General features: G+C 45.8%; 6 protein-coding genes across 8 annotated transcripts; 2 read left to right on the forward strand and 4 right to left on the reverse strand.

Moving 5' to 3' along the window:
* Positions 1–16,480: 16,480 nt before the first annotated feature.
* LOC115522302 (pepsin B-like) lies at positions 16,481–24,596 on the reverse strand. The gene is given in 13 exon segments (XM_030328040.2): positions 16,481–16,776; positions 16,778–16,789; positions 17,017–17,115; positions 17,987–18,037; positions 18,039–18,106; positions 18,109–18,134; positions 19,660–19,739; positions 19,742–19,784; positions 20,997–21,196; positions 21,871–21,989; positions 22,495–22,612; positions 23,773–23,929; positions 24,454–24,596. Coding segments are annotated over 13 exon segments (1,170 nt in total). The 5' UTR covers positions 24,510–24,596; the 3' UTR covers positions 16,481–16,635.
* A 4,665-nt stretch (positions 24,597–29,261) lies between these two features.
* On the reverse strand, positions 29,262–42,499 carry OVGP1 (oviductal glycoprotein 1). The gene is given in 14 exon segments (XM_030326286.1): positions 29,262–29,561; positions 29,563–29,660; positions 29,663–30,187; positions 31,147–31,186; positions 31,188–31,283; positions 35,625–35,741; positions 37,288–37,473; positions 37,570–37,678; positions 38,950–39,074; positions 39,555–39,720; positions 39,945–40,001; positions 41,229–41,433; positions 41,845–41,874; positions 42,475–42,499. Coding segments are annotated over 14 exon segments (1,836 nt in total). The 3' UTR covers positions 29,262–29,504.
* Positions 42,500–46,449: 3,950 nt separating this feature from the next.
* Positions 46,450–55,910, reverse strand: WDR77 (WD repeat domain 77). Its single transcript, XM_030324696.1, is given in 12 exon segments — positions 46,450–48,097; positions 48,100–48,194; positions 48,787–48,855; positions 49,402–49,483; positions 49,486–49,509; positions 50,076–50,147; positions 50,621–50,675; positions 50,810–50,880; positions 53,680–53,729; positions 54,012–54,153; positions 55,149–55,334; positions 55,588–55,910. Coding segments are annotated over 12 exon segments (1,023 nt in total). The 5' UTR covers positions 55,703–55,910; the 3' UTR covers positions 46,450–48,035.
* A 52-nt stretch (positions 55,911–55,962) lies between these two features.
* Positions 55,963–71,031, forward strand: ATP5PB (ATP synthase peripheral stalk-membrane subunit b). The gene is given in 11 exon segments (XM_030324697.1): positions 55,963–56,098; positions 56,378–56,414; positions 60,542–60,684; positions 62,823–62,876; positions 62,879–62,959; positions 62,962–62,983; positions 63,526–63,652; positions 68,874–68,915; positions 68,917–69,054; positions 70,342–70,384; positions 70,387–71,031. Coding segments are annotated over 11 exon segments (759 nt in total). The 5' UTR covers positions 55,963–56,058; the 3' UTR covers positions 70,419–71,031.
* A 13,311-nt stretch (positions 71,032–84,342) lies between these two features.
* On the forward strand, positions 84,343–89,576 carry CC1H1orf162 (chromosome C1 C1orf162 homolog). 2 transcript variants are annotated; one of them, XM_030326245.1, is made up of 8 exons: positions 84,343–84,421; positions 84,789–84,929; positions 86,387–86,506; positions 86,649–86,727; positions 87,899–87,959; positions 88,448–88,542; positions 88,807–88,874; positions 89,041–89,576. In XM_030326245.1, exons 4-8 carry the CDS (start codon positions 86,691–86,693, stop codon positions 89,197–89,199), a joined length of 420 nt encoding a protein of 139 aa, XP_030182105.1. In that variant the 5' UTR covers positions 84,343–84,421; positions 84,789–84,929; positions 86,387–86,506; positions 86,649–86,690; the 3' UTR covers positions 89,200–89,576. The 2 variants fall into 2 exon arrangements, with proteins under 2 accessions (XP_030182105.1, XP_030182104.1); XM_030326244.1 differs by having other exon boundaries at positions 84,344–84,421; positions 86,680–86,727.
* A 12,725-nt stretch (positions 89,577–102,301) lies between these two features.
* ADORA3 (adenosine A3 receptor) lies at positions 102,302–112,428 on the reverse strand. Of its 2 annotated transcripts, none has more exons than XM_030326248.1 (2): positions 111,445–112,428; positions 102,302–102,525 (listed from the first exon to the last, which is right to left on the reverse strand). In XM_030326248.1, exons 1-2 carry the CDS (start codon positions 111,792–111,794, stop codon positions 102,321–102,323), a joined length of 555 nt encoding a protein of 184 aa, XP_030182108.1. In that variant the 5' UTR covers positions 111,795–112,428; the 3' UTR covers positions 102,302–102,320. The 2 variants fall into 2 exon arrangements, with proteins under 2 accessions (XP_030182108.1, XP_030182107.1); XM_030326247.1 differs by lacking the exon at positions 102,302–102,525 and adding an exon at positions 108,092–109,201 and having other exon boundaries at positions 111,445–112,416.
* Between the last annotated feature and the right edge of the window lie 4,408 nt (positions 112,429–116,836).

The raw sequence follows: 116,836 nt of genomic DNA on the forward strand, positions 1-116,836 counted from the left end.
TCACATGACTGCTGTGCTGGTGCTGGCTGTTGGCAGGAGGTCTCAGTATCTCTCTGTGGACCTTTCTTTAGGGATCCTAGGGCAGCTGTTTCTCTCAGAGTAAGTGATCCAAGAAAGAACACGATGGAAGTCCCACTCCAACATAGCTACAGCTTTCTAGTAGTTACACCAGCCGGTCTTACTCAGAGTGGGGAGGAACTACACAGGGGCACGAATACCCCTGAAGCACTGAAGGCCATTTGGAACACGTAGTTTTTGAACACCCACTGTATGAAGGTTTTGTGCTAAATACTGGTGATTCAAAAATTGAGGCACCATCCCTGTCCTCCAGGAATTCAAAGACTAGTGAGGGAGATCGTGATATTGCAGGGTGCCATGGGAACACTCGGCAAGGGCACCAGCTTGACCTGGGCTCCTTGCCAACAGCCTCCCAAGTGTCTGACCCACCCAACTAGACTTTCTTAGTAGGATTTTTATATTTTATCGACTTAGCCAGTGCTTTCCAGGCACATGTGCCTGGCACGTGGAAAGTGCTCGATAAATCCTGAGTTGTATCATTCTTTCTTTGGACCTGATTCCTGCCTCAGACCCACCTTGTTGGCAGAGGCCCCGATTGGTCTCACTTCCTCAGTTTGCTGACTTGGCTCCATCCAGATGCTTTACTGTCCACTGTGCACATACTTACAACTCAGGACAGGACTCGCCTGCCTGCAGCCTATATCTGTAGAACCTCCATCAACTGAATTAATCCCTAAGCAATGGGCAAATCTGCATCTTTTACATTTAATGGTGTTTAACACCTCATTCATTCTTCTTTGATAGGTTAAGAGAGACATTGGTATACAGAGGGCAGATAACTCAGCCCGAGATCTTTTTGGAAAATTAGCAGAGTCTTACATATTATATATATCTTATACCTTATATATATAAGATATTATATTTATACAAAAATTAATCCTCAAGATCCCCCAAATTCTCATACCTTACAACTTATCTAACATCTAAGATACATTTAATTCCCTTGAGAGAAAAATTTTATTTTTTCCATTTTAGACTACGCTGAAAATTGGCCTGGAAATCTTTCTGATCCCTTGGAGGAGAAACACTCAACTTGAAGTCCACCTCATACTTCCGTCACTGCCTGAAGGCCCCAAAAGTCTGACCTGTAGAGCACTGAGTCAGGCATACCCATTGACAGATGGGAAAAGGACAAGGCACATCATTTAAGGGAACCCAGTAGCCTGAAGGAAAGAACCAAATAGATTTCAATAAATTCGAAAGTATTTCTGAACTTTCTATAATTTCCCACAATGCAAAAACCCTTAGTATAACATTGTGATCTCATGGACATGTCTTTACTACTTTACTTTTTAAGAATATTTGCTTGATCATTTTCACTAATGCTTTTTCTTTTTTTTTTTTTTAAATTTTTTTTTCAACGTTTTTTATTTATTTTTGGGACAGAGAGAGACAGAGCATGAACAGGGGAGGGCAGAGAGAGAGGGAGACACAGAATCGGAAACAGGCTCCAGCTCCGAGCCATCAGCCCAGAGCCTGACGCGGGGCTCGAACTCACGGACCGCGAGATCGTGACCTGGCTGAAGTCGGACGCTTAACCGACTGCGCCACCCAGGCGCCCCACTAATGCTTTTTCTTGATGAAACTTATCATCAATTTATCAAATAACACACACACATCCTTTGGGATTTTAAATAAAGACAGAGATTAATATGTGAAAACTGATATTATAATATTGAGTTTTCCCATCTAGGGACATGATTTATTTCTAAGAAATTGCAAAGAGCACAGAGAAGGAATTTATATTTATTTGCCTCTGATCCCTACAGCCCAGCAATTGCCCGGAAAATGAAGATACTCTTAAATATTTGCTGATTCTTTATCTTCCTCAGGTTTAAATGAAAGGTAATGAATTAGGAAGCTTTTCTTATGCTCTGGGTTGCTTAATTGTTTTGTAAATTCTGATAAGTCTGTCTGGCTCTGGTGGCTTTGGTGAAACTTTTAATGTCACTTTCCAGTGTCTCCAAAGGTTATTGTCTATTTAGGTTTTCTACTTCTTATGTCAATCTCATTATTCCTATTTTCCTAAAACTCACCTAACGCTCACCTAAATCTTTTTGTGTATTTGCATAAAAGTATGGTAGTGTCTGTTTATGATTTGAATCAATTTTGTATCCGTGGTAAACCTGCGGAAAGAAAACAACACCCCAATTCCACATTTAGGTAAGGCTGGGAGTGAGTTCTTCACTAGAATAGGAAAGAGGGGTGCCTGGGTGGCTCAGTTGGTTGAGCATCTGACTCTTGATTTGGGTTCAGGTCATGATCCTAGAGTCGTGAGATCGAGCCCCACGTTGGGATCTGCACTGAGCATGGACCCTCCTTAAGATTCTCTCTCTACCCCTCTCCCCTGTTCCTCTCTCCTGCCCCCCTACCCTTTCCCCTGCTCACTCATGCTCTCTCTCTCTCTCTCTAAAATTAAAAAAAAAGAATTTTAAGACTAGTATAGGAACAATACCTGGAAATCACACATCAGAAAGTATGGGTGCCACTCAGCCCCAATACGAATCTGAGTCCTTGTGACAGAGATTCTGGGCTTCAAATCAGAAAGCTGTTTGCACACCTGCTCTGTCATGTACTAGAGATGTGATCTTGGCCAAATTACTAATCTCTCCAACATTCGGTTTCATCATTTAAAATGCAAACAATAATATCTTTCTACAAGGTTGTTGTGGAAATTCAACTGTGTTAACATATGTAAAATCATGTGTAGTTATTTACATAGAGAAACAAAGAATGCCCGGTAGCTGGTACGATTATTAAGATGCATGGTTAGAGGATCTCTGGATTTAGTGATATAATTGGAAGAGTTAATTTTTTAAATTGCTCTTGAAGACTCAGAATGAAGATCTTTCTTCATACAAAGCCTCTGGAAACTAATTTTCCAAGATGAGCAAATTAATGTGAACCCATAGTATAGCAGGAGAAATGGGTTTCCAACAATCCTGGAGAGGAAGACAGTGAAGCTCACTGTTCTGGCCCCTTATATGGGGATAAAGTAACAGAGAATTTCACTGCTGTCACCCTACATGTAAACATTTTTCTATTGTTCACTGGTTCTCTGGTGAAAAGTTGGAGAGTGTGCAAGAGCCATAGGAAAGCATTTATAAAACAATATTGAGGGGCCCCTGGGTGGCTCAGTCTGTTAAGCACAGTTCATGTTTCTCTCTCCCCCCCCCCTGCCCCTTCCACATCTCTCTAAATAAATAATACATAAATAAATAAATAAATATTGAGGAAATTTTTAGTGACCAGAACCAATGTTAATATCGTTGAGAATAGGTCAGTTACCTAATCTCTGCAAATGGACAAGATGTGTTCTAGGAAGACCTCTAGCTGAGTTGGAGAATATGATCAACGAGTTTGCAGCCATGAGTGACTGGGAGAAGAGTTTTGAGAAGTTTTGTAGAAGAGCTGATTCCACAGGAAATGAAATGAGCTCAGTTTGAGAAATAATGACTAAGATAAAAATAAAGGTAGTTTTTTGCCTCAAGTTTTTTGCTTGAGTTCACTCTAAGTGGGCTGACAATTTACTTCTTTAAAATGTATTTCCTATTTGTGAGCACGTTCTCTTTCAAGGTGCAAGTCTATAAACAAAAGAGATCATTCTGCTTAATTTCTCTCCACGGGAGTCCAACATGAAAATGACTTTCTAAACAGTAATGTTAAAGGAAAGAGAATGATAGATGATTAGCAAAAGTAACATCACATTTCATATATTTATTCAGTTGAACAAAATACAGGAAGTCTTCATCCCATCAGAGCTTCATTCTTTTTTGTGTTAAGTTTTATTAATTTAAAAAATTCTCTAGCCAACATGGGGTTGTAACTCATGACCCAGATCAGTAATTGCAGGTTCGGTCTGACTGAGTCGCCAGGCACCCCTCAACCGGCCCATTCTTTCTGTTCAAGGCCATTACAGTGTGAGCAGGCTTTGTCAAATACGAGGCCCTCCAAACCTCTTCTGGCACAGTGTTAGCATTAGCCACTCAGGAAACCTGGGTGGATCCCTTGGGTCCCCATTAATCCCATCAGCTTTGCCTTCAAGGATGTGCTGGGAGGTGTTGGGCTTGGGAGCTCTGGAGCATGAAACAATGGAAACACCACTAGTGGCAGCTTATGAAAATTTGAAGACACTCTACACATGGGAAACTAGAAAAGTCTTCTCTTAAACTTAACAGAAGACCATGGGAGGAGGGAAGGGGAAAAAAAACAGAGGGAGGCAAACCCATAAGATAATCTTAAATACAGAGAACAACTGAGGGTTGAAGGGGGCAGGGGGGGCAGGAGACAGGGAAATGGGTGATGGGCTTGAAGAGGGCGCTTGTTGGGATGAGCACGGTGTTTGAATGTAAGTGATGAATCTGGGAATCGATATCCCTGAAACCAGAGCACCTGTATACGATGTACATTAGTTAACTTGACAATAAATCGTATTTTTAAAAAGTTAAAAATTTAGGGGGCGCCTGGGTGGCGCAGTCCGGTTAAGCGTCCGACTTCAGCCAGGTCACGATCTCGCGGTCCGTGAGTTCGAGCCCCGCATCGGGCCTCTGGGCTGATGGCTCAGAGCCTGGAGCCTGTTTCCGATTCTGTGTCTCCCTCTCTCTGCCCCTCCCCCGTTCATGCTCTGTCTCTCTCTGTCCCAAAAATAAATAAACGTTGAAAAAAAAAAATTATAAAAAAAAAAAAGTTAAAAATTTAAAAAATTAAATAAAAAATTTACAAAAAGAAAGGTCTTCTCTTCTTCATCAGTTCAAACCCAGCCATATTAGAGGGAGGGGAACCATATTCACTAAGATTAGAGGAGAGTTGCAGATTACCATGGGACCCTTTGTTTAAAGTAAAGAGAATGCTAGTTTAACATATGGAGGGAGAGAGAGAGAGAGAGAGAGAGAGAGAGAGAGAGAAAGTGCACATGCAAACAGAAGGGCAGAGAGAGAGGGAGAGAAAGAATCCCAAGCAGGCTCCATGCTGTCAGTGCAGAGCCTGATGTGGGGCCCGATCCCACAAACCGCGAGACCATGACCTGAGCCAAAAGCAAGAGTCAGATCAGCTATTGACGAAGCCACTTAGGCACCCCTAAACTCTTATTCTTAGAAGTTTACTTCTCAATTCAAGAGGAGGGACCAAGATGGCAGAGCAGCATGGAAGTTCTCGCCTTCTCTCGTCCCTGAAATGCAGCTAGATCAGCACCAAGCCATTTGCACACCTAGAAAATTGATCTGAGGATTTACACAACAATCTGCATCACTTGAGCCACAGAACTCGGCAGGTACGTGGTGCAGAGAGGTGAACTGGGGGAGAGAGAAGCCGTGGAGGGTAGGGAGCTGTTTTTGTGGAGAGAGAAGAGAGAAAGGGGGAGAGTGCAGGAAAAGCACTCCCCCCGCAGGATAGCACTCCCCCCACAGAGAAAGAGAGGAGAGTGGAAACGCCCACAAGCGGCTTGAACAAGAAAGGAGAAAGGAGGAGAGGGTTTCAATACCATCAGGACTCTATAAACAGGGGAGCACAGAGTCTGAAACTCCACAGCTCGATACCTGGCAGAACTCTGGTGGGAATGGCGAATTCCCCAGGAGCAGGCAGCGAGGTCTGAGGTGTCCACGGGCCACACGGGAGAAGCGGTTCCCGCCGCTAGGAAGGCATCCGGTAGAGGCCGTAAGGCCTCCCACAGGCAAAGGTCCCAGCAGACCCCGGAGAACCAGCCACTTTTGCTGGTATTGGAACAAAGATGCGGTGAAAACCGCCCCAGCTGCGTGTTGTGTTTTGCCATAAGCTCTGAACTTGTGCCACCTCATGATCCCATGAACTTTCCCTGGGGCAGGCAGGCACCCGGCCACAGTCACTGAGGAGGCTCTGCAACAGAACAACTGCACAAACGGCAAGCCGGCACCTGGGCCATTGCTTGGCGACATCGTTCCCCCCAGAGGGTCAGAGTGGGCCCGAGCCACAAGGCTCTCAGAGGTGAGGGGTTTGGAAACACAGCCAAATGAGATAGAATTCAAGAGGGAGGTGCTGCCTGGCAGGCTGACAGCTTGCACCTTGACAGTGTAGAAGCGGTGAGTGGACAGAAGGCTGGAGTCAAAGGAGGAGTGCTTGATTGCTGGTCTGTGAGAGTACAGAGTTCTGATACCAGAGACTGGGAAGCTGGGTGAAGCCACTTTCACCGCTCCCGCACGTGCACATACATGGGCATGCGTACCACACTGATCCACCCCATAAGCTAAGGTAGTGACACCTAGTGGAGAACAAAGCCGTTACACCAATCCCAGTCCAACTGAGTCAACCAAGTTCAGGGCTTAGGGGACCACCACAAGTCTCCCCTCCTGCCTCGTGTACAGACTATAAAGGGCTTTCATAGTTAGACTTCTAGGGGAAATTGATGTTATTTCATTCGGATTTCATTCTGCTCACTGGTCCATCTGTTCCTTTTGGTTTTGTTTTGTTTTCCTCTTTTCCCTCTCTTATTCTTGGATATGAAAAAAGAAAAAAAAAATTTTTTACATTCCTTTTTTAATCTTTTCATTAATTTTTACTATATTTTATTTTTTGTAAACTTTTTAATTCTATTTTACTTTCTTCATTTCATTTATTCTATGTTATTGTATGCATCTTTTAAATTTTTAAACATTTTCTTACTTTTTTCTTTCCTTTCATTATTTTTTCTCTCTCTTCTATCAAGCTTCTTCAACAACCAGACCAAAACACACCTAGGATCTAGCTTCTTTATTTGATTTCTTCATGTTGCTTTTAATTTTTTAATTTTTATTTCCTATTTTATTAATTCTTTTATTCCTCCAAAATGACAAAAACAAAGGAATCAACCCCAGAAGAAAGAATAGGAAGAAATGACAGCCAGGGACTTACTCAACACAGATATAAACAAGATGCCTGAACTAGAATTTAGAATCATGATAATAAGGATACTGGCTGGGGTTGAAAAAAGCATAGGATCCCTTTCTGCAGAGATAAATAAGTAAAATCTAGTCAGGATGAAATTAAAAATGCCGTAACTAAGATGCAATCTCAATAGATGCCACAGCAGCAAGGATGGATGAACACAGAGCAGTGAATCAGCAATAAGAAGACAAACATAAGGAAAATAATGAAGCAGAAAAAAAGAGGGAACTAAGACAAAAGAGCACAATATAGAATTATAGAACTCAGTGACTCATTAAAAAGGAATAACATCTGAATTGTAGCCAGTCCCAGAAGATAAAGAGGGAGCAAATCATAGCAGAAAACTTCCTAACTTGGGGAAAGACACAGACATCAAAATCCAAGAAGCGCAGAGAACTCCCATTAGATTTAACAAAACCAAACCATCAACAAGGCATATCATAGTCAAATTCACAAATACACAGGCAAGGAAAAGAATTATGAAAGTAGAAGTGGGAAGAAAGTCATTAACCTGTAGGGAGACATATCAGGTTCACAGCAGACCTATCCACAGAAACATGGCAGGCCAGAAAAGAGTGTAGGATGTATTCACATGCTGAATCAGGAAAATTATGCAGCCAAGGACTCTTATTCAGCAAGTCTGTCATTTAAGAGATACAAGGAGAGATAAAGAGTTTCGCAGACAAACAAAAACTAAAGGAGTTTGTGACCACTAAACCAGCCCTGCAAGAAATTTTAAGGGGGGACTCTCTGAGGGGAGAAAAGATGAAAACAAAAAACCCTAAAAGTAACAAAGACTAGAAAGGGCCAGAGAACACCACCAGAAACTCCAAATCTATAGGCAACACAATGGCAATATATTCATATCTTTCAGTACTCAATATAAATGTAAATGAACTAAATGCTCCAATAAAAAAGACATAGGGTGACAGAATGGATAAGAAAACAAGGACCCATCTATATGCTGTTTGCAAGAGACCCACTTTAGACCTAAAGACACACCTTCAGATTGAAAGCAAGGGGATGGAGAACCATCTATCATGCTAATGGTCAACAAAAAGAAAGCTGGAGTAGCTTATAGAAAGTTTATGAAAGAAACTGAAGAAGACACAAAAAAATGGAAAAATATTCCATGTTCATGGATTGGAAGAACAAATATTGTTAAAATGTTGATACTACCCAAAGTAGTATACATATTCAATGCAATCCCTACCAAAATAACACCAGCATTCTTCACAGAGCTACAAAAAACAATCCTAAAATTTATATGGAAGCAGAAAAGACCCCAAATAGCCAAAGCAATCCTGAAAAAGAAAACCAAAGCTGGAGGCATCACATTTTCCGGACTTCATGCTGTATTACAAAGCTGGAATCATGAAGACAGTATGGTACTGGCACAAAAACAGACACTCAGAACAATGGAACAGAAATAGAGAACCACAAACAGGCCCACAAACATATGGCCAACTATCTTTGACAGAGCAGGAAAGAATATACAATGGAATAAAGACAGTGTCTCAGCAAATGGTGTTGGGAAAAATTGGACAGCGACATGGAGAAGAATGAAGCTGTATCGCTTTCTTACACCATACACAAAAGTAACTCAAAATGGATGAAAGACCCTAAATGTAAGACAGGAAGCTAGTCGGGGCGCCCTGGGTGGCGCAGTCGGTTAAGCGTCCGACTTCAGCCAGGTCACGATCTCGCGGTCCGTGAGTTCGAGCCCCGCGTCAGGCTCTGGGCTGATGGCTCAGAGCCTGGAGCCTGTTTCCGATTCTGTATCTCCCTCTCTCTCTGCCCCTCCCCCGTTCATGCTCTGTCTCTCTCTGTCCCAAAAATAAATAAAAAACGTTGAAAAAAAAATTAAAAAAAAAAAAAAAAAGACAGGAAGCTATCAAAATCCTCAAGGAGAAAGCAGGCAAAAACCTCTTTGACCTTGGCCGCAGCAACTTCTTACTCAACATGTCTCTGGAGGCAAAGGAAACAAAACAAAAATGAACTATTGGGACCTCATCAAGATAAAAAGCTTCTGCACAGTGAAGGAAACAATCAGCAAAACTAAAAGGCAACTGATGGAATGGGAGAAGATATTTGTAAATGACATATCAGATAAAGGGTTAGTATCCAAATCTATAAGAACTTATCAAACTCAATACGGAAAAAACAAATAATTCCAATGAAGAAATGGGCAAAAGACATGAACAGACAATTTTCCAAAAAAGACATCCATATGGCTAACAGACACATGAAAAATGCTCAACATCACACATCATCAGGGAAATACAAATCAAAACCACAATGAGATATTCACCTTACACCTGTCAAATGACTAAAATTAACAGGGTAGGACAATGACAGATGTTGGTGAGGATGCAGAGAAAGAGGAACCCTTTTGCACTGCTGGTGGGAATGCCAACTGGTGCAGTCACTCTGGAAAACAGGATGGAGGTTCCTCAAAAAATTAAAATAAACTATCCTACGACCCAGCAATGAACTACTAGGTATTTATCCAAAGGACACAGGTGTGCGGTTCAAAGAGGCACATGCACCCCAATGTTTATAGCAGCACTATAGACAATAGCCAAAGTAAGGAAAGAGCTCAAATGTCCATCGATGTATGAATGGATAAAGAAGATGTGGTATATATGTACAATGGAGTATTACTCAGCAATCAAAAAGAAATGAAATCTTGCATTTGCAAACAACATGGATGGAACTAGAGTGTATTATGCTAAGTGAAATTAGTCAGAGAAAGACAAATATCATATGACTTCACTCATGTGAGGACTTTAAGATACAAACAGATGAACATAAGGGAAGGGAAGCAAAAACAATATAAAAACAGGGAGGGGGATAAAACCAGGAAACTCTTAAATATAGAAAACAAAGTAAGGGTTGCTGGAAGGGTCATGGGTTGAAAGGATTGGCTAAATGGTCAAGGCACATTATGGAGGACACTCGTTGGGATGAGCACTGGGTGTTATATGTAGAGGATGAATCACTGGATTCTACCCTGAAATCATTATTGCACTATATGCTAACTAACTTGGTGGTAAATTAAAAAAGTAAATTTTTTAAAAAGGAAGTTACTTCTCATATAAGTCAACTGAAGTTGGGCCACACATAGCAAGACCCTGTCATTTGCCAGATGTTTATCTCTCCCTGGGGAAATGCGTTTCATCTCCATTTGGGGTATACAGAAGACATTGGGCAATCAATGTAGCAAGAGTTCTTTACACTGGAAGAAACTTAGAAGTTGTCTAATGCCACTCACCACTGGCAGAGTCTCCCCTAAGCCTCTTCTGGGACGGTGGTGGTGGTGGGGGGGGGTGGTACCTCATAGCTGGCCCATTAGCCAGTCCCCCTGGGTGTAGGGTCTGATAGACCAGATTCTGAGTAGGGTCCTCCCACAGACACATCCAAAGAAGTGGGCACAATTTCCATCCATATGTGGGGACCCCCATGATGAGCTTCTTAGCAGGAACTCCACTGTCTCACCAATATTTCATGGCCAGTTACTGGGGGGACATTTAGCTTAAGGCTTCAAGCCCATTCCCTTCCACCTTCCTCCATGTCTGCTTCCCAGTCCTAACCCAAGATTCCTGCTTTACAGTGTTGACATAGATAACCTCTCCATGGTCAGCAGAACCCTGGTGCTGAGGGCTGTTGCCTCCTGTGATAGTGTCCCAACCTCCACAAAAGTCTATGCTATCAGAAGTATTTATACAATGATTCCCTGACCACATTTTTTTTAAACCAAGCATTTTGATTACCTGTTAACTCAGTTCTCACAGACAATGAATTGAACTTCTTCCAGGAATGAAATAAGACTTCACTATTCCCAGAAATCTCCAAAGAACACAGTGTCCATCCAACAAGCTCTCTTGCGCTCTGGGTAACGATGCTGTGGGTCCTCAGAGGCCTCTCTGGTTCCTCATGCAGTGGATAGCTTGGCAGGCTGATGTACTAGCTATTGTTGGAGCATGGAGGAGAATACCCTGGAGCCAGATTCTCTTCACTCCTCCATGCCCTAGTGTGAGTAGATAGGCAAAAAAAATTGGGGGCAGGAATTGACAACAGGCTTGGTTGCACACCGAGTAAAAACTTTCCCTACCTCTCCTCCTCTGCTCTCACTAGTGGCACGCCTTCTTCTCCCTAGTGGATCGACACAGTAGCTAAGCCCACGTGCATTTATGCAGCCCACTGGGGAGCCTCAAGCAGCATAGAACATATAGAACACCTTCTAGGTCCTAAGCCAGAGACCAGAGTGGTTAGAAAACAGCAGCTGCCAGTCAAGAACGCTGAGGAGAAAAACGGGGAGTGGCATCCCACAACACCAAGCAAAGATGTACACACTACATTAACTTTAGTCTGAATGTAGCTCCAAAGGTCCGTAGGTTTACTCCAGCCTTGGAATAAGACGTGGCCCTTCAGGCCTTGGGTATTGCTCCCATGCCTGACTCATGCTCTGATATTGGCAATTCTGAAACCCACATCCGTGGTTCCTTTGCCTGCAGGTATGGCTGCCAAGATCAGCAGAGGGGGTGGCCTGTGGCTTGGGCCTTAGCTTCAAAAGCCGCTGTATTCCTGTTGCAAGCTAGGACAGTATTGATGATTACAGGTAGCAATAATTATAGGAAAAAGACAATGTTAATAAATGGCCAAATTTTAATTTAAAAATATATCAATATTTGATGGAAGAAAAAAAATCTGCATGTACTAGAATGTATGTGTTCACCATGTATATGTGGTGTATAAGTGAGTGAGCTAAGGCTTGAAACTAAATTGTCTGTAATATTTTCCCCTGCTTCCTCACTGAAGCGGTGTCTTGTAGGGAAAGAAGTTTCAGAGATCTCCACTACTTTTCTAATTATGATTACTTCTCCTCTCTGTTTGATATAAAGTAACATACTTCCATTTAATGTTATGAATATCAAATAAAGTCCCATATACACAGTGCAGCCACAGTGTCTGGCACATTGTAGATTTTCAACAATTATTGATTCCTGTATCTTCTTTTTCCCTTTTGTTTAAACATGGAAATCTGTCAAGGGTGGGAAACCCCCATAGGTCCTGGGCTATATGAATGCACCTGCAGGTCTCTACCTTGATGAGATGGTAAAGAATTGGTAGTCCTCAGATGGGCTGCCCAGGACTGTGGGTACCCAAAGTCAATGTCAATGCCATTGAACTCATATAGCTGGAGATGCTGGATCACTGAGTCAATGAGAATCATATGGTTGCCTGTTGTGGCCACCTTGGTGGTGACCCTGGAGAAGGCATGATCCTTGCTGGCATTCAGATGCCAGCACCTTTCCCCTTCTTCTTTCTCTGAGCTCCAAGAAATACTAGAGGAACCATCAGCAGCATATGAATCTCTGTCTTTAAATCCACCTCATCTCCAGCCTTTACTCCACATGATCTGATATCATAAAAATCCTCCTGTAGAGCCCAGAGAGCAACAAAACTCAACTGGTGTTTAGGGCTTGCTGATAAACCATCCCTTGCAAGTCTTGCAACCACTCACCAGTCACATTTCATGTTCTCTCTTCAACTCCCGAATCCCTTTAGGAAGGGCATTAGAATTCATCAACAAAGAAAGAAAAATGGCATCTTGTCCATTCACAGCATGTTCATTAATTCTTCCCTCCCTCTTTCTCTTTTCCTACTTTTAATATCTGGTTTCCTGCTACTTGATTGCTCAGAGTTCCACCAACACTCTATACTCTCAAACTTCTATGCCTTCGCTCACACAGGTGACTTCTCTTGCAATGTCCTTCCAGAAAGGCAGAATTTGCCATTACTTTCTCACCATTTCTTATCACATCATGCATGCTCCATCATGGCATTGCCCACTGCACTATTCAGTTGGGTGTGTATATGTTTGTCTCTCCGCTAGATAGGAAGCTTCCTGGGACTCTTATTCATCCATTTTTTTACAGTGTCTTAAAAGGTGTCTTATGCTACTCATAAATATTTAATATCCTTGAGATATCTCGATGATATCTAATATCCTTCATTAATTCCCCAGGCTGGCAATATCCCTCTATCCATCTTCTTTATTTTGTTGAAATAGGAGGATACATCATATTCTCAAGAGTTCCTCTTTTATAGCCCCTTCATCCTGCGTATCCCAGATCTGGATCCTCAGTGCCTGCCATAGTCCTCAGCACACAATATATGTTCAGTAAACACTCACTGAAATAAATTGGAGCATTGTAGATAAACATTAAGCGTGTGCTATGTTGTAGGTCTTGTGTAGGTTACAGACTCTTTCCATAGAGCAGCCTTCCTATTGGTTCTCTACCTCTAGTTCTCTGCCTTCCCTCATCCTGTGATCCTAGGAATAAAAACTATGGACTCCATTCAGCTCTTATCTGAAGATAAATAAATTTCTCATTTCCCAATTCTAGCCTTTTCCCTATTCTGGAAATCTCCTGCTGATACACTTCGGGGATCTTTGTGCCACCTTCAACCACATTTTCTTCACCTTCAAAGTGCTTCAGCCTCATATTCTGAGATCAGTCCCTAGGCCAACTCCCCATAGAAAGAAGAGGTTCTTATTTCTGGGTGTCGAGTCCCACAAGCTAACCATCAAAAGCATAACCAGGTTTTTCACTCCTAATGAGGAGGACAGAGAAATGACAGAGTGAAGTCCATTTTAGCCAGGCATGAGGAAACTGCCACCAGAGTCAAAATGGTCTTCTCTCAGATTCATGGTTCTGGCACCAAAGGACAGAATCATGTCCCCAGGAAATCTTCTCTTGAGATCCTCTTCCTGCTTCTCCAAGGATCAACTTTATGCCAGCCATTCAGATTGGAACACCCACTCATACTTTCTGGAGCAGAGGGAAAGAGGTCAGACTGAGTGGAAGAGAGCCTTCCACTTAATACAACATGTGTATGGGGATCTTGTAGAGACTTTGCTTTCTACCTGGAGACAGCCTCATGGAGGGAATGGTGGACATTTATCCAAAGACATCCATGAGACTCTGGAGGTTACTGTTTCTCCCCCTTCCCACAAGCCCCCAAAATTGTCAAATGCATCACCTATTAGAAAACAGAAAATGGTATCTTCCAATGGGGTTGACTTGTCCCATTCTGATCTCAGGAGGAAGGGCAATTCTTCTAGAAACTTCCTTAAGTGAGGTGATTTCAGTCAGTCTTTGAAGTTACTTTCCTTTTGAGCCCCTCTGGCAATTCTGGACTTTCTTTTGCTCACTGCCCTTGGCTAAGGAGCTTCAGAGGGACACAGACCAGAGCACAACAGGGGCTTCCAGTTTAGAAGAGTAGGGAATGAGAAATAGAGGATTAGAGCAAAGAAGCCAATTTTTCTAGAAGATAAAATTACTGCCAAGGAAAAGGATGTCATTTTATTTTTGTCAGGTAGCTTGACATTTTCTTTCCTCTCCTCCAGAGCCACCCTTTCTATACTGTGTACTTTAGTCCTGAGTGGGGAGGTGGTCCCCAATACTACCTTTGGATTTCAAGTCCACCCAGGGTGTCTGTCCTGTGACTCTCCCAGGTATTTCAGAACAAAGTACTGACTGCTGCTCGGGGGCCTGGAACTGGGAAATAGGACATCATCATTCCACTCACAGGGCATGATCTTGTGATTGATCAAGCAGTGAAGGCACAGGTGAGGTCTACACACAGGCACAGTTCCACGTCTCTGGCATGTATTTGGCAAGATCTGGGTACTGGGACCCGTTGGTAAAGTAACACACAAGTTTCATAGCTACACCCGGACGGGAAGACCAGAAGGAGGAGTTGGAAGTCTGAAACTTCCGCCATCTCCATGCCCTGGGACTTTTCCGTGGCCTACCAGGAAAGGAGGCAACATAAACACTCTGGGGATGCCGTTCTCCCTCTGGTTTTGGGGCTGGGGATGTGAGGAAGGCAGACAATGGGCCAATTGGTGAGGTAGACCATAAGGCAAACCCCCTTCTCAAAGACCTAGGAATGGACTGAGAGCAAACAAATAGACGATAAAAATGGCAAACTGTTTTCCACGAAGATGTCTAATTTCTGGAAAGTTAGTGATGGAATCCGTTCTAAACTAGCACATTCTAACCGCTACCTTAATTCCACACCCTAACAGGAATCGTCCTGATCCTCAGCAGCCCTCATTACCAATGCCATATGTTCCCAGTGGCTACGGATGGCTCCCTGCTGATGAATTTCAGGTTACTCATGATAACTTGGATTTTCCTGTATCTCAGGATTGAGAACGTTCCAGAAAATTTAACCACTAATGAAGATCATGGCTTTATATCATTGAGGCTAACCACTAGAGAATGAATAGAGGTGATACTGAGCAGGAACAGTAGCTGACAGGGCAGATGGTAAGGATGTAGGTGAATTGCAGCTGAACTGAGATCCGTCCCCGTTGGCAAAAAAAATTGAAAAAGAAAAGTCTGTATCTCTATAGAAGAAACACAACAAAAAGGAAAAGGAATGGCCAAAGTGCTTACATTAGTCAGTTCCATTAGATCAACAACATCATACGTCAGTAGAGGGGAACGATGCGATGCTGTGGAGAAAGGCACACCCTCCGTCCACCACCACCACCCATGCACATCTGGACTAAGAATTCTTTGCATCTTTCTTCCCAGATACATCCTTTCTAATTACATTTCTGGAAACAATTTTGAGTCCCAGAGGCCACACCAGTTCTTAGCTCCCCAAAGGCAGCATTACTGCGGTCGAAGAACCCACTGCAGATGATTGCTCATAACCTACCGTGGAGGGCAAGTTCAGCTACTGGTCTTACCTGCCATCAGAAAACCGCTCTGGAGCCAGAGGCTCTACTTGATAGAAAATCCCTAGGGAGCCAACGCCACGCCTCATTTATAATTGCATGCGTCCATGGCTTGTACATAGCAGACTTCATCACGTGGCAGCACAATAAAAGTATTTAATACCTTGAATCTGGATCTGATTTTAACACTAACTGTATGACTACTGTCCACACCCTCACTTTTCTTCCACTGTAAAATGAGATGGGGTTTCTAAACTCAAAAGCAGTCAGGCCCAGGCAGGTAAGTGCGTATGTGAGCAGCCTGAAAGCACCATAGGGAGGATAATGTCTATGAAAATATCAGAAAATATTCATTAAAACTGTGCTGCTCCCTTCAAAAGAACCACATTTTCTGATCAGATTTGTTCTCAGAGCACCAGTTGGAAATGTTCTCTAAAGTTTCTTTTTCTTCTCTAAAATTCTTGAGTCAGAGACTACTCCGGCTCACGTTCTTGTCTAAGAATGCAAAGAAGAATGTGTTGGAAGGGAGAGTGCTGGTAGAGCTGGTCACCTCCAGCCAGCGTTCGTCATGAAGGGACTGTTGCGTCCTTAAGGTCTGTGCAGTGGGTCCTCACTCACAGATCTCTCCTCCATGTTCTCTCCCATTGGTCAATTCACAGATTTCCCAACGAGCGGGGCGCTAATTTTCAATTTAGAATAAACTACTACAAATATAAGGCAAAGAAGACATTTGGAAGGAGCAACAAAGACATTTGGAGATTCTTGATTTATTAGTTGCAGGAAGTAAGACTCTAGTGCACAGAAGGGTCAGATTAGTCTAAAATGCTGCGGTCACCCAGAGAAACTGTAGGGTAATCCCAGAGTCCTGCAGTGAGGGTGGAGACAGCTGCCTCTCACCTGTCCTAGACAGAGAGGGCAAAGCCCATTCTATTGTTGCCCATGTCATAGATAGTGTAATATTCCTTGAGGAAGACATCTCCCAGAGTCCACAGGGGCTGCCCACTGGGGGAGGGCAGGTAGGTGGCCTCAATCCCAAGGGTGCAGGTAGCCATTGTTCTAAAGAGACAAAGACATACGGATATAACATTTTTGCATATAAAAGCCTTTCCCCACAGGAAGTTCCCACCCTGTATTCCATGACACCTGCGGGGTCTCTGGCTTCTTGTTCACCCCTCAGCCCTGCTACTGGTGACTCCCCATAGGTGTCCGACGTGAGCTGGGACACGGAAGAGCTGTTTGGGCCCATCCAATCCCATGTCCGTGAGCCCAGAGTGCATACGTACGTTGAGGACATAGGCAGAGGGAGGCAGAGGTAAAGGAGACCCTCTGATGACGAAGGTGATGGTGGGCATGCTCTGTATGGAGTTGCAGTTGACCACAAACTGAGAGAGAGGAGAGGCAGAGCTGGAGCGTGCCAGGAGACGGGGGGCCCAGACAAAGGGCCCTAGTCCCCTTCCCCTGTGAGACTTCCTTCCTGACCTTCCAGCAGAGGCTGTTTGAGAGCATGGAAGGCAAAACCCGATTCCCAGGCACAACACTGACCAGGTGCTCTGCTTTCCTGGGTCTCCCTGAGCACATCTCAGGTTTGGGATGTGTTGGTATGGCCGTAAGGAGTTAGACTCATTCCAGAACAGATTTCTACCTTCAGAAAAGTGCAACTTACAGGGAAGAAACACAGGCCCAGTCTGTAAAAGCACGCTCTCACACAATTCATATCCCTGCTTGTGTGCACCTGTCCACGTACTCATCACACACACACACACACACACACACACACACATACACACCCTGAGGAGCCAAGATTTGGTCTGACTAAACGAGACTCTTGCATGCTGGAGGAGCAAACTGCAGAAGTGTGTACAAGGGCAGCAGGGGTGGGGACGGGAGGCTGCTCAGATAAAAGCCAAAGGAGTATTTCTAGGTAAAAAGAAATCTCGGTGAATGGGGAAATGTGACATGCCTGCCTCTATTGGCACACGTCAAATGACACTGGCCCACCAAGGTGAAATGTGCTCCTAGGGCTGCAATGGAACAGCCGTCCCTCCTGACAACCATTCAGCCCTACTCACAGTCTGGTTGGTGTTACTACTCCTCCCCTCACCCCTCCTTGCTTTGAGGGTTCATGCCTGAAAGGCCATGCTGTGTCCCCACTTAATCTGTCCTGCCAGGGGTTTAGCCCCCCCACCCAAACCCCTCTTCCTGTGCTGAGGCTGCATCAGTGTGCAGAGAAATCCTTGGCTTCTGGTTACTCACATCACCGTACTGAGACACCTCGGCTCCTGTTGCCTGCAGGAAGGAGTTCATGGTACTGCTGGGGCACAGCCAGCACGTAGGTCCCTGTGTCCACAATGGCCTGGCAGCCCTGGGAGCAAAGCCGGTGGGCTGATTCCCAACGAGAAACCTGAGAGGGACACCAGTACAAGAGAAATCAGTGGCCTACTGCCACATGCCTGTGCCATGTTCACCCTAATCTCCCCAACCTCGGAGCTCCGACGTTCTGCCTCTTCTAGGAAGCCTGGCCACCCCACGACACAGCTGCCCTTATAATGTTGCTGTGCCTTCTTGGTCTGGTAACCCTTCCAGCTCTGACTGAGAGGCCTGGGGAGGCAGGGCTTCTCTTCCTTTATCTTATCTTCCTTTTTCTGTGTCTTACATTTCTATATCTACCTATGTGAGGTCCACACAGTGCCAAAGCTGGGAATCACTTCATAAATCACTTGGGCATTTAATATGTGCAAGACATTCTTGCAAGAATTATCGTGATACAAACAGGAGCAGATTGTATTCATTGTTTTGAAAGAGTACCTTCTAAGAGACATGAGACAACACCATACATTAAGCTACCACTTAATGCAGTAGCTGGTAATCTCCGTATGTGGTCCTATGTGATTCAGTCGCCGGCTCCTTCTCTACCCTTCCTCTTCAGTCCATGTATCTTTTGGGTACTGTTGGTGACCAAGGTACTTGGATGTAATGGTGAATAAGACACCCAACCAATTACCTCTCTCTCTACTCTTCAAATTGGGCTGGTTGCACTGTGACATACCCAAAGATGAGGAGATGCAAGCTGGTAAGACTATGGGATTGAAAGAGAGACTGGGCCCCTGAGAGGCCTTTTCAAGGGAGGTAATAATTCATCTGGGCTCAGAAGGATGTGCAAGGACACGAGGACCACTTCAGGTGTTATAGTCAAAAAAGAAGAAGCAAGAAAGTCATGGCGAGGTGCAAGGACATGGTCAGGTCCGGGCTGCACATCCGGAAGTGGTGGGAAGGCTGTTCTGATAGGTAGGGCTCAGCTGTTGGATGGTCTCGACTACTGGCCAAAGACATGTATCTTTATCTGGCAGTGATGGACATTTCCTGAAGGCTTGGGGTGTAGAAGTAACTGATTCATGATTGTGGGTTAGGGGATCAAATATGCTTGGGCTCAAATTTTGAAATGTGTGAAATGTGTGACTTTGGATAAGTTACTTAACCTCTGAGCCTTGATTTCTTTATCTATGCAAAGAAATATACTGCTGACCACCTTATAGTGTTGTAGTGGAGATTACATGCAATAATATATTAAATAAATATTTAGCACATTGGGCACATAGAAAACACCCATGACAGCTATTACATTTCCTGATGAAGGAAGTGGTAAAGACTACGCTAATTAGGATAAGGAAGCTTCCAGGAACAAAGATGTAGATTCACAGAGACCTAGGAATGACCAACCTGCTGACATGGAAAGGCTCAGTGACCAAGTCAAAAAGTTCAGTCGAGAGCTAGATGCCAAAGTCTACTGAGCTCCAGGAATAATCAGCCTGAGGGTTTGCTGATTCTCTTTAAGAGGTTTATGCCATGACAAGAACAGGAAATAGAGTCACACTGGAGGGACACTCTAGGGGTGCCCATAATCCATAGGAACTTTCCTCTATACTTACTCATCGATGGCAACCTGCCAGTACAGTTCCCGGGTGACAGGAGTCCAGACGATCTCACCAGAATAAAATTGGCTGTTCATATTCCTCCCAGGATGAGCTCTCCACCATACTCATAGGTTGGTTTGCTAGGGAGAAAAGGAGAAGAGCGTGAGTTCCCACAACACACATGGCCAGGCAGCCCCTCCCTCCCCTCTCACTGTCCCTCTCTCCTTCAGACACAGTGGAACCAGAGGAAGAGGGGTACCATCCTCTGACCTGCTCTTCAGGCTCCGCCAGGCTTAAGGCATAAGGGAGAGGAGCCTCCTCGGAGGAACACCCAGAGTATCAGAGAACTGGAAACACAGACTATGCCCATAAAAGAGGCGATGGGATAGGAAACCAGGCCTGTGAACACAAACTCCAAAAGCCTCCCAGGGACACCCTCCTGAGGACAAAGTGAGAACAAGAAGAAACCCCTCAGAGAGTACCTGGAGGGGCCTGACAGACAGAGATCTCAAGTGGGCAGTGATGGGGATGCTCCTATTGTGCTCAGGTTGGTAACTAGACGGTGTTAAGAGGATTCAGGCCTCTTCTGTTCCCTAACCCGGGCCTGCCAGTCATTGAACATTTGGACTCAGGTCCCCTGGGGATCATGTGGTTAGGAAGATGAAGCAGTAAGTAAAGTTTGCCACAAGAGTTCAAGGCCAGCAGAGTAAGAAAAGTACTGGATTTGTGACCAAGGTATTTGCATTTGAGTCATGGCTTCATCCCTATCAGTGTCAGTCATGCTCAACAGTGACCACCTGTCTGAGCCTGCATTGCCTTTCTGGAAAAATGGAGCTAAAAAACAAGATTTTTGAGATGTCCTGTGAAGTGATGACTACAAGAACTCTTTTTGGAGCCAGATATGTTCTTATAAATATCATTTCGTTATAGTTCTCTTTATTCTATATTTATACTTATTGTATTAAGAAATGATCATGTGGCTGGTCCTATAAGCTCTGAATTTTATGAATCTAATACAACAATCTCGACATTTACTAATTAAATGTTGAGGGATTATAGTCCATTTTAAGAAAAGAGTCATCTTGTGGTGCCTGGTGGCTCAGTCGGTTGGGCATCCAACTTCAGCTCAGGTCATGATCTCATGTTCACGAGTTTGAGTCCCACGTTAGGCTCTGTGCTAACAGCTCAGAGCCCGGAGCCTGCTTTGGGTTCTGTGTCTCCCTCTCTCTCTGCCTCTCCCCTGCTTGCACTCTGTCTCTCAACAATAAATAAATGTTTAAAAAATTAATAAAGTAAAATAAAAACCCCCACAGTGCCTCATTTGCTGATCCCTACAGGGCAAAGATGCTCACCGAGAGAAGTAGAAGCTGAAGATGGGGCTGGTGAGCTGGCCCTGCTGCATCATGCTCTCCATGACTGTTGGGCTATTCCCCACCGCCAGGTTGGGGTAGGCCATTCCCAGGATACCATCAAAGTTTGCATAGTAGAAGGGGTTGCTAGGTTCAATCTCACTCAGACCAAACTCCTGGTTATGGATGACGATGTTCTGAACCTGAGACAAGTGAAAAGAAAAGATTAACAATTCAGGGTAGACAAATCCTTCCCAGACTTAGGTGTCCGGGGAATGGAACCTAGACCCTTTTTTAGGGAGAAGAAATTGGCTTCTTTCATTGAGTTGGCTCAGTCCTAGCATGGAAAAGAAGGGACAACAGCATCAGCCAAACATGCATGTCTTGGAAAGAAGAGTGTGGGTGTTGGAGAAGTAGAGGGCATTGTTTTTTGGAGTTAGAGTTTCCACTTCCATGGACAGCGAAAGGACAGTGCCTGGTTTTATATCGAACAATCCGTGTGCACAAATGACATAGGAAATGCGTGTGCTTGATGTAAAGAAAAGAAAATAGTGAAAGGAAGGTCTTCAAATACCCAGAGTGAAGTCCTGTGGAGGAGGAAGCAGATGTGCTCCAGGTGGTTGAGGAGGGCAGATAAGACCAAGGAGCAAAGTCACGGGGGAGGCACAACGTAAAGAGCCTGCAGAGGTCAGGACTGCTGTAGGGCAATTCCTGTCTTGGGACAAAGGTTTAATTAGATGGCCTGTGGCACTCTTTCCAAGAGTCAGCTTTTAGAAATTTGTACCTAATTAACTACCTTTGATATCTCTGACAGCTTAAGAGTCTAGAAAAGGGGAGCCAAATGGCAGACCCACAGAAAGATGAGAACAGCACTTACAGTCACGGTGTCATATCCCAGGAGCACAGTCAGGCTGCCACTTCCATAGTATAGTGTATAGGTTTGCCCATTGTTTTGGTAGGTGGAAGACATGCTGGGGTTGAACGTGTTGTGATTGGCTGTGCAAAGAGACAATGCAATGTTAGTGTCAACACATTTTCCAAAATACACGGAGGACACTTATCCTTGATGGCCTGGGACCATCAGACCAAGCCTGGGATTAGGCTTCAGCCTCAGACTCTGGGCTGAAAGCAATCAATAGCCCCAGAAAAGTCTGTCCCCTTGGGAAACAGATGTTGCCCCAATTCCTTCCAACCTACCATTTCCTGAAGCATGGGTCAACTCAAAAGTGCCAGGAATTGGGGCCCACAGGAGAGAGCTGAGGAAAGGGATCAATAGAGAAAGGAATGGAAGCCCTGGTCTACTTCTTTCGCTTTCTAGAGATGCAGCACTTGTGAAATACAGACCAAGAGCAAGATTTCCAGATGTTCTGAATTTAAGGAAGCTGAGATCATGGATATGCACCAAGAACTCTAGACTTGGATGATGGGCTTGTGCTTAATCCTGACTCTGCGTCGCCCTCTGCTCCTATCCGTGGGTGGGTGGTGATGGTGGTATACTCACAACAGGCCTGGCTCTTGCAGTAGGTGGAGGGCACCCACAGGTTGGATGAACCCGTGTCAAAGAGGACCAGGAAATTTTGTGGTGGTGTCCCAATGCTGATCTCTCCAAAGTAGTAGGACTGCAAAGAAAAGTTTGTTACCCCAGTGTATTAAGCAGCCAAGCCATGTCCTAAAGATTGAGATGAAGTTGACTCACTAGAAGCCATATTGTGGCCAAATTATATTCTTCTCTTTCCAGAAATTCTCTGTCACTTCTGGAGCCAGAGCCCCTCGATATTCTCCATTTTTGTCCTTATATGCAAGACTTTGACCAGGTGAGAATTAGTCTGGCAAGACAATCTCTCCTTCCAAATGTGTTTTCTCCTTTGCAATAAGGTGATACCTCCATGGATTTGCCGTTCTATGCCAGAACATGCAAAGCTGGAGAAGCAATCACTTTTTTCTCCATTCCCAGTGCCCATCACCTTCCCCATCTCTCTCTCTTTCTCTGTCTCTGTCTGTCTGTCTGTCTCTCTCTCTCTCTCTCTCACACACACACACACCGATTTCCTTTTTTCTCTTCCAGTGTTAAGTATTTCCCCACCATTCTTCTCCCTCTGGTCACATAGTAGCCAAGGTGCCAGGAAATCAAAAATGAGGGTAGCATGGAAATCAAGAGAACTTCACTGAGACACAATTTGAGTTCTCAGTGAATTTTGGCCAGTCATGTCACTGACCTACCTCTTTATCTACTATCTATAGAAAGTGGAATTCAAAATAGGAGATTCCCTAGATCTGACACTCATGTAACATCTCACTAAAGACAGTCCATAGGACACCAGTGTGTTGGGATGCCCTGAGCAGACACTGCAGTCTCAAGAACATGCAAATACTTGCTCTGAGCACCAGTGTATGTTCCCAAATGGGGAGCTACATAGCATCTGGAGCTACTGGAGATTTTGCCTGGCTGCTTTGCCTGTGCTTTCCCTCTTTCCCCTACAGCTCATCACTAGGACTTCCTTTCGATTGCTCAATTGACTGGAACATGGTCATTCGGAATCTCCTAACCATGTAAATGGAGCTTTAGAGAGTGAGCCAGTAATGACAGGAAAGAAGGAAGGAGAGGGAATATGATAGTGTTAAATGGTACCAACTCATAACTTCTCCGGATACTTTCCTGAGGAAGGAGAGACTTGGGTTTAGTAAAAAGTCCAAAATCAGAGCTAATGAGAGGTCTAAATGAGTATCTGAGAATGGTTTTCAGCCAAGGTTTATAGACACCACCTTGACCCTCACTTACATTCAGGTAGTTGGTGAAGGGCTCATAAGCAACAGCATCATTATTGAAAAGATACTTGGCACCTGGATCAACCTTTGGGTGGTTCTTCAGGAAAGTCTGCAGTACACCCTGCTCTTCCATCACCTGGCGGATGGACTTGCCTTTCTTCAGAATGATTCTGTAGAGAATAGGGCAAACAAAAGGAGTGACCTTCACCTTCCCCATGAAAGCAATGCCTTCATTGATCTGATGTGGGTTTTCAAACCTTCTTATACTCTACACAAGAAGAGCCTCTTATAAGAAATCCTCCTGGATTTTAGTGAGTTCTGACCACTGCAGTCACTCCAGCATTTCCAGCATGAAAATGCACTGCAATGTGTATTTGGGGTTTTCTGCTTACATATTGCTTACACAGAATAAATATCTGTTCCTTCCCAGTCCTTCCTCTAAGCTTTATAGATATTGTACATCCTTCCTTCTTATCCCACAAAACACCAACCCACCTTTAATCACACACACACACACACACACACACACACACACACACACACCATCCATTGTAAGTCTTAGCTCCCTGAGTTTTTCAGTTCATGGTACCAAACTGTGATCTGACTGCCTCTCCATAAGATCTGTATGGGAGGCCTTTGCTCTACCATAGCCTCTGATGCTCCCTCAGGGCTGAAGTTGAATCCCCATACAAACCTTTCCACACCCTGTGAGAGGTGTAGACAAACCAACAACAAGACCAGGATCTTCATGGCGTTGATTTCAATGGCCCAGAGACACGTAGGACACAGTGGCAGACCCAAGGCTTGGGACACACAGAGGGAGGTTGGATCTCTCTTTTATACCCTGATCTCCCTGCTCTTTTCATCTGAAAGCACGTGAGTTTCTTAACCTTTGTACCAGCTTGTGCCCCTACAAGTCCACGGATTCTGTTTGTTTTTCCCTCTGGTAAGTATCATGGCCTTTCTTATCCACTCTGTAGTCAACTTAAAAAGCAATCAGTGGATTTGCTGATCGAATCCACAGATTAGGATGTGATAACAAATATGAAATGCACTGGGAACAAAGGATCCTGGTGCCCACATCTACTGGGAAATGAGTGCTGGCAACTTCTGCCAAAACAATGGAACAATTTGTGCTTTGACTCCAAAGTCCATGTGCTTTTGGGAGATTTACAATAGACTCTCCACTTCTTCCCCTTTTCCTTCTTGTCCCTCTCATCAGACTCATCTATAGTCTCCTGAATGCGATTCTCACAGTCCATGACACTGATCTTTATTTTCTGTTTCTTAGTTCACAATTAGCCAACACTTTTGGAATATCTACTCTGTGCTCACCTCTGTGCTAAGCTCTGGGAGCACAAAACAAAATCAGAAATGGTCCTTGTATGCAAAGTCGGCATCCTGTCAAATGACTGACACCCTAGCATTCACATATGTGTTGAGTGAACAAGAGGGAGAAGAACAGTATGATAAAGCAAGCAGAGACAAGGAGTGATAGCTTCTGGAAGGATGGAAAAGCCTTCAGAGAAGAGGTAACATTTGAGGAAGGATCTTGCCAGATGGTAGTTGAGAAAGCAAGGAAAGTGGAAAATCCACTGGAGGCAGAAGCAAAGCCTGGACAACGGCACCCAGGAGTGAAGTGATGTGATGAAATCAGAGAACATCGTGACCAGCGTGGCCAGAAGAGCAATTTTCAACGTGGCTCCTCGGAAGCCAGGACCCAGCCCAAGAACCTGCACTGGGGCTGAGCGGTCCTCATCATGCTAACTGTCGCTCTGGAAATTATTTCTACTCAGGACCCATCGCGATGGAAAGGCCTGTAATGCTAAAATCGGAATACTCTTGATTCTGCAAAACTGTATTAAAGCAACGTATGTTCAGTATCCACCGTATTTTAACTTCTAGTCCATTGAACTATTTGTTATCATGCTCCATACTGATGGAGCACACCTTGGAGCACCCGGATCAAACTCCTGGAGCACAGCACTAGGTGTCTACACAGACGTGACCAGATGGTGAGGCAGACCCGGTATGCCATGCTAAGCAACATGGACTGTATTCCACAAAGAGCTAAGGAACCGTTAATTTTTTTAATCCTGGAAATGACACACTTAATACCTTCTATACACACTTTACTAGCTTCTAGATTGTAGTGTTTTAGAAGCATGTGGTAAGAGTAGCCAGTTTATAAAATGATTCCCTACATAAAGTTGTAGAGGCAGGAACTTTGTCATGAAGCTACTCCTGAACACTTTGAGCTATGCACAAAACCTAAAGAGTTTCTAATTTCATATTTCTCTCTTTATACAAAGAAATTCTTTAAAAAATTTTTAATGTTTATTTATTTTTGAGAGAGAGAGGTACAGGGTGTGAGTGGGTGAGGGGCAGAAAGAAGGAGACACAGACTCTGAAACAGGCTCCAGGCTCTGAGCTGTCAGCACAGAGTTTGGCGTGGGGCTTGAACTCATCAACCACGAGATCATGATCTGGGCCAAAGTTGGACACTTAACTGACTGAGCCACCCAGGCGCTCCAAGAAATACTTAAATGGAAACTTGAAGCTCTACAGAAGATATGCTTATATCAATAACTCCCACTTATTGGCTTTGTATCAGATACATGTTTCATTTAACCATTGTAACAACCTTAGAAGCTGATTTAACTACCCCATGATCACATAGTTAATCCGAGCTGGGATTTCAAGTCTGGTTTGTCTGGACTCAACCTGTGTCTCAGAACTCAACCTGTATCTCAGCACAGCCCCTCCTCCAAGCTCAGGGCACTCATGCTCTCTCTGCTTCAATGTGCACAAAAGCATCGACTGTATTTTGTTGTTGTTTGTTTATTTATTTATGTATTTATGTATTTATTTTTGAGAGAGAGAGAGAGTAGAGCACGAGCGAGGGAGGGGCAGAGAGAGAGAGGAAGGGAAAGAGAATCTCAAGCAGGTCCTGTGCTGACAGCACAGAGCCAGACATGGGTCTCAACCTCACGAACCATGAGATCATGACCTGAACCAAAATCCAGAGTCCGACGCTTAACCGACTAAGCCACCCCCGTGCCCCAAATGTATCGACTTTAACGACAATGACAGATTTATATTTGATTTCATTTTCTGTACAGAGGTATTCTAATTGCTTTTTTTCTACTCTCCTAGTTTTTCTTCCCACCTGCAGAGGAAATGTAACCCTGTATGCTGCTGCCCCCTGGTGGCAATATTCCTAACTCAACAAAAACAGGGTTTGGGAACCTTTTATGTAACTCTTCAAAGTCAAATGAGAAAGTGACAACAGCTCCTAACATGGTGTCCACAGATCACCTTCCTGTGCGGAGACAACCGGTGCCCGCTCATTAGTCGTGCCCGTGGAGCTCGCGTCCTGCCCCCTTGCCCATCCGCGTCAAACCTTGCCAGGCGTTCCTGGGACTTGATGGTACATCTGTGCCCCTGGCCAGCTGCCATTCCTTAACACTCCAGGCTCCCTTACTGCACTTACCAAGGCTTCTTTGCAGCGAGATATTAGTACATGAGCTCTCAGAGTCTGTTTCCTCAGCATGAGATGAAATGTCGGTGAAGCACAGACCAGCCACTGGCTGCTCCCAGAGGTACATCATTTGAGTACTTTTCTCTCTCCCACCTGCGAGTCAAGTCTTGTAGAAGCCCGGTCTTGAAACCTCACCCACTGCCCTCAGCCCAGCGGCCTCTACTCGGAATCACCACTCAGAATCATCCACCAGGAGAGGGGAGACGGGAGCAGTATACACAGGCCTCCTTCCCCAGTTAGTCCAGGGGTGTTTGGGCACCTTCTCCTCAAGGTATGGGGCCTATTCGGATGTCACTGCTGTAGCCCCTTCTAGTGGTCCAAGCAGGAAATATATGTATGGATACACATATTTCTATATCAACCAATCCATATATAGTTTTAAATCATGATTTCATACTGATACTTCTGAGCCTAACGCCACAGGGTTCTTTCTAGCCTTTTCTGTTTTCCTATTTGTAACTACTTTCTCCGGCAGTGAGAAACATGGCCCTTCTTACCCACAGTGGATTTCCTTCTGTGTTTAATTCTGGAATGCATAGAAAGCAGTTTCAGAATTGCTACCTTATATACGTGTCAAAAGCAAATTTGCTGGAGGCCAGTATTTGTCCATGGTTCCTCTTTAGCTTTTCAATAAGGAGGCAAAATGCCGTTTTCCAAAGTGACTAAGGCTAGCTCTTTTCTTCCCTAATTCCTTCAATGGGATTACGCTGTTGGTGCATTTTTAATACGGCTAAATACATTTGTTGCTGTTTGTGCTTTAATTTTGAGTCGCTCTAGCTCCACCACGACCACCATCCTTGATTTTATTTAATTGTGGGATGTGAAACACTCTCATGGTTCGAAAAGTCAGAATGACACAAACACGTGTACTCAGGTAAGTGGCAATCCGCCCCCCCAACCCTTTGTACCCCGTTCCTGATCTCCCATTCTCTCCACACCACCCTCACTCCACTCCTGCCAGTCCTGATTTCATTATTTCCGTGTTTATCCTTTCTGTTACTATTCTGTTTCTTTCCTTCCGTAATCTTTCTGTTACTTTCTATTACTCTGTGCACAAACGAGCAGACGTGTGTTTTCTTATGTCCCCTTTTTCCTTACGTGGAAGATAGTGTACTGCAGACGTTTCTCTGCACTTTTGTTCTCTTGACAATAATACAGACGCTGTTTAAATGATGTGCTTAGAGGACAACACCAAGAGGGTGTGAATGTAAATACCGAAGAAAAGGGACCCAGGGAAGAGACTTGGAGCTCCCCAACATTAAGAGATCAGGGATAAGAGGAGAAATCAGCACAGAACGCTGTGAAGGAATGACCAGTCAGGTAAAATCAAAACCCGGAAGCATAGTTAAGGAAGTGTGTCACTGGGGCCAAGGTGGCTCAGTCTGTTAAGGGTCCGACTTCGGTGCAGGTCATGATATCACAGTTGGTGAGTTTGAGCCCCACTTCAGGCTCTCTGCTCTCAGCGCAGAACCCACTTCAGATCCTCTGTCTCCCTCTCTCTCTGCCCCTCTCCCACTCGCTTGCACACTCACTCTCCCAAACATAAATAAACATTAAAAAAAGAAAGAAAGAAAGAAAGAAGAAAGAAAGAAAGAAAGAAAGAAAGAAAGAAAGAAAGAAAGAAAGAAAGGAAGGATCAGGGAAGACAAAGTGACCAAGTGTGCCAGTGCTGCTGCTGCATCAAGGAGAATCAGAAGTGAGACTTGAACTCTGTATTTAACAACGTGGGCATCACCAGTGACCTTGGCAAAGAGTAGTTAAGATGTATTAATGGGAGGAGATGTTACACAGGTGTGACATAAGAGGATTGTGGGAAACCTCCCTGGAAGAGATTCTGGCTCTGACCACCGGCAAAGTGAGTGTTGTTCAAGGCAGAGAGGGAAGCAACATAATCCACACTGGAAAACATCAGCATGGGCTAGACCCAAACTCCCTCATTCCAAAAACAGCAGTAGGGGAACGTGAACGTGAAAGGCAGAGCTGACAATTGCATTGCTCAGGTCATTTCAAGAAAAGAACTCCAGGGAACTCAGATGGATTCTTGTGTTCCCAGTTTATTCAACAGAAAAGAGACGAACTCCCTGTGGCTTTGGGGCCTGCTCATAACCATGAATGGTTTATGAATGTCTGGGTAAGAGCAGCTCCTGTCAGGGGATCTACAAGAAAAGATAAGGGCTTTCCCCAGCTTCTGCCTTCAACAGAGCTTAGGCTCCTTGACACACAGCAGAGTTTTCTGGGTTTTCTTTCTTTAGAGAGAGAGAGAGCACTTGTTGGAAGGGTCATCTAACTGACAGAGGACTCGTTCCCATTAATGGGAACACAGGGGTTGTCCAAAGCAAGAGGAATGTGTCCTGGGGCTAGATGACAGGGCCAGAGGATGGCCTCCTGCTTTGGGCTTCTGTCTGAAGACCAGTGTGACCAACCGGGTGGTCTGTGTCCACCTCAGAAGTGGTAGGCTCTCTTCTAAGAGTCTTGGTCTGCCTGTCAGGAGTGACTGTAATATTTCTGGAGGGGGTAGTCATCATTCCAGGGGCTACAGCTCTCTTTCCAAGGGGCACGATCTTCTCTCCAGGGGACTTAGTCTGACCATGCATAGAAACCATACTCATCTCTCCGTGAGTCATAGCGTCTCCAAGGGTCTCAGTCTTCATTTCCACAGCCACAGTGTGCTTTCCAAAGGATGTAGTTTCACTCGTAGGGGTCACAATCCCACTCTGGTGGCCTCTAGTCATATCTGCAGACTTCCTATGGGTGTTAGAAGCCATAGACTTTCCTTCTGAGGACAAAAGCCCCATATCATTGGTTCCAGTCGGACTTTCGGGGTCAGTTCTTAAAGCATTCATAGCAGTTAAGAGCCAAAATGTTGGTGAAGGAGTTGAGCTGAACTCTAGAGGAAATCATCAGAACAGGATGAGAGTCCTACGGCTTCCTCCCCATCCTGTTAATTGCTGGCAGGACTACGACCACTCCAGGGCTGAAGGGCTTGCTCCCAAAATCCAGAAGTGAAGGATTTCATAATGCACTGACTTGAGGGCATAGATAAAATCCCACCACATTGAAGCCCTGCTCCCTCACCTCATCATGTTGATATGATCCCAGGCACCTATGGGCATTTACATTTACATTTCTGGGGAACGACCCCAAGAAGCCTGCCCGTTTTCTGTGCTTAAGGCCTCACTTTGACCTTACTGATGGCACCTTCGGCAAGACCTTGCTGTCCCCCAAGGCCTAATAACAGAAACCTCCTGTGTCCCCCATGGTAGAAGGCACCAGGAACAACATGGAGGGCAAGGAGGCCACTCCTGACAGCATTTTGTAAAGAATTGGGTTGGAGTCCCATTTCTGCCCTTGACTAGCAGTATTACCTTTCTGAGCCCCAGTGTCCTTGTCCCTAAAATGATACTTATGGATCATCTCAAAGGATGCTGTAGCTGTAGCATGCCAGATTCCATCTCCTAACTACCAGGGCAGTCTCTACTATCAAAGAGGTTATCAAAAGAAATCTGACTTCCTCTTCTGGCCCTTGTCCCACGAAAGCAGGAGGAAGCCACAGAGAAATAAACTGACATATATTGAGCGCTAACATTGAGCCAGCAGTTTTCATTTCTTATCTCATATAGTTCTTATAATAATGTCATGAGTATAAGGATCATTCCCGTTTTGCAGATAGGGAAAACAAAGCTCAGAAGGTCAAATGGAGCCTGCCTCTAGGCCAAGGAAATGGACCGGCCTAACATCAAAGTTTGTTCTCTTCCTTCGGTGCCATGCTGTCTCACCGAAGCCAGCAGATCTAAAAGAGCCTCATTATACAGCTCCCAACCCCACTTCCAAGCCATAGGTACTTACCAGCTTGTGCCAGGAAACTACGCAACTTGGAGACAAGGGGGGAAAGGGCCAGTGCCACAGAAAGTGCCCTTAACGTCATCCAGGTCCAACGTCCACACCATGGCTCCCCCAAAATTCTCTCCTTTTATGAACCTTGCCTGAAAAAGGAGTAGTCAGTCAACCTGCTGTGCTGGCCATCCCCCAGACTGGGTACAATGGCAAAACACTGAAGACAGACCCTCAGGAAACACTACAGTAGCATGGTTGGTAGTTACAGCCTGTATTTGAATCTCGCCTTTACCACTTATTAGCTAAGGGATCTTGAAAAGGTCACACAAACCTTTGCCTCATTTGTAAAAAAGGGATAACATTTCCGATATTTTTTAGGAACCAAAGAATCCCTTCATGCAAATGCTACAGCATGGATGGAGCTTGGAGACATTACGCTGAGTGAAATAAGCCCAGCACAACAGGACAAATATTGTACGATTCCACTCGTAGGAGGTAGAGGAGTCACATTCCCATAAATGGAAAGCATAGTGGTGGTCACTATCGGGGGTGAGGGAGAAGCGAATGGGGTTTCAGTTTGGAAAGATGAAACAGTTCTGGAGATAGGGGCGCCGGGGTGGCTCAGTTGGTTCAGTGTCCGACTCATGATTTCGGGGCAGGTCATGATCCCAGGGCCATGGGATCAAGCCCCACATTGGGCTCTGTACTGACCATGAAGCCTGCTTAAGATTCTCTCTCTCTCTCTCTCTCTCTCTCTCTCTCTCTCTCCCCCTCAATCCCTTTCCCCTGCTTTCTCTCTCTCTCTCTCTCTAAAAAAAAAGTTCTGGAGATAGATAGAAGGTGGAGATAGTTACAAAACAATGTGACTGCACTTAATGCTGCTGAACTGGACACTTAAAAATGGGCCAAATGGCAAATTTTGTTTATGTATATTTCACCACAATTTTAAAGATGATTTTTTTATATGAAATTTATTGTCAAATTGGTTTCCATACAACACCCAGGGCTCATCCCAACAGGTGCCCTCCTCAATGCTCATCACCCACCCTCTCCTCCCTCCCACCCCCCATCAACTCTCAGTTTATTCTCAGTTTTTAAAAGTCTCTTATGGTTTGCCTCCCTCCCTCTAACTTTTTTTTTCCTTCCCCTCCCCCATGGTCTTCTGTTAAGTTTCTCAGGATCCACCTAAGAGTGAAAACATATGGTATCTGTCTTTCTCTATATGACTTACTTCACTTAGCGTAACACTCTCCAGTTCCATCCACGTTGCTACAAAGGGCCATATTTCATTCTTTCTCATTGCCGAGTAGTATTGCATTGTGTATATAAACCACAATGGAAGACGATTTTTAAAAAAGAATTCCTACATGTAAAATATTTGGATCAAAACCTTGCACATAATGAAAACTGTCTCACCAGGGTCCCAGTGCCAATCATTATTGTCATTATGCTGAAACACAGATGTTGCTATATTATTTTAAAACCACTTCCTCACACCGTATATCACAGTGACACTATAAAGAAGAGACAAAGCAGGTAATACTGTCACCTTTCCACAGATAAGAAAAGAGAGGCTTTTGTCCATGATTTTTAAAACTTCAGATATAGGGGTGCCTGGGTGGTCCAGTTAGTTGAGTGTCTGACTCTTGATTTTAGCTCAGGTCATGAACCCAGGGTCATGGGATTGAGCCCCAAGTCAGGCTCTATGCCCAGCGTGGATCTCTCTCTCTTTATAAAATAATAAAATAAAATAAAATAAAATAAAATAAAATAAAATAATATTTTTACAAATCATTAAAAAAAAAACCCTCACCTATAACTAAATGGCAGGGTTTAGACCCAAATCCGAGTCCTATTATTACTTTGCTAGTATTCTCTGTCATGGCTGATGGGAAAGACAGACTCCATCACATCCAAATAACTACATGACTTGGCCAAATCAATGGGCTCCTTTCTGAGATTTACTTTCCCCAAATGTAAAATAAGAAGGAGGAACCCAATTATAGATAAGCTGAAATTGTCAAGATTCTGAGATTTTACTCTGCTTACAAACCAAGTCAGCCTGCCAGTTTACGTGTGCGCACACATGATCTCTGGATCAGAGGACAGACCATTATTACTCATGGCAAAAGACCAATCACAACAGCACTTTGACTTTGCTCCCCATGACCTAGCTGCCCAAAGAATGACATGGCGAAGGCCAGATAGACACCTGTACGTGCAGTGAGGTCTGCGGCACAGGAGAGGGATCCTGAAACTATGAGCCTTGAGCTTATGTGAGACAGCTGGCAAATCGGACCCTTCTCCCCTCTGGACGGTTTGAGAGCTTCACTGGGATGTAGACAAGTCCCCTCTGGGGAGGGGACTTCTACAATCTCTGAAAGTCAGCAAAGGCTCTGGGGGAAGAGGGGAAGGCAGCTTTCTACTTTTATTATAGCTGCTCTGTTTCTTTTGCTCAGAATGCCCAGACAGCGCAGAAACGCTGAGAAATCCAGGGATAATTATCTCCCGATGATGACCTCTGAGGTTTCTTCCAGCTCTGGGATTCTGTGATGAAATCCCTTAATCACCCTCACACGGGGCTCTGTTCCCCTCTAGTTCTGCAAGGCACAGTAACTGCCACTCAACGCGAGAACACCATCCCTGCTGGTCTCAGGCTTCCCCAGACACACAGGTCAATACCCTCCCCCATGTCCTGTGGATCATATATTGAATTCCATCCAACTGGGTAATTCCACTGAGTCACTGGATTTTTCTGTGTGTGTCCTCTGTTCCCAAACTGGAGTAAGATCCTGGAGGCTGAAAGCCATACTCTGCACCTCTCTCTGCACAGCGGGCCTCCCCCAGTGCTGTGCACAGAGGAGGTACATAGTGGGTCTTCACGAATGCTGCCCTATCACCTTGTGCTTTCTACCCCAAACTTCCCCCAAAGAACAGCCAACACCTGTCGCTTCTGCATCACCTATAGTAGAGGAGACAGTGACTTCTCTCTAATGAGACCCGATATCCAGGCAGTTGCCAAGTGCTGACAATTTCTCATTCAGACCCTACCTCCACTTCCAACCACCTGGTCCAACCCTCAGTATGTCACTGGCACACTTCCGAGTCTCTCTCAGAGCTTCCAAAATGCCAAACCCGTTACAGCAGGATCACATGGAAACATAGTAAAAACAGTTCCCAGATTCTTTCTAAGACCTGCTGAATATTCAGGGGTGGAGCCACATCTTTCTACATTTATCAAGTCTCAGGTGATTCCAAAGCAGAGGCAGGTTCAGAAATCACCAAAGCATGTCATTTCTGTTTTAATTCACTATAAAAAAGACCTGCCAGGCTCGACTTCATTTAACATTGCTTGTGTGGGGAGAGGAGGTGCTCACCGTTAGGCTCTAAAGGTTTCAAACTTGCAGGTCATGTACCTGCATGGAAACCTGATTTTGCCTTAAAATGCCTGCAAGAAGAGGTCCAAACGTCTTTGCCAGCGTTCAAGTCCCTCTATAAACTGACCTGCACTTTACTGCCTTCTCTTACGCTTTACAGAACTTCTCTGCCCCACCCAAATTTTTCTTTGAACCTACTTTGAATGAGCTTTCAGCACCCTCTGACCCCATGTCATTATCTCCTGCCGCTCACCTCCCTGAGGAAGCCCTCCTAGACTTCCCTACTCCTGACACACATCTCAGTGATATTCACGGGGCACTTAGCAAGTTTTACCTCATATTGGTATTTAGCTGTTGTGAACTTATCTGGCCCAAGCAGAAAAGAAGAAACTGTTGCCAAAAAATCTGCATAAACTGAGAGAAGTCATTTCTCCCCTCAAAACCCGCGACTCCTTTTCTTCCAAAGAAGAGGGTTGGGGCAGGGGGCGCCTGGGTGGCTCAGTCAGTTAAGCATCTGACTCTTGATTTCGGCTCAGGTCATGATCTCTCGGTTTATGAGTTTGAGCCCCACATGGGGCTCTGTGCTGACAATGCAGAGCCTGCTTGGGATTCTGTCTCCCTCTCTTTCTGTTGTGCCCCCACTTGCTCTCTCTCTCTTAAAAATAAAAATTTAAGGGGTGCCTGGGTGGCTCAGTTGGTTAAGTGTCCAACTTTGGCTCAGGTCATGATCTCACCGTTGGTGAGTTCATGCCCCACATAGGGCTCTGTGCTCACAACTCGGAGCCTGGAGCCTGCTTTAGATTTTGTGTCTCCCTTTCTCTCTGTCCCTCCCCTGTTCACGCTCTGTCTCTCTCTGTCTCTCAAAACTGAATAAAAGTTAAAAAAAAAAAAAAAAAAAAAAGGAAGAAGAAGAGAATTGGATACACGGATTTAGGAAACCCCAGTTAGGTCAGGTATGCCTGAAACTCACCTGATCTAGTAAATCTCACCTTTTCCCCTCCACCCAGTAAACACACACACACACACACACACACACACACACCGTACAGATAAGAGCTTCATGGAAGCCAGAGGGAAACTATATGCTGGAGCAAGAAAGGACCAATGTCTTACCTTGTGACTGAAGCTGAGGACATCATCATAGCCAACCCACACATTCCCCTTGTAGGCGTATGGGACATGCTGATAGTCAATCCAGCGCTTCGTTGCTTTCTGGACGAAGGAGCAAATCTGCCAGGAGGATCACCAGGTTAGTGCCGGGAAGTCCATGGAGAGAAGCACCAGCAGGCAAACTGCTCTTTTCCCAGTGACAAAGCATCCAAGAATCCCTTGCCAGGGAATGAGAAGAGGCAAACCAAAGAGGGAGGGGAAAGCCACTCACAAAGGACCCCCTCTCTTTTCTGAGCAAATTCGTATTAAAATATGTTCCTTTCTCTAATGTCCGTGATGGAAAGAAAGAGAGAAACAAGGAGTGGCTGACATCCTTAAAAAATCAAATCAGGGTTTGCTAAATAATGCCAATATCAAACTACGAATGGTAACCTATCTGACCCTTGACCAAACCTGTATCTTTTTCAGAGAGTTCCCATAAACAAACCTCTCCTGTCTTCTTTAGAAATCAGCATAAAGGGGCCCCCGTCTTGGAGGCCATCAAACTAGCTTGTGAATCTCTAATAAATTTCAGGTTTCTCACAAGTAAGGAGAACTGGGTTGTTACAATCAGTCAGGCATGTGAGTTTGGCTAGGTGCCCGGCATTGTGCTAGAAACCATACGCCACGAAGAAGCAGAAGTATTCAAGCTGGTTGCAGAAGCTAACGTTTGAGGCTTTTCTTTCTTTCTTTTTCTTTCTTTCTTTCTTTCTTTCTTCTTTCTTTCTTTCTTTCTTTCTTTCTTTCTTTTCTTCCTTCCTTCCTTTCTGTTCTTTAAAGGTTCTGTCTATCAAACATGTCTTTGGTCTATAATGTCTTTCAAGACCATTATTTCAACTATGCCATCACTCATAACCACGCTTCACTGGATTAGCAGGAAAACATTTCTACCCAGTCAGCACAGAGCACTGTGCCATCACTCCTACCCAAGGCACCCATGCACACCATGTGCCTCCGTACCCGCCATCCTTGGCCTGCGGGGCCCTTCCCTCCTGTCATTCCTGCCCATCAGGATCATTCCTGTGCTCCAAAGCCCTGATCTAAAGCTACCTGCTCCATGAGACCTTTCCAGATCCCTAAGCCACACACCCTGTGCCTCTTATTGTCCTCTCTTATGTTTTATATTCCCTTGGGTCCAAGTCTCTTTCCTCCACTCAGTAGCAAGCTTTGTTGAGATGGGGATTCAGGGAGTGGAATCGGGGTAAGAGGAAAGAATCTGTAGTAGAGGAGGTCTTGGAACTGCTTCAACATAATCTCGTAGCGGGAGGGAGGGAGTCAGGGAGCGGACATGAAACAAGATGGGCCAAGAGCGGTTAGAGATTGAAGCTGGTGAGGGGTAGGTGGTAGTGGCAGAGGAGGGGAGGAGGTGATACTATTCTTTTACTTTTGCAAATGTTTGAAATTATATATATTTCAGGTACTAATAGTTTTTATTTAGGCCAGATAGTAAGTCAGGATTGACTTGTATAACAGTTAAGATTCTCTTTATATAGTGGATTTCTCTTGCACTAGTAAACTACCTCTTTGTCCTCCCGCCATCACCCTTGCCTTTGCCCTGTTGTCTTTGCTCTTGCCCCAACAGAGGATGGAGACCTGACTAATAGACAGAGGTCTCTATTCCTGTCACCTCATAATAAGCCAAGAAGCCATCTTGCTTGGTGTACTTTCCTGAAAGCGCAACACCCTTAGCTTCAGCCTGTAGCCCATTATTAGAGGCCTTGAGGAGGTTAAAGGTCCGTCCATAGGTAGGGAGCCCCATGAGGAGCTTCTCTGGGGGTGCCCCCAGATTCCGCCAGTATTTCATGGCATGTGCCTGCAGGTGGGAAGAACACAAACCCCTCCTTGTTACTGACGGCCAATGGCCTGGGCTCAGGGGCAGGTGTCGGGGCCCCTCGAGATCTTTCCTTACCGAAGATTTGGGGTCTCCAGGCAGAGAGAACAGGGGACTATTGTGTCCTGTGAACTTTTCCCAGCTTCCATGAAAGTCATAAGACAAGACGCTGATGAAATCCAGGAGCCTGCAAGGGCAGAAGGAGGAGATAGGAAGGTTGGGCTAAGCAGATTTTCGAGTCAGGTCGCCAGAGGACTAACCAGCTGACTGGTTGTGTACTGGCCACTCCAGCTTCTCCCCCGTTTCAGCCTGGGGTGCCTGCCCATCTGTGCCAGCCACTCGAGATGTGTCACCGCAGCAAAATGCTGGCTAGGGACAGCCGTGCATGAAGACCAAGGCCATCCTGAGAGTTTCCATGGAAGTAGACGGGAGTCGGACCAAAAAACACATTCACGCCTGACACAAGTGCCAACCGAGGTCACTTGTCATGACCTCAGTCATGCTGTCATGAGGAAGGCGGTACTCCCCACAGCAGCTACACAGCTTCCATGCTTCCACCGTTCAAGACACCAGTGAAACCATCTCTTCCAGGACACTCTCAGGATGACCAAGTGTAACCAAGTACTTACCAGGTCAGCAGTGCACCAGTGCACAAAAATGCCAGCATTTAATTTTGATCTGGCCGCTGGCCTCAGTACCATCGCTCTCTCCATTTTAGAGCTGAAGCCGTTGAGACTCTGAGGTTAACTAACTGGCCTCAAGTCACCCAGCTGGCCTGCCCGGCCGTTGAGACCAATGCTGACAAACTCTATGTCCCGTGGGGTCCCTCCCTTTTGTCCCCACACTGAAACCAGGCTCCCTGGTGTAATCACACACCGAACCACGCCATCCTCTATTTTGGTCTCTGTTAGCCTCAGCGGCTCCTCTGTCAACACTCGATTCTTGAGGTTCAAGAAAATTAGCCCAGAACTGGCGTGTCCAGAGAGAGTGAGTTATGAGCGGTTCTTGTTTAGCTTTGTAACTTTTTTACAGAGACCTGCGCTCTGAAAACTAGACCTGGTTGGGCATGCTTATTTCTGTTTTTGTGTCAGTGGCTGCTAACTCATCTGGCTCTCTGATGCCCGCCGTGTGCCCCACAGTGTATGTCTACAGCTGTACTCTGGGACGGCAGAGGCCAGGCCCCTGGTATTCTCTCTTTCGAGACTCAGCAAAGAGCTTTGCCGAAGGCTCCGCCCGAGATGATGTGACTGTGGGCACTGGTCCTACAGCTCCGTCTGGTCTCCTAAAGAAAGCCCAGGGTATGTGGGGCTGATCCCTGTCCCCACCTAGGTTCCTCTGCCAGTCCCCCCAAATAGCACTTGCACATGGAGAGCTCACAGGCAGAGCGTTTGTGCCACGCCAGGGTTCTGAGCGTGACGTGCCTCCTTCCCTCCTGCCCCCCAGGCAGCACCCACTCACCTTCCCAGAAGGAGCACTTCATAAGCTGTTTTGATGATTTGTTCATCCCCAGAGACAGCGGCAGAGAGCAGCAGCTTGGGACGCCTGGTAAGCTGCGCCTCCTTCTGGAAGGCAAACAGGAGCTCCTGCCAAAAAAGGCAGACGCACAGATCCAGACAGAGCAGTCAGGAAAGAATCATCCAGGATACCTTTATTTACAGATCCCCTTGAGCCAGGCTCTAGGGACACAGAGGTGAGTCAGACACAGCCCCTGCCCCAGGCTCGTGACAGAGGCGGCCTTGAGCCAACGTGGTAAGTGACTTAACAGAGGGCTGGCCGGGCAGGGGGAGCACAGGCTGCCTGTGGGAGGCCAGGAAGCTGCACCGAGGAGGCATCACTTGGGCTGCAGTGCTGGAGCAGGACCTGGGTGTGACAGTGAAAAAGAGCCACTACGAGGACTCCTGCTCTTTTTGCCAGACCCTTCTAGGATGGCAGTAAAAGAACATTCTGCTACCGCTCTCCTGCCCCTGCCCCCACCTGGCCTTCTGCTCCTCCTACGCCCCGAGCCCAGATATGATAAAAGTAGAATCATTTCTGGATTCTGGAGCTTCCAGACTTGGCCTTACTTCAATTAAGAGGAGAAAAGTCCATCGGTCCCTCATGGGACTGCCTCTTACTCCAGGGTACAGGAAGAAGAGGTCCAGACCATCAAAGTTATGTGTCCTCAGGAGGGATATAACTGAATCAATAAACCTTTCCCGGTTGGCCGATGTGGAAAGCATGGTGGTGAACCTGCAGGAGACCCGGGGTGAGGCAAGGAAGGCTTTTCTCAGAACCACAACCCCCACAAAGCCCCTTGGTTTGCACCTGGCAGCTGGCCCACAGAGACGGGCTGGAAGAAAGAAAGGCAGGTCTTTGAAACTCCCAACCCTTCTTAAAAGCCCCTCTCAGCCCTTGGGGGCCAAATACCCAGGGATGGGGAATTCAAGCAGCAGGGAGGGGCCCCAAAGTGTCACCTGGTTGTGCCAAAGTTCCACCCACCAATGGACAGCAGTGTTTTCAGCTTCCTGTTCCTGTGATGCGGGATAGAGGGAGGTAAGCTGGGTCCCCACTCCAGTGGGCCCCTGGGGAACAGCAAAAGTTAGGGGGGGAGGGGAGTGAAAGGGGAAGTCAGGTGGAGGGAGGGGCAGAGAAGTGCAGAGCAGAGAACAGGGAAGAAAAGAAAGGAAAAGAAGGGAGAGCATTCAACCCATGCATCATCACAACCCGACCTCCCAGGCTGTCCAAAGTCCACCAAACTCCCCCACATCTCATGATGCTCTCGTGCGAAGGAAAAGAAGTAGTCTCAAGATGTTTCTCTTCACTGTTTTCTTAGTCAACAAATATTTATTGAGTAATTACTATGTGCCGTTGATTGCCTTAGGTGCTTGACTGTGGTACAACAGAGAACAAGACAGACAAGCTCCCTGCTCACAGGGAGCTTGTGATCTAGTGATGTGGGATTTATACCCTGGCCATCTATAACTATTAGCGCAGTGACAGACCTCTCCTTGGACAGGGAGAGAACCCAAGAGAGCTGGGGACAGGAATACAAGCACTTACTGAGCACCACTTCTGCTCAAGGCACTCACCTAACCACTGGTACGCAAATATACAGGAGACACTGCCCCTTCCCTCGGGGACCTCACTGTCCTGGGGGGGTGGGGTGCAGGTGACAAATGGTAATAAAGACACTAGCATTTGTGAAGCATCTGTGATATGCGGACCCTCCTTGAAGCATTTTTTTTTTTGCATTTTTAAAATTTTTTTTAAGTTTATTATTTATTTTGAGAGAGAGAGAAAGCTCAAGTTGGGGAAGGGCAGAGACAGAGAGGGAGAGAGAGAGAATCCCAAGCAGGCTCCACGCTGTGAGTGTGGAGCCTGATGTGGGGCTCAAACTCACAAACCATGAGATCATGACCAGAGCTGAAATCAGACACTTAACTGATTGAGCCACCCACGTGCCCCACCCCCCTCCCCGAAGCATTTTAATAGCATTAGTACATGAACTCCTTCCCTCTGGCTTGAAGGGTGAGCTGAGGGTTACCAGGCAGAGGCAACAAAGGCAAGGAGGCAAGAATGAGCTCAGGGTGTTATTCCTCAGGGAATTCTCAGGCAGAGATGATCCCGAGCCCCCTGTGAGAGGAGGCTAGGACCCGAAGAATCAGAAGAAAGCTGATAAGTCACAAGAGAAAATAGGCTTAATTTTCTTCTGTTTGTAAAATCTGAAAATCCGATCCCCACATGCCATCGGAACACACTTCTCCTTGAGCTTGTTGAACTCTGGGTAGATAATTTTCTCATCCCGGAAATCCTTAGCAACGATGCGATTGTTGTTCATTGAGGCGAAGGCAAATATCAGGTGGGTACAGAGGAAGGGGTCCAGGTCACGGGGCAAGATCGAGGCAGGGCCAGGTCGGCTCTGCGCCCAGCCGGCAAAATAACACACCAGTTTGTGGGCGGCACCTGGCAAGGGAGAACGTGCGTTAGTTGGCAGAGACCCAGGGAGAGGGTGGAGCTCAGCTTCCACGGAGCGGTGTGAACACAGCCCGAGAGGCCAGGCCACCGTAACCCCCACATACAAACACACCCCAAAGCTAGACTGAGGTCTGATTCCCCCTTCACCCCAACCGCTGAGGCCCCAGGGGGGAAAGAACGCCTTATAAAATCCTGATAGGATGGATCCTCAAGTCTGGACCCTGCCAACGCAGAGTGACAAGTGGCAGGTGACTGAAAATCTTCTGCTCAACTGCAGTGGATGGATGGTCCCTGACACAGGGGCCAGGGCAGGGAGGGGCTGCGGGAGACACTCAACACAGAGCGCTCCTCAGCTGGGGGAGCTCCCTGGCTCCAGAGAGGACGACACACTCTCCTTACCATCGTGGTGCCTCAGCACAAGAACCAGCCCTGCAGGAAACAAAGGGTGGAATCACGCTCTGATTCACATGCATGCCCCGAGTGACCTGCCTCGGCCACCCTCCAGTCCTCCCGGTCACCCACCACCCGTGCCCCAGAGCCAGACACAGATGCACAAATGGAGACAGCCTCCCTTCACCTGTTTCCTCTTCTCTAAGTTGAACCAGTGGAGCCAAATCTATCAAAGCTCCTATTTAACCCCAACCAACACCATGTGGATACACACAGGCTCGGCACAGGGACAGCGATGACTTAGAAGTCAGCGAAAGCCGTAGGCCAGTGGTTGTCGCCTTGGCTGCAAGTATAAAAAGTGATACTCTGGCTCCTCCCCCTGGAGATTCAGATTTCACTGGTCCAAGGTGGAACTGGGCATAAAGATATTTAATGGGCAGCTGGATTTGAGAACCACTGCTCAGATGACTCCTGCCTGGGCTCCTCTGTGCCTTCCCCATGTCCCATCCCACCTCCACCTAAGCTGCCCCCCCCCCCCATCTCGAGTCCTAGGCTGCTTCTCAGGCGCTCAAGAGGCCTTGAACATTGCTGTCTGCTGGACTGAGTGACCTTTCAGGGGCTGGGAACTGCCACACTCACCAACCCACAGCAACAGCCTCCCCATCTCAAAGGTCTGAGAGCTACAAGGCTAGGGCTCGAGTGCCTTTATAGGAACTTCCCCGGGCACAGCCCCGGGACAGTGCTGACATAGCCTGGCTACACACACACAAAACCAGGGGCGGTGATGAATGGGCTGCTGCCGCGTCACAGTGACCCCAGCGCCTCCCGTCCTCTATCAGAGCCACAGTGATGCCAGCAGCCTCCCGTCCTCCCTCAAAACCAACAAAGCAGCAGCTGGGTCTGACCCTGGCACACGGTGGGTGTCCGCCACGGGCCAGGGCGAGGGCAGGGCAGCGCTCAGCCCAGTTCCTGGGATTCGCGCCACAGGGACTGAGTATGAGGAGTACACACTATATGGAGGCAGTCATTCCATTGTTACCGGATTATTAGTTGGGGAAGGGGTGGAATATAAAGTTTAAAAGTCCCAGCCTTGGACCTAGGCACGGTAAGGTTTGAACCTCCGTGTTGCTTAGCTTTTTGAGCTTCAGCTTCCGCACTCGTAAAACAGCTCATACGGTTTTATAGGAGTCAACAAGATGACGTACAAAACATTGTTAGTTCAGGGCTTTGCTCGTAACAAGGGCTCAGCGAACGGTAGCTGTTACTAAGGATGCCAGAACAGTTGCCCAGCAGAGCCGGGTTCTCAAACTCCCATCCGAGACTCGCCAGGCAGGTAACGTAAATGGGTGAAGCGGGCTCAATAAAATAGCTCACTCTCCACTTTATTAGAAGGATAGCAGTCCGAGCTGAGTGACATACACCAACTAACATGAAGCCTCTTGGTCAGGAGACACTAGAGATGGGTATGAACAGAGGCAGCTGTTCTGAGTAACCACTCACGGCTGCCATGTAGTGAAATAGACCCAGTGTTGGAAGATCCCTCAGTTTCTCAAGAGAAGACAAAAATCTGAATTTTCGTGCGGGTCAACGGTGTTTGAGCCAGTACACGAGCCAACGCTGAGAACGTGTTATGAACCTAAGGAATATAAGGAATACAACTCTGGATACCTGAAAGCCAATATTTTAAAAATACAACAACAACAATATGAAGGATAAACAAAAATAGATCTGTAGCCAGATGCTTTTGTGATCTGCCAGTTTTCTTTTCTGCTACGGAAGATCTCAAATCATGAGTAGGTCCCATATTTCACAATCTGAATCTCAATCATGGAGGACCAGAAATCGGATGATCATCTTCTCAGAGACTGACACTGCTCACCTCATCCACACTTCACCGAGGTACTAACCAGATGTCAATATAATAAATGACATGGCAAAATACAATGACTAGTGGTTAAATTAGTTCCACTTCCAGTATGAAGAAACCAGGAAGATCAATTTTTAATCAGAAGATTGCTTGGGGGCACGTGGGTGGCTCAGTTGGTTGAGCATCCGACTTCAGCTTGGGTCATGATCTCACGGTTCATGAGTTTGAGTCCCACCTGGGGCACTGTGCTGACAGCTTGGAGCCTGGACCCTGCTTCGGATTCTGTGTCTCTCTCTCTCTCTCTCTCTCTCTCTCGAGCCTGGACCCTGCTTCGGATTCTGTCTCTCTCTCTCTCTCTCTCTCTCTCTCTCTCTCCGCCCTCCCCTGCTTATGCTCTGTCTCTCTCTTTCTCAAAAGTGAATAAACTTTAAAAAAAATAAAAAAAAAAGAAGACTGCTTGGATATCATGGAAGAAAAACAATAGATGTTATAGGATGTGTAGGCAAGGAATATTTCAGTAAAACTCTAGGTAAGCCTGATGGAATACCCCACCTAAAAGAGACTGTCTCCACTTACTCATCCATCTTTGCCTTGCCTTAAGTGCTCAACAAGTATTTGTTGAGCATGTGCCAGGCCCTGCTAGGCACTCTAGATGCAATGGTGATCAAGACAGTTTCTGCTCTCAGGGAGCTTCTAGTCTAGTGAACAGATTGTTCACACCCCCGAGTGTATGTCTCTCTCTTGGAGATGTATGCAGCTCTCTCATCTCTCTTGGATAGGTGCAGTGGGGGAAAATGTGAGTTTTATCACCAAAGAGACTTACTCTGTACCATCACTGGGGCCACTGGAGTCCCACCTACCTGCTCAATGCCACCCTCCATTCCTTGGGCTACAGTAACCTGAATCAGGAAATAATTAAGCCTCCTGAGGGCAACACTGGATTAGGATGGGCAACAACTTGTACCACTGGCTACATTACCCCTGGTGTGGTTTCTAACACTAAGGACCATGCTCTTACTTGTTTCCCAACTTCTAGCCCAGGTCCCCTAATTCTTGTTAATGGGTCTCCGCATTCATTTTTCTTCCTGTTCTGTAAACTGTAGGCACTACAGTTGTTTCCCAGGGCCTGGGTCCTGACTCAGTCTTGCCAGGCACCTGGGGCCTTTGCTGGCTATCTTTTAAGACCTCCCTGATGTGGATGCATGCCTCTCTCTAATTCTGAGCCTCCCTCCTCCCACCTCCTGTCCCCCAGATTCCGTATCACTGAGATTTCCCACTAGGTTTGTGCCTTTCCATCCCCTCCAGGAGGCACTAGCTCCTAATGCTGTCCCCAACACAGAGCTCAGTCTGCCTGCCAATCTGCACCATCCTCATCTGTACCTGGGTCAGTCCTCTGGGATCCTATTCTGCTGCAGTGGACAAGGCGGGATCTCAGACCCAACCATTGATTCCATGCCTTTGCTATGGATGCATTGATTCCTTTGCTATGATGCAAAGAACACCACGATGTAACAATGGATGCCCGGGAGGGACCTCTGCTTCATTCAGGGATGATCATGCCAAGGGTAGGAACTATGACTCCATGTGTACAGCAGATGATGAATAGTAAATGCCGAGTGAGGGTTCTGTTGAAAGTCAGTATGCCACGTCGCTCTGTGTGCTATCAATCCTTGACATTTTGCTGTCAAAAAATACCATTGTTATTTTACACACCCACCCGGATACTTGAAAATACTCCTCCCTGGTGCCTAGCCTGTTCTCATGGGAAAACATTTACAAACGTCTTTTAGTTGGCTTACTGAAGAAATGCCTATGGCAGCGCACCCCCTCCCAGATTTTACAATACCCAAGTAGACGAAGGCAAGATCAGAGCCAAAATACCTCGGTTTTAGCAAAGCATTTGGCCAAACTTTGTGATACTCATGTGGATAAATTGGACAAGTATGACTTGAACAAAATCAATTGATTGAATGAATCCAAGAGCCCAGAGTGTTGACTATGGATTGGTGCAAACTTGAAAGATCTTAACCATTTTACATATTTAAAATGAATGGGATGAGGGTGCCTGGCTGGCTCAGATCACGAGCATGTGACTTTTTTTTTTTTGAACATTTATTTATTTTTGAGACAGAGAGAGACAGAGAATGAACAGGGGAGGGAGGGGCAGAGAGAGAGGGAGACACAGAATCTGAAACAGCCTCCAGGCTCTGAGCGGTCAGCACAGAGCCGACGCGGGGCTCGAACCCACGGACCGTGAGATCATGACCTGAGCCGAAGTCGGACGCTCAACCAACCAAGCCACCCAGGTGCCCCTCGAGCATGTGACCTTGATCTGGGGGTTGTGAGTTCAAGGCCCCACGAATGGCGTGGAGTTAACTTAAAAAAAAAAATGTTTTTAACAATAAAGTGGCTAGAGAGAGCAGTGTTTCCCAATATTCAAGATAAAGATTATTTTTCGTTGTGCATGAGGATTTAAAAAAAAATTTTTTAATGTTTATTTATTTTTGACAGAGAGAGAGAGAGACAGAGCATGAGCAGGGAGGGGCAGAGAGAGAGAGAGACACAGAATCCGAAGCAGGCTCCAGGCTCTGAGCTATCAGCACAGAGCCCAACGCACATCTTGAACTCACAGACTGCAAGATCATGTCCTGAGCTGAGGTCAGGATGCTCAGGTGACTGAGCCACCCAGGCACCCCCCCCTTTTTTTTTTTTTTTACAATAATGTGGTTCTTCAAACCTAGGTTTTCTTTCTTTCCTGTCATTTTAACACCCTGATACAGGTGGACATTTCCTGGGTTCTCAGCTCCACTGCTTTCCTCTCCACCATGGCTGAGTTCACCAGCAAAAGGACTAGGCAAATTTAGTTCCTACCCACCTCACCCCTCCTTTCTCTAGGCCATCACAACTTTGTGAAGTTTACCTCTGAGAAGAACTTAAAATGTTTCTACCCACCCACCCTATTACCTTCCAGAAGCTGTAGTTAAGAACGGTGAAGGGTTTCTTCCCACCTACCCCAAACCCAGTACAGCACAGGACTACAAATTCCAGTTTTACTTGGGGTTATTGTGACAAGAGCTCATGCATTGGCAAGGGTGCAGCATGGAAGCTTTATTTATATTTCGTCCATATTCCTTCAAACTACCTCAGTTTCATGTGATTTTAGCTGAGCTAAACTTGCAAAGCACTAAAGTACATAATTGATTGTATTGAGTTTCATAATCCGTAATTGACCATGATTTATGGTGGTAGCCAGCCCATCCTTTAAGTTCCAACTAGCTGCTCTAGGGCTGGGGAAGTACACAGACAACGGGCTAGAAGACGACACCCTGATGCCTCACGTAAGTGAGATGTGTCCAACTGCACATAACACACGCTTCAAAAGACAGGCCAGCAAAGCCTAAACTTTTTATTTCACCAACCAGTATTTCTGATTCTCTGATGCTGCATTTAAAATCTTCAGAGTCCACAAAAACAGCATTCAGACTTCCTATATCCAGAGAAAGGGATCCAGAGGCCAGGAGAGGTCAGACCCCAAGCTGTTTGGGGGTGGGAGATGTGGCACGTTTCTCTGCAAGCCTGGGTCAGTTTTTCACTTAATCGAAATGCCTTTAAGCTCTGTAACCACCCCCCAAACTTTTTCCATGGAATCTACGACAGGAAACACTCATCTTTCCATACACACAACTCCACGAGGGGTGGGGAGCATTACACAGGCACCAGCCAAAAAATGTATTTTTGAGTCAGTTTCATGGCAAGGAGATGTGCAAAACTATGATGAGTGTTCTGGCTCTTCCTCAAGGTGAGTCGGGCAAGAGTTTTGTGGATGGAAGCATTGCCCATGAGAAAGGTAGATTAAGTTTTATAAAAAATAAATTGCTTCTATCTCCAGGAGTAGTATATAAGCTGCTTCCAAGAATCCAGGGATGCCCACATCCACATTCCATCTAGCCACGGCCAATTCCTCATGCACAGCTACATAGGAAGCATAAAACCCTTTTGTGAACTTTTTGGGGGTTTTTTGGTTTTTGTTTTTTTTTTTGGTGGGGAAGGACTTGGGAAAGACATAAGATGGATTTTAATTCCCCCCCACCACCAAAAACTATGCATCCTACACACACACTCAGACACACATACATATCCAATTTAGGAAAGTTTTTCTTCCCTAGGACTACAGGATCCCAGAATCCAGCCTTCCTTGGGCTGAGAGACAATGCCTATTAACTGCCCAGATCTAGTGTATCAACATAGTGTATAAGGCTCCTGTGTGGTCTCACAGACTGAGAGGGCAGGGCAAGGGAGTGGTTACTCATGGGGGATTTGTTTTTTGTCTTATCTACTCAGCAACACTCTTAGGTCCAAGGGCTGGGAGAGGCTCCGTGGGCACGATGTGGTGGTGACCTGATGGTCCCAGCCCACTGTGGTAAGGAGGGAGTGATTGAGCGGGGACCACGTAGCATCTCTCACAAAGTCTCTGTGGGCTCGGCTTCTAAACCTAGAAGAGAAAAAAGGAAAGTATGGGCACGGTGAGAACGAGGAGAAAGCAGGCTTGGAGAAAAGAGAGAATCCAACACATCCAGGGCACCTTTTTGGGATGTGTTATACAAACTTCACCAGATGTGTGGCCTTGTCACCAGGATAGAGTGTAATCATCCAGAGAACTTCATCGACCCTTCAATCCAGCACCCTAACTTCATGAAGAAATGGTGGCTACAGCAAGGGTAGTAACATGGGCCAGGATCAGAGAGCACATCATGGCAAAGAGGCAGTATAATTCAGGGACTCTGGTGCCTTTCACTGCACAGCAGGTTGCATCTCATATACGTGTTCTTCGCATGCAAAGGGTAGACTGCCCCCTTCTGGGAGACAGCTGGAACACCAGACTTGGAAATCCCACTGACCACCACCCCCCTCCTCTACCAGGGCCAGTTGTGAGCCAGCACTGGGACGGGGAGCCGGTCGGTGTCAGCCTGCTCCCATCACCCAGCCCCCTTGAGAGAGACAGTGGCATGGAGACAGAAAGGACCCAGCCACCCTCCGCTCTTGTCCCCCGATTCCCGGTCACAGGACCCCACTTCACACATTACACCTCGGAAAGGCCCGAGTCCAGCACAGCAAGTGAGCAGTCCTCACTGACAGAGGCCAGGAAGGGAGAGCTAGGAGAGCAAGGGGGCAGGGGGCGGTTATGAGAGGTAAAGCCATGGTTCCAAGACAAATCCTACCTGGTTTGCCCTCAACCCCCACCCCAAAGTAACCCAGAGGAGGTGGCCTGATCCCCACCTCAGGTTAAGGTCTGGCTACCACTCAAGTCCACATTACAAGTTACAGGGAGGATGAGGGAAATGGAGCAAGCCGGGGTTGACCGTCATCCCGACAACACCCCACCCATCTAGGCCCTCCCTGCAGCTTCAGCATAACCCAGAAACACAGGCTTTCCCAACCACACAGTCCAAGAAGCCTACGATATTCATCATTTTGGGTGTTGTGCAGGAACAAGACCCTATTTTAAGCCATGTGAACACAAGACCATGCTACCCAAAAAAGGACTATGGTCTTAGAGATCTTTCGTGTTCTGAAACCTTATTAGAGCACCGTCTGCTTTAAGGAATGACCTAATCAGCTAATGCTTTGCAAACATAAGCACTCCCCCTGTGCAGTTCCCATTCACAACCCACCAGGCCCCTGGGAACAAAGGACAGTACCTGTGTGGGGAGAACACCAGTCCAGTGACACACTGGGAGTGCACAGCTGAGCTGAGGGCACACCTTGCACTCTTGGTGTCACAAGGGAGATGGTCCCACTCTCATCACCTAGAGAAAAGAGGGAGCCCATCACAGTGGGTAAGAGCATGGGCCCTGGCGTCAGCCAGACCTGGATCTGAATGCTAGTTCCTCAAGCTTGCACAAGCTAACCATTCTGAGCATCAGTTTCTTCTTTTGTAAAGGTAGGGATCGTTAGTCATTGGGGGTTGTTGAAAATAATGAATGAGGTAGTTATTATTTCAACCACAGACTGTGTCACCACACGCACAGCCTCATCACCACAAGAGCACGAGAGTGAGCCCTATTCTGCAACTGAAAGTCCCTATATAGCAATCCACTTGTTTTGTACTCCGCCGACTTGCAGCCAAGCCCGGAATACAGAAGCTGGAACGCACAATCAGCAATCAAATCTACCAGGAAAAAAGTCGTCATGGTTTTTTTCCCCCAAAGCCAAACGAAAACCACTTCTGGATCATCCCGCCTTATCACTGGCATAATACAGGTGATTGCCCAAGTGCGCTGCTGAGATTGTGCAGCTGGAGCATTGTGCATTACAGGGTCAGCGTGCCCTCGTCCTCCCCCTTCCTGGCGTAAATGCGGTGTGACAGGCTTACCAAAGACAAAGACTTCACTCTGCTGAGGATGCCAAGCCAAGGAGGTAGGTAGGTAGCCAGAGGCAGTGCAGCCTGCAGAGAGAAGAGGGCTCTGAAATAAGACTCAGCACCTAGCTCTGTGAAGAAGCTTCCTAAACGAAGTCACTCTAAGTCCCAGAAGCACCTTTATTTGCCTTCCCAAACCCTGTGAAGACAGTTGTGTCCTTGCCCTTGACCCTCAAAACCTCATTGATCCCTCAGCCTCCTGCCCTTTCTGGACGGACCCGAGTCACAGGCAAGTTTCAGGCATAAAGCATGAAGAGAACAATTCTGGCCCCTCTGTCCACCCGTCCCAGGAACGGAATCGGCCACCCACAAGCCTACCCTTCCTTTTGGTCCCCACTGCACAAAATGGAATCAATAGAACCTCAGAGGGAAAGAGAGTGATTACGTCCCCTATGTCACAATGACTGAGGATCTGGTGACTGTGTCTTTGTCTCTCGCCAAGGAAGCCTCTGCCAGGTGGGTTGCTAGTATACCCTCCCACCACCGGCTCTCAGACTCACCCATCTGTGATGCTGGCTTGGGACAGCGGGTATCCCAGAGTAAAATTCTGTTGTCCTAGAAGGAGGAGGAATGGAAAAAAGGCTTCACAATCCCCAAAGCAGCTGCCGGCCAGGTGTCTACTCTAGACTTGTGGCCAGAGGTTTGAGTGTGGTTAGGAAGTGGGGAGGGAAGGAGAGGCTGTATCTCACCTCACTGCATGAAAGGAACACGGAATCCTTGTGGGGAGAGGCGGCGACACAGGTGACCTGCCCGGAGTGAGCTGTGAAGGAGAGAGAAAGCGAAGTAGGACAGAGCAGAAGCTGGACGCATTACTACCGAGCAGCCCAGATACTACCGAGGGAGGTGTGAGAAACGGGCCTGGTCTCAGGATGCGACTTAACCCGTTCTGTGAGAGATTTGGATTAGACAAAACCCCGGAGAAAATGTTGGTGGAGTTACAGAACCTAAAAAGGCTTGGGGGAGAAAAATGAATTAGTAAAGACAAGAAAGAGGAATTAGGGGCTGAGCAAGAAGCATGAAGGAATGTACACCCCAGAACAGCAACTGTATTCTGCTGTGTAGCACACACACACCTCCAGGTAACACAGAGCCTTTCAAGGGACTTCTAGACGCTGCTACTTTTAGAGAAGTAAACTTTTCCGATGTTCTCTTTCCTGAAATCGAACCGAGAAGCTGCTGCAGTCTGCCTGTGCCCCTTGCCTCCCTCCGCTCTCACATTCCCGTTTTCCCAGGCGTAGAAGGCACACGTACCTCTCGGCTGTCCCACACCTCACCATGGCACGATGCCTAGGGGTACAAAACCCACAGGGGTACAAAACCCCCAAAGGGGCTTTTCCCTAAGAACCAGAGAGTAAACGAAAGAGCACCTGGGTAAAATCCAGTGGAGGGGCTGGCCCCGTTTCACCGGACCACAAACCACAACACACGAGCACCAGGGTGGCTCTGGGACTTATCTCTGTTTCTGCCTAACAATGACAATCTTGAAAAATATGGCAAACGCTTGTGGTAAGGACACATCTGACAAGTCTAACTGAACCTAAAAACGAAGTCGGACTTTTTCTGACAGGAAGCGAAGTCTAACTTGGCCAGCTGGCATAACAGTGCTGATTGGTTTTTAGCCAGTTAGGTTATTCGGTAGATATTTTGCATATTGAAGAGGCTTAATCTCCAAGTCCAAAATTTTGACAAACATATCCTTGAAACCAGTAGACAATAAATGACCAGAAATTACTTCCTTTGCAACTGTTTAAACTTAAATTAGTTGCCAATATAAAAACGTGTGAGAGGGTAATTTTTTGAAAAATTTTCAGGCCGACATGCTAAAAATTCTGAAGATCGCTGCTATGTGTTAATTACAGGCTGTGGAAACCACCTACTATAATGGCATCTGACCAGATTACCTGAAGTGGTCTGAATATGGCTCTGCCCCAAGACAGGAGAATGTAATCAAACCACCTTCCATAGTTCTTTCCTTGCCCTAGAATCCACAGAAAGGCAACACAATGACAAAGGATTGCTCAAGTGATAGCAAAGCTCAGACACAAGCACCATGGGAAAGTATAAAAGATAAAGAAGACGTAGGGTAGTTCTATTTAAACTTTTGAGGAACTTCCACACTGTGGAGAATGGGTGATGGGCACTGAGGAGGGCACTTGTTGGGATGAGCACTGGGGCCGTACGTAAGCGATGAATCACGGGAATCTACCCCCAAAACCGAGCACACTACATACACTTTATGTTAGCTAAACTGACAATAAATTGTATTTAAAAAAAAAAAAAAGAAGATTACTACGTAGTACCTCTGCCCTCAGGGGATTTGCAATTCAGACAAAATACAAAGAACTAATGAAAAAAGCTGAACACGAGGAAGTACTGAAAGAGTTAGCACAGACCAGAAAAACCCTCATGGGCCTAAGAAACAAAAGGCACACGTAACAGCTCCACACACATTTTAGACATTGTTTGACTGTTTATGGGTCTTGGACCCTGAAGGTCCAGGATCTGTATGAGTTTGATTTTGCTTTGGCACATAGTGATCACGCACTCCAAAGTTAGAATTGGCAGGGAAAGGCCCTAGCTATTGAATGAACATCTCTTAGCCACACACACACATTAATGCTCTACACGTTATATTCGTGAAGATTCATCTTCATGAAGAATGGCCTCTCAGAACAAAGTCACTGGTACTGCTGTTAATGAAAGTAAGCAGAAAAACATTAATACGAAGTGATGGTTCTCACCAGAAAAACAAAACTTTTGTGGAAGTGAATACTCAAAAGCTCAAGATTCCCACGTCTCAGTTTATACTTGGAGAAGGCCAAGGATCTACTATGCTTCGTTTAATTAGAGCAGTATGTTTGAAGGGAGAGTGACAGAAGGGCTTGAATGCCAGGACAAGAAAAGGGATGTTAATCCCAAGTCACAGAACCACAAAAAGATGAGGGACTACAGGTTGGAGAGATGAGGTGAGTACCACCATCTATGCGAGGTAAAGCCTGAAAACAAAACGCATCAGAATGGAAAGCAAGAGGGCGCCTGGGTGGCTCAGTTGTTAAGCATCGACTTCAGCTCAGGTCATGATCCCACGGTCTGTGGATTCGAGCCCCACATTGGGCTCTGCTCACAGCTCACAGCCTGGAGCCTGCTTCGGATTCTGTGTCTCCCTCTCTCTCTCCCCATTCTCCACTCACACTCTGTCTCTCAAAATAAACAAACAAAAAAAACAAACAAAAAAAGAAAGAAATGGGAAGGAAGATCCCTGACCAAGGGGAAAAAGGTTCCAAAGAACTTGGGGACCCACTAATAGTGAGGAAGCAGGAGGGGGGAACAGGACTGAGAGGTGGAGTCCCCTGTGGCCAAGAAGATGGTGGGGCCATTACCAGAAACAGGGAAATTCAGAAAAGGCTAGGGACAGATACTGGGGCCTGACTATAGTTTTGGAAGAAAACCATCAGGCAGAGGGCAAGGAACTGCTGCCCCTAACATCCAAAGTCAATGAGCCCAAGGGGAGAATAACAACAAAACAGCTAAGGCCAGACTGAAAAGAATGTGTACTCACCCCGGTATGAATTCACTACCATCTGCTGGGCAAGGTCCCAAACCTTGATACTAAGAAGCAAAAGGAAACAGAGTCTTAATTTTGACCTATACTATCTACATAAAAACACGTGTTCAAACAAGAACTTCCTTTGACATGTCCTATGTCATTGCTTACTGGGCTGCTACTAAGGTCTATTCACAATAGATTGCAATATCTCTAAGAAAATCTTAATCATAATTAATCACGGGGTTCTTACAATAAGCCCAAAACGTTACTCGATGAGGCTAATAAGATAGTAAAGGAACCCAGCAGAGGTCTAAAATACAGGAGCGATGAACACAAGGACCCACCAGAAGTCTTTGCTACCACTGACAGCTTGTGTGCCAGAGCTGAGGACACTGACTGTAGACACGATGTCATCATGCTCATACTTGCAGAACTTGCTGACAATGAGTGTCTCATTCTCATCCAGCTCCCACAATTCAACAGCACCTGTTGGGAGTGGGGTGAAGGTTGAGGGAAATGAGCATGGACAACACCAAGACAGTAACTCACGTCTAAGATTCAAGTGAATCCATTGTCACTAAACTAACAAAGTAAGCTATTGCTATAAAAGCAAAATCCATTATCATCAGAGGATTTAGCTAATTTCCAAGCCATCTGGCTTTATGCTGGCATTACTTTTTTTAGTTAACAATCCAGAAAACGAGGTGGGGAAAACTTCTAGAAAGACAAGGAAAGGTGGAATGACTGGCAAAATTCATTATCTGGCTTCCAGTGAGAAAACACTGGAAAATAAGTCCCAGGAGACAAGGCTAAAGTCTCCACAATCTGTGTAGCACAGAGCCCAGTGTGGTTAAATCTTCCCAATTGCTTGAACATTAGTATTTGTTGAACAACTTGCATAAATGTCTCACAGCATCTTTAAAAATATGCTGAATAACTGAATGTCTTGCACAGGGACAGATTAAGTACAGAAAACACCCCAAAAGTTGTCTTGAATATGTAGTGCTCATGCTCAACTGTCAGAGAGGCTCAGTTTTTAATGCCCCACTTCTATGCATGCCTTCCAACACCCAAATACTGATTTTTTTAATGTCAAAGACTCCACTGCTGAACCTGACTTTCAAAACAAAGGAAGCAAAATAAAGACATTTAAAAAGAAGAAAATGGTTAGAAATGGAAAGAGACAACACAAACTGACTTAAGCATCATCTTTAAGATCAAGATTGTCTGGGTTTGAGGAGAGATACTGGGAAGGTTACTGGAAACATAAAATGGTTCTTATCCATTCCTTAATTTTGTTAGAAATTCCTCCCATGCATTTATAGTCTCCGAAAGGTATTTTCCCACCACAAGAGCTCTCCTTTGGCCAATACCCTCAAGCCCCCCCTAAGCACTGATTATGGAACATTAAAGATTGAGTCCAGCCCGACCAGTATCCCATCATCTATTTCACCTGTGGGGTCGAGGAGAAAGTGACTCACCTGAATCGGAAGCCACTAGGATACCTCTGTCCCCAACCCAAGTGAGGTCAGCCACTCCGGCCTCCGTCTGTACTCCAGCGGAACAGAAGCCTTCGTTGGGGGCGGCACAAGGGTCCTTGAACAACCAGAGGGAGCCAGCCCAGCAGCGGCCACTCAGGCTGGAGGCCCCGAGCAGGAGCGCCCCATCTAAGGGAAGTACAAGCTGTCAGCACGGACTAGTGGAAGGGCTCGTCTCCATGGTGACCACATTGAACAGCACGCGGGCCGGGTCTGGGTCTGAGCTCAGGAACGCGGGGTTAAGATTGGGGACTGAACTAGGCGACGCGAGGCGGGGGTCAGGAAGGCATGCGGGGCGGAAAGGAGCGCTGGAAAGGCCAGTCCTGGGAAAGGGCATCCCGGGCAGGATGAGGGAGCTCCCAGGCCCGGGATCTTGGCTCACCAGAACGATACCGCGCAGCCTCCAACTGTCGTTCCATACAAGCGGGCGCATTAGGGGGAAGGTTCCACTCGCGGGCCGCCGAGGGCACTAGTGGGGGCGGCGTTTCCTTTCGCATCTCCACGGTTCCAACTCCAACCTAGACCCAAACTGAACGCCCGCCCGAGACAGCTCCGGCAGTCCCCACGTGGTGCCCCTCTGGGCCTCCGCCCCTCTCCACAAGCTACGGTCACACTACCTCTCGCGAGAATTGCTTGTACGGTTCCCTTCCGCAGCCGGCTGCGCTCTGGCAAAAGGGTCTCCGCGTTCCGTGCCTCTTATCGCGAGAAAAAAATCCGAGGCCAGTTAATGGCCAGAGGACGCAACGTTGTGTTCTCGCGAGACTTGTGAGCGACCATCTTGCTCCCGCCCCTGACAGTGTCTCTTGCCTGGGTCACTAGGACACGGAGAGTGCTGCGTGGACCCTCGCTGACTATGCTGTCCCGGGTGGTGCTTTCTGCGGCCGCTGCAGCGGGTGAGCCTTCTAGACCCTAGTCCGGGCTATCAGGATGATTGCAAAGGAATGCGTCTAGGATTCCATGGGAGGGGTGGGAGGAAATGGGGTGTAGAAAGGCGCAGCAAGACTTGGGCCTGAGTGAGAAATGAATTACGTCTCTCGTAAGGGGAGCGTGGGAGTCCCGGGGGACAGGAAAGAGGAGTCCATGGTCTTAGTGGGCGGGCCTCGCGGGGACCGAGGGAGGGGCAGACGAGATTTCACCTTGACCTTGCTGACCTGCGCCTTGTTTCTGTGTAGCCCCCCGTCTGAAGAACGCAGCCTTCCTCGGTCCAGGGTAAGTAGGAGAGGTGTAATACTGCCCCTCGTCCTTGTTTATCACCTCGTTTCATTTCTCTGTAACCCCCCTTTTAGCTTTAGGCCTGAAGGTTACCCTCTTTAGGTAATTTTGAAAAGCTTAAAGCCTCATTCAAACATTTGTGTTGTTCTAACCGCCTGGAACATTGTGTCATCTCACGGCAAAGGATTAATAGGCTAAGCGATGTGTTCTAAGCAAGCTGGAAACTGGTGTTTGGTGTCTCTAAGCCCGCCCCTTTCCCTTCTGACCTTCAGCTAGAGGTAGCTGCCACAGTCCACAGCCGGAATCGGAGTTGATAGATTGCATACCCAAAAACGAGTTCTGTAAATAAAGAAGAATGTTTTCAGTCTCTCCCAGATTCCAACTTTTACTACCAAATCTTAAGAGTCAGAGAATCATTCGTTCAGTAATGTCTTCCTACCTACATAACCAAAGATAGAAAATGAGGAAGGCTAACTAACTTGGTTTTGTGGAGCTCAGTCTTCTAGAGAAGGCAGTGGTAGAGAGTATGGTTTAGAGCAAAGACTCTAAAGCTAGAACATGATACACCTGGGTTCCTCCACTTGTAATGCTGTGTGACTGCAATTTCTCATCTGCAAGATGGAGATAATAGCACATTGTGGGTTATGGGAACTAAGAGACTTGGTTCCTGTGAAACTCTAAGAACAGTGCTTGATACATAGTATGTGATTAGTGTTACCGTCTGTCACTCATGTTTCATAAAACATGTCAGTTTTCTTTGGAATTTCTTTTTGCTTCCCGACTTAGTCCTAAATCTTGCCAGATTTGATAGCTATTTGTGCCTTGAAAAATGGCTTTAATCCATCTGTCATTTTTGCGTGTGCAATAAAGTGAGGCTATAATTGCTTCTAGCTTATCAGAAAAAAAAAAGATTCCATACGGACAAGTTACAAGTAATTGTAAAAGAAGTCATAAATAAAATAACTGTATATAAGATATAGGGAACATCCTTGATTTCTCCTTCCACATTCCATATTTAATTCATTCAACAAGGCCCTCCTCCAGATTTTATCTGGACTCTTGTTTTTTTACACTACCACTGCTACTGAAGTATGAACCACTGTCAACTTTCACCTGGTCTATTTCAGTAGTCTCTTAACTAGTCTTGTGCATCTCCGTTCTTGTCCTGTTACAACCTGTTCTCACAGTAGCCTTAAGGATTACATGACCCCACCCCCTCCCCCAGTCCCAACAAAACCCTCCAGAGCTCCCCATCCCACTGAAATAAAATTCAGAGTTACCATAACGCAGAAGATCCAACATGAATTGATCTCATCCTCCCTCTTGATTTATCTCTTTATATTCTCTTTTTAGCATACTCTCCAGCCATGCTGGCCTTCTCGCTGTTCCTTTGAAAATTGCCAAGCTTACTGTTGCTCGGTCTTTGTACTTGTTCTGTCTTTTCCCAGGTCATTGACTCATGTGTCGTCTGACCTCCTACCAAAAAAGCCTTTTGCATTGCATTACTCCCTAGCTCCTTACCTTACCCCACCCCATTTTTCTTCATAGACTTTCAGTGCCTGAAATTGTATGTGGACCTACACACTCATACGTTCCACAACCCCACTAGAATGTGAAGGCTGGGACCTTGTCTGCTCATTGCTGTACTGCCAACACCTGACATAAGGATGACTGAATGTGAGATTGGGGAGGTCTTTATAAAGGATATGCTTGAAATGTTGTGAAGGCTGCTTGGGCTTGGCAGCCGTTTAGTGAAAGACATACCAGGCAGAAGGAGCAGCATGAGGCATGTTTTTGGTTTTTTTGTTTGTTTTTGAGAGCTCTGAGTAGTTCCATATGGCTAGAGGGTAGGAGAATGAAGGAAGATGATATAAAATCTGACAGGTGTTGAATTGTGTATGCTATATTAAGGAGTTTGTTTTCTGTAGGCAGGAGAGCCTATTGAAGAGTTTTAAAGTCAAATTTGCATTTTAAAAACATTGGCAGTAGCGGGGAGGAGCTAAGTTTAAGAGGTATATTTGTTGAGAAGCAGGGAGACCAGGTTTGGGATTGTTAACTGGTTTAGGCCAGAGATAATGAGGGCTTGAACTAAGGCAGTTGGGGGAGAGAATTTGAGTTGGTCTGAAGCAAGTTTTATAGTTTAAACAAGCAAGTTTATTTTTTTTTTAATTTTTTTTCAATGTTTATTTTGGGACAGAGAGAGACAGAGCATGAACGGGGGGAGGGGCAGAAGGAGAGGGAGACACAGAATCGGAAACAGGCTCCAGGCTCTGAGCCATCAGCCCAGAGCCCGACGTGGGGCTCGAACTCCCCACCGCGAGATTGTGACCTGGCTGAAGTCGGACACTTAACCGACTGCGCCACCCAGGCGCCCCTAAACAAGCAAGTTTAAATAGTTCAAGAACTTGTTGAAGCAACTTTTATAGTTCAAGATTTAAACCACTGATTTAAATCTGGTTCTCGTCCTGGAGTAGTATTGCTCTCCAGGGGACATTTTGGCAATGTCTGAAGACATTTTTGGTTGTCACCACTGGGTGGGAGGGGATGCTAATTGGCATCTTGTGTATAAAGGCCTTGGGGGTACTGCTAATCACTCTACAGTGCACAGAACAGCCTTCCACAGCAACAAAAAAATTGACAATAGTCCAGAAAGTCAGTAGTGGTGAGGTTGAGAAACCCTCATTTAAATGAAAGAATCTTGAGCATGATTCTCAGATTTCAAAAGTTGGTGGGCTAGCCAAGACATCGAGAGGAGAAATATTCAAAAGACAAGCAGCAAACCAACATCAATGAAATAGTATAAACGCCTACATTGCAAAGGGATAGAGGCAGAGCAGGGGGGGTGGGGGACAAAAACATGTTGGGAATTTGAAGGAGACGGAGCTGACAGCATATATAAAAAGACTAGAGGATTTTATTTCATCAGAATTTTAATGAAATACCAATATACTGTAACTTCTAAAAATGCAACCTTGAGCTGTTGGAATATGAGCATAGTTTACAAACCCATGGTAATAGTACAGTGATTCAAGCCCAATAATGGCATTTGCAGGTCTTCCATGTATATTTGGAGAATGAATGAATTGATCAAGCTGTATTTAGAGTATTATGTTCAGTTCTGTATACCTCCTTTTAGTAAATAAAACCAGACAGCTCCTTGTGGGGGACAGTTAGGATTGTGAGAGAACTGAAGATGTTTAACCCAGATGCACGAGCATTGTGTGTGTTACATAGAAAAATAACATTAGAACTAATGGATAGAGGTCTCGAGTTTGTACACAGCAGTTCAGCTTAAAGACCAACATAGTCTGTCCGACACTGAAAAGGCCTGTTTCACACCATGATTAGTTAGCACACCATCGCAGAGCATATTCATAGGGCCAAAGTCCTTGCCATCAAGGTGCTCTCAACACAGTGGACCTGTACTGTAATAGCTAATCGCTTACATAGAACTTTACCGTATGCTTAGCACCATTCTAAGACTTTACATAAAATCCTCACAGCAACCATATAAAAGCATGTTCTTTGTTCCCACTTTACGGAGAGAAATCTGATTGCTCAATGTCTAGTGGCACGTCTAGGATTTAAACCCAGATAATCTGGCTGCAGGGTCTGTGTTATGTTTTCAGTTCCAGTAATAGACATACAAAGTGCTAGACAGATGACCTTTAAGACCTACAGAAGGGCTTCTGGTTTGGGTGGATAGTTACATAAAACTTCCAGTCAGGGTACCTGGGGTGCCTCAGTCAGTTAAGCATCTTAACTTTGGCTCAGGTCATGATCTCGTGGTTCATCAGTTGGAGCCGTATGTCAGGCTCACTGCTGTCAGCGCAGAGCCCACTTCAGAGCCTCGGTCTCTCTCTCTGCCCCTACCCCACTTGCATGCTCTCTCTCTCAAAAATAAACAAACATTTTAAAAAACAAAACAAATCTTTTAGTCATTCACCTTTGTCACACAGCTAATTATTGAACCCTCCCTTTCCTGTTCCTGGTCTGTTCCCTTTCCATTATGACAGTGGGAAACCGCCTCTGTCCTCATCCCCATTCATTGTTTCTACTAATTGTGCGTACATTGTGTTCTTTTTAAAGAATAGGCTTTAAATTTGTATAATTGCTACCCGAAGGGTATTGCAGGCCACAAGGATCTTTCACACAGGGCAGCCAAGCCTTGCCCCTGTACCACCTCTTCCTGAATATGGAGGAAAAGTTCGTTTTGGGCTGCCCGAGGAGTTCTTCCAGTTCCTTTATCCCAAAACTGGCGTAACAGGTAAGCATTTGCCCAGTGTTCAATAGTATGTTTACATGGTATGGTTTATGTGTACCTAGGATTTTAGTGGCCTCTTAACCTCTTCCATATATACCCCAAAAATGAAGTCAAAAGTAAATTGTGGAAGTGATTCAATGTAACACTTTTGATTTGGTTGCTCTAACTTGTCTTTGGAGTAAATGTGTTAGAGATTTTAACTTGATTTTATAGCGTTGTGCCATTTGTTGATACACCACATTTATTAAATGCCTGCCCTATGCAGGGCATTCTTCTAGGCATACAGGGGCAAACTAAGGTGCCTGCCATCATGGAACACGTGTTCTGTTACAGGACAGACAGTAAAGAAATGAGTAGTTGTATAAGGTACTGTCAGTTAGTGGAAGAACTATGGATTGAAATAAAGCTAGGTAAGATCATAGAGATTATTAAATTGTATATATAAGAATTAAAACAGAAATTGGGCCATATTAGGTTTTTCCCTTTTAAAAAGGCATAAACTATTCTGAGATCTTACATTTTTATAATGCAGTATTCTTTCACTTACGTTCTTTAATCCTTAACACAGTCCTGTAAGAACTTTTTATTTCACAGAAGAACTAGCAAATAAAGAATTTGCTGACATTTATTCTGTCTTTAGTGACTGAGTTGGACTTATACCCAGGGTCTCCAATTCAGTGTTTACTTTTACTTTTTTACTTTTACTGCAGTGCCTTTCTTGCTACAACTACTGGTGTGACTGGAACATAGGAAACCAAAGTTTTTTGGGTTTTTTTGTTTGTTTGTTTTGTTTTAACCCTCCAGGGAGTGGCCTAAAATAGCATTTCTGTACCTGAATTTGCAAGAAACATTAGGGTCCTCAGATCCCCATAGGTGATAAAAAAACATTACATATGAATAGGCTTTTTCGCAAATTCATACTTAAAATTTTTGATTTGCACTCAGGGCACCTGGGTAGCTCAGTTGGTTGAGCATCCAGCTTCAGCTCATTTCATGATCTCATAGTTCATGAGTTCAAGCCGAACATTGGGCTCACTGCTGTCAGCACAGAGCCCGCTTAAGATCCTCTGTCCCCTTCTCTCTGCCCCTCCCCCACTTGTGCGCTCTCAAAAATAAGAAAAACATTAGATAAAATAAAATTTCTGACTCACAGTCAGATTTAAAGTTTGTATACTGGAGTGGCATCTGAGTGCTTCAGTCAGTTAAGCGTCTAACTCTTGATTTCTGCTGAGGTTATGATCTCACTGTTTCTAGGAGCTCCCTGCTGACAGTGAAGAGCCTGCTTGGGATTCTCTCTCCCTCTTTCCTGTCCCACGTGGGCCTGCATGCACACTCTCTCTCAAAATAAATAAACTTAAAAAAATAAAATTTATATATTGGAGGCAAATATTTTTTAAAAAAGGACTGGTTGAAAGTGTTTTCAGGAAAATGGATAAAATACATTTAGACTTAATCCTTTTATTTTCATAATACATCCTAACATTCTTTGGTACTAGTGTTGCTCAGAAAAACTGTAAAATGCTGCCCTAAAGCCTGCTTTGTCCTTGTCTCGCGTGTTTTGAGGCATAGCAGAAGATCCTAAAGAGACATACATCATGCTTTTGTGTCCTTTCAGAACTCATGTCTTGGTTAAAGAAAAAGATAGCTATGTTTGTAGCATTGCAATTAGGTGCTGTAAGAATTGAGAATCCTGCGATTTATTTAATTCATACAGCTTTTATATTGGGTTCTTTTTGCTTATTTCCAGTGTCTGTTTCCTATTCAATATAAAGAAATAGTATATTTTGCGCACAAATTACTTCTGGAAGTAACTGACGTTTAGGTTTGTTAAGCAGTTGTGCTAGGCACTTTACATACATTATTCTCAGTTTCATCCACCTGTGAAGAAGGTACCATTCTACAGATGAGGAAACTAAATTCAGAGATTATTAATATTTCTTACGTGTTATAGAGTCAGATTTCCTGGAGTCCACATCCTTATTCTTTCAACTCTACCATATGGCTCCTCAGGGCAGGGTCAATCTTTAAATCCAGTTATCTTAAATCATTATATAATACCGTCAACTAATAAAATGCAGAGGTTTTTGTCTTCCCTTTCAGATACAGTATATCCATCATAAAATAACTTTTCTTTCTTTTAGGACCCTATGTGCTTGGAACTGGGCTTATCTTATATTTTCTGTCCAAAGAAATATATGGATCACTGCAGAGACCTTTACTGCCGTATCAACAATAGGATTGCTTATCTATATAATTAAAAAATATGGTGCCTCTGTTGGAGATTTGCTGATAAACTCAATGAGGTAAGAATCATAAACCTTATTTCTCAATTTAGATTGTGCCTGAAGCATCAATGCTGGCACCTGGGTGGCTCAGTCGGTTAAGCATCCAGCTTTGACTCAGGTCATGTTCTCACAGTTCATGACTTCAAACCCTGCGTCAGGCTCTGTGCTTGCTCTCTCTTTCTCTCTCTCAAAAATAAATAAACATTAAAAAAATTGAAAGCATCATGCCATCAAGTGATGTTTCTGATGTTAATGTTAATTAACAAGAAGTGAATTTAATTATAATGAGGAAAATTGTGTTAATGCTAGTACTAATTTGAGATAAGTTTTTTTAAATCTACCAAACTTTCTCCAGTTTTTCCAGTTTTGTTCATTCAACAGGATGTTGTGTAACTATTGTGGGCAATTATTTTTAAGAATTTGTGCATTTTTTCCTGTATCTGTATGTCTCTTTGTGGGTGTTTCACAAATGAAGAATATAACTTTGAAGAAGCATGAAATGAAGTTATTCTTGTTATCCTTTATGCTTTCATTGATCTTTGTTGTAAATTATAATTGCAGCAAAAATTGCCCAACTAGAAGAGGTGAAACAGGCTTCCATCAAGCAGATCCAGGATGCAATTGATATGGAAAAGTCACAGCAAGCACTGGTTCAAAAGCGCCATTACCTTTTTGATGTCCAGAGGGTAGGTTTCAGAACCTCCTAAGGAATGGTTACTCGTTTGTGTGCATTTAAAACAAAATTAGAATCTCTTATGAGGAATGGTTGAATATGTTGAACATATTTTATTAAGAAAAGAGATTTGGGTGGGGGTGGCAATTACAGCTATTTAGATATTCAATATCTGTCGAATGGATAAATAATTAGAATTACTACTCTAAAAATTAAAAGTTATAAAAGAACGATTTTGATCCACACAGAAGGAAAGTAGTTATTAAATTATAGCTGACTAAAAATGGTATTCGCTCTCTAAGGCCATAGGCAAAGTACGTGCTGTGTGTTTCATATATGCTTGCTGTGAGGAAATCTTGATACCTTATATTCCAGTTTACAAAGCAAATTCAGAAAACAGTGGAACTTTTTACTACGGTCAAGGCATCATTAGATGCTAAACTACTTAGTTTCTGGAACATTTTTGGAACACGTTCAAGTATTTTTGCTTTAACAATCATATTGTTATCTCCTCTGAGCCCAGTGCTTTATGCCTGATATTTACAGTGACATGGCCTTATATTGATATTTTATGTTACAGAAGCATATATGAAATGAAAAATGAGATACAAGTATCTAAATATTAAGGATGTAGGCCAGTATTTCTTAGTGTGGTCTCCACATGTGTCAGGCGTCTTGGTGCAGGTTTTTGGACCCAGTCAAAGACTGGAAGCAGAATCTATGTTTTTAAAACTGATTCATAAGGATTCTCAGCACGTAAATGTTTAAAACCTCAGAAAACTTTTAAACCTTTCTGTACATAATTTAGATTTGCAACCAGAGAATGAAATAAATCTGACTTTTGAAGATACAGCTTTTTCATAAGACTCAAATAGGTAGTCACACATTTCTGTTTATGAAATACTAATAGCTCCTGATCGTCAAGGCAAGTGTTGGGAATAAAAGAAAGTCCTGCCTTCATGGAGTCTGCTTTCTAGCCAGGGGTTGAGAGAATGATAGAAAAACAATAATTGAGCAGATGGGAATGCCACTGGTAATAAGTGAGATGTAGAACAATTAACTAGGTAGGAAAGGAATAGAGTTAAAAGGAACTAATTAGAGGAAAGAGATTTACAAGGGGGAGTTATTTTTATCAGGCAGTCTAGAAAGATCTCTAATGTGATACTTGAACAGAGACCTGAAGAAGTGATGGTAGAAGCTATGTGGACTTCTGGGAAAATAGCGTTGCAGCAGAGGGAAGAAAAATCACAAGGGCCTACACCTGGAAACTTGTTGGTGTAGTCCAGGAAGAGTGAGGACACCAGTGTAGCTGAAGAGGAATGAGTGAGGAGGAGAAATGTAGCAAAGTAGATAGTGGTCAGGGGCTGGATCAGGTAAAGTTTTTAGGCTTCTCTATGGACTTTGTCCTCTGAATGAGAAAGTCATTGAAGCTTTTAAGTAGAGGAGTAATACAATCCCACTTTTGTTGAAGTGTCACTCTGATTGCTTTGTTGGCAAATAGCCTTCAGTCTTGTAGCACTGGTTTGAAATGCCTACACGTTAGCCAAGTACAGTTGTTAGGTACAGACCATGGATGTAGGAGTCTGGAATTTATGGGGAGGATTCTAGGCTGGAGATTGGGGAGGTCATGAGCTGACAGATGGTACTTAAATTACAAGACTAGAACATGATGAAAAGAAAAAAAAACAAAACAGTGTGAAAACAAGGACAGTGTCAATCTGTAGTCATCCTAGTTATGGTGAGGAAATAAAGGGCCTAAGAATTTGCTGTACATTTAGCAACATGGAGGTTCTTGGTAACCTTGGTAAGGGCTATTTTAGTAAAGTGATTGGAGTAGGTTGAAGAAAAAGTGGAAAGAAGAAAGTGGAGTCAGTAAGGACAACTGTCAAAAATGTCAAGGAGTTTTACTGTAATAGTGAGCAGAGAAATTAGCAGCTAGGAGGGGAGGATGTAGGAATCGAGATTTTAAAAGATGGAAGTATGATTACATGTTAGTGTCTGATAGAATTTAGGAAGAGAGAGAAAAACTGATGCAAGAAAGGGGAGAGAGGTTTGCTGGAGTGATGTCCTTTAGTAGGCCAGAGGGCTTTGGGACATAGCGTGCAGGGGGATGGGCTGCATCCACGGTTCGAGCCGCAGTTACAGAAGGAAGGCAAGTACACGAGTATGGATTCAGGTGTACTAGGTTATGTGGTGGTAGAAGTTTGTGGAAGTTCTCTTACTGCTCCCCCTTTCTCAGTGAAGCAGGATGAAGGTCATTTGCTGAGAGTGAAAGTAGTCAAGGAGGTTACCAGAGATTAGGAGAAAGAAGGCCAGGAAGAATGAATGGACTAAAGAAATGTACTTAGAGGTATTAAGTGAGATTAATGTCTCTGTGTAACAGGCAGATCTGTAAGGATTCACACTACAGACTAAAAGATAACAATGTCCCTGTCACTGTTGTTGATTTGATCTTAATCTAGAGGTAGTAGGTGGTATTAGAGAAGAGAAAGGAATAAAAGATCTGTAATTTAGCAGAGGCAGTTATCATAATTTAAAGCTTACCTAATTATATACCTAGAAACCTAAGAGAATCAACATAACTCTTTTAATAACGAAATTCGGGGCGCCTGGGTGGCATAGTCAGTTAAGCATCCTACTTTTTGATCTTGACCAGGTCACGATCTTACAGTTTGTGAGTTCGACTCCTACATCGGGCTCTGCGCTGATGGTGTGGAGCCTGCTTGGGATTCTGTCTCTCCTCTCTGCCCCTCCCCTGCTTGTGCGTGTGCTCTCTCTTTCTCTCAAAATAAATAAATGTTAAAAAATTTTAATGATCAAATTCAGTCAGCTGTTCGGGTGGCAACGTTACTAAGAAACGAAATCAGTGCCCTCCGTATACAACTAGCAGTCAGTTAGAAAATACAGTGGAAGAAGATAAACCATCTAGGAAGTGATGCATCAAGTACACCTCGCTATAAAAGTACAAACTTTTTACTTCAAAAATAGAAAATGCTCATGTGGTTTAAGGTTCTAAGAACCTTGTTCTTAGATTGGAAGACTCAATATTATAAAGAGATACACTCTCCCTGCTTTAATCTCTAAATTTAACACGTTCTTATAAGGAAAATACTGATAGCCTGAGGGTAGGGGATGTTGGGGCTTGGACAAATTGACTATTAATAGAAGCAGAATACCCAGGAATATTTTGGAAAAGAGAAGTAGTGAGAACCTATCCTGCCAAATATGAAAACCCATTATAAGATTATAAGAAACTATACGTAGTATGTGCATTGCATGAAAAGAAGGTCAGGGTGGTGCCACGGAAGAGAAGGTCTAAACGCTAAGGCAATTTAGACGTGCCAGTTTCATCATAGAGGGGAGAGAATTGGGCCCCTGTTGTAGACATGAGGTTGGCTTCCTACCTTTGCTTTCTACTAAAATAATTTCAAATGAATTAAAGGTCTTTCTAAGGAATGAAACCATAAAAGTGGAAAAAGAGAACGTGAAAAAAAATACAATTCCTTTGGAGTTGGCAAAGCCTTTCTAATAAAGATAACAAAATCAGGATCTTCTGTGTGGTGACAGATGTTAACTACACTTACTCCGGTGACCATTCACAATGAATGCAAAATACTGAATTTATGTTATATACTTGAAATTACACTTCAGTTTATAAAAATTAAATTATACCTCAGTTTAAAAAAAATCCATGGATAAAACAGATGTATATATACACAATGGAATACTATTCGGCCATAAAAAAAAGAATGCAATCTTGGCATTTGCAACGACGTGGATAGAGTTGATAGTAGTATGCTAAGTGAAATAAGTCAGAGAAAGACAGCCTGTATGATTTCACTTGTGGGATTTAAGAAACAAAAATGAGCAAAGGGGGAAAAGAGCAAGAGAGAGACAAACCAAGAAATAGACACTTAACTGTAGAAAACAACTGGTGGTACTGGAGAGGAGGGGGCAGGGGGTTGGGTGAAATAGGTGATGGGGATTAAGGAGAGCACTTGTGATGAGCACCGGATAATGTGTGGAAGTGTTGAATTCCCTGTATTGTACACCTGAAACTAATATGCTGCATATTATTGGAATTTAAATAAAACTTGAAAGAGAATAAAAATAGAAAAACTGCAACACTCCAGAAATTATAAGAGGAAAAGTTGTTCAATTGGTCTCATAAAAATTTTACATGTACAAATTAGCATAAACAAAGTTAAATGACCAACTGGGAAGACTGTGTGTGTTCCATGTGACACAAAGGGTAGTTACCTTAGGGGAGACCAATATCCCAGTAGAAAACTAGGCATAGGACATGGACCATTGATAAGTGAGTACATGTAATGGTTCCTAAATATGTAAATTTTCTCCTTAGATAATGACAAAGTTCATTTTTTCTGCTTATGAGAATAGCATGAGGTAAAAGGTTTTCTAAACATCATTGGTCAGGGGTTGTGTTGCCAGTAGGAGAATGAAGTAGTACAAGTTTATATGGAATTTGACAGTGTTGATCAGTTTAAGAGCATGGGCTTTAGAGCCTGGCTCCTTGTATTCAGATCTTGGCTTCCCAGTTTATTAGCTCTGTAACCTTGGACAAGTTCCTTAGCTTCTGCCTCAGTTTGTTTACCATAAAATGGATATAGTAATAGTAACTGTCCATGGTGTGATAGACTTCATTGAATTGACACACAGTGTTTAGAACATAGTAGGTACTCAACAGATGTTATTATTACAATAGAGACTGACACACAAGTGCAGACATACGCAGCAGATGCAGCAATATTTGTAGTAGAAAAAAAACGGGAAGCAGTCTAATCTATTAATAGAGCTTAGTTAATTAAACTGCATTATGGAACCACCAGTATGGTAGAATTCAGTGTAACTTAAAATTGAGGTGGATCTATGTGTCATAATAGTAAAAGGGATGTGTGGGTGTTGTGCGCGTGCGTGCGCCTGCCTTTACCTGTATTTTGTTTATTGAATGTTTCTGGAAGGAAATACAGGATATACAGGAAGATGGTGGCTTATGGGGGGACTGGAGGAAACTTACTGTATATACTTTCAAACATACTTTTACTGTAAATATGCTATTAGAATTTTTTATCGCATGTGTCCTCTTACTCAATAAAATAATTTTGTGTAAAGTACAAGAAAGTGGTGGGGTGTTCTGACTGGCAGAATCCGCAGAATGGAAATGATCCTTCAACTATGCATAAAGTTTTCATCAATTCTTAATTTTGCCTCAGAATAACATTGCTATGGCACTGGAACTTACTTACCGGGAACGGCCTGCATAGAGTATACAAGGAGGTAAAGAATCGCCTGGACTATCACATCTCTGTGCAGAACATGATGCGTCGAAAGGAACAAGAGCACATGATAAACTGGGTGGAGAAGCATGTGGTGCAGAGCATCTCTGCACAGCAGGTACATGATGTCTGAAACTTCTGGAGCTGTATTAATTTCTGACAAGCCTCTGCTGATGCGCTGTTAGGCTAGGAATTGCTGGTGGGGAGTCCTTTTTTTTTTTTTTTTTAACGTTTATTTATTTTGAGACAGAGAGAGACAGAGCATGAGTGGGGGAGGATCAGAGAGAGAGAGAGGGAGACACAGAATCTGAAACAGGCTCCAGGCTCTGCACTGTCAGCACAGAGCCCGACGCAGGGCTTGAACTCACAGACCGTGAGATCGTGACCTGAGCCGAAGTCAGACGCTTAACCCACTGAGCCACCTAGGCGCCCCGCTGGTGGGGAGTCTTTAGGCTCCAGACGATGGGGTCGCCCTGTTTTGTTTCTCTGGGTAGTGGTAACTTGGAGGACGCTGCCACCTGCCTTGGTGGCTTTCCTTTCACTCAGAACTTGGTATCAGAGAATCTCTCAGTATCAGAGACAGCGGGAGGTAGTTGCACGGCTTGTGGCAGACTTGTATTCAGGTTCCATCATTTGGGAAACATTAACCAACAGATTTCATTTTTCTGTACAGCAGACTGAATAGAGCTATTTCTGAGTCCCTTCCATTTCCTCATTCCATGATCTCTACTCCATTTCCTCTTCCTTGCCACTTAAATCACTGGTCATGAATGGAAAAGAAATGTTTTATTATTTACCTAAATTTGATTTCCTTTTTTAAAGTTTATATTCTTTTTTTTTTTTTTTTTTTACTTGATTTCTTCTTTCCCAAATATATAGTATACGTAGGCATTTCTAGTCATTTTCTGTATACACTCAAGGACTAGAAAAACAGGGTCTATCAACATTTAATGATTTTTTTCTCAATAAATTGTCCTTGTGTAAAAGTAACACGTTTATTTAAGAAACGGGGAAAACAAAAAATACAGAAAAGAGACAAAATTATTCTCATTTTTAACATTTCTGTGTTACTAATGTTAGGTTGTAGTTTTTCAAGCAACAGTTAGCTGTTGTAACATCGGTGACACGTGGTTACAGGAATGTCTGCTTCAAATTCTATGTAGGTTTCACTCATAAAAGCTGTGAGCCAGGGAATTTTAACTAGTTTCTGGGATTTGCTTTAAATAAATTGTATCTCCCCTATGTCACATAAAGAATTCCTAGTCTATCATATCAAGCCAGTAATCCATCTTGAGATTCTGTAGGAGCCTCAAGATCTTGTAGGAGGTATCCTTTAGAATTACAATGTTTATACCCTTCCGTGATTTGGAGATGTCTAAAACAGATTGCTCTTTCTTTATCACAGGAGAAGGAGACAATTGCCAAGTGCATTGCAGATCTGAAGCTCCTTGCAAGAAGGCTCAAGCACAGCCAGTTTTGTAAATGCATCTATCTCTGTGGAGACAGCTAGAAGCAGTTGACCAAGGAGACTCATCGATGTGGCATAGTCCTTTCTGTATTGCTGTCTACTGAAGTTACACTTAACCCTTTCCCAAAAGTGAAGTTTGAATTTCACATGAGAATGAAACAGCCTGTTGGCCAGTGAGATGTTTTTCATCCTTCTTGCTCTGTATTTTGAGTTGTTCCATGATCACTTTTGAATAAGCAGTTTGCTTTTAATAAAATTTGTTGCCTGACTAAGATTACCAAGTTAGAGTTTAAATTTGTAATTAATTCTACCATCTTGCATTAAAGTGACAGTTGAGACTAGGTTTTTCAAGTTGTGTAATATTCTAAAATATTTCAACATTTGTCATATGGGTAAAAATCAAACGTCATTGAACTGATAATTTAGTGTAAGCTATTCCTGGCCAACTGACAGGCTATTGGAAATTTAAAGCTTAGTATTCTTAAATAACTAAAGGAAATCTTGTATATCAAGTCACATTATTGACTTTGTTATTTTAGTAATATGTCTACAGGAAATATGGACCCAATGTGTCATAAAATTATTCTAAAGAATCCAGCAAATAAATTTAAAAAATCTTCCCTTCTATAGGTTTGTCTGCTTTTAATTCTCCCATACTTGTATAAGGATGTCCTTGTACACAGGACAGCTTACATAATAGGAAATATTTGAAAATATGTACCATATGGATAATTGCTATTTTCATTGACTTCTTAGGATTTTAATTTATGAAACAATAGATATCAGTCAGTATTTATTGATGGATAATATATTCACTTACTGTATAAATTAGATTGATACCCTTATTGTTACTTAAAGAGATTTTGCTAGGGTCACAGAGGTGTTTCAAATTATTCATTTAGCAAAGGATTTATAAGAACCTAGTTGGTGCTAAGCACCATCCTGTACTGATAATACAGAGAGAAAATCCCCTATCAAAAAGTTTAAAAAATCTTTGGAAAGGCAGGTAAGAATATATGAACAATAGAGCCTTTAGCACAGGTACTTTGAGAGTATAATGACAAGTACCATTTTAGATAGTCTCACTAGCCTCATCGTTTTTCTTGTATATAACTATCAGCGTTCAGAGAAGCAGAACTAGGATATATGTTTGTAAGGAATTTGAGTGCTGTTGTGGGAGCTGGTTAAGCTGGTCTCTGAAAGTCTTTTTTTACCTTGGTTTCTGATGCAGGAGCTTGAAGTCCACAGAGCGGGCAGTAAAGAAGGCAAGGTGGATGTAAAGTGGGAGACACGGAACAAGTAGAAATCGCAAGCACAGACTGAAACCCTTGTCCGTTTTATTACCTCTGACTTTGATGGTATGATTTCCTCAAAAGCCCGGGTCCTTTTTCACACATACCTTGTCCAAAGGTTAGAAAAGCTGAAGGGTGATGCGGGAAAGGTGGGGAAGGCCCAGCTGCAGCTGCTGAGCCACAGATCAGCAAATGTACGAGCCACTGGACAGTTGCTGCTTCACACCTGCCCTCTGAAATTGCTCAAGAATCAAAGGCTCACTCTAAGCAAAACATTCAGGGAAGAGAATTCTGTAAGTAGTTCAGCCTAACCCACTCGACACATTAAGAACCACCACAATAACTATCCTGTTAATAAATGTTACCCTGAATAAAGAAAGCAAAAACTCTAATCCCAGGAAGTTCAATGAACCTCCAATAAACATGGAGACAGCATGGGGCGCCTGGGTGGCTCAGTCAGTTAAGCATCCGACTTCAGCTCAGGTCATGATCTCACATCTCATGGGTGCAGGCCTCATGTCGGGCTCTGTGCTGACAGTTCAGAGACTGGAGCCTGCTTCAGATTCTGTGTCTCCCTCTCTCTGACCCTCCCCCATTCATGCTCTGTCTCTCTGTCTCAAAAACAAACATTTTTTAAAAATTAAAAACAAAAAAACATGGAGACAGCAGAAAAGGTGACAAGTCAGAAAAGAAAGGCTGAGCTGGCATTTGAAAGAGGAAGTTGGCCAGAAGAGTGAGGGATTCAAGTCCAGAAGGAAGGAGCAGCATTCATGATTGTAGAGAAGCTAATGTACAGAGCAGCATTCTTAAGACTGAAGAACTTGAATGAACTATGAATAGGAGTTATATTAGAGTTCTTAATGCTGTGCTTAGAAGTTGGATTTGTTCCGAGGAGAGGGAAGCCAGTGAAAGGTTTTAAGCAGAGGAATGCTAACTTTCATTTCAGAAAGTCACTATCAACAGTAGAGGACAGTTTGGAGAGGCAAAGCTAGTTCGGCTGCTGGAACGTTCTAGTGAAAAGACATTGAAGACTTTTAAGGCCTTGGCAGTGTGGACGGAAAGGAATTGAGAAACACTAAAGGTAACAGTGGGATTGAGTGTAGAGAATATGGAAGAAGGGAAAAACGTGAATCACAGCTTTCTTGCTTGAAAGAGAAGTGAAAGGGAGATATTCTCACTGATTTGGAATACAGGATAAACTGTGATTCAGGGAAGAATAAGTCTCAGTGTAGAGCCATGAAAGAACATCGGTGTTTGAGAAATGGTAGATAAGGAGGATTCTGCCAAAGAAAGAATAGCCACTTACTGGAGGAAAACCAGGAGACAATAGAATAAAATCAGTGCGAGTTCTGTGTCAGAAGAGCCACTCTTTCAGGGAGATTAAGAGGACTTCACGCCCATCAGAGTTCATCACTTGGAAGTCTCTGGTGGCCTTGTCTAGAGTAGTTTTGGTTGAATGGTGGGGACAGAAGATCACAGCGGTGGTAAAGGACTGAAAGGCAGTGAGGAAATGGACCTTCATGGAATAATTTCCAGAACGCTACTCACCCTCCCTCATATTGTCTACATGCCCAATGAACAACTTAAAGGCATCTCAAACTGAAGTCAAAATAGATCTCTCAGTCTGCCCACAGCCTGCCCTTTCCTCAGATAATGGCACTACCATTCACCCAAGCTGCTCAGGCCAAAAACTGGGAGTCAATCTTAAGTTCCACTCACTTTCCCTATCCAATCCATCAGCAAGTCTTGTTACCGCTACTCTCAAACTTCTCTCAGATCTGGCCACTCCTCCCACTGCTTAATCCAAGCTGCCGCTTCGGCTACTACACTTCGGGCTACTACAATTCTCTGTTGCCACACTTGCACCTCTTAACAAGCCTCCGTAGCCAAAGTGAGCTTTATCAAATGTAAGTCTAAAGCCATCGCTCCCCTGCATAAAACTGTAACGCCCCATCACACTTAAATAGAATCTAGTCCTCACCATTATTCACAAGATACTGTATGATCTGGTCCCCAGCAGCCTCTCGGACCTCATCTACCACTCCTTGTTCATTCTGCTTTGGCTGCCCTGTCTTTGCTGTTCCTCAGACGTCTAAACCTTTCCAGTTTGCAGCGTTGGCACAAACTTAGAGCTTCCCAGAGAGGTTACCACGAATGGCAAATACGCCAGGAGATACTGCTCTCCTTAATACGTGGAGCAGCCGGGCTGTTAGAGGCCTCAGGCCAATGATTTCAGGCTGAGAACAGCATCTGGGTTTCTCACAGGGCCACCTGATCTGAGCAGAGTCTGAAAGCATGCCCCATAGTCCCCAGAACCAGAGAGCCGGATGAGTGACATCCTGCACTCAGCAACACTGAAACATTGCCAAGACAGTGCTCTGCCAACCTAGACCTTAGCCATAGCCAGTTATAGGAGCACATGCTGCTTCTCTTGGGCAAGAGGCCACGGATGGAGGAATTTATTTACCTGTGCCCCAGGAGTGTGGTGTCACGGCCCAAAGTGAAGCCAGCCAGGAAAGAGAGGAGGTGATAAGCTGAACAGGGTTCCTGGAGGTAAAACTCCACAGACTACAGCTCCAGATCTCCACCTTCAGATTACCAGACGTTTATTTCTATGTGGTAGATGTGGTTTAGTACTTGCAAACTGGCCGCGTGGTGATTGGCTGTGCAGTCTGCAAGTTAGAGTAGGGTGATTATTTTTTAAATACGTGATACGAAAAAGTCCAGTTGAACTTGAAGTATTTTTGTGTTAGCAAAAGAAATAGGTTACAATGTCAGTGAGAAAAGGGAACTGTTGTTAGATCCTTTACTTTTGTTATAAATGTGATAATGACCGTAAGAAAATTTATTATCAACGATAACTAATAATAATCTGAAGACCATTCCAGTCAAGTCAGTCACCCTAATTCAGTGGTTATTCTTAGCAACATGCATGGTGAGATAACCAGAAATGTTTCCTAATGGGACTAAATACAAACTAGACAATGTCACCTGCGATGTTAATCTAGCTAAAAATATTTAACTTGAATCTATCAAGGCTTAAGATATAAATTCCAGTTCCAGGAAATGAAGGAGATAGAGGAACAAGATAAATGACACTAAAGGAAGTAATTAAATTAAGGATTGTTTTTCTATATATTAGGTCTTGTGTTTTCCCTTAAATTTTTTTTGATCTTCTCTGTTAAGGTCCTATACCTCTTTTATAACACTTATTTTAAATGCTTTCTGTCCTTTATTATTATAAAATGTACCTTGCTTAAATTTTCTGTTTGCTGTTGAAGCACGAAGTACAATTAAGATGTGGACTCCTGGAGCTTTGTTGTTGGGATTCAAATACAATTAAACTGCAAAATCTTGAAACTTTGGCTTCCACTAGTGGTAGACAAGGTAATTCAGACCAACTGTCTGACTGAAGAAATTTTTAACATCTGAGCGAAACATAAAACCTATCTTAGGGGTACGAAAGCACCACAAGATAATGAGAAATCGTCAGGCCAAGAACTGAGAGATGGTGGAAATTCAGAGAGGTGAGTGTAGCCCTCGGGACCACTTCTGCCCTGGGAGCATTTGCCAATCTGAAGATAGCCAAGAGACTACGCTATGCTTCTGGTGGCTTCACCGGCCTCTGGTAGCTTGAGGAATGAAAGACGGAGCCCAGGACCCATCGAGGATGAAACGCAAGTAAACATCACCAGTGCCCACCATCACCACATACTGTGCACACAGTCAGCCGTGCTCAGAGCACAGGTGAAGCCAGAAAACACCAGTCCTTACACTTGACAATGCCTTGCTGTGAGTGGACCCACTCAGTGAACTCAGCCCTAAACTCGGATTAAGGTGATCCCAGATTGCCGATGCCCCCAGGTCTCTGGCGAAGAAAACCCACGAAACCTCGTTTGGAGGAAGAAAACATGATCCTAGTCTTCTCTTTCTTCTGCAAATGATTTTTCAAACCCAATTTTAGAGGAAGAGGTAATCAGATAATTAGAAGGTAAGATACCGTAAGCCAGGACTAAACAAGCCATAAGCTAATTATGCTTATTGTAGTGAAGGAGATAAAAGTCCGAAAATGTTGACAGAGGGGTGCTTGGCTGGCTCAGTCAGTAGAGCATCTGACTCTTGATCTCAGGGTTGTGAGTTCAAGTCCCATGTTGGGTGTGGAGCCTACTTAAAAAAAAATGTGGACAGAGAACGAGACACTCTCTTAAACAAGTTTTGAAACATATAAATTCTAGAACTGAAAAAATATACAGAAATTAGCTCAATTGGCCATTTTGTATAGCAGATTAGAAAGGAGCAATTATGAACTGGAATAACTTAAAAGAGAACATCCAGAATGAAGAAGAGAGACAAAAAGATGAAAAACACAAAAGGGAGAGTAGAAGAGAAGATACAATAAGGTCTAAATATGCAGTTGGAGTCCCAAAAGAAAATGAGAGAAAACAAGGCAGAAGGAATATTTAAAGAGCTTACGGCCAGAAGATCGTGAAAGGAAATGATCAGTGTGTGGGGGGAAGGTACCTAACTAGAATTCTGTAGCAGCAAAAATATCTTCTTTTAAGAATGAAGAGAAAGATTTCAAGAGAACTAAAAATGAGTTAGCAACCAGTAAGTAGCACTTCATTAAAAGACTAAAAGCTATTCTTCTTAAGACAAGGAAAATGATCCCATAGAACATGCCAGAAACACAAGGGAAAAGGAAGAAAAACATAGCTGTTAGATATGTGAGTAAACCTAAATGAATATTATAAATATAAAACCTTTGGAGATTAAAATATTTTTATGTAGAAATAGACAAATTCGGGGGTGCCCTAGTGGCTCAATGGTTTGCATCCCGCTCTTGATTTAGGCTCTCAAGTCATGACTGAGCAAGACTGAGCAAGACAGTGGCAAGACTGAGCCTTTGTCAGGCTCCTCGCTGGGCATGAAGACTGCTTGAGATTTTCTCCCTCCCTCTGCCTCTGCCCCTCTACTCGTGTGCATGCTCTCTCTCTCTCTCTCAAAAAAAAGTATATATATATACATTCATATATAGAGATTCATAATTACATCAGTAACTAAAGAATTAGGAAGCAGTTAGGATATAGAGTCTGAACAAACACAAACACAAACCAGACTTAATAGAGGTACAGAACACCACTCCCAATAACCACAGGCTGTACAATTTTTCTCAAGTACATACGAAATAGTATGTAAGACTTGACCATATAATATGCATGATGCATGTCTCAACAGATTTTAAAGGATTGAAATCGTGCCCAGTATTTTTGCTAACCACAGAAAAATTATGCTTACAAGTTGTTAACAAAAAGATAAGGAGATCTACATATATTTTGAAATTAAGAAACACCTTTCTAAATAATCCATGCATCAAAGAAATCAGAAAGGAAATTAAAAAGTATTGTAAAATGAATGATAGAAGATATAGAACCGCAGAGTGCAAAATCTGGCCCAAAACTTGCTGAAGTTGGGTTTGCAGTTAGAGGATCCTCAAAGAAGTTTTGTTTTGTTTTTCTCTTTGCCCTCCTCTTGCCCAGAGCCAAGATTGGAATAAGCCAGCGTTGTAGGCAGGATTCTACACTGCGGCACAGTGTCCGCCCCCTGGTGTTACCCTGGGTGAAATCCCTTCCCCTGAGTGCAGATGGAATCTGTGCCTTGGATCTAATCAATATAATATAGCAAAGATGGTGGGGTGCCCCTCCCTTGATTGGGTTACTATATGGGGCCAAAGGTGATGAGAAGTCAGTCCCACTGCTACATTACGCTGTGTAAGACCATCCCAGCAGCCTAGTAAGACTCTCCTGCTGGCCTTAAAGAAGCAGGAGATTGTGTTTTGCACTACCTATGAACAGGGCCAACGCAAAGAACTGCAGACAGCTTCTAGGACCCGAGGGCGGACTCCAACAGAGAGCCAGTGACAAGCTGGGGCCCCCTCGGTCTTACAGCCAAAAGGAAACGAATTTCAAAGTGGATCTTCCCCCCAGCCAAGCCTCTGATGAAACCAAGACCCCAGCCAATACTTGAACTGCACCCTGGTGACAGCCTGAAGCAGAGAACCCTGTTAAGCTGTACCCAAGCCTGTAACCCACAGATCCTGTGAGATAATAAATGTGCACTCTCTTAAGCCTCTAAATGTGTGACCATTTGTTATGCTGCTGTTGAAAGCTGGTACAAGGATCCCTACCATTTCCATCTATGGCATGACTTTTCCTCATTTACCCACTGTGGGTCCCCTTTCAGAGGGTCCGATGCAAATTCCCACCTTTGTGCAGGCTTTAGAGTTGGTTTCCAGATCTTATGCACATGGCATTTCAACCCTAGCTCTGGCTCAACAAAGATTACCAGCTATTCCCCAAGCAAACACCAGCTCCAGCTCTCACCCAGCGGGCTTCCTTTCTACCTTTGAGGATTTCCAACATCTAGTTCAGCCATGCATTTTTAAATGATGGTGTTTAAAATGTTTTATGCAGCACTTATTGGTGTTCTTTAACAAGAGGATCTCTTTAAAGATCCAATCTGCTCTATGTCCTGGGATTTCTGTTCAACTGTGCAACCCACTGAAGTCTTATTTCCTGCCACTGCCAACCCTAAGCTACGTTCACAGAAGAGATCATGCTCTCTTAATTTCCTAATCCAATCCACTCTTTCCAGCCCTCATGTTACTGCACCTCCCTCTCAGCAGCATCTGGCACTGTTGGCCACAGTTTTTCTGCTTGCCTGCCTGCCTGCCTGCCTTCCTTCCTTCCTTCCTTCCTTCCTTCCTTCCTTCCCTCCCTGGCTTCTAATAGCACATGTGAGATAATAACTATCCCAAAATCTCCATGTCTTTTGCCCATTTCTTCACTGGATTATTTGGTTTTTGGGTGTTGAGTTTGATAAATTCTTTATAGATTTTGGATACTAACCCTTTATCTGATATGTCATTCGCAAATATCTTCTCCCATTCCGTCAGTTGCCTTTTAGTTTTGCTGATTGTTTCCTTCACTGTGCAGAAGTTTTTTATTTTGATGAGGTCCCAATAGTTCATTTTTCTTTTGTTGCCCTTGCCTTCGGAGACGTGTTGAGTAAGTTGCTGTGGCCAAGGTCGAAGAGGTTTTTTCCTGCTTTCTCCTCAAGGATTTTGATGGCTTCCTGTCTTACATTTAGGTCTTCCATCCATTTTGAGCTTATTTTTGTGTATGATGTAAGAAAGTGGACCAGGTTCATTCTTCTGCATGTTGCTGTCCAGTTTTCCCAGCACCACTTGCTGAAGAGACTGTCTTTATTCCATTGGATATTCTTTCCTGTTTTGTCGAAGATTAGTTGGCCATACGTTTGTGGGTGCATTTCTGGGTTCTCTATTCTGTTCCGTTGACCTGAGTGTCTGTTCTTGTGCCAGGACCATACTGTCTTGATGATTACAGCTTTGTAATACAGCATGAAGTCCGTATCCCAAAATTTCCATGGCGTCAATATGGAAAAGCTTATTTTTTTGCTCCTAAAGAATCTACCGCAGGTCCAAGCGACCCTCCAGAGAAACTGCCCTCCATATGATGACATAGTGATCCAGCTTTAGAGCTTTCAGCCTTACCTTCTCACCACAAAATCTCCACGATCACCCTGCAGGAGAAGGGGTCAGAGGAGGTCTTACTTAAGCAAGTAAATGCTTCAACTAGAAGAGAATACATCACTTTCATTCATGGGATGTTGGCCAGAACTAGTCACATGGCACCATCCAACTACAGGTGAGGCTCTGGGCCAGGAGAGGAGAACCGGTTGTGGGTGAGAACTAGTACTGTCCACACAAATCTAGATCTCTTTCACGAGCCCTAGACCTGTGCATCCAACTACCTCATGTTCCACGGCCACCCTAAAGTCAACGTGTCCGAGAGTGATGCGTTATTCCCCCACTCCCACACCCCTTTCTTCTATATTTGCACTATTAATCAGGGATACAGGGCAGAAATCTGGGAGTTACCCTGAGCTCCTCTCCCGTGCCTTCCTCTCACAACTGATAATGATAAATAATCCCGTCTGTCTGCCCTATCTCTTCCTCCCCATGCTCATTTCCTCTGGCCAGAGCTCTGCAGTGGCAGAGGACTTGCGCCCACTTCCTGGATCCCAATCAGTCCCTCCAGCGCTCTGTTGCCTACACCTAAATGTGACCATGTGATACCTCTTCAGCAGTGTCTCCATTTCCTGTAAGGTAAGGTTTGTGTAGGTCCTCCATCACCTGGTCTTGCCCTTCGTCTCCAGCCTGTCCTCTTCTGTTCCCCATCCACACCTGAGCCTCATTCCCCACTGCACCAGCCACGTAAAACACTTGCATTTCCTGGACCATAACCAGCGTGACAAAGCATGTCTTTGCTCGTGCAGTCCCCCTACCTGGAATACGCTTCCTTCCTCTGCCTGCCTAGAAAATGTGATTCATCTTTCCAGACGCAGCTCATACATCATCTCCTCTATGATGCTTCTGGTGACACTCACTTTTCTTCCTTATTTTGTAGGCTGGGCCTTTTCTCTCTTGGGTCCCATTCCATCCTGTGCAGATGCCAGCATAGCATCTACCATGTTTCATTTTACTGTCGACTCCAGAACTTGGCAGTGCATTTGGGCCATAGTAGGCGCTCGGTCAATGTCTGATTAATTAATTAAATCATCACTCTAAGTCTCAGGGCGCCTGGGTGGCTCAGCATCCGACTTCGGCTCAGGCTGACGGGGTGTGGAGCCTGCCTCGGATCCTCTGACTCCCTCTCTCTCTGCCCCTCCCCCATTGACTCTCATAAATAAATAAGTAAGTAAATAAATAAAGAAAGAAAGAAATTCGTTACTTTAAGTCTTGAGCTACTGCTGTTTCCCTTTCTGGCTCTTCTTCCTCTGGCAGCCCTTTGGTAACAACTTTGGTAACAACTTTGCTCACAGTCTGACTTTGCCCTTCCTTGTTTTTGCCACCACCCTCCTGGATATCTCTCAAATTCACTTACGCCTCTCCATCTCTCTACTGCTACTGCCCTAGCCCGAGTTACTATTATCCATCCCTCCGCTGGGTCACTGCAGTAACCTTACAGCCTGTCCTTTCATACCTAATCCACTGTCTTCTAGTTTGCTCCTCTCCCCCAGGTTGAGTGATTGAGAACGCAAGTCTGATCGTGTCACCCTTGCTTATATACCTCTAGTGTAGATCAACCCAATTATCTTACAATAAAAACAAAAGCTCTGAGGGAACCCACCCCTTCCTGCCTCTTCAAATCCCCCCCTCCCCACCACCATGCTCCACACCCCACCCCCCAACCCCAGAGTCACAGGCTTCCTTGCTTTAGGCTATTGTCATAGGAGTCTTGTTTTTCCTTTTTGAACTTCCTACCCTCCTTTCTGGCACAGGGCTTTTGAATTTTAACATTCTGTTCTCTCTGATCCTCTGTCTCATCTTGGCCTAGTGGAACCCCAACTCACACTTAGAATTTTGGCTTGCTTTTCCTCCAGGAAGCCTTCCCTGGTTCCCTGTATATATCATAGGCATATACAGTGGGGATCCTGCACCTTCACAGCGCATGGAATTATTGCAATTTATCATTTCCTTGTGTGGTATAGGCCTCTTTTACTAGCCTGAAAGTTCTACGGAGACATGAAAAGGCTGTTTTGGGCTCACCGTTATGTCCTCAGGATGTAAGTACATGGCACACAGTAAATGTTCAAAAAATGATTTTGGAGCGAATGAAAAAAATGAATTCTCTCAGCCACCGAGATTCAAAACCTTGACATAATCACTCATTTCATTCCCTGTATCCAGGTCCCAACTTTTACAGCTTCCAGTCTCCTTACACCTGGAAGGCGGGTTCCTCCCCATCCCCAATGCTCATGTGCCTATTAAATACCTAAAATATTGCCATATTCCCCTAGCTGATTTCCTTGTCTCTTTCTCTACCCATAATTTATCCTAGGTGAGGTGGCACAATCTTCCTTAAAGACCATGTTTATCGTATTATATCCCAAGTCAAAAACCTATAGTGGTTCCTTATTATTACTTAAAATATGTATTTTGCTTGGACCCCCACAGTCTGGCTCAGATCTGTGGAACTATTTCCTACTTCCCCCTCCTTCCAAATGCCCCACTTTGGAACCTTGCTGATATCCCGGAAACACATCCCCTGAATTCCAGCAACCAGTCCCAGGCCTGGGGCACTCTTTATACACGGTTCCGGTTCGTTTCTGCCCCCTCCATCAAACCCCATCTAGGCCCCAGAGCCCCAGCTCCAGGCGTACCTGTGCAAAGCCCGGCCTGATTTCACCAGCTCTGCCCGTTCCACCAGCTCTTCCTTTCTCCAGGCCCACAAGTTGCTCTGCCCTCTGCCTGGAACCATCTTTCCCGTCCTCTTGTCCTCAGTGCTTGCTCTTTGGACAGACCATCCCCGGTCATCCATTTCATCTAATGACATTCTCCCATCATTTACTCTCTAGCATGGTACTCGGCTTCTTTCCTTCATGGCCCTCAACACAATCTGTAATCAGTCTGTTGTTTTCTTACCATCTCTCTTCTCAGTTAGAAGGTAGGCCTCACGAGATTTTCTGCCCTGTTCTCTGAAATATCCACTGCACCCAGTTCACTATTTTTTTGTTAGTGATTATATGTATTAATATTTTATATATTTTTCCAAACTATCAAATGTTTATTGTTTTCAAATACTATACCAAAAAAAAAAATAGTGTGCATTTCTTGATTAACAATCCAGAGATAGTAATTCCAAGTTAAAGGTGTTTTTTGGGGCACCTGGGTGGCTCAGTTGGTTGGGCGTCTGACTCTGGCTCAGGTCATGGTCTCATGGTTTGTGAGTTTGAGCCCCGCGTCGGGCTCCATGCTGACAGCTCAGAGCCTAGAGCCTGCTTTAGATTTTGTGTGTGTCTCTCTCTCTGCCTCACCCCCACTTGCGTTCTGTCTGTCTCTCTCTCTAAAATGAACATTAAGGGGCAACTGGGTGGCTCAGTCGGTTGAGCGACCGACTTCAGCTCAGGTCATGATCTCACAGTTTGTGGTTCGAGCCCCACATCAGGCTCTGTGCTGACCGCTCGCTCAGAGCCTGAAGCCTGCTTCAGATTCTGTGTCTGCTTCTCTCTCTTCCCCTCCCCTTCTCACGCTTTGTCTCACTCTGTTTCTCAAAAATAAATAAATGTAAAAAAAAATTTTTTTTAATGAGCATTAAAAAAAATTTTTTAAAAAGGTGTTTTTCCTCTATTTCAATAGTTTCTTTGAGTTATACTAAGAGGATAATCCACTGAGCCCTCTCTTTGATTGCTTTAGCCTCATAAGCATGAGAATTCTTGCTTTATTTTCCATAAACTCCAAAATTGAGAACATTCTTTTGTAAAAAAAAAAAAAAAAAAAAAAAAAAATACCTAAAAATAATAATTTCAGGGGCTATTTTCTTTTTTCACACTTCTTGAACCCTTTAAATATCAGATTTCACTCTCAAGGTGTTGTTTTCTTATAATGTCAAACATAAAACACAAGAGTGACCAGGACCTCGATGGTGTTCTTAGAAATTGCCATGCTCCAAATTTCTTAAATATCTGTGAATTAATAATAGTACATCTTTCATAAATTCCATTTTGGATAATATTTCTAGATCCCTATGTTTATTTTTCTAAATTCATCTTCCCTCTACTTTTTACTACCCCTTTTAAGAGGCAGAGAGTACTTTAGGGGTGCCTAGGTGGCTCAGTTGGTTGAGCATCCGACTTTGGCTTAGGTCATGATCTCTCGGTTCATAGGTTCAAGCCCCACGTCGGGCTCTGTGCTGACAGCTCAGAGCCTGGAGCCTGTTCCAGAATCTGTGCCTCTCTCTCTGTCTCTGCCCCTCCCCCACTTGTGCTCTCTCTCAAAAATAAACATTATTAAAAAAAAAAAAGAGGCAGGGTACTTTATTAACATTATGTTATGAATACATGTTTATAAAGAAATAATTCGTGGGGTGCCTGGATGGCTCAGTCGGTTAAGCATCTGACTCTTGGTTTCCACTCAGGTCATGGTCTCACGATTTGTGAGTTCCAGCCCCGGCATCTGGCTCCGCGCTGACAGTGCAGAGCCTGCTTGGGATCCTTTCTCTCTCCCTCTCTCTCTGCCTCTCCCCGCTTGTGCTCTCTCTCTCTCAAAATAAAAAAATGAACTTTAAAAAGAAATAAATGATTCGTCTTCCCTTTGAAGGGATCGCCATAACTGTCAACACATTTCATGTGTGCCCAGCCAGCCGGCCCTTCACCCTTGATAGTGCTCTCCGTTTCTCCTTATCGACCTCATCTTTCTGGTTAGAACAAACGAGATTTTAAGATGCTTGGTGTCCGTGATAATATCATCCTGCTGTGACCTCCACCTTATCTAGCATGGTGGTTAAATACATAAGAGACACTTCATTAGAAATAAACTTGTCTTAACCCCCTACATTCTGGTGTTCGTGTGTCAAAAGATACGAAAGAAGCTGTTTATGGAATTCAAAAATATATGCTTTTATAGAAAACAATTAAAAGTGTATATATATATATATATATATATATATATATATATATATATAGTGTTGGCCTCAAAGAGGAAGTCTGCCCTCAGGTTCAGATAAGATCTTTGCGACATACAGCCTGATGGCGGCAATAGCAGTAATCGTTTCGTCATTTCTGAAAAGTAGTACTAAGTCACGGAAGCAAGTGAAAAGTTCAGTCTTACACGATTGGCGTCTTGTGACCGGACTTTTTCTTAGAAGGTAATGCCTTTACCCCCATGCTTTTAATCTAGATGAAATAATCATTCACCAAAAGAAAATGTCATCTAATTTTTAGTGGTTGCTATCCTTTTTTTTTTTTTCTGTTTAATTTTATTTGGTGGGGGGAGGGTTGTATTTTGAGTAGCTGCAGTTAGCTGGTCGATTTTGTGGCAATCAGTAAGATTCTTCCCCGGGGTGGGGGGAAATGTGGGAAAGTAGATACGCTGTTTCTATTTTAATTTGTGCTCTGTCAAATGTTTGTTTGGAGTGTTGTTTTCAAATGGAAATGTGTTTCCTGCTTTTCTTGGCCTGGATCTGTAAGTAGTTATTTCCCTGCAGCACTGTGTGTGAGGGTTTTGTCTTGCAGGGTGGGGTGGCCCAAAATATTTTAAAGGTGGCAACGGTGACATTTCTTTGTGATGGTGGTAAATTGAGAGCCATTCAAGTGAAGATTAAGATTTTACAGAATCCTACGGATCCGGAACCACTCCCTCTCGTCTCCCCAGTGGTAAGGTTCAGTATAAATTCCTAGGGGATCAGAGTCTTTTTAGGGCAGACACATATTTCGATATTTCGAAAATACCCTGTACTAAATATTTTATGGTGCTCTACAAAGAGCACTGTTGACTTTTAAATTAGAAAAGGAGCAACAAATGCTAGAAAAATTGTTATCACCGGTGATTCTGCTGTAATGGTGGGCTTCCTGTATCTCGTGGCTCAGAATTCTCACCAAATTTTCCTGTTGGCACTTTTCTTATTACCCTAGGTTACATTATTTGGCCAACTGTAAGGCACTTAATGTTGCTGTTGCGGTTGTAACTGGTACATGGCGATGAGGTATCCTTCTCCCGCCCCTCCCCGTGTTCAAGGACTTGGAAATTCATTCACTTTTGAAAGCTGAACAATTAAACACAAATAATTGATGACATTTGTTGTCTAAATACATGACCTTAAAGTACAGCAGGTATAAGGAGAGCCAAAAATTCTTGTCAGGGCATGCCTCAATATGAAGTAGAACTGTGGTCTTCTAAAATTGTTTTATTATTTTATTTTATTATTTTTTTTTAATTTTTTTTTAACGTTTATTTATTTTCGAGACAAAGAGAGACAGAGCATGAACAGGGGAGGGGAGGGGCAGAGAGAGAGGGAGACACAGAATCTGAAACAGGCTCCAGGCTCTGAGCTGTCAGCACAGAGCCCGACGTGGGGCTCGAACTCACGGACCGTGAGATCATGACCTGAGCCGAAGTCGGACGCTTAACCGACCGAGCCACCCAGGCGCCCCTGTTTTATTATTTTATATAAATAAAAGTGGAAACCATTTTTATCAGCGAAGAAACTGGCTAAGCACACTATAGTACATAGCTGTAGCAGAAAGGCCTATCACCACTAAAAATGCTTATGGAGAGTTTTGAGTGGCATGGGAGGGATGTTTATGATTAAAAAAAAACTTAGTAAAAATAACAAAAAAGGAGACATGAAGAAGGCTCAACCAGATTTTAGGAAAATGCATGGAAATATAACTAAAAAGAATACACTAAAATATTAATAATTGATAGTGGGATTTGGGGTTATTTTACTCTGCTGCCTTTAGGTACTTTATCTTTTTAGTACAAATAAATAAAAGAGAAAATACAGAAAGTTTCACATAACAAGCAGAACCATAGCCTAGATAAGGACACTGACATACTTGGAAAGACAATATGTGGACAGAATAAAAGCTCTGATACAGCCTAGAGGAAGGACCTTGAAGAAAAAATGGGTCCAAGCTTACCCAGCACCGCCAGGGAGGAGTGAGGCAAATACATCAGACCTATATGACGTTCAGTCTTAAAGTCATGCTTTCATCTTCTCCCATACTTAGTTCGATTCCATGTTTACCAAGAAAAACTGGTTTTAACTGACTTTTTTATATGTTCTGATAGAACACACTGGTGACACAACACGTTCCTTATGTCGTTTCAGTGTCTACATCAGTCTCCTGTGAGTTACTTGCTTGTGAGTCGGTTCTGGACCAATCAACCTATTCTTGGCGCCCCGCTAAGATTAATTCCGGACGTGCAAAGCTGAGGACTAGTTGCTGAGGTGTGGTAACCATACCATATGAAGTCTGTGACCCCTAGCCTCACCAGAACACTCACCCTGACTTGCCTCTCTCTCATTGCTACCGCTCTGATATTCAAATCACACTCTCAGAGTTTGCCCCTTTGTTGCCTTTCCTTTCCAGGCTTTCTAAGAGGAACCTTTTTTATTTTCAGGGGAAGACGGCATGGGAGGAGGTCATTCCAAACCTGAATGCAACAACAGTAAGTCCAGGGCAGGAACCGTTACCTGCCCCACTGCTAAGTTAATCTGGACTGGCATCACCACCATCAATTTTACCTTGACGCAGAATCTAATGACAGGAAGAGAGAAAAGGGGAACCAGAGAGAACAATCTGGTCCTCCCAATTTGAGTAAAGCATGTCTCTGTGCTCGGTACCAGACGGGCTGGGTAGTTTATGGCAATACACTTCCCTTCCCTTCCTGGTCCCCTATTTATGGTGCAGGCATTAACACCCTGCCCTGTCACTGCCTTTGGCTAGTCACTGTGAAAAGCTGCCCTGCAAACAAAGGAACAAACTATAATAGGTAGCAGTTTACAAGGCCAAGTTCCCTAAAACATTGGGAAATGCTAGTTCTGGGTTTTGCTTTTGGTTCTCTACTCCCTGGCCTTGAGATTGTTGGCTTAAGTCCCAGGGAGCATATCTCCTAGGGGTCCTATTAAATCTTTGAGGGGCCACAGGAGAGGTTTGTTTGTTTGTTTGTCAAAGGGACACATGGGACTGCAAAAACGCTAGGCTTCTCTTTCATTGGTTTAGCTGATGGGGTTTTTTGTTTTTTTAATGTTTATTTTTGAGAGAGAGAAAGAGAGACAGCATGAGTGGCAGAGGGGCAGAGAGAGAGGGAGACAGAATCTGAAGCAGGCTCCAGGCTCCGAGCTGTCAGCACAGAGCCTGACGCGGGGCTCGAGCTCACAAACTGTGAGTCATGACCAGAAGTCGGAGGCTTAACCAACTGAGCCACCCAGGTGCGCCTAGCTGATTGTTTTTTAAGTTCCAACTCTAATTTTCACATGAAAGGATCGAGGATCTAGGAAACACTGTTCTCTTCTTTTTTTTTTTTTTTTTAATGTTTATTTATTTTTGAGAGACAGGGAGAGAACATCAGCAGGGGAGGGGCAGAGAGATAGGGAGACACAGAATCCCAAGCAGGCTCTGCACTCAGCCGGACGCGGGGCTTGAACTCCTGAACTGTGAGATCGTGACCTGAGCTGAAACCAAAAGTTGGACACTTAAGCCACTCAGTCACCCCTCCCCTATTGCAGAGTGTAGCACCCCCAGCATTTATCTCCACGGGTTGCTTGGATAGGGAGGGGCGCCTGGGGACATTCATGAGACGGGACAGGGACACTAATCCCCTTTCTGTTCTCTCACAGACAAACAAAGCACCAACACAGTAGCCCCAACACCTCCGTTCTCCTTCTGGGAGCGCACCAAGTAAGTGCTCCACCCATTTCGTCTGGTACCCCAAGGCCCGGATTTTGCGTTGCCAGCTTAGGAGCGTGACTTAGGAGGAACTTAGGAGGGCGGTCTGGGGAAAAGGGAGCAGAAACAGCTGAAGAACTGAACTCGTGTTTTTATTTTCAGAGTGTGGTTCTTAACCCCAGGTTGCCCAGGGAGGGGAGATCCCTCAAGAGATCCATGAATCCCCTCGGCGGATAGATGAAATCTGCTCTGGGGGGGGGGGGGTACCTATGAAGATTTTAGGGAGGGAAGAGAGCCCACAGTTTCCACTGAGGCCTCAAATAGTTCTGGAACCCAAAAACAAAAAGCTGAAAAGCAGTGGGTAAGAGTGAAAGTCACCTAACCAACATGGCAGCTATAGCAGGGATTTATGCACGGGTGGGAAAGAGGACCTCCTGGCCTCTGGCAAAGGCCTTCAGAAAGTCCAGCGGTCCGTCTCGTCCCTTTCTTTGCCAAAACAGCATACAGTATTTGCTCTTGGCCTTTTTTGCCGGGGTCCTGCTCACGCTGCTGCTGTTGGCCCTTATCTTCTTCGTCATAAAGAGCTACAGGAAACGTAAGTGGTCTCTGAGAGACGGCACGGCTCTCACTGCCCAGCCATTGAGAACAGACGTTGCTCTGAGGGGGAGTAGAACCCAGGGAGCTCACCCTGTCTGCAGACTGAGGACCTGAATCCCCAGACTTCTCCACCTGCCCTCCCACCCTCCACGCTTCCCACCTCCAACACCCAGCCTTCACCCCAGCCTGCAGGGAAAGCCTTCCCATTCTTCCAGACCCCATTGCTGAGACTTGTCCCTCTCTTTCCTGGCACCTGAGGCAGGTCACTCTAGTCCCTGCGCCCTGGATCCTCCCTTCGATCCTCACTCTGGCCAAGATCCTCCGGCCAAGGTAAGATGACCATGTTGTTTCCGGGACCCTGGGCAAGTGCATCTTGGAAGGGTTCTTCTGATCTCTTTGGTCCTCTGTGACCACAGCTTCCAAATGGCTTCTAAAGAGACACCTTCCTCCGAAACCAACTCACTCACTCCTCTGCCTCCTCCTCCTTCCTCTGCAGCTTTCATCCCCAGAGGAAGCACTCACCTATGCTAGCATGACTTTCCAAATCGCAGAAAAGAATCATCACCTGACTGAGAAACATTCTGCAGGCTTGGATCCAGTTGTCTACTCTCAGATCAAAGTGACAAACTCACCCGACCTTTCCAGTGAGGCTTGACGCCAGTCCCTCTTATCTCAGCTCCGTCTTTATATATCACTTTCCCTTTGGACAAATTTGGGACCACAGCCTGACCAGACTACAGTTGGAGTTGTTGGGGTGTGATCTGGCCATGTTAGCCAGCATGTTTGAAGACCAAGGGCCCATCTTTCCCTTGGCCTGAGAAAAGATTGCTGGCCCGGCCACTTGAACGGACAGTCTGATAGCCCCTCAAGGGCTGAGACTGCCTCGCTTGTCCCCTTTCAACGAGTGTGGTAGTACAGAGCTCAGGGCACAAAGAATGTTCACTCAGGGCCACTGATCAGTTTGGGAGAAGTCAACCAACTGGGCAAGTTAGCAAGAATTACAAATAAAAGCAAACCCCCTGCAAAGCCGGCCCCTCCTGCATCATGCATTTGTCTGTCCCCGTCACCTCCAAAGACGCAGAGCTCATGCACAGCCAGAAGCCTAACAGAGGTGACGGGACTCTAGATCAAGTTCAGGATTGATTGGGGCACAGGTCTCAAGCTCTGCACCAACTAGCTGCATTCTTTTGGGTAAGTGTGTGAAACTTTTTTTTTTTTTTTATTTTTTAAAATGTTTATTTTTGAAAGAGAGAGAGACAGAGCGTGAGCAGGGGAGGGGCAGAGAGAGAGGGAGACACAGAATCCGAAGCAGGTTCCAAGCTCCGAGCTATTGGCACAGAGCCCGACCTGGGGCTCGAACTCATGAACCCTGAGATCATGACCTGAGCCCATGTCGGATGCTTAACGGACTGAGCCGCCCAAGTGTCCCAAGTGTGTTGTTAAACTTTTTAAAGCTTCAACTGCTTCATCTTGAAAACAGAATAATACTTACCTCTTAGTGTGAGAATAAGTGAGATGGCATCTACTTAGGTACTTCATACGTTCGAGAGTTTTACATAAATACAAGGTCCCTGTTGTGTAAAGTGCTATTCAAATCATCTTCTTGCTATAGCATAAAAGATATGCCAAGCAATATTACATGGAACTAAGGATTAAATGTTAACTCCCCCAAATCCTAATGGATAATCCCATATATAATCCCAGTAAAAATACCAATAAGGTTATTTTTCACTCAGTGAGCTTCCTGTATAGATAATAAACAAGAAAGTAAATCCAGGAAAATCTATACAAAGAAGCAAATAAAAGTAATCTGGGAAGGCTAGTCCTCACAGCTAACTAAAAGTATTATTTTATCAAGCATGACGGACTAAAACATGTTCCTGGTTCATGAATAAACAAATGGGATAGAGTAAAAAGACTAAAAAAAGATCAAAATCCATGAAGAAATTTAGAGTATGACGAAGATAGCGTATCCAATCATTTGGGGGAAATTGGTTAATTCATAAACGGTGTTTAGACAGGTAGGTAGCCATATGGATGAAAGTAAGACCAGAATCTACACCTCCCTTCTTAAATCATAATAAATTCAAGATACATCAAAAATTTAACTGTAAAAACATTATAAAAGTATTAGAAGAGGGACGCCTAGGTGGCCTCGTCGGTTGAGGGTCCGACTCTTGATTTCAGCTCAGGACATGATCTCATGGTTCGTGGGCTTGAGCCCTACATTGGGCTCCGTGCTAACCGTGTGGAGGCTGCTTGGGATTCTCTCTCTCCCTCTCTCTGCTCCTCCCCTGCTCACACACAGGCGCACGCTCTCTCTCTCAAAATAAATAAACATTTTAAGAAATTAAATTAATAAATAAAAAATTTTAAAGTACCAGAAGAATATATAGGAGAATTTTTAAAACATAGTGGTGCATGCCTCAAATGTATGACCTGGAGCCAATAAACCAGAAAAGACTGATTAACTGGGCTTACAAAATACTATTCAAAATGCCAAGCTTGGAAAATATTTGCAAAGCACCTTATAGCCAAAAGGCTAATTTTCTTGATATATTAAGAGCTCCGGAATATATTAGGGCTCCTAATATATTAAGTCAACAGGGAAGAAATCAGCAACTCAGTAGAAAATAGAAGACCAAGGATAGGTCTATTGGTCACAGAAAAGGAAATGTAAGTGGCTTGTTTAAACATATGAAGAGGTACTCAAGTTTACTCGTAATGAGAGAAACAGTAGTTAAAACTACAATTAGATCTTTTCTGTCAGTGAGGTTGGCGACCTTCAGAAAGTTTGCTAACAAACAGCTTGGGCAGGACTGTGGAGACCCAAGGCACACATGCAATTGCTACGGAGGCAATTTGGCAAGAGCTGGTGACGTTTTAAAATCTGCTGCTGTGAAGCGGGTGATGGGCATTGAGCAGGGCACCTGTTGGGATGAGCACCGGGTGTTGTATGGAAACTAATTTGACAACAAATTTTATATTAAAAAAAAAATCTATTGCTGCGAACACATCCTATGGAAAGTCGCCTATGTAGTTGAAATCGCAGTTCATAAGATCACCTAACACTTAGCAAGGCTTGTTATACTTGAAGTGTATTCTAAGTGTTTGGCACGTGTTCATGGAAGCCTCACGAAACACTAGGAGGTGACAGTTTTACTGTTCCTGTTTTAGAACAGAAAGGGAGGCTCTGAGAGGCTCAGTAACTTGCCCGAGTTCACACTGCTAAGTAAGTAGGGGTGCTGGGGCTCACACCTACGGAGGCTGGCTCCAGAGTTTGCCCGTTTTTCCATTATCATCAATGATCTGAAACAGTGAGAGATGGAGAAAACCCTCAGTGTCTGTTGAAGAGGGGACTGGCTAATGGAGTACAACGTAGCCATTAAAAAGAAGGAAGCCACTCTATGTTCGAAGAAAAGAAGGATTTCCAAGTTATGTTAGATGAAAAGTGCCAGCTGCAGAACAGAATTCTGAATACACTCTATTCATGTCCAGTAGAGAACGTGTGTGTGTGTGTGTGTGTGTGTGTGTATGCACATGTGTGCCTGCACGGGTGTGCACCTGTATTTGTGCACATTTAGTCTCTGAAAGAAAACACCATGAACTGGTCTTAGTGATTGCTCTCCTGGGAGCTTGATAACTGAGAGACCGAGGGGTAAGGGTGGGAGGAGGTATCGTCCCTTAAAAGCCTTTCGATAACTTTTTTTTTTTAAATGTTTTTATTTATTTTTGAGAGAGAGAGAGAGACAGACAGAGCATGAGCGGGGGAGGGACAGAGAGAGGGAGACACAGAAGCCGAAGCAGGCTCCAGGCTCTGAGCTGTCAGCAGAGCCCGATGTGGGGCTTAAACCTTTGAACCTCGAGATCATGCCCTGAGCCGAAGTCGGACGCTTAACCAACTGAGCCACCCAGGTGCCCGATCCTTTCTGTGACTTTTGAAGTTCTTCATTTACCTTGATGAGGATCTTCAGGGGACCTGATACCCAGTGCTCCCGTCCCCACCTGAATTCTGAACCGAGAAACAAGAGGACTCAGCAGAGAAAGAACAAAGTACTATCTTTATTACAAACGTAGCACTGGAGAACACAGAGAAAGTGTGTCGTCAGAGAATTGGGCAAGTCCCCTCCCCTCCCCACATCCCAACCAGTGGCTCAGCTGCCCCCAGGAGTTGCAGAAGAGATCATGTGCTCTTTGAAAGCTGCACCCAGACTTTCCCTTGCTGGTTAAAAAAGGAAGAGGAAGGGGCGCCTGGGTGGCTAGGTCAGTTAAGCGTCCGGCTTCGGCTCAGGTCATGATCTCGCGGTTTGTGGGTTTGAGCCCCGTGTCAGGCTCTGTGCTGACAGCTCAGAGCCTGGAGCCTGCTTTGGATTCTGTGTTTCCCCTCTCTCCCCCCCACCACCCCCGCTCCTTCTTTGTCTCTCTCTATCTCTCAAGAATAAATAAACTTAAAAAATTAAAAGAAAAAAAGAAGAGGAAGGGCAGAGCGGGTACACCCAGCGTCCCACCCATAGACTCACATCAGATAGGTCACTTCTTCTCTGTTGGGGTATCATTGAGGAGTGTTACCCTAATGGAGCTCAGTCTGCCGCAAAGGAAGCAAGAATGGGAGGCAAGCAGCCTCCACAAATCTCTTTTAAAAAAACATTAGGTAAGGGGTGCCTGGGGGGCTCAGTCAGTTAAGCATCTGACCCTTGGTTTTGGCTCAGGTCATGATCTCACGTTTCATGAGCTTGAGCCCTGCATCGGGCTCTGCACTGACATTGCAGAACCTGCTTGGGATTGTCTCTCTCTCCCTCTCTCTGCCCCTCCCTCGCTCTCTTTCTCTCTCTTAAATAAGCTTTAAAAAATACATTAGGTAATATTTTTAAGAAACTGAGGTAGGAAAATTAACATTCAAAGAAATCAATTTGGCCAATGTCTCGCATCTAGTAAGCGGCAGAGCAACATTTAAATCCAAGTCTTCCAACTTCCGATTCCTGGCATCTTGCCTGCACGCCAAGCTGGCCCACCCAGAGCAGGTAGAATGGCAGAGAAACTAGCAAGGGAAAGTCAGGTGACCTAATCGAGAGCGTGTGCATTCTGAGATGGAGCAGTGGCTCCTGAGAGCTGGATTTTTAAAAATCAGTGTTTATTTTTAAGAAAGAGAGAGAGGGAGGGGCAGAGAGCAAGGGAGACAGAGGATCTGAAGCAGGCTCCACGCTGTCAGCGTATAGAGCCTGATTCCGGGCTCGAACGCACAAACCACGAAGTCGAACGCTTCACCTGAGCCACCTTAGCATCCATTGACAGCTGGATTTTGAGAAGGCAGTGGAAGAGCGGGCCCAGTTTGGGAGCAAACAAACCGAGGAGAAAGACGGTTTGGGGACGAGTCTTGTGCAGAGACCACAGCACAGCAGAGTGGCCAGCCCCGGGAGGGCAGCCGAGGCCCTTCTGTCGTTGGCTGTGGGGAGCACCTCAGGGAGGTCTCTCTAGCTGTCACCCGTTCCCAAACTCGGGGCTGATAGCAAACAATTCTACAGACCTGTGAAGCTAGAAGCCACCTCAGCTTTCCAGTCGAGAGCCAGTGCTTTTTACGTGGCTCCAAGAGGAGGAGTAAGCATTGTCCCAGGGCCACCCACTTGGACATGAAGTATCACATTAATTGCTCTTGCTTTTTTCTTGAAGCTTCCCCATTTTTAGTAGCAGAGCCGTACGTTTACAAAGTTTTGGGTTTTGTCTCCCTGTCGTGAAAACTGGTGTGCACCCGGTCTTGCTGGATGAAATGAGCCATTAAATAATTGACCAGAGATTCAAAAGGTCAGTGCCAGGGACGGGAGGGAAAAAAAAGGCTCTAGAACCCTGGTTCATGGAATCAGAGCCAACCTGTAGGATTCTCAGGGAAATGGCTCTCCAGACTCATAAGTATACATCTTCCAAGAATAACGATAGATGTCTTCATCTGTCACGGAAGATTGATGCCTGCTGTCTTGCCTCGTGCAGTAAGATGGCCCCACGGGGCCCACACTGGATTGCTATTTGTAGAATCTGCAGGCTTGTGCTTGAACGTGGCCACGGAGGAGGGCCTGGAGTTGTTTTGTAGATGAGGGAAAAGGCAACACTTTTGACGCTGTTTGCTCTAAGACTCTGGGAGGGAGGGGATCTGGCCACAAGGACACAGGGAGGATGGCAGGAAACGGACGGTCCCCACACCCCTGCCCCTTCTCATCGGGCTTCTGGGTAGCATTGAGCTCCCCACCGACAGAGGGGTTTGGGTGGAAGACACCGTGAAAGCCTGGACCTAAATGTGCAGGGCACGTGCAGAATTGTGGCACGAGCCATTCTCCCTGCCCCTGCCCCACGCTGACCTCAGGACTGCTGATTACCCTGAGCGCTGACACTGGCCGGCACCCTACTGCAAGATACCAGAAGAGCGGGGTTTTTATGAGGGCAGCAGAGGCGGTGATGGGGAGCCCCTGGGAACCCCCTGAAATTGCAGGAAAAGACTTTATATGGGGAGAGAAGGCGCAGACGTGCAGGTGGTTGCTGAGAGCTTAGGTAATTCTGCCGTTAATGATGGTATAGCTTCACTTGCACCCACGGCTGCCGATGCCTCGGTCTTGATTTGTATTTCCTGGTTTGACCGAATAGTTCACCCACCACGCCTCGGCTTCTCACCGGTCACGAGCAGCATCCGTTCAGTCTGGTGGCGGTTTCCCACAGAGGACCACCTTTTCACCAAGAAGATCGGAGAAACGTTGATTTCGCCTCATGGGGGTAGGACAGCGTGTAATACCAATGTAGAAGCAGATATTGCAATATCATAGTTTAAACTTTCCCAGAAATCCATTTCCAGTGATATCCCAGGAGACGTTAGTCATGCCTCAGAGTTTATTCAACACCAGTGAGGAGTTCATGGGCGAACCAATAAAACACAAGGGATCTCCTGATCCCCTGACCAAGATGCTGCCCTCTCTTCACCTGGCAGCTAGCCGAGGGTGTGGAAACTAAGATCTTGAGATGTTGTCGACCGCGGCGGCAGCCTTGCTCTGGCATGGCCTAGCACAGCTCCCGTGGCTAATACTGTTCTTACCTAGCTGCAAGCCAGCGCCGGCAACCTGGGAGGGGGGCCTTCGGAACACCTGAGAGATCACAATCTATCCCCAAGATGTGGGCCGGTCGTCACGGTGACTATGGCAGCATCACTTTATTTATAAACTAAATGAAAGAGATCTTCAGTCATGTCTGTTCAGGACGAGCCATTTTCTTTGGAGCCAGGACACCAGGAGGAGGGCTTCAAAGAGTCGTCTACTTTGTGGGGAATAGACAAAGGAAATGGAGTTGAGATGTGTTGCCTACCTCTGCCGAGTGGTTTCTGCCACAGAAGTTGCAAACTCTCTCCTGGTGGCTTTACGGGGCCTAAACACCAAAGTTTGTCTTCAGGGCAGAAATCAGCTGTCATTACTTCAAAGCCCATTGGTCAGTCAGTAGGGATGCTTGGCACATGGGGCCTGCATTCACCTCCCACCGAGCTTCGGTGATATAATGCAACCGGACCCCTTCAAAGCCCAGGAACGTCAAAGCCAGAAGGGCCCTTGATTCCAGCTGCCATGTTTCAACTGGCTGAGTGTGAGGAAGCAGGCTGGGGCTAAAACAGGTTGCACCGCCCCTGGCTACAAGGGAAGGGGGTTGGATTCCGTTGCCTCAACTTCCACGACACCATGTGCTTCTCCCGTACCGTCCTTATGCTAGCTGACACATTTTTCATCTGTGTGATAGTTTGTCTTCCTCCCACTCTACCTTATAAGTGCCATGAAGACAGATGCTATGTCTTTCGCTCATCTTTGTATCCCCAGCATCTAGCACGGTCCTTGTGCTTGAAAGAATGAATGAATGTATGAATTAAAAGCTCGTGGGGAGTATGAGAATGGAGTCCTCAATCGCTAGAGAAGAAAACAGGCCCAGAGAAACGACAAGTTACCCAAGATCATGCCGTAAGGCGGTGACGTTGTCTGTCTTAGCAAAAAACCTAGAATACAATTGGGTCCCGAAGGGAGCAGTCTTGGGTAGAACTGAGAAAGATGTTGCCTTGTCTATATTCTTCACCTCCATGGTTCCCAAAGCTCTAAGAGGACAAAATGGAGCCATGGCTTTGATTTCTTAGGGCTCCTGCTCCACCTGGGGCCACGTTATCACAGAGAGACTAGGAGGCGTCACAGCCTTAACTGTGACTCTCAGATTCCTCTGGCCGTTACCCTTGTGCTTCCGTAGCAGACGTTGCCACACGTGCACGTGTGTGCGTGTGCGCGCCTGTGTTTTCCGTCATTCTCTGAAATGTTTTTCTGCACTTCCACACCCACAGGAGGGGGGAGTCTATTTTGTACCTATGCCTACAGTCTCTCCACTGCCCAAGGTACTTCTGTGTCTTCTGAGCAGAAACATAAAGAAAATTAAAATAAAGAAACCCTACTGGCCAAGCAGTGGCACTTGTATACGATGTTCTTTCTAGCCTGTGTCCACTTGAGGGGTTAGCAGAACCACCACATGGTTGCCTTAAGAATTTTTTTTTTTTTTTTTAACATTTTTATTTATTTTTTGGGACAGAGAGACAGAGCATGAACGGGGGAGGGGCAGAGAGAGAGGGAGACACAGAATCGGAAGCAGGCTCCAGGCTCCGAGCCATCAGCCCAGAGCCCGACGCGGGGCTCGAACTCACGGACCGCGAGATCGTGACCTGGCTGAAGTCGGACGCTTAACCGACTGCGCCACCCAGGCGCCCCAAGAATTTTGGTTTTTCTGATGCTGCCCCAAAGGAAAGGTGCCCAGATCCACACAGTCCCTGCTGAACAAACTTCCTGTTCTCTGTCTAGGAAGGGAAATCCCTAAGTCAGGTGGCTGTGGGGCGCAGGGCCCAGGAAGAGCCAAGGAAGGAACTTACCAGAGGTGTGGGGATCACAGAAGGAGCTTGACTGGTTCTCTGGCTTCTAGCTGGGCCTTTACCTGTAATTGCCCAAGGGCAGAAGGAGACACAAAGCTTAAGGGCTGTTCCTCCCTTGGCTTAAGACTACAGTTGAGGCCATGGGCCTGTCCTCTTCTGCTCCTGACCCTTCTCAAGGAGACTTTTCTATGTCTGCTTACCCAGTGGCCCCAGAGGTCCTTTGGTAAGTCCCTCCAGATGAACAAAAAGTTTCAAAGAGTAAGGCTGCCTCCCAAAGCTTGTGTGCTGGGGGGGCAGGTGGCCCTCGCACACACTGGGACCCGTGGTGTGACCATCTCAGGGCCTCCCTCCTCCTTAGTCTACACATACCTCCACTTACCAAGGCTACTGTGTCCTCTCTGTGACCTCTCATGGGGCCTTTGTCACCATGAAGCAGAATCTACCCCTGTCTATGGGCTGACTGCATTGGCCTCCATGGGTCCAGGCAACAGATGAGGGGCACGTTCACTCGTGTGAAAGTTGTTCCTTGGCCCTTTCATTTTCCTTAATCCCCACCCCCAATGGCCACTTACCCCTTCTATTCCTCTGGCTTCTCTGCCTTTCGGACAAGTGACTAATTATAAAGAGTATCCCCAAGCCTGTGATCAGTATGCAGATTATGAGAATGGACATATCGGAAGGAATCACAGACAGACTTCATGTCAACTGAAAAGAAACCACCTTTCATTTCCGTGCTCAGGATCCCCATTCCTGGGATCTGTCCCTCTGCCCTTCTCCCACCCCACCTAGTCCCAGTAGCTCCTGGCCACCACGTCCCTTCAGAGTGCCCGTGTTCTTCAGCCCACGCCTGTTTGGACCTGGGCTGGCGGTCTGACCAAGCGGGGCTGAGCCCTTGCCTCAGAAACTAACATGGACCCAGAGCAGGAGGATCCAGTGTTTAGACTGGATGGCCTCTTGAACAGGGGAGACATAAACTCCGGAGCTAGAAGTGGCTGCAACGAAACAGAAAAGGGCAGTGCAGAGAGAGAGAGAGAGAGGAAGCAAACACACATGAGAGCAGTGGATCAGAGACAGAGACAAAGTCCCAAAGACATTCCGGACCATTGCTGAGGGTGCCATGTCTTACCTTTCATGCATGAACACTGCTCTCCCCTTAGGGTAGATCCTCCTTTTTAATTAACATCATGAGAGGGCATTTTTGCTATTTACCTTCAAGAGTCCTAAACTATATTGTTCTGAAAGAAACCACGTGGTCACATTGAAGCTACACAGTTCAGGTGGAGAACGAGAACCAACGACATGCAGCTAAAGAGCAGCAGGTGCAAATCAGTTGCCATGCTGTGTTATCCTCGCCTGCCTCCCCTCCAACCCCCCAACACCGGCCTGTCCTCCCCAAGGTCCGACTCACCTGGAGGGTTGGCCTTGTGCGCCACATTGGAAGCCCTGCAGCTCCAGTGCCTGTCGCCTGAGAGGTCTGCAGCAGAAAGGACTGGTTGGGGGTCAAGTGAGGCCAGCCCCCAGGCCTGCCCTTTGCCTTCGGCATCTCTGCGTCTCTGCCCGTCATTCAATCCCCAGAGAACGAGTGCTCTGGGCAACTCTGCTGGGTCGAGCAGAGGCACGGGGCGTAGCTGTATAAATGCGCCCTGCACAGGGCACAGGCTGGAGGGAACAGGTAGGAGCTGAAATCCAGCCCACCCTCTGCTGGCCAAGCCATATGCCCTGCCACTGGGCTCCAGGCACCGCGAGGAAGGGCCACCTTTCCAGAGGTGCACCAAAGCCCTGTGTGGACTAGATGTGGCCCATGGTTAGAGAGTTCCAGGCTGAAGGCTATGACACCAGAGGCACAAGAGGGCCAGTCCAATCCTTAAGGAACGGATCGATAGGTGGCATCATTGCCACACTGTGCTCGTGGCAGCCACTGAAACCCAATGGGGGAAGTTCTGCCATGGCCCACCCACACTGCCGTCTCTGGCAAATCTCGTTGGGGAGGGGCAGGGGTCTTTGTTTCACTGAAACTAAGGAGCACATTTAGGCGAGACCTCTTTCATCCCGAGCCTAAAACAGTGCAGTAGAAACATTTTAGGTGTGAAGGATGCCACACATTCAATAAGATGCTTCCTAAACAAATTACTAGTTGGTCAAGTGTGAGCAAGATTCTCTAGCCCCAGGAGGCTTCCTGTAGCTTCCCTTAAGTCCTCGCTCGGTTTGTTTTCCTACTGGCATTGTGTTCTGGATTATGATAGAAAGGCATTGCTTCTAGAAATGGAAACACTGAGAAGCCACAGAAGGACAAAGAGGAAGGCTGGTACTTTCCATAAGCTCTTTGCCTGAGCAGAGGCTTTCTGATTTAAAAAGAGGTTTTCAGCATTGGACAGAAGAATTCGGGTGAGCATCTGGAGAGCTGTGTCTCAGCCCTGGCCCAAAGGAGCAGTTGACTGGCTTAGATAGACCTCCTCCCACCACAGGCTCAAGTTCAACCTATACCCACCCAGTGGCCTCCCCGTGTAAACTGCACTCCTAACCAGTTTGGCCGTGATAGTTACGCCTGTGGATGATGAAATTAGTTAGCGGACGGTCTTTGAAGGTCCTCTTCCAGACACCTGGGTCATTTTTTACAGCTTCACTCACCTCTCAAGAAATGGATCTTCAAGATTCTAGACCTACTAGGTTGGCCACAGAGCACAGACATGTAATGACAACCTCTGAGCCTTTCCTGGCCAGCAACACAAAGCTCTCCCACCTGTTAGCCCCCGTGAGCCTCTCCAAATGCCATGGGCCAGATCGCTGCGAGGGAAGGGAGGTTCCAAGAGCACCCCTGCGCCCACCCACCCTCCTCTTCCCCAAATTCCAAGTTAATCCCCGGCACCATCAGCAACGACCCTACCTTGGAGAGAAGGAGATACCAGGGTACCCCAAGGAACCTAAGGGGGGCCTGACCTGGTGCTCACTGGCCTCAGCGAGTATGTACCACACCAACGAACATGCACAACTGCGGGTTACCCTTGACTAGACCCCTTACAGGGTCCCTACCTTTCCCAGACCAAAAATCACTGGCGAGGCCTCCTCTGTCGTCAGTCACAACCAGCTCTGTAAAATCCAAGTCGTCCCTGGCAAAGTCCCACTGGATGCCACACGGGTACCAGCCTGTATCCTCCTTGGTCAGGCAGGACAGAGTGATGATGAGCTGGCTTCTTGTGTCCCTCAGGGCATGACACGCATGCACACACACACACACACACACACCACCGTCCTTTTAAACATGTTGCAGCTCCCGCCACACTGGAACAAAATCAGTTTAAGCACTGGAGGCTGATTTTTTATTTTGCTTGTTCTGGGTTAGCAACTGCTTTGGGCAGAAAGAGGTCCCGCTAAAACTCACACATTGAAGTGTTAACTCTAGTACCTCAGAATGTGACGGATTGAGCCTTTAAGGAGGTAATTAAGTTAAAAGGGGGTCATTAAGAATGGGCCCTAATGCAACCTGACTGGTGTCCTTATGAAAAAGGAGTTTAGGGGGCGCCTGGGTGGCTCAGTCAGTTGAGCATCCGACTTCAGCTCAGGTCATGATCTCACAGTTCGTGAGTTCAAGTCCCACTATCAGCAAAGTTGTGTGCTGATGGCTCAAGCCTCGAGCTTGCTTTGGGTTCTGTGTCTCCCTCTGTCTCTGCCCCTCCCTGCTTGCACACTCTGTCTCTCTCTATCTCTCTCTCTCAAAAATAAATAAAACATTAAAAAAACTTAAAAAAGAAAAAGAAAAAGGAGTTTAGGACACAGACAACAGGTCGAGGGAAAGTACTGTGAGGACACAGTGAGAAGGCAGCCCTCTGCAAGCCAAGGAGAGAGGTCTCAGCAGAAGGCAAACCTGCCCACACCTTGATCTTGAACTATCCAGCCTCTGGAAATGTGAAGAAATCAACCTGTGTGGTTTCGGCCAGCCAGTCTGTGGCGTTTGTTACGGCGGGCCTAGGAAGCTAATGTAGCAACCCTGGAGAAGTCCTGTCCCCTGGCCTGAGGCCGGGGGATCAAGAACTTAGGAGGCCTCTCCCCATTGCTTGTTGGGGGGCTGGAAGAGCCCGAGGATCGCTGTTAGCAGATCCCCTGTGTCCACGCCACTGTGGACCCCTCAGGAAGAAACCGAGAAGGTGTGGAGGCTTCTGCGGGCTACAGAGGGCTGGGAACAGAGGGAGTCACGTTCTGTTCTTAGGAGCCGAGAGCTTCCTATTCCCTCCGGACAAGACCTGCGCAGGCAGCCCCATCATCTCAGCGTGTTGCGTAGTGAGGAAGTCATGTACTCCGTGTCCCCCTAGAAGGTGGCTGGGGAAGTATCTGAACAAGGAGCAGAGATGGGAGCAGCAGGCATCTCTCAGCTAGGTCCCCTCAGATGCCGCCAACAACCAGCCGGCACGGCAGGCTCACGTCGCTGATGTCAACTGATGTCAACTGATGTGACTTGATATCTTGTTTTCCTATCAACCCCACAAGGAAGATGGGGTGATGCTCAGCTTACAGGGCTGGACCCTGACCCAGGGAGAGGCACAACAGCCGTCAAGGTCAGCACGCCGGGCGTGGGGTGGGGGGCAGCAGAGCCAGGACTGGTCCCCCGAGTCCCACCTTCAGGCTCAGGCACCGGCAGACAGTGGAAAGTCCCAGCCTCGTCCATGTGCTCAAACACTTTGAGGAAGAGAAGGGGGAGGGAAGGGGACCTTACACTGAAAGGGAGAGTACAGAGCCCCACATTTTCGCTGAGGCTTTCAAATTCCTCACAACCCTCTTAGCAGAGCAAAGAGCAAGGATGAATTTGGACAGGATCTCTTTTCTCCTTTTATTTTCCCATCCCACTTCTTGGGTGGTTCGAGCTACTAAGCAGGAGGGGAGAAGGAAATGCAAGGTGTCTGGGAAGTTTGGAGGCTGCAGATGTTCTTTCCCCATATCTTACCTGAAAAGACAGTCAAGAGAAGCAGAATGAAGAGCCCCATGACTGGAAGGAAGTGAACCTTCACCTGGAATGGTAAGATACCCCCCAGGGTTTCAGGAATCCTGGATTTGTTTAAAGGAAACAGATATCTTTGAGCTTAAGCCGGTTTGATCCTCTTTGAAGAGACCAGGGCAAAACGACCAGTCAATCCAAGCAGTGCTACTATGTATAGCTATCCAGGTTGTGTACTGCACAAGGGTACCTCATCAGAGGGATGCCATTCGTGGACATAAACTTACTTTTATAACAATATGGGCAACTGAAAAAAAATTGTGGGCTTCTGGCACTCCCAAAACAGCAACGGAGAGTCCCCTCCTGGATAAATCCACCCTGCTACAACAAAGCCTTATACACACGCAGACCGGCACAGGCACACACATCAGCACGGACACACATTCAGGTGTCCAACTGTGCCCTGTCCCGCCAGCGGACCGGGTTATTGCCAGAGGACGACACACTCAGAGGCACGTTCTCGTCTAGTTGAGAGGAAGACCAGTAAGGAAATTACCTCCCCTGACTCCCGCGTGGACCATGAAGCCTCACCCAGGGAGCGGGGTCAGGGGCAAAGCACGAAGCTGTTATGAGCTGTGCCTGGTGTCTGGAGCACGGAGTGGTGTCGGTGTGAGTGTCTGAGTGTCAGCAGGCAGGGCCGCAGCCTCCAGAACTCTTGAGAGCTTCCCGGGCAGAGCTGGGGCAAACCAAGGGTATCTGTCCATGCAGAGGTAGAAGCTTCTCTTGGTTCCTATTGGGACTCCTGGCCTGACCACTGATTTTGATTTTTATTTATTTTTGAGCGAGCGAGCGAGCACACACGTGCACTCGAGGCGGAGTGGCAGACAGAGGGATACCAAGGATCTGAAGCGGGCTCTGTGCTGCTGGCAGCGGAGAGCCTGACACAGGGCTCGAACCCATGATCCACGAGATCATGACCTGAGCTGAAGTCAGAGGCGTAACTGATGGAGCCATCCAGGTGCCCCCTGACCAATGACTTTTAGGGTTTGAATTGTGGAACCGCCTCCCAGGTGAATTTAGACCGAGCACTACTTATCACACCCCGGAGCCAACACTTCCCATCAATGGCCAGAGGTGGATGAGCGTCCAGGGTGTTCAATCATGTCCTCTTGTGAGACAGGGGGACCTCTCTCTCATCCACACGAAGTCAGCATGTCGGCCAGCTCTAGGCCGAATTTCACCTGCACCGTGTTGGTTGGGTTACCCATATTGCCTCATTTACTCCTCATCAAACCTCTACGAGTTCAACACATGAACCGCAAGGTGGAGGAAAAAAAAAAAAGGAAGAAAGGAAGGAGGAATCTATAGTTTAAAAGGGGCTTAAGAGAAATAATGACAAATTACAATATATGGAACTTATTTGGATCCTGATTGAAGCAAACAGTTGAGAAAAGTCTAGACAGTGGCTCCATAGTTGATGATGCTAAGAAATTATGGTTACATTGTTTCAGAGGGGATCCTGACATCGTCAAGAACCAGCCTCTCCGATGGCTCCCGGCATTCATGCTGTTGTTCCCTCTTCAGCCGAATCAGGGCTGGCCTGTGTGATCAAGAAAACCAGTGAAAATTAGATAGCAATTGATCATTTGTGTGGTCATATTTTTTAAAATCAGTATTATTTCTGAGAAAGCTGCGTGCAAATCGTGCACTGGGAATGGCTCGGAGAAAGTGCCGTGAATCCAAAGAAAAGCACCAACAGAAGGAAAAATGGATTGTGCCCAGACGTCAGTGAAGTGCGCAAGTCATGAAAAGGTGACGTTCTAAAGCAAATGAGAGGCCCGGAGTTATAGAGAATGGACGGATGTGTCTTATCAGTATCCTGACTCCCAGGTGGTGCAGTTAGTTCTCCTGGTGCCTCATAAGGGTAGAATTAATTTTTGCTCCTTAGATGGGCAAACTAAGAAGATGAATGGGTAAGAAGCAGAAGCCCACTGATCATTTAAAAACTACCTTTTAGAAATAAAACCCGAAATGTTTGCAGAGGAAATAAATTGATGTCCCCAAATTTCAAGATAGTCAGGGTAGGGCAAGCGGGTGGGTAGGGGCATAGAGGGAACAAGATTGGCTGTAAGTGGACCATTATTAAAGCAGCATAATAGATATCGGAGGGGTCATTTTTCTGGTCTCTCCACTTTTGTGTGCCTCAAGTGTTCCATAATAAAAAGTAAAACAAACAAACAAACAAACAAACAAACTCTGACACAGATATTACAAGGTTCAGTTTTAGGAAACTGCCCCAAGTTCACATGCCCAAGTACAGCCATGATAATCTGATGCTAAATCTGGAGGAAAACACACACACACACACACACACACACACACACAGTTCTTTCCATCACACTCTTCTTCTTCCTCAACAGTAACAACACTGCAAAATTATAGATACTTTACGTTTTACAAGGGGACGTGACCTACACATATCACCTGAGTGGTCAGGGCAAGAGGCAGCCTGTTTTCCCATTCCCACCACACCCGGCGTGGCATCAAAGGGCAGAGTTTCTCTAGAAAATACGCATCTGGTTGTAAGAAACTGAATACACCAGTGGGCAATGGCCAGATCACATATGCCAATAGACCTCTGGACAGAATTTCTGGACCAGGAAACCAGCATCTTATCTACAGTAACTGGCCGGGGAAGCCGGCCCGCCAGTAGTCCAGTTGGTAGGAAGTCAGACCGTAATCTCTAGCAGAAGTCCAGAACGCCAATCGATAATTCCCGTGACCATCAACCCCAAATGGCCAGGGATAACTGACAGCTTCCCAAATTCTTGTCCTGCTTCCAACTTGGGACCAACCAGAGAAAGCCAAATACGCTCTCCTAACCAATCCCACAGGATGCCCACTGCTACTTAGCCCGCCCACAGCTTCCCCAGGCCAGCAGCCTCTAGGCAGGGCACAACTAAAGCCTCCCAGTTTCCCCTGTAGAGCCTGCCCCCCTCCTCTGCACGCCTTTAAGTCTCTGCCGAAATCCAAGTAGCAGTGACTGACTCCCTGGCTACTGCAAGCTTGGGATAGCTTTTGCCTGTTCCCATCTGGTCCTAGCTTATTTCCACAGTTGACTTAATAATAATAATAATAATAATAATAAATGGGTTAATAAACCCAGCTACTCAGCGCCTACCTTCATTCCAACGAATTCATATGGAGGAGGAGGAAGCAAACTTTGGTCTTGTCTGGATAGTCTTTTTTTCCTTATTCCTTGCGAACAAAAGCCCAACAGCCACCCTCAACTGTTCAGCTGAAGGGAGCTAGCCGGGAGACAGCCTGGAGGAAGCGCCGGTGACACTAATCTCTAAACCTGAAACCAGGGTGGAGCTCACCACTTCTACCCGAGCCCCTCACCAGGGATTCTTAGTTCATCTTTTCTGAGTCCTCTCGAAAAGGCATTCTCATTGTAAGGGCTTCTTCTGGGCTGGTGGAACATCTTAGCTCAGGACATTCCCATTTCACTGAAACAAAGCAAAACAAAACATAAAAAAAAAGCAACTCCTGGGGCGCCTGGGTGGCCCGGTCGGTTAAACATCCGACTTAGCTCAGGTCATGATCTCGAGGTTCGTGAGTTTGAGCCCCACATCGGGGTCTGTGCTGACAGCTCAGAGTCTAGAGCCTGCTTTGGATTCTGTCTTCCTCTCTCTCTCTCTCTCTCTGCCCTTCCCCACTTGTGCTCGTGCCCTCTCTCTCTCTCTCTCGCTTTCAAAAATAAATAAACATAGAAAAATTATTAAAAAAAAATTGAACTCCCTGCAAACCCTCAGTGGATCTGCTAAGCAGTGGACTTCAGAGTGGGGGAGTGGGGAGGAGGAGAAAGGGAGAAGAAAGGAGAAAAGTTTGTTTTTTCTGAAACTCAGAAAACTCATCTTCCCACAGCAATGACCCAGGACAGATTGCTGCTTTGTTTTGAGGGAAGTAGTCCCCTTAAACGAAGTTTCTTTCTTTCTTTTTTTTTTTTAATTTTTTTTTAACGTTTTATTTATTTTTGAGACAGGGAGAGACAGAGCATGAACAGGGGAGGGTCAGAGAGAGGGAGACACAGAATCTGAAACAGGCTCCAGGCTCTGAGCTGTCAGCACAGAGCCCGACGCGGGGCTCGAACTCACGGACCGTGAGATCATGACCTGAGCCGAAGTCGGCCATTTAACCGACTGAGCCACCCAGGCGCCCCTCAAGTTTCAAAAACAGTAGGTGTGAAGTGTGCTACTGCAATGTTACAGATTGTTTGTAAATTATCAAGCGCCTGTGTCTGGGACTGAAAACTGATCAGCCCTTCCCTCAAGGGTCCGACGGGGCGGAGGTGGTTTCTGGCCAGCAGAATGCAACAGGGTCACCAGAAAATCCCACAGTAAACCCGGGGCCTCATCCTGGAGGGGCGTTTTAACTCAGCACAAAAACTAATTCAGGGGGGAAAGCCTTAAATCAAACAAGGGACGCCATTAAGGGGAAAATTTGGTGGAGGTTTTGGGGCCGGCGCTTGGATTTTTAAAGAAAATAGATCCCCAAATGTTGAAGGGGAGGCTGCTGGGCTGAAGGTAGCCTTCCGGGGACAGTCGCGCCGCGGTCCAGCCATTTGCCTTTAAGATAGATTGTGAGCGGTGCAGGGAAGTGGGTGGGTGGGTGACCAGCTCAGTTTGGGGTTAGTAGGAAAGTAGACGGATGTTTTTCAACTTCCCAGACAGTGTTCTTCTTCCTGGGGTGATAGGGGGAGACAAGCGGGGACTTTTACTGAAATGAAATGTTAACTAGATAAATATGGTTATCGTGTCCTGGCCCAAGATTGCGGTTGGGATAAACTTTCAGAATCGGCTAAGAACTAATAATAATGATGATAATAATAAACCATTTTCAGTATACTTATCCTCTTGGAAGTGGTTTAATTGAAATCCCATCTTGCTGCTCTCATCAAGTTTATATATTCATTGTCTGGGGAAAGTCCAGAGCTGCAAGTGTGCACGGACCACACCAGAGATGTGCCCTTGAATCTCCAGAGCCACGCTCAGTGTTTGAAAGGTGTGGCTGGAACTCTGTCCCCGCCTGGCGTACCTAAGTACGGCCGTGCTCGAGCATTCAAGCTGTACTTTGTATCCATGTGTCTGCTGATTGTACCTTAGATGAACTTGAGAGTTTGCACTTTGGAGAAGTTACAAGCCCCTCTTCGTGTCTGAGAATAGGTGGAGAGGAGCTTGGGATCTCCCAGAAGGCAGGGCTGAGTTTCAATCCTGGCTCTACTACTTGTTAACTGTTTGACTATAGACAAGTTATTGAACCTCTCTGTTCTTCCATTTTCTTCTGCACAGTGAAGAGGATAGTAATGGTGGGACCTACCCCAGAGGTAGTGCATACCAATGTATGCAAAGTAGGCAGTGCATAGAAAGTGCTAAGCAAAGAATAGCTATCCTGTCTCTCTCTCTCTCTCTCTCTTTTTTTTTTTTGCCTCTTTTGACCCTTCTCTAACAATTGATGAATGGTTCATAAAGTTGGCAAATGCTCCGATCAGCCCAGGAAAAAGGAACAGGGTATTCTAGGCAAGGAGTGAGGGCCCCAGAGTCCAAACAGGTGAACATGGCAAGCAGGTTGAGTGCCACGAGCAGCCAGCTGGGGTCTGCAACCCCAAGTGACCCTGACCCCCAGCAGAGAGCTACACAACAGTTAGCCGTCATCTTTTATTTACTCAAATACATTTACTCAAATACTGGTGAATTCAGCAGTTTAAATCCCCCTTTGTTAAACTCTGCTCCCACCATCTCCCTGGCATCTGATGGTGTAGGTGTCTCTGCTTGGTTCCACGACAGAAAGGAACTGAGTCACCACCACACACATCCAGATCGGGACCTTTCATCAGTAAGTCAACAAAACATCCTTCAGATACCTTGACTTCTCCTCCTTCCCAAACAGGAAGCAGTAGTAACAGTAGAACGCTTTCTTCAAGTCAGTCATTCAGAACATAGAATCAAAGAAAGACAAGGAAAAAATTGGATAATGGAAAGGGGGTATTAGGGGAGGTACCACTGGGGGCAGCCAGTCAAATGCTCCCCACTCAGTAGAAGGAATTAAGGACATGAAAGCCTTTGGCTCAGATGGGTGGTTCTTCAAGTGTTTACTGATGCTGAATCCGAAGGTCAATGGGGTGAAGAGGGGTCTTTCATGGATAACTACTCAGAAGTCTGATCAGTGCTTGGGTCCAAGGAATCAGAGGACTGGCAGATCATACAGGTTTTGAAGATCAAAACATAGGTTTCCTTGAACTTCTTTATTTTGTACGCATAGACAATAGGGTTCATCATGGAGTTAGCATGGGAGAGCAAAATGCCCAAGTAAAGTATAATTTGCGGCACCTCACCATGGAAGTAGGTGATACAGTTGATGATGGATAAAGGCAGCCAGGACAAAGCAAACAGGAAGAGAACCAGAAACAGAGACTTGGCCGTCTTGAACTCCCGTCCGTAAAACGTGCCTGTCTCTTTGGAGCTCGAGAAGCTCTGATTGAGTTTGTTCCGGATGACATAGAATATGTCAAGATAGATGGCGCACATAATAACCAGGGGGATTAAAATCCACGTGAAGAAGCTGAAGTAGACCATGTAGTCCATCGTCATGACAGAACGGAACTGGCATGAAAGGGAGGTGACATTTCTGTAGTACTCGGAGGTCAGTTTCATGTTCCAGCCAAACATGGGGGTCAGTCCCACCAGGAATGACACCAGCCAGCAAAGGCCCAGGGCCAACCATATTCTTCTTTGAGTGGTGATTCTCCTGTATCTGTTTGAATGGAAGAGAATGGGTGAGTTCACAGTAGGAATTGCTAAAGGAGTGGGGGAGGGGAAGATGAGGCTGGAGAGTGCTGGCATTCCTGCAAATTTCTCCAGGGACTTCTTTTTTGTTTTTTGTTTTTTTCAAGAAATACCACGGGGCGCCTGGGTGGCTCAGTCGGTTAAGCGTCCGACTTCGGCTCAGGTCATGATCTCATGGTCTGTGGGTTTGAGCCCCACGTCGGGCTCTGTGCTGATAGCTCAGAGCCTGAAGCCTGTTTCAGGTTCTGTGTCTCCCTCTTTCTCTGACCCTCCCCTGTTCATGCTCTCTCTCTCTCTGTCTCAAAAATAAATAATAAAATGTTAAAAAAAATTAAAAAAAAAAAGAAATACCATCTAGAATGGATTAGAAATATGTTGCCACACTCGCAGCTCAAGAACTCTTTGATTCCTGGGAGGATAAGAGTTTTCTAAGTCTCCTGGCATCGCCTACTTGGTGAGAAACTATCCCCTCAAAGCGCGTTTCCGGCCATGTTTTGTTTGGCCCAGGAATTACACTTTGCCTCTCCCACACTCCCCCCCACCCGTGCCTGCCCCTGCTTCTCTCTTTGCAATGGCATCCACACTTGGTGTTTGAGTCACATGGGTCTGTGGAGTTGTGGAGTTCAGGTTCAAGTGCTTCCAGGACCTAAAACGACTCATCCAACAAGAGTCACCATCTCTCCTTCCAGCATCCTTCCTGACAACATTCCACACAGACTATGAGAAGGAAACTGATTGTGTTAAGCACTGACTGTGTCCTCAGGAGACTTTAGCTCAATTAAATTTCACAACAGGGGCACCTGGGTGGCTTAGTCGGTTAAGCGTCCGACTTCGGCTAAGGTCATGATCTCAACAGTTCGTGGGTTAGAGCCCCGCGTCGGACTGTGCTGACAGCTCGGAGCCTGGAGCCTGCTTCGGATTCTGTGTCTCCCTCTCTCTCTGACCCTTCCCCCACTTGTGCTCTGTGTCTCTCTCAAAGATAAATAAACATTAAAAAAATAAAATGAAAAAAACCTCACAACAAACAAAAGCTATCTCTATGATAATGTCCATTTCATTGCTGGTGACGGGTGAGGATAACAGTCGTTTGAACTACCATTGATCGAGCACGGACTGGGCAGGCATTTCGTTTTTTTAGAAAGATATATTTTTTTTAAGTTTATTTATTTTGAGAGAGAAAGAGTGCAAGCGAAGGAGGAGCAGAGAGAGAGGGACACAGAGAATCCCAAGCCGGCTCCGCAGCTGGCAGCACAGAGCCTGATGGGGGCTCTGACTCACAAACTGTGAGATCATGACCTGAGACAAAACCAAGAGTCAGATGCTTAACCGACTGAGCCACCCAGGGCGCCCCGACCTATGGAATTTCATGAGGAAGTTGCAGTCGCTGTCCCCACTTTATAGGTGAAAAAAAGAAACGGGCAAGTAACCTGCACGAGCTGGAAGCAGCAGAGGTAAAAATGGAAACGAGGTAAGTCTGAGTTCAGAGTTCCAAAGTTAACCACCGTGGAAAGACGAGGAACCAAAGCTGAGAAAGTTAAACAACTTGCCCCAGCTCAGAGCTCAAGATCTGGGCTTTGACCCCTGGCTTGTTTGCAGGTTTGCAGGTTTGCAGGTTCCTCCCCACATCTCTTCCCCAAGACCAGACAGGAGGAATATGAGATAATTGCTATTCACGACTCTTGGGGAATGAGATGTCTCCACTGGTGGGCCTATTCTATTCACATGGTCACAGGAAAGGTTATTATTGCTTTCTGCAGTGGAGAACGTTTTGATCCCCGTCTCTACGTGGAAGAGGAAGCAAAGTTAAAGTAACTTTAAAATAACCTACATCTGCAAAGAACAGAACCATCCATTTATCCCCGCCTATTCTTTTCTGTTCGCTCCTTATTTTATCTGGTAGGTTTCCAACATTTCTAAAACTCAAGAACAGTTTTTACTAATTAAAGATGCATCAAGCTTTCATCATCCTTAGCTGCCCCGGGGGCCCGAGGATACACGCCCACAGTCAGTGGAGAAAGATCGAGCATTCCTCTGTTCCAGAGTCCCAGCTCAGCGTCATTAAGCCCCTCACACACCAAATGGTGCAAAGAAATGTAGTGCCCTCTTTCAAGTTCAGAGGCCAGTCTGGATTTGTTTTCACTGAAAACTCGTCTGGGATCTGAATTTTGTAGTCCCATGTCCCAGGCGCCTCCATCACACCTCCCCTCTTACCTGACTGTGAGCTTGACCCGCAGGTATCGGTCCACAGCAATGGCTAGCAAGGACATGATGGAGGCATGGGTGAAGATCAGCAGTAGGCAGGTCATGAAGAGGCAGTTATAAAAGTGGATTGTGATACCCAGGCTGATGACAATGGCCAAAGGCATGACCAGCACCCCAACAGCAATGTCAGCCAGGGCCAGGGAGACGATGAAATAGAAGGTGGTGGTCTGCAGGCTGGGGTTCAGCTTGACCACCCAGATGACCAGCACATTGCCCACTATGGCACAGAGCCCGATGAGAATCTCCACGGTGATGTAGGTCACGTTGGCCAACAACAGGGCAGTGCTGTTGACAGCCATCTTGCTCTCGCCAAGGAGCCTCCCTAGTAGCAGGCGTGCTGACGGGATCCGTGCAGCCCGGTGAGTCGAGCTCTTGCCAGGCACCTCACTTGAGGTTCAGGGGCAGCAGCAGCAGTCTGAAACTCACAACTTGCTCATTCCTTCTCTTCTCCGATGGGACACTCCCTTGGAGACGCCCCCACCTTTTCTTAGAGAGAGCCCATCTAGGGGCAATCACTTCTTGCCTCTTTGTGGGCCACACATCCTTGGGCTCCCGGAAGCGTGGAGGACAGTTCTCTGTGGGCTGAATCTGAAAGTGCTGCGGCTCTTAGTTCCCCAGACAGACACGCTCAAGACCTCTGCCTCCTGCCCCCAGGGGGCCACTTGAGCTCCATCGAGATAAGCAGCCCTCTTCAGCGGTGTTTCAGGAAGTAAGATGGGCCAAGAGGAAACAGAGACCAGGGACGTTCAGCCAGAAGATGGAAAGAGAAGAGGAGGGGTGTGAATGGCAAGGAGAAGGCTCTGAATTCATTCACTGGGGGACCGGATAGGAGTGTAGTGCTGGGTGGGAGAGCAGTGGAAACACAGACTCTTCTATTTTGGCTTTCTGCTGACTTAGCAGAAAGATCCCGTGACAAGGAAGCAAACGGGAGCCACAGGGGAACAAGAAATAGATTGTGGTGGCAGCCTTAGCCAGAATTTATTGTTTGTTTTTTTAGCGTATGTTATAGACTGACTGTTTGTGTCCCCCCAAAATGTATATGTTGAGATCTGATCCTCAAAATGATGGCATTAGGAGGTGGGGTCTTTAGGAGGTGCCTAGGTCTTGGGGATAGAGCCCTCAGGCATGGGATTAGTGTCTTATAAGAGACACCCCAAAGAGTGTCTTGATCTTGAACCTCCCAGCCTCCAGAGCAGAATTTCTATGGCTTATAAGCCACCCAGTCTGCAGTATTCTGTTACAGTAGCTTGAACAGACTAAGACAGTGCAGACAGCAAGCACTGAGGCCAGCTGGGACCCAGCTTTTGCATCAAAGATCCTTTGCCCAGGCTCCTCGATCAGTGGGTTAAGCGTCTGACTTTGGCTTAGGTCATGATCTTGCAGTCGGTGAGTTGGAGCCCCGCGTCAGGCTCTGTGCTGCCAGCTCGGAGCCTGGAGCCTGCTTCGGATTCTGTGTCTCCCTCTCTCTGTGTCCCTCCCCCACAACTGTCGGTCTCCCTCATATGAGAGAGAGAGAGAGAGAGACCCGTTGCCAGAGGACAAGGTAAGATCCCCTGCTCAGAAGGGCAAAAACACTCAGCACCTCCCACAAGCATCACATCTGCTGACTCCACATTTCCCCCTGTCAGCCCACACGCCCACCAATGTCTCACATGCCCTCACACCAGCAACCACCCCTGTGACAAATCTCTTTGAGGAACAACAGGACAACAGGATGACCGGCCAGGCAGAAAGGAGAGAAAGGGCCACGCGTGTACATAATCACAGAGCATACCCCTCCCACTCGCCCACCCCTACCCGCATGAAAAGAGGAACCAAACTGCTTCCCTGGAAGTTGCTCATCACCTGGTCTGAAGCTTCTGGAAATCAGACACTTAAATGCAATTGTTATTTAAGGTCCAGTCCTGCCCACTGGGTTTATTTAGAGACACAGCAAGAAGGGATGGGTGGACCCGAGCTCACACAGTGGATCGGAAGGTTTATAATATTTGCCTTAAATAACCCCAATCTACGCGCAGCCAGAACTAAAATTCAACACCGACAACAGCGTTGCTCACATCCTTGCCAAGGCACCGGTGAGACGCCTCGGGGCCGTGGCATTTCCACGTGACCCTCTGCTCCCCCCACGCCCTCTCCCCCCATCTCAAGTTGGCCCAAGTCTGAATAGCCTTGCCTATGCCTCCTGGACTTGCCACTTCACCCTGGCCCAACCCCCCAGACATTAAGGGGCAGCGGCCCTCTCCAGCAGCATCGCCGCCTTTCCAACGTTTTCCAGTGTTAACCATGCCCACATCCCTGCACCGTGGGAACTTGAGAAGCTTAGCCAGCCTCCAGCGCAGCTTCTCACAAGAGTATCTACTGCAACTGCTTTCTTTATCTCTGCTTCAGGGGAGGAAGTCACAGAGAGCAAGTTCTAGGAGGCTGCCTGCTACAGAAAGAAGTCGCTCTCGCGCTAAAGCAATGGTTGAATTTTGGTGACCCGGTAGGACCAAACAGCCAATATGTGAGAGCAAGACACTCTGGGGTAGGGACCAGTCATTTTGCTACATTGGGGCGAATGTATAGTAAGGGAGCAGTTTCCAGGGAGGTGCTTGGCCACCCAGGTCTGCCTTGCTCCACGTTCGAGAGCTGGTCAGGCAACAGACAGCTTCCACATTTAGAGAGAGAGGTGTGAGGGGGGCTGTGTCATTATGAGCCAGAAGCTGGGGGAGGGAGAAGGTGGCAGAGGCCAGGAAAGTACCTGAGCCACGGATCCAGCCACAGAAAGTGGAGCAAGGTTTTGGGGATGGATTCCACAGCTAGAGCTGGAAACCTGATCTTTACCCCTTTCATGCTCCCTTAGGACCTGAGTGAGTCCTTTTCTAACCAGCCCATCTCGGCTGTGTTAGAGAAGCCACGGAGAGGGCTTTGTGTCCCTGCACCTGTAACAAGAGCAGTGTGGTGGGTGCAGAATAGCCTGGGAGAGAATAATCTAGGGGGAAAAGGAGAGGCTGGGGCCGCACTTGAGACACCTTGACCTAGACCCGTTTTCCCACCTGGGAATAGTGTCTCCTGAATTCTCTGGACATTTCCTGTCCAGGAACCAAGGGAAGGCTGAACCCATCCGTGCTCAGGGGGGTGACTGGAGGGATGAGGAGAGAGGTTTCCACATTACTTAGCATTTTTGCCTAGTATTGGGTCCTGAGCCAACTTCTCACTCCAGAGCGAGTGCCAGAAGGCAACCTGGAAAAGAAGAGAGAGCAGGCTGGAAAAGAAGACAGAGAGGCCAGGACAGATGGACATCTTGTCCCCCCTCCCCCCACACGCCCCACAGCTGCTCTTGGGTAACTTCCCTCATCTCTCATGGACACGCCGTCTCAGCCCCCTGAGCCATCCCCAGAAGCAAGTCTCCCCACAGCCTCTATGCAGCCCTCAGGATCAAGTCCGGCCCCTTCGGAATGACAAACGAGACCCTTCGAGGTGGGGTCTCCCAGCCCCCTGCAGCCTCCTGGTGCCTGGATCCCCCTCTTCTCCAAAATCACAAGCACCACCATGATTTCTCTTCCTCCCCAACGTGTGCCCAGCTTAGAAAGCCCTTCTCCCTGTGTCTACCTAGAACACAAGCACTTTTCCTTCAAGACTATTCTCAAACAGGACCCTGAAGAGAATTTCCCAGACATCCCCTCACCATGCTGTGTTTATAAGCCCCTCCCCTGCTATCTACGCCCCTGGAGCATAGGGGTCTCCACTCATCATTTCTAGCCCCACCACCATGGCTGGCAGGTTGCAGGTGCTCAAGTATATTTCTGATAAATGAATGAATAGGAAAGCTCCTCAGTGAACCAGGGGGCATCAGCTTGGCACTAAGCATAGAATCAGCTAGGACTGGTTGAGCATGTTCCCTCATACCACCTGCCACGGTGAGGGTTTTACTTTCATGGTCTCATTCAATGCTCTCTGATGAAATGTTGACTATAATCACAGCTGAACAAACTGAGGCTCAAAAAGGAGAAGTAATTTGAGGGGTCTGGGTGGCTCAGTAGGTTAAGCGTCCCACTTTGTTTCAGGTCGTGATCTCGTGATTCGCAAATTCAAGCCCCGCGTCAGAGAAGAAAGAGGCGACCAAGATCATGGGAACAGAGCACCAGCATAGTGTAGGTCTGGTACCTGCTCTGAATTACGGACAGGTGAAAGAATGAGCAGGGCACTTGGCAGGGCTTCAGGGGGAGATCTGGAATAGAAAGAAAACCTTTTGTTGGACCAGAGTGCCAAAAAAAAAATTTTTTTTTTTACATTTTTTAATAGTTATTTTTGAGAAAGAGTGAGAGACAGAGTGTGAGCAGGGGAGGGACAGAGAGAGAGGGAGACACAGAATCTGAAGCAGACTCCAGGTTCTGAGCCTGATGCGGGGCTCGAACTCACAAACCAGTCATGACATGAGCTGAAGTCGGACATCTAACTGACTGAGCCACCCATTTCCCCCCCCCCGACCAAAATTTTTTTAAATAATAAATTATAAGTGAGATGTGGCTCAGGGAATCTCCCCATCTAAAAGAAGGGCCATGTCTGTTTTGGTTTTATTAAAAGAACATGGACTCCATGGAGGAGGCAAGGATCGGGGAGGGAATCCATCAACCTGAACCACAGGAAAAGCATGAGTCCTAGGGAAAGGCCTCACCTGTCCCAAACCCTGGCCCGACACCCCTGGACACAGCTCAGCCACAGGGCTGCAACCTTGCCCTTGGGGTTCTGCTTAATGTCAGGAGAGGCTGGTCAGACAGATGATCATCTGCTCCTTTGCAGCTTCCCAGACAAGCCTGAGAAGCCCCAGCAACCACCCTGCACTCACAGCAAGATGCTGTCTGAGCAGGAGCCCGGGGGCGGGGGGGGACCCTCTGGAGTCCTAGAAACTGGTCCAGGAGGCTGCTGAGACAGGATGTCAAGCAGCTGGGAGGTGGGGGCTCCCGCCTGGGGTTGGCTCACATGGACTCCACTGCTGCCTGCAGAATTGCACAAAATCAGTCTGTCCGCTTCCTCTTGGCCCCATCACCACTTCCCCAAAACCTTATATTTTTATAAAGCTTCTTGCTTGCTAGCCAGCAGTGGAGGCTTAAGAGTGAGGTGGCCAAGAAGGTGGCCTCTCCCAGCACCCCTCCCTTCCCTGCTCTCGGTCAGCACAGGAGGAGGAGACTGGGCCTTTCCAGAAGCCTTCCTCTAGGGGCTGATCTGGAGGCACTGTCCCCAGGGGGCTTCCTAGTAGGACCCATTGACCTGAGCCACACCGGCTTGGCCAAGGAGCCAGGAACTGTGGCCCGAGTTCGGGATACTCAGAACCAGTACAAGGGGCAGAGGGAGGTCAAGG

The sequence above is a fragment of the Lynx canadensis genome, chromosome C1, assembly GCF_007474595.2.
Source record: "Lynx canadensis isolate LIC74 chromosome C1, mLynCan4.pri.v2, whole genome shotgun sequence".
In the NCBI taxonomy this organism is placed as follows: Eukaryota; Metazoa; Chordata; class Mammalia; order Carnivora; family Felidae; genus Lynx; species Lynx canadensis.

Bases quoted from the DNA above. Each gene is read 5' to 3' on its own strand.
- CC1H1orf162 (XM_030326245.1), top strand. From the start codon at position 86,691: ATGGGAGGAGGTCATTCCAAACCTGAATGCAACAACA. The intron at 87,960-88,447 runs GTAAGTGCTCCA...TTGCCAAAACAG, and splicing joins TCCTTCTGGGAGCGCACCAA to CATACAGTATTTGCTCTTGG. The intron at 88,543-88,806 runs GTAAGTGGTCTC...CACCTGAGGCAG, and splicing joins CATAAAGAGCTACAGGAAAC to GTCACTCTAGTCCCTGCGCC.
- ADORA3 (XM_030326247.1), bottom strand. From the start codon at position 111,794: ATGGCTGTCAACAGCACTGCCCTGTTGTTGGCCAACGTGACCTACATC. The intron at 109,202-111,444 runs GTAAGAGGGGAG...CCATTCAAACAG, and splicing joins CGGGTCAAGCTCACAGTCAG to ATACAGGAGAATCACCACTC.